The sequence below is a fragment of the Peromyscus maniculatus genome, chromosome 23 (assembly GCF_049852395.1).
Source record: "Peromyscus maniculatus bairdii isolate BWxNUB_F1_BW_parent chromosome 23, HU_Pman_BW_mat_3.1, whole genome shotgun sequence".
NCBI lineage: Eukaryota > Metazoa > Chordata > Mammalia > Rodentia > Cricetidae > Peromyscus > Peromyscus maniculatus.
Window position 1 is genome coordinate 26,523,228 of NC_134874.1, and position 141,471 is coordinate 26,664,698.

Genomic DNA, 141,471 nt, shown 5'->3' on the forward strand with positions numbered 1-141,471 from the left:
GTCTCCACTTCACTGCATTGGGGTCATCAGCAAATACCACCATATCCAACTTTTTTATGTGGGATCTGAGAATTAAACTCAGGTCCTCTAAGCTATACCCTCAACCCTGGATCTATGGAATTCTGAGTCCAGACCCAGTGAAATCACCTTAAAGCCTCAATCATGACCAAGAGTTTCCATCTAATATTGAGAAACCAGGAAAACCCCCTCAGGCCAAGGGAATGAACCTGAAGGTCCAGCACAGAGGTTCCCAGATAGGACAAGATTCTCCCTGTAGGGTTTTCTGTCCTTCTTAACTTTCCCTCACCTTTTAGAAAAGGGGTGTGAAATGCAACCTTGAACTCACAATCCTCCTGCCTCCACCTCCCCAGTGCTGGACACACAAGTGTATACCACCAGGCCCAGAACTTTCCCATTCTTTTTTTGCTTTGTTTTTTGAGACTGGGTTTCTCTGTGTAGCCCCGACCATTCTGGAACTCACTTTGTAGACCAGGCTGTCCTCGAACTCACAGAGATCCGCCTGCCTCTATCTCTTGAGTGCTAGGATCAAACATGTGCGCTACCACCGCCTGGCACTTTTCTCTTTTTTAACTGGAGAAGTGGTTCAACCATGATGAGTTGATCTTGAGGGCCGCAAGAACACATTATAGAGACTCAGCTGTGTATTAAAGCTGAACTTTGACCGGCCAAGGGTCTGTCAAATGGGAAGCCATCTTCCTGGAGTATCATGCATGAGATTTTTAGGGTCTGGTTCTGGTCAGCGTGTATTCCACTTTTACCCTCCCTCAAAGGCCCCCGTGGCATCACCCACATTAGGGGGTGCACAGAGACCCTGGCTCCATGCTCGGCTCTCTGTTCTCCTAATGGCTTCTCTACAACATGGGGGCCTTGAGCCTTTGGGTCCGTGCTGACAATCTGTGGCTTCTCCAGGACTCCAGGTCCTGCCCTTCCTGACCTACCCAGCATCACAGGCATCCTCACCTACATACTGAGTCCTCCTCGGCCTTTTCCATCCCTCACCACAGGCCACTGGCTCCTGACATCACGGACACAGTCCTGCTCCACTCCTCCATCTATCCCAGCCTGACCTCCTCCTGAGCTCATGACTCAGCCATGAGAGAGGCCTCTGGAGAGGGAGGCGATGGCACAGGGGAATGAAGGTTCAAATGCATCCCCAGAGATAACCAGTTCAAGACCAGCCTGAGCATATCATCCTGTCTTAAGAACTAAAACTAAGCGTGACAGGTGACACCAGTCATTACAGCCCCAGGATGGTCACACCTTCCAGGACAGCTCGGGATTCCATAGTGTGAAGAGAGAAAGAGAAAAAAAAAATGGCCGGGCGGCGGTGGTGGCGCATGCCTGTAATCCCAGCACTCGGGAGGCAGAGGCAGGTGGATCTTTGTGAGTTCAAGGCCAGCCTGGTCTATGGAGATAGTCCAGGGCAGGCTCCCAAGCTACAGAGAAACCCTGTCTCAAAATAAAAAAAATTAAAAAAAAAATGATAAAGGGAAGTTCCCCAACACCAGCCAAAGCTCCAGTGCTCCACATCGGGATGGCTCACTGTGGCTCACACGGAAAAGGCTCATGGGCGCCCTGGAAGGCTGGAATCCCCACTGAGAATTCTCCACCTTCTCCACCATTGTCGCCTGGGACCTCTGCGTGGGCCTAGAAACCCTTCCACATCCCTGGATACCCCAAGCCTGTCCTTCCCCAATTTCTCAAAAATCCACTCATCTGCACAACCCAGTGCTCATAAATTCCACACTCAGACTCCAGGATAGAGCCTGGCCCCGCACCCTCTGTTCCCTGGGATCAGGATTCTACCAATACAGCCTGACCCTCCCCACACACACTGAAAATCAAAGAAGACAAGCTGAGCCCCAGCATCCATCTCCCTCTGCCCCTGACTGCAGATGGAGTATGACAAGCCACCTCACACTCCTGTTCCCACGCTTTCTCTGTTGTATCCTCAATTGTGAGTCAAATGGACCCTTTCTTCCCTCCTGAAGTCACCTCTGGCAGACAAATTGTGCCATCAACGGGAAGAGAAACACAGACCCCCGAGTTCACAGGAGTCACTGAGCCAATGTGGAACACCCAGCCCTGCCTTTCCACACACAGCCATCCCCTGCTCCAGAACACACACAGGGGAGACCCTGAGGAAAGCCACAGCTGTGCTGGGCAGCCCTGACCACACCTGCGGCAGCACTTTGCAGAAAAGCATGATTTAGACAGAGGAAATATGAGGAGGAAGAGGGGCGAGACTGGGCCAAGCCTGTGGGGACAAGTGTAATTCCAGGTCAGTGTCCATCTGAGGGGACAAGTGTAATTCCAGGTCAGTGTCCATCTGAGGGGACAAGTGTAATTCCAGGTCAGTGTCCATCTGAGGGGACAAGTGTAATTCCAGGTCAGTGTCCATCTGAGGGGACAAGTGTAATTCCAGGTCCGTGTCCATCTCAGGGGACAAGTGTAACTCCAGGTCAGTGTCCATCTGAGGTGGGGGCAGATGGAGCAGTTGTCACATCATGAGGACCTGAGTTCAGATGCAGCACCCCTGTGAAACACTGTGTGGGGCACACACCTGTCATCCATGCTCTGGAGAGAAACACACAGCAGGAGCCTGCAGCTTGTTGGCCCACCAATCCGGCCTCACAGGTGGGTGCTAAGGAGAATGTTCTGAAAGGGCTCCCAGCAGCCTTGGCAGGTGTGAGCCAAGGTGTCCCTCTGTGGAAGAGAAAGAGACAGGCCATGCAGACACAGCAGGTGGCCGTCAAGGCAGGTAGGGGCAAGAAGCAATCAAGTGACAAGTTTTAGTATTAGAGGGGGAAGAGGGAGAAAAGGAAGGGAAGGGGATAGAGAATGGATGTGCATGCCTCATGGAGAGAGAGAGAGAGAGAGAGAGAGAGAGAGAGAGAGAGAGAGAGAGAGAGAGGAGTTTTCTCTTAAAGGGGACTTTACCTAAGATGACATCAGGCCGCTGGGCGGGTCCCCAAAGAGTAGGTCAGACGGCTTACAGAGACCCTATCTCAGAAAACAGTGGGAAAATTGGTCACACAGGGACACTGACATGTCCTTGCTCTCTATCTATCTCAAGCGGACACACACACACACACACACACACACACACACACACACACACACAATCTCAATGAACTCAGCCAGGCTGTACTTCTCCCTGGGCTGACTTACATGTTACCATAGCACCACAGTGACCTCCTGCTAGGGGAAGGTGGTTACCAGTACCCAGGCTTAAATTCTGCAACCAAGGGGCAGACGTGCCAGGGCCACAGACTATCAGTAAATTCAGAGGGGAGCTCTGTGACAAGAAGTCCTTAGGGGAGGTGTCAGAGGGGACCAAACTGGTGGCAGCCAGGGGCAGTCCCTGCTTGCCCATCCCCCAACAGCCAGCAGCTCTGGCACTAACACCCTAGTAATAACCTTCAGTCTGAATCTAGTCACCCCATGTACAGAAGGTCACTGAGACCCTGAAATGACTCCATCCCAGTCCAGCTTAGGGGAGCAGTGACTTTATTGGGGTCCCATGTTCCTGGAAGACTCATGACAGCTGCATCCAGGAGGTCCCCTGTGCCAGTTTGCAGCCAGGTAATAAAGATGATAAGGGGTGTTGGTTGCCATGCAGAAAGGTCACGAAGCATGAAGAGCCACGACAAAACCCAGTCTCAGAACTTTATTAGGAGGGGGGCGAGGGACAAAAGAACCAGGCCTGGGGAGAAGCCCATGCAGAGAGCAGAGAGAGAGACAGAAAGATAGTGGGGGGAAGAGAGAACAGAGAGGGGAGGAGGGGGGTTTGTGTCCGGCTTTTTAAGGAGCAGATGGGCTTACAGAGCTACGCCGTGCATGCTCAGATGGCGTGACCACACCACGCGCACGTAATCACCAGCGCACACTGATGACGTAAGGCACAAGACCCCTTGCTTAGCTCCTGAACTGCACATGTGTGGTCATGCAGCTGGAGTGGGGGCAGAATCCAAGTCCATGGAGGAGTTTCCTTTCCCCTTGTATCCCCAGCAGCAGTTCCCTGAGGCTGAGGAGGGCATTGGAGTCCGCAGCTTCCCGGTTCTCCTTCTTCCATCAGGCCAAAGGCGTTTCAGTCAGAGGGGTAACAGCTACAGAATAGTTCACAAGGTGGTCTGAGCTGTCTACAGATGAACAAATCCAAAACACAGAGACTGGGCCCCCTTATGCATTGTTGATGTCTGAGGAGTGTTGGGAGAATTCCCGCAGAGCTACACCTGGTTTAACTCCAGAGTGTTAACACCTAGCTTTAGCCGGGCGGTGGTGGCGCACGCCTTTAATCCCAGCACTCGGGAGGCAGAGCCAGGTGGATCTCTGTGAGTTCGAGGCCAGCCTGGGCTACCAAGTGAGTTCCAGGAAAGGCGCAAAGCTACACAAGAGAAACCCTGTCTCGAAAAACAAAAAACAAAAAACAAAAAACAAAAAACAAAAAACAAAAACAAAAAAAAAAAAAAAAAAAAAAAAAAAAAAAAAAAAAAACACCTAGCTTTAATCTGCCTTTTGTGGTTGCTACCTCCTGCCTCCTGGACCTTCTCTTTGAAGTCTCCTCTGAGAGTTTCTAGGGGATCAAAGCCTATGCACACTTGGTTTTAGAACAGCCCAGAACACTGTGGTATTCCTTTCCTGGGAATTTGCATTTGGCATTGTCCCTTGGAGGGGGGAACTTGAAGGGGGGATATAAGGTTTTGTTCTAGGGATTGACTTTCTACAGGTGTAAATCGTATAATAATGAAAGGGCCCTTTGCTAAGCTAAAGTGGACCAGTCCATAGAGACGGGTCCCCTCCTGCAACTGGGAAAGGCTAGACTCATCCTTGAGGTGCCTCTGTGTTTTGTTTCCACTGACCTGCTGCATGAGCACCACCGACTCGGGATACACAGCAGAGGAGGGCCTTTCCATGGAGCCCTCGAAAGCACTGGGCTGGTGGTTGTTAGTGGAGCCCTGGCACCACAGCAGGGCCCCTCCCAGCAGAAGCAGCTGGGGAGCTGAGCCAGCCCAGGTAGGGTGAGGCTCCCATCTCTGGTTTCCTTTGGGAGACCACTGGAGGGTTGGCCATGCCAAGTATGACATTGTATGTTACCCAGGTATAAGAAGCAGCAGACCAGCCCCCAGGAGCAACCCACTTGCCGCCATCTTGATCTTTACTCCATCATTTATATTTGACTCATAGGTGACTCGTTCCTCCCCGATCAAGTACAGCAGCAAACCCAGGAAGGTGATGATGATGCAGATGACCACTGGAACTCGAGAAACCTGCCGGCCTGTGGCAGGACCGGGCCTGAGCTGTATGACATGCATCTTGGGCCATGGAGTCCATCATTCTCACACAGGTTCCAAAGGCTCTCCCAAAGGACCAAGTGTTCAGACATTTTCTTCACACGCCACTTTGGCAGCCAAGTGCACACAATAGTGCCTATGCAGGCCAGAACAGCCAGAGAGAAGCTGGCTGCCTCCAGTTCCTGGGGAGCCGTGGCTCAGTCTCTGCTGGACACAGCACGCAGAAGACAGTGGAGATCTGTCTGTCAGCTGCAGGATTCAAGGGGCTGAGGATGGGTTTTCAACCTGTCAATAGCAAGCTGTCCTGAGAACCACAGCTCTGTGTAGTCAGACACACAGGCAGCAGGTGCAGACAGACACACAGGGAGCAGGTGCAGTCAGACACACAGGCAGCAGGTGCAGACAGACACACAGGCAGCAGGTGCAGACAGACACACAGCCAGCAGGTGGAATCAGACACACAGCCAGCAGGTGCAGACAGACACACAGGCAGCAGGTGCAGACAGACACACAGACAGCAGGTGCAGACAGACACACAGACAGCAGGTGCAGACAGACACACAGGCAGCAGGTGCAGACAGACACACAGACAGCAGGTGGAGTCAGACACACAGACAGCAGGTGGAGTCAGACACACAGCCAGCAGGTGCAGACAGACACACAGGCAGCAGGTGCAGACAGACACACAGACAGCAGGTAGAGTCAGACACACAGCCAGCAGGTGCAGACAGACACACAGACAGCAGGTGCAGACAGACACACAGGCAGCAGGTGCAGACAGACACACAGACAGCAGGTGGAGTCAGACACACAGCCAGCAGGTGCAGACAGACACACAGCCAGCAGGTGCAGACAGACACACAGGCAGCAGGTGCAGACAGACACACAGCCAGCATGTGAAGACAGACACACAGCCAGCATGTGAAGACAGACACACAGCCAGCAGGTGCAGACAGACATACAGACAGCAGGTGGAGACAGACACACAGACAGCAGGTGGAGACAGACACACAGACAGCAGATGGAGATAGACACACAGCCAGCAGGTGGAGATAGACACACAGACAGCAGGTGCAGACAGACACACAGGCAGCAGGTGCAGACAGACACACAGACAGCAGGTGCCACATGGCAGTGGACACAAAGCCCTGGGAATTGTAGGAATTTAGCAGAATTCTACTGTTTGGGGTAGAAATTAGAATGAACAGCCGTTTTTTAGAAATAGGTTGACCTTGAAGAATCCGTGCGGAAAACAGTGATAGTTTTGCTAAAGGGGTTTGCAGCCATCCCATGACTTTGGTCATAATACGCCTCAGGCAGATAGAACACGGCCTGAGCTGAGCTCAAGGATAAACAGAGACAACGTGCAAACAGAGACCCAACTTCAGCTCTCCTGTTGAATGGAGGAGGCCAGGGCTACTGTTGGGACTGAGCAATTCATTCTCAGCTGGGGCCTTCCACAGGGCAGAGCTCCTCCAAACATCAGCAGCATGGAGCTGGATCAGTCTGGGTGGAGCCAGACACCCTACTCTGCTTTCTGCATGGAGCCCAAGAGTGCATCTGAGCAGCCATAGATGAAGTTGTGTGTTCCACAGGACATGGGCACCATTGACTGCAGGTCAGCACCAGGATCAAGGCCCCCACCCTCCATACAATCATGACATCACCTCTGTCATTAGACAGCCATGATGACACTCATCCTCAAACATACACAGCAGCAAAACCATTTCATTATACAGATGACCATGAGGACCTGAGACGCCTGTGGCCCTGAGCTGATGTGACCCGGTAGCCATGGTCCTTAGACTGCATGCTGCAGAGTTTGTGAACCTGGCACATTTGCCATAGACCCCGCCTAACATAGGACTCTAGCCCTGTCTCACATTCAGGAGACACTGTCACCCTTCACATGGGTAGCACACAGCTCCAAAGGGCCACCGGCCTGCCCAGTCTAGCCACAGAGGTGCTGACCTCCTGCAGGACACTGAGAATCATGGCCCAGAGTCACTGCAGTTAGGAAAGGGAGACAGTGGAGATCTGGGCTGAGCTGCAGGATCCCAAGGACTGATGATGATGGACATAGCAAGTGTCCGTTCAGAGAAAGACTCACTCCACACCAACAAAAATTACCTCTGTAGAAGCAGATGTCCGCGGCAGCAGTGTGAGGACAGCAGTTGACAGAGGCATCTGGTGATAGAGATTGGGGGTGTCTGAGGCTATGACAGGGGGTGGGGCACAGGGTGGAGCTTCAGATCATTGGCCTCAGATGCAGCCTGTACTGCTTTATGTAACAATTGTATGTGCCTGTTTCTCTCTCTCTCTCTCTCTCTCTCTCTCTCTCTCTCTCTCTCTCTCTCTCTCTCTCTCTCTCTCCTCCCTCCCTCCCTCCCTCCCTCCCTCCCTCCCTCCCTCCCTCCCTCCCTCCCTCCCTCCCTCCCTCTCTCTCTCTCTCTCTCTCTCTCTCTCTCTCTCTCTCTCTCTCTCTCTATGCACATGCTTAGAATTTGTATGTGGAAACCCTAGGACTCCCTCTGGCATCATCCTCAGGATGCCATCTACATCCTTTAGGACAAGTTTCTCATTGGACAAGGACTTATCAACTGTGCAAGACCTCCTGGCCAGGAAGCGCTGTGGCTCCACCTGCTTTTTCCTCTTTGGCACTAGATTTACCATCACATGCTTGAATGTGCTGCATGTTTACCAGGGTTCTCAGATGGACCTCAGGTTCTCCAATATCAGCCCCCAGACCACAGTCTGTGTATTCTGAGTCCAGAAGAGTCCCCTGAAGGCCAGAATTTGGAGCAAAAATGTCCATATCATTAAAAGAAACTCCTTTCTTCCCTTTATATGGGTACTCACATACACACATTAGGACAACACAGTTTTATAACTATTTATAGTATAAAACAATATTTGAGTGAAATAGATCGTCCCTACTCCTTATTTTTTGTCTAAGTAGAGACAAGTTTGGAAAAACAGACCACTCTGTCCCCAGCTTCCCTGCTCTGTTCACGGCCAGCTCATGCCCACGCTGGACCAGTGACCATTCCCTGGCCAATGTGTTGCAGTAGAAGACTCTGCATGATGATTGACAGGTAGGACGAGATTCACATTGTCAAGGTCTCTGTCCTCCCTACTCCCTCCTTACATTTTCAATGGCACACTCCAGTGACGTAACACAGGTCAGCGTTGACCTTATTGTCTTTTCTCCGTGACCTCCACAATGATGATGCTCTGGTGTACTACACCAAGGCCCTGGATTGTCCCCTTTGTCCTCTAGAGAAGTGTCCAGCATGATAAGCTGACAGCCTTGGCACCAAGGCTTGGGAGCAGAGGTGACAGAGAAGAACAGTGACATGGCTGGGTCCCTGATGGCATCACTGACCCCCAGACCACATTGACCACTCTGTTTTCTACATTGGACCTGAGCATATCCTCTCCTGAGGGACCTGCCATGCAACATTCATTCATGTCCAGTGGGAGCTGATGGTGTCCCCACACACTCTCCTCAAACCCATTATCTAGGACAGATTCCAGAGTGGAGTGTGGATGCTCCCCTCAAAAATCAGGGTTTCCTGACAGCCTGCTGCACACTTCCCACACCAAATATGACCTGGGCACAGTAGTGTACAGTGTCAGGCAACACTGAGGTAAGGTGGGACACCCAGAGACAGACGAAGACAGTGTCTTAGAGTTTCTACTGCTGTGATAAATACCATGACCAAGAGCAGCCTGGGGGGAAAGGGTTTGTCAGGCTCATGAGTCCCTGGTCACAGTCCCTGAGGGAGGCCAGTGTTGTTGGTTCTTTCACTCTTTTTTGGGGGGACATCCAGCTCCCAAATAAATTACACATGGATACTTATCTCAATTATGAATGCCCGTCCTTAGCTCTGCTCAATCTCTTGCCAGCTTTCCTGATCTTACATTATCCCCTCTACCTTTTGCCTCTGGGCTTTTCCTTTTCTCTAACGTCTGTAAATCTTACTCTTTCTCCCTGGCTTGCTGTGTAGCTGGGAGGCTGGACCCTGGAGTCCTCCTCCTCCTCTGGCTGCTGGATCTTAGATCTCTCCTCACACTTTTCTTCTTCTATATATTCTCTCTGCCTGCCAGCCCCACCTCTCCTCTCTCCTGCCTCGCTATTGGCTGGTCAGTTCTTTATTAGACCATCAGGTGTTTCAGACAGGCACAGTAACACAGCTTCACAGAGTTAAACAAATGTAACATGAACAAAAGTAACACACCTTAAAATATCAACCACAGTCTTCCCTTTTTGTCTAATTAAATTAAGGGCTTAACTTTCACAGAGTATAACTACATACAACAAAAACAGTTATCAAGTAAGAATTAATTTACAATATTCTGTCCATTTGTAGTTAGCATATTCAAGGAAAATGATGCATTATCTATTCTGTCTTAGTGAATCCAAAGTTTTACACCTAACTTACTTTCTATCATAACTAAGGAAAACTGCAACTATAACTTTTTAGTCTTCAACTTCATTAAAGACCCAGAAGGATGTAATATTACCTAACAACAGAGACGTTTGGCTGCTGGACAGTCACCCAAAGTTCCTCTGCAATGTTGGGGCAGTCACCTTCAGCATACAAGCCTAGAGTATCTGGCAGACTTTTCTATGAAGCAGGAATTTTGGACTGTCCTGCCTTCTTTTGGCAAAGTTCAACAGTTCTGTTTCCTCTGTGTCCTGCATGTCCAGTCTGCACGGCATATTGTCAGTAGTCAGAGGCAAGAACAGTTTCTCTGCCCAGTGGCTACCCTTGCCATGACAAAAGCAAACTCCATAAGGAGTTTCTTCAGTGCCCATCATCTCTGAAGTAAATTGGGGCTGCCTGGTGCAGGTGCGTTACATCATCATGAAAAACTTTTAAGTTAACGAAACATTGAAAATGCCATACTCTGTGGGCCTTTAAAAGTTTGAAGACCATCTATCTATCTAAAATATATCTCTATATGACCTGAAAAGCATACATAACCTAGCTACAGTTTTGATGGTTATGAATGACTAACCACTAATCTATGTTCCTGGTTATCTTATATAATTTATAAAAACAGATTTCAAAAGCTAGAATTTTACCTTACATTTTAAAATAAACTGCATAGACAAAATACCTTAAACACAAGCAGAAACACATATATAACATATAGTAAAAAAAAAACAACCTTAACTTTGCATCACTATACAAAACAGTTTGGACAATGGTAGAAACATATATATGATGTAACTTTAAATTTGTATCAAGATTCTATGTTCCCATAAACTAGAACAAACATCCAAAACCCACCAAATAACCAACAGCCAACCACACCCCCCAATTCATGGGAATGTTGATGTAGTTTTCTCCATACTTCTTCCTGCTGTCTGTGGAGGAAGTATCTTTAGGGTCCCAGAGAGAAAATTTTGAGATAATGACTGAGTCCTGGGAAAACCAGCTTTAACCTTTGCTGATAGGTATCACCTGTCAAGTCTCAGGAGGTCTTGCCTGATGAAACCTGATCACTTTTTTTTTTTTTAAAGATTTATTTATTTATTATGTATACAGTGTTCTGTCTGCACACATCCCTGCAGGCCAGAAGAGGGCACCAGATCTCATTACAGATGGTTGTGAGCCACCATGTGGTTGCTGGGAATTGAACTCAAGACCTTTGGAAGAACAGTCAGTGCTCTTAACCTCTGAGCCATCTCTCCAGCCCGAAACCTGATCACTTTAACCCTGAAGGAATCCACAGTCTCTCATCCTCTGTGGGATCAAAACCCAAAGCATTTTTGATTTCCATTTGACAATTATATGTTTTGACTTCTTCTTTAAAATAATATCTAGATTGGTTCTTTTTAGCAGTCCAGTCCACAGTCCCATGTGTCCTAGCAGCTGTCTTTGGCTTCTCAACAGTCCAAACATTCAAAATCAGCACAAACAGGATCCAAACTACGGATTCCCCCTCTATGTAGAAGGGTTTTTATTCTTAGATTTTATTCTCTCTTTAAAGATTTCATTTCATGGGCTGGAGAGATGGCCCAGAGGTTAAGAGCACTGACTGTTCTTCCGGAGGTCCTGAGTTTGATTCCCAGCAACCACATGGTGGCTCCCAACCATCTGTAATGAGATCTGATGCCCTCTTCTGGCCCGCAAACATACATGCAGGCAGAACATTGTATGCATAATAAATAAATAAATCTTAAAAAAAAATAAAGATTTCATTTCATAAACTATTAGTTTCTTTTTCTATGACTGTACCCTTTTCTTTTCTTAACCCTACGCACACAGTTAAACACACTGTAACCTGCTTAGAGATTTTTCTTTTCAGATCTCTTTTACTGCGTATCTCTAGTCTTTTTTGACCATAGCAGCAAACCCTAGACTGGTTTGGCACACCTCCCAGCACCCTGTTCTTGACTGGATCTGCCCACTTCTCCAGATGTGAAAGCCAAGCAGAAACTCAAGGCCCTCAGAGGTTTGTCTGACCAGGAACTGCATTCAGCTTTCCTAGTTCTCCAGAATGCCAATGCTTGCATTGCACCAGGCATTATTCTTTAGTTTTTTGTTCCTTCTTAACTGTTCAAGAGCTCAGTAACCTGCAGAAATGGACCCGCCAAAACTCTTAAAGGAGCACACACTCCATCTCAATGAACTCAGCCAGGCTGTACTTCTCCATGGGCTGACTCACATGCTACCATAGCACCACAGTGACCTCCTGCCAGGGGAAGGTGGTTACCAGTACCCAGGCTTATCTCTGGCAAGCAAGAGGCAGACTTGCAAGGGCCACAGACTATCAGTAATTTCAGAGGGGAGCTCTGTGACAAGAAGCTCTTAGGAAGGGTGTCAGAGGGGGCCAGGCTGGCACCTGGCTGGCTCAAGCCTTACTTGCCCATCACCCAGCAGCCAGCAGCTCTGGCACTAACATCCTAGTGTTAACCTTCAGTCTGATTCCAGTCACCACAGATACAGATGCTCAATAAAGACCCTGAAATGACTCCATCCCAGTCCAGCTTAGGGGAGCAGTGACTTTATTGGGGTCCCATGTTCATGGGTGACTCATGACAGCTGCATCCAGGAGGTCCCCTGGGCCAGTTGCAGCCAGGTCCATGGAGGAGTTTTCTCTCCCCTTGTATCCCCAGGAGTAGTTAACTGAGGCTGAGGAGGGCACTGGAGGCTTGGAGCTTCCTGGTTCTCCTTCTTCCATCAGGCCAAAGGTGTTTCAGTCAGAGGGGTAACAGCTAGAGAATAATAAACAGTCACAAGGTGTTCTGAGCTGTCTACAGATGAACAAATCCATACACAGAGACTGGCCCACCATATGCATTGTTGATGTCTGAGGAGTGTTGGGAGAATTCCACAGAGCTACAGCCTGTGTGACCCCAGAGTGTTAGCACCTAGCTTAGATCTGTCCTTTGTGATTGCTACCTCCAGTCTCCTGGACCTTCTCTTTGAAGTCTTATCTGAGAGTTTCCTAGGGGTTCAAAGCCCATGAAAACTTAGATTAGGAACAGCCCAGAACACTGTGGTTGTTCTTTCTTGAGAATTTGCTTTTGGCATCATCCCTTTGGGGGGGGGCTTAGATAAAAGCTTTGGTGTAGGAATTGACATGATAAATGTGTGAATTGTATAATAATGAAAGGGCCCTCTGCTAAGCTAGAGTGGAGCAGCCCATAGAGACCAATTCCCCCTGCAGCTGGGAAAGGCTAGACTCATCCCTGAGGTGCTATTCTCTCTTCATTCCAGTGACTTGCTAATTGAAGCTCACTGATTCCAGATATAAAGCACAGAGGGCTCTTCACAGGAGACCTCAAGAGGAGTGGGCTGGTCAATCTTCCTTGGGCCCTCACAACACAGCAGGGCCCCTCCCAGGAGAACCCCTCCCAGCAGAAGTAGCAGGGAGCTGAGCCAGCCCAGGTAGAGTGAGGCTCCCATCTCTGGTTTCAATGGGAGAACCATCTGAGGGTTGGTGATGCCAAGGATGACATTGTTTGTTACCCATGACACAGACACCAGCAGCAGCAGACCAGCCCCCAGGAACAACCCACTTGCCACCATCTTGATCTTTTCATTATTCATATTTGACACACATATGATACGTTCATCCCCAATCATGTACAGCAGCAAACCCAGGCAGATGATGAAGATGCAGATGACCACCAGAACTCGAGACACCTTCAGGTCCTGTGGCACTACCAGGTGTGAACTGTACTGGATGCATTTCAGGCTCTTGAGTCCATTAATCTCACACAGGAGCCAAAGGCCCTCCCAAATGCTGGTCTCTTCAGAAAATCTCATCACATGCCACAAGGGCAGGCCACAGCTGATAATGGCCACTAGGCTGCCCAGCTTGATCAGAGAGAAGCTGGCTTCTTCCAGTACCCGGCGACCCATGGCTCATCCTCTGCTGGACACAGGACACAGGAGACAGAGGGGATCTGGCTCTCAGCTGCAGGGTTCATAGGGCTGAGGTTGGATTTTCACCATGTCCATAGTGAGCTGTCCTGAGAACCAGCAACAGAAATGAGGGTCACTATAGAGTCAGACTGGTCCCCAACAGGAGGGACCTCAGCAGTTGACACAGCGTCCTGGTGAAATAGGCTAAGCTGATATGGGATTTGGCAGAGGGTGGGGAGAGGGAGGAGTTTCAGGGCACAGGCCTCATGGGATCAGATCTCTGTACTCTTTTAATGTGTGTGTGCATGTTGATGTGTGTGAGTACATGTTTCTGTGTGTCTTCATGCACAAGAATGTGGACACAGAGGGCAACCTCTGTTGTCATCTTCAGGAACTCTATATACCACCTTTGAGATGAGGCTCCTCAATGGCCTTAAGTTCACCAATTAGGCTAGAATAGCTGGCCAGGGTCCTGGGTAGTCAGGTGACAACACTCCTAATTCCCTAAGCCATCCTAGGGTACTGAGTTCTGGGGATCTGAGGACACAATACAGAATAGGGACATTGGTCAGCTGCACACACAACAGAGACCTCCTGTGGTCCCCTGCACTGCTATATCTGATGTGAGGTTCCATCTTATCAACTTATCAGGATGTAGAATCCCCATGGATACAAACCTCTGGGAATATCTGAGAGGATGTCTAGACTGGGATACTGAGGTGAGAATCCTCACCCTGTGGGCATCACCGTTCTGTGGTTTGGGGCCCCAGCTGAATGGAAAGTAGAAAGTGACTGAGCCCCAGCATCACCTCCCTCTGCTTCCTGCCTGTGGATGTGATGTGACTGCCTGCCTCGTGCTCCTGCCCCAAGACATCCCTGCCATGATGGACTGTATTCTGGGAACCAAGTAAGCCCTTTCTTTGCCCAGGTTGTTTTGTGTCAGTGTTTTATGACAGCCAGAGAGGCAAACTTCTGGATGGTGTTGCAAACACCTTTGATCCCAGCACTTGGGAGGCAGAGGCTTTTCTATCTCTGTGAGATCCAGGCCAGCTTGTATACAGATTGAGTTATGTTTCAGCTAGGACAGAGTAACACTGTCAGAGAGGGTGAGGGAAGAAGGAGAGTGAGGGAGGTTGGGAAAGAGGAAGGAAGGGAGAGAAAAAAAGCACTCAGGCACACTAGAACATAGTCTGAGTTGATCTCAAGGATAAACAGGGCAACATGTAGACAGAGGCCCACCTTCTCTTCTCCTGGTGGGTGAAGGATCCAGGGCTGATCCTGGTACTGAGCAATTCATTCTCAGCTGGGGCCTTCCAGGACTGCAGACCTCCTCCAAGCATCAGCAGCATGGAGCTGGATCAGTCTGAGTGGAGCCAGACACCCTACTCTGCTTTCTGCATGGAGCCCAAGAGTGCATCTGAGCAGCCATAGATGAAGTTGTGTGTTCTCCAGGACATGGGCACCATTGACTACAGGCCAGCACCAGGATCATGGCACCCACCCTCCTCACAATCATGACATCACCTCTGTCATTAGGCAGCCATGATGACACTCAACCTCAAACATACACAGCAGCAAACCCATTTCATTAGACAATGACCATGAGGACCTGAGACACCTGTGGCCCTGAGCTGATGTGACCCAGTAGCCATGGTCCTTAGACTGCATGCTGCATTGTCTGTGAACCTGGTACATTTGCCATAGACCCCGCCTAACATAGGATTCCAGCCGTGTCTCACATTCAAGAGATACTGTCACCCTTCACATGGGTAGCACACAGCTCCAAAAGCCACAGGCCTGCCCAATCTGGCCACAGAGTGCTGACCTGCTGCAGGACACTGAGAATCATGGCCCAGAGTCACTGCAGTTAGGTAAGGGAGTTAGGGGGATCTGGGCTGAGCTGCGGGATCCCAAGGACTGATGATGGTCCTCAAAAGTGTTCAGAGAAAGCCTTTCCCTGGACACAGACAGACACAAAAGCAGACAGAGACTCAGTCCACACCAACAACAACTACCTCTGTAGAAGCAGATGTCCCCGGCAGCAGTGTGAGGACAGCAGTTGACAGAGGCATCTGGTGATAGAGACTGGGGGAGTCTGAGTCTATGACAGGGGGTGGGGCACAGGGTGGAGCTTCAGATCATTGACCTCACAACCAGCCTGTACTGCCTTATGTAAAAAGTGTGTGTGTGTGTGTGTGTGTGTGTGTGTCTGTGTCTGTGTCTGTGTGTTTGTGTCTGTGTCTGTGTCTGTGTCTGAGTTACCTACAGATGAACAAATCCAAAATACAGAAAAACTGGCCCACCTTATGCATTGTTTTTGTCTGTGGAGTGTAGGCAGAATTCCCACAGAAGTATAGAAGCCTCACAACCCCTTTCTTCCCAGGCTGCTCTTGGTCATGGTATTTGTCACAGCAGTAGAAACTCTGAGACACTCTGTCTTTGTCTGTCTCTGGGTGTCCCACCTTACCTCAGTGTTGCCTGGCACTGTACACTTTTGTCCCTGGGGCACATTTGGTATGGTCAGTGTGCAGCAGGTTGTCAGGAAAACCTGATTTTTGAGGGCAGCATGACCCCTCCACTCTGGAATCTGTCCTTGTTAATGGGTGTGAGGAGAGTGTGTGGGGACACCATCAGCTTCCACTGGACATGAATGAATGTTGCATGACAGGTCCCTCAAGAGAGGACATGCTCAGGTCCAATGTAGAAAACAGAGTGGTTAATGTGGTCTGGGGGTCAGTGATGCCATCAGGGACCCAGCCATGTCACTGTTCTTCTCTGTCACCTTCTGCTCCCAAGCCTTGGTGCCCAGTCTGTCAACTCATCATGCTGGACACTTCTCTAGAGGACAAAGGGAGAGCTCTGGGCTTGGTGGTGTACACCTGAGAATCATCATTGTGGAGGTTAAGGCAGAGGATCGCGAGTTCAAAGCTGACCTGTGCCATGTCACAAGAGTGTGCAATATACACAGAAGGTGGCAGTAGGGAGGCCAGAGAACATGGCAGTGTGAATCCAGTCCTACCTGCCAGTCACCTTCTACTGCAAGCCACTGGTCAGAGAAAGATGACTGGTCAGAGCTGGGCATATCATGGCCGAGAGCTAGCTAGGGAAGCTGGGGACCAAGCAGGTTTTATTGTCACCTTGCTGTGAATAGCGCTCTGTATAAATAAAACACTGATTGGCCAGTAGCCAGACAGGAAGTATAGGCGGGACTAACAGAGAGGAGAATTGAGGGAACAGGAAGGCAGAGGGGAGACTGCCTGCACCCACTGCCAGGACAAGAAAGATGTAAGGTACCAGTAAGCCATGAGCCACGTGGCAAAGTATAGATTAATAGAAATGGGCTAAATATAAGAGTAAGAGCTAGACTTTGATAGGCCTGAGCTAATGGCCAAGCAGTTTAAATAATATAAGCGTCTGTATGTTTATTTTATGAGTGGGATCCAGGACTGGCGGGGCTTGGCAGGAGCTAGAGAGAAATTCTCCAGCTACAAATGGTGCCCAATGGGTTGGCAAGAGTTTCCACCTAAAACCTGAGTAAAAAGATTCTAAAATGGAGCTAAAAACTGCTCCTAGTTGTCTCTTTCAAGTTAGACGAAGCCTGCGTGTTTGAGCTACTATCTACCTTGGCGGATTCCTGGCGTGTGCCCTTCACCTGCAGTATGGCTGCACATTTAAGCTGTGTGGTGGATTTAGCCTTTGCTAGTACAAAATAAAAAGAGGTTTCTGGGCTACATGCTGCTTTGATGGAAGCATAGACCCACTATTTCTGAGAGTTGATGGCTCCCAGAGCTGGCAGAAAACGTACCACCGCCATGTTGCCAAGCTGAAGTGGGCGGAGCCAGCAGCCACAGCACCGTTTCAGTCTTAGAATGGTGCAGTTTAAAGCAATAGGTTCACAATACGACTGATTCAGATGGAATAGATTACAATGTATGTAAAAATGTACGTAGGCTTGAAAGAGAGAGAAAAAGGAATATATACAGTTATATAAACAAATAGATAGTTTTTAAAAATAAAGTCTTTAAAACAACAGTACAGGTAATAAGCCACATAAAGATGGCTACCACACAGAGAATCTGGATTATGTTATCTTTGATATTCGTAACTGAAGAAAAACATTAGATTATAAAAGCTGTTGAGTTATGCCAAAATGTATACTTTAAAGGTACCTTGACTTCAAAATTTAGATATAAGGATATGTTGCTTTGGAAAGGAGGCTCTGCTTTTGTTTCCACAGAAAGCCAGAGGCTATGGATTTGTGCCAGATTAAGATACATCAGGTTTCACCAGCCAAGACCCCCTGAAAGGTCTCTGATGACACCATGGCCCAGATGATCCAACATCCAGAACCGTTTCAAGGCAACTGGCTCAGACGATACACCCTCACAGACTACTCCATAGTCCTATAATTTTCTTTGTGTCCCCATAAGATACAGCACCCGCCCCCCCCCAGCAGAAAGTAGTAAGAGAAGCTACGCCCAAATTCCCAAATATACCATGCTGGCTTTGGAGATGGAATTGGCTCATTCCTTCTCTAAACCCAAACATATTCCTAAAATAAAAGGTTAAAAGATATTTTTTTCCCATATCAGAAGAGCCCTCTGCTGTGGGACAGAGAAAAACCAATATTTTTATTTAAAACAAGTTGGTTATAAATGCAATATCTCTCTCTCTCTCTCTCTCTCTCTCTCTCTCTCTCTCTCTCTCTCTCTTTTGAGACAGGGTTTCTCTGTGTAGTTTTGCGCCTTTCCTGGAACTCACTTGGTAGACCAGGCTGGCCTTAAACTCACAGAGATCAGCCTGCTGCTGCCTCCTGAGTGCTGGGATTAAAGGCATGCGCCACCACCACCCAGCTGCAATCTCCTTCTAAAGAAGAAAAGGGGAGGGGCTGGAGAGATGGTTCAGTGGTTAAGAGCACTGGCTGATCTTCCTAAAGGTCCTGAATTCAATTTCCAGCAACCACATGGTGGCTCACAACCATCTATAATGAGATCTGGTGCCCTCTTCTGACCTGCAGGGACACATGTAGGCAGAACACTGTATACATAATAAATAAATAAATCTTTTAAAAAAAAACAAGAAAAGGGAATATGATATAGATATATAGGATATAGATATGATAGGATAAAAGGGTAGATTAATGAACCTACTATTAAAGAACAACTTGTTTAAAATGTTTTACATTTGGTGTAGATTTTAGTTTATGTTTAAAATGTTTTACATTGGTATAGATTTTAGTTTCTTGATACAAGTTTAAACAATTTTGTTATACTGTATATATATTTCTATTCTCATTTGAGGTATTATGTTTATGTAACTCATTTAGATTAGAATGGATAATTAAATAGATTAATAATTAGTCATATATGATAATCATACTTATAGCCATGTTAGTTAAGTCTTCCAAGTATACATAGATATATTTCAGATAGATAAGAAATCTTCAAATACTTCAAAGACCTACAGAATATGGTATTTAAAATATTTTTAAAAATTTAGACTTTCTGGACAGTGAGACATGTCTGCTCCTGGCAACAATGGATTTACTTCAGAGAGGAGGATGAACATCGAAGACACTCCATATGGAGTTTATCTTCACCTTGGCAAAAATAGGCATTTGGGCAAGAAACTTTTCTTGCCTGGACTGCTTGATCAACTGGACATACAGGACCCATAGAAAGATGACTACTGAACTTTGCTTGACAAAATGGTCCTTCAGGTTCCTACTTCTCAGAGAAAACTGCCAGACATTCTACAAAACACTGAGAAAAATGACCAAGAGACTCTAACTCTGTGGGCTGAAGACAGATGCCCCAACTTTACAAAGGAACATGAGGTGACTGTCCAGGCTGTCAGCTGTCTCTGTCTACCCTGCAAGACTCCCAAAAGTTGCTTACATCCTTCTCCCATTTCTCAGGTAATATTGTATCCTTCTGAGGTCTTTGATGTACTTGAAGATAGATAGTTACAATTTTCCTTAGTTATGATAAAAGATAAGTTAGATATGAAACCTTAGACGCACAAATATAAGATAGATAGGATATCTTCTTTAATATTGTAACTGTAATTCTTGCTTGATAATTGTTTTGTTATATGTAATTTTACTTTGTTAAAGTTAAAACCTTCCTTTTTGAAAAAGAAGAAAAGGGGAAGTGCTGTGGATATTGCTCTGTATAAATAAAACACTGATTGGCCAGTAGCCAGACAGGAAGTATAGGTGGGACTAACAGAGGAGAATTGAGGGAACAGGAAGGCAGAGGGGAGACTGCCTGCACCCACCACCGGGACAAGAAAGATGTAAGGTACCAGTAAGCCACAAGCCACGTGGCGAAGTATAGATTAATAGAAATGGGCTAAATATAAGAGTAAGAGCTAGACTTTGATAGGCCTGAGCTAATGGCCAAGCAGTTTAAATAATATAAGCGTCTGTATGTTTATTTTATGAGTGGGATCTGGGACTGGCGGGGCTTGGTGGGAACTGGAGAGAAATTCTCCAGCTACAGTCACCTCATCCCCACATGGACCAATCAGTTATGTGTGTGCTGTGGGATGGTTTTTCTGTATGCTGTGAGTATGTGGTGCTACTGTTGCTTAATAAAGAAGCTGTATTGGCAACACAGGGTAAGCGCCAGGTTGGAAATCCAAGCAAAGATGCAGGGAGCAGAATGGTGAAGTCAGGAGGAAGCAGAGCAATGCCGGGCGAAGGAAGATGTAATATAAAGGTAAAGCCACGAGACACGTGGTGATACATAGATTAATATCAATGGGTTAATTTAAGGTGATAGAGCTAGCTAGCAAGTAGCCTGACCCATAGACCAAACAGTTTGTAATTAATGTAAGCCTCGGTGTGTTTATTTGAGAATGGCTGTGGAACACAGAAAAACTTCTGGCTACAGTAGACATGCTCTTTTTTTCTATATTATCATTTTATATAATATCTAATTATATAAATGTCTTGAATTCAATGCATTTATATGTGTGCATTCATATACATGGGAAGAGGGAGATTCTTTCAATGGTATGGATGCTTTGGCTCTGATTCAAACCTTCAGGGGGACTATTCTGGGCTCAAAATACAGAGACCCAGCACTGAGATACAGCTTGGAGGTTCTGAGGTCCGTCTGAAAACCCTGGTAAACATGCAGCACATTCAAGCATGTGATGGTAAATCTAGTGCCAAAGAGGAAAAGACAGGTGGAGCCACAGGGCTTCCTGGCCAGGAGGTCTGCACAGTTGATGAGGCCTTGTCCATTGAGATACTTGTCTTTAAGGAGATAGATGGCATCCTAAGGATGATGCCAGAGGGAGTCCTAGCGTCTCCAAGAACACATTCCTTCTAAGCATGTGCCCACAGGTACACACACAAACACAGAAAGAAAAAGAGAGAGAGAGAGAGAGAGAGAGAGAGAGAGAGAGAGAGAGAGAGAGAGAGAGAGAGAAACACAGGCACATATACTTTTTACATAACGAAGTACAGGCTGGTTGTGAGGCCAATGATCTGAAGCTCCACCCTGTGCCCCACCCCCTGTCATAGACTCAGACTCCCCCAATCTCTATCACCAGATGCCTCTGTCAACTGCTGTCCTCACACTGCTGCCGGGGACATCTGCTTCTACAGAGGTAATTGTTGTTGGTGTGGACTGAGTCTCTGTCTGCTTTTGTGTCTGTCTGTGTCCAGGGAAAGGCTTTCTCTGAACGGACACTTGCTATGTCCATCATCAGTCCTTGGGATCCTGCAGCTCAGCCCAGATCTCCACTGTCTCCCTTTTCTAACTGCAGTGACTCTGGGCCATGGCTCTCAAGACCATGCAGCAGGTCAGCACCTCTGTGGCCAGACTGGGCAGGCTGGTGGCCCTTTGGAGCTGTGTGCTACCCATGTGAAGGGTGACAGTGTCTCCTGAATGTGAGACAGGGCTAGAGTCCTATGTTAGGCGGGGTCTATGACAAATGTACTAGGTTCACAGACAATGCAGCATGCAGTCTAAGGACCATGACTACTGGGTCACATCAGCTCAGGACCCACGGGTGTCTCAGGTCCTCATGGTCATCTGTATAATGGAATGGTTTTGCTGCTGTGTATGTTTGAGGTTGAGTGTCATCATGGCTGCCAAAGGACAGAGGTGATGTCATGATTGTGAGGAGGGTGGGTGTCTTGATCCTGGTGCTGGCCTGTAGCCAATGGTGCCCATGTCCTGGAGAACACACAACTTCATCTGTGGATGCTCCGGTGCACTCTTGGGCTCCAGGCAGAAAGCAGAGTAGGGTGTCTGGCTCCACCCAGGGGGGCCAACTCCATGCTGCTGATACTGGGAGGAGCCCTGCCCTTGTGGAAGGCCCCAGCTGAGAATAAGATGCTCAGTCCCAGCAACAGCCCTGGCTTCCTCCACCCAGCAGGAGAGCAGAAGGTAGGACTCTGTCTACATGTTGTTTCTGTTTGTCCCTGAACTCAGCTCAGACCCTGTTCTAGTGTGCCTGAGTGTTCTTTCCTTCTCTCTCCCTAACCCCCTCTCTCTTTCTCTCCCTCTCTCTCTTTCCCCCACACCCTCTCTGACAGTGTTACTCTGTCCTAGCTGAAACATAACTCAATCTGTATACAAGCTCACCTGAACCTCACAGAGATAGACTAACTCTGCCTCCCAAGTGCTGGGATTAAAGGAGTTTGCACCACCATCCAGACAGTTTGCCTCTCTGGCTGTCATAAAACACTAACACAGGGGCTGGAGAGATGGCTCAGAGGTTAAGAGCACCGACTGCTCTTCCAGAGGTTCTGAGTTCAATTCCCAGCAACCACATGGTGGCTCACAACAATCTGTAATGAGATCTGGCTCCCTCTTCTGTATACACAATAAATAAATAAATCTTAAAAAAAAAAAAAAAAAAAAAAAAAAAAAAAACCACTAACACAAAACAACCTGGGCAAAGAAAGGGATTACTTGGTTCCCAGGATACAGTCCATCATGGCAGGGATGTCTTGGGGCAGGAGCATGAGGCAAGCAGTCACATCACATCCACAGGCAGGAAGCAGAGGGAGGTGATGCTGGGACTCACAGTCACTTTCTACTTTCCATTCAGCTGGGGCCCCAAACCATAGAACGGTGCTGCCCACGGGGTGAGGATTCTCACCTCAGTATCCCAGTCTAGGAATTCTCTCAGATATTCCCAGAGGTTTGTTTCCATGGTGATTCTACATCCTGATAAGTTGATAAGATGGAACCTCACATCAGATATAGCAGTGCAGGGGACCACAGGAGGTCTCTGTTTGGTGTGCCGCTGACCAATGTGCCTCTTCTGTATTGTGTCCTCAGATCCCCAGACCTCAGTACCCTAGGATGGCTTAGGGAATTAGGAGGGTTGTCATCTGACTACCCAGGACCCTGGCCAGCTATCTTAGCCTAATTGATGAACTGAAGGCCATTGAGGGGCCTCATCTCAAAGGTGGTAGATAGAGTTCCTGAAGATGACAACAGAGGTTGTCCTCTGTGTCCACATTCTTGTGCCCACCTGTGCATGAAGACACACAGAAACATGTACCCACACACATCAACATGCACACACACATTAAAAGAGTACAGAGATCTGATCCCATGAGGCCTGTGCCCTGAAACTCCTCCCTCTCCCCACCCTCTGCCAAATCCCATATCAGCTTAGCCTATTTCACCAGGACGCTGTGTCAACTGCTGAGGTCCCTCCTGTTGGGGACAAGTCTGACTCTATAGTGACCCTCATTTCTGTTGCTGGTTCTCAGGACAGCTCACTATGGACTTGGTGAAAATCCATCCTCAGCCCTGTGAACCCTGCAGCTGAGAGCCAGGTCCCCTCTGTCTTTTTTTTTTTTTGGTTTTTTTTTTTTTTTTTTTTGGTTTTTTTTTTTTGAGACAGGGTTTCTCTGTGTAGCTTTGCGCCTTTCCTGGAACTCACTTGGTAGCCCAGGCTGGCCTCGAACTCACAGAGATCCGCCTGGCTCTGCCTCCCGAGTGCTGGGATTAAAGGCGTGCGCCACCACCGCCCGGCCCCCTCTGTCTTCTGTGTCCTGTGTCCAGCAGAGGATGAGCCATGGGTCGCCGGGTACTGGAAGAAGCCAGCTTCTCTCTGATCAAGTTGGGCAGCCTAGTAGCCATTATCAGCTGTGGCCTGCCCTTGTGGCATGTGATGAAATTTTCTGAAGAGACCAACCTTTGGGAGGGCCTTTGGCTCCTGTGTGAGATTAATGGACTCAAGAGCCTGAAATGCATCCAGTACAGTTCACACCTGGTAGTGCCACAGGACCTGAAGGTGTCTCGAGTTCTGGTGGTCATCTGCATCTTCATCATCTGCCTGGGTTTGCTGCTGTACATGATTGGGGGTGAACGTATCATATGTGTGTCAAATATGAATAATGAAAAGATCAAGATGGTGGCAAGTGGGTTGTTCCTGGGGGCTGGTCTGCTGCTGCTGGTGTCTGTGTCTTGGGTAACAAACAATGTCATCCTTGGCATCACCAACCCTCAGATGGTTCTCCCATTGAAACCAGAGATGGGAGCCTCACTCTACCTGGGCTGGCTCAGCTCCCTGCTACTTCTGCTGGGAGGGGTTCTCCTGGGAGGGGCCCTGCTGTGTTGTGAGGGCCCAAGGAAGATTGACCAGACCACTCCTCTTGAGGTCTCCTGTGAAGAGCCCTCTGTGCTTTATATCTGGAATCAGTGAGCTTCAATTAGCAAGTCACTGGAATGAAGAGAGAATAGCACCTCAAGGATGAGTCTAGCCTTTCCCAGCTGCAGGGGGGATTGGTCTCTATGGGCTGCTCCACTCTAGCTTAGCAGAGGGCCCTTTCATTATTATACGATTCACACATTTATCATGTCAATTCCTACACCAAAGCTTTTTATCTAAGCTCCCCAAAGGGATGATGCCAAAAGCAAATTCTCTGGAAAGAACAACCACAGTGTTCTGGGCTGTTCCTAATCTAAGTTTTCATGGGCTTTGAACCCCTAGGAAACTCTCAGATAAGACTTCAAAGAGAAGGTCCAGGAGACAGGAGGTAGCAATCACAAAGGACAGATCTAAGCTAGGTGCTAACACTCTGGGGTCACACAGGCTGTAGCTCTGTGGAATTCTCCCAACACTCCTCAGACATCAACAATGCATATGGTGGGCCAGTCTCTGTGTATGGATTTGTTCATCTGTAGACAGCTCAGAACACCTTGTGACTGTTTATTATTCTCTAGCTGTTACCCCTCTGACTGAAACACCTTTGGCCTGATGGAAGAAGGAGAACCGGGAAGCTCCAAGCCTCGAGTGCCCTCCTCAGCCTCAGGGAACTACTGCTGGGGATACAAGGGGAGAGAAAACTCCTCCATGGACCTGGCTGCAACTGGCCCAGGGGACCTCCTGGATGCAGCTGTCATGAGTCACCCATGAACATGGGACCCCAATAAAGTCACTGCTCCCCTAAGCTGGACTGGGATGGCGTCATTTCAGGGTCTTCATTGAGCATCTGTATCTGTAGTGACTGGAATCACACTGAAGGTTAACACTAGGATGTTAGTGCCAGAGCTGCTGGCTGCTGGGTGATGGGCAAGTAAGGCTTGAGCCAGCCAGGTGCCAGCCTGGCTCCCTCTGACACCCTTCCTAAGAGCTTCTTGTCACTGAGCTCCCCTCTGAAATTACTGATAATCTGTGGCCCTTGCAAGTCTGCCTCTTGCTTGCCGGAGATAAGCCTGGATATTGGTAACCACCTTCCCCTGGCAGGAGGTCACTGTGGTGCTATGGTAGCATGTGAGTCAGCCCATGGAGAAGTACAGCCTGGCTGAGTTCATTGAGATGGAGTGTGTGCTCCTTTAAGAGTTTTGGCGGGTCCATTGCTGCAGGTTACAGAGCCCTTGAACAGTTAAGAAGGAACAAAAAACTAAAGAATAATGCCTGGTGCAGTGCAAGCATTGGCATTCTGGAGAACTAGGAAAGCTGAATGCAGTTCCTGGTCAGACAAACCTCTGAGGGCCTTGAGTTTCTGCTTGGCTTCCACATCTGGAGAAGTGGGCGGATCCAGTCAAGAACAGGGTGCTGGGAGGTTCCAGGTGTACCAAACCAGTCTAGGGTTTGCTCCTATGGTCAAAAAAGACTAGAGATACGCAGTAAAAGAGATCTGAAAAGAAAAATCTCTAAGCAGGTTACAGTGTGTTTAACTGTGTGCGTAGGGTTAAGAAAAGAAAAGGGTACAGTCATAGAAAAAGAAACTAATAGTTTATGAAATGAAATCTTTATTTTTTTTTTTAAGATTTATTTATTTATTATGCATACAATGTTCTGCCTGCATGTATGTCTGCGGGCCAGAAGAGGGCATCAGATCTCATTACAGATGGTTGTGAGCCACCATGTGGTTGCTGGGAATCAAACTCAGGACCTCCAGAAGAGCAGTCAGTGCTCTTAACCTCTGGGCCATCTCTCCAGCCCATGAAATGAAATCTTTAAAGAGAGAATAAAATCTAAGAATAAAAACCCTTCTACATAGAGGGGGAATCCGTAGTTTGGATCCTGTTTGTGCTGATTTTAAATGTTTGGACTGTTGAGAAGCCAAAGACAGCTGCTAGGACACATGGGACTGTGGACTGGACTGCTAAAAAGAACCAATCTAGATATTATTTTAAAGAAGAAGTCAAAACATATAATTGTCAAATGGAAATCAAAAATGCTTTGGGTTTTGATCCCACAGAGGATGAGAGACTGTGGATTCCTTCAGGGTTAAAGTGATCAGGTTTCATCAGGCAAGACCTCCTGAGACTTGACAGGTGATACCTATCAGCAAAGGTTAAAGCTGGTTTTCCCAGGACTCAGTCATTATCTCAAAATTTTCTCTCTGGGACCCTAAAGATACTTCCTCCACAGACAGCAGGAAGAAGTATGGAGAAAACTACATCAACATTCCCATGAATTGGGGGCTGTGGTTGGCTGTTGGTTATTTGGTGGGTTTGGATGTTTGTTCTAGTTTATGGGAACATAGAATCTTGATACAAATTTAAAGTTACATCATATATATGTTTCTACCATTGTCCAAACTGTTTTGTATAGTGATGCAAAGTTAAGGTTGTTTTTTTTACTATATGTTATATATGTGTTTCTGCTTGTGTTTAAGGTATTTTGTCTATGCAGTTTATTTTAAAATGTAAGGTAAAATTCTAGCTTTTGAAATCTGTTTTTATAAATTATATAAGATAACCAGGAACATAGATTAGTGGTTAGTCATTTATAACCATCAAAACTGTAGCTAGGTTATGTATGCTTTTCAGGTCATATAGAGATATATTTTAGATAGATAGATGGTCTTCAAACTTTTAAAGGCCCACAGAGTATGGCATTTTCAATGTTTCGTTAACTTAAAAGTTTTTCATGATGATGTAACGCACTTGCACCAGGCAGCCCCAATTTACTTCAGAGATGATGGGCACTGAAGAAACTCCTTATGGAGTTTGCTTTTGTCGTGGCTAGGGTAGCCACTGGGCAGAGAAACTGTTCTTGCCTCTGACTGCTGACAATATGCCGTGCAGACTGGACATGCAGGACACAGAGGAAACAGAACTGTTGAACTTTGCCAAAACAAGGCAGGACAGTCCAAAATTCCTGCTTCATAGAAAAGTCTGCCAGATACTCTAGGCTTGTATGCTGAAGGTGACTGCCCCAACATTGCAGAGGAACTTTGGGTGACTGTCCAGCAGCCAAACGTCTCTGTTGTTAGGTAATATTACATCCTTCTGGGTCTTTCATGAAGTTGAAGACTAAAAAGTTATAGTTGCAGTTTTCCTTAGTTATGATAGAAAGTAAGTTAGGTGTAAAACATTGGATTCACTAAGACAGAATAGATAATGCATCATTTTCCTTGAATATGCTAACTACAAATGGACAGAATATTGTAAATTAATTCTTACTTGATAACTGTTTTTGTTGTATGTAGTTATACTATGTGAAAGTTAAGCCTTTAATTTAATTAGACAAAAAGGGAAGAATGTGGTTGATATTTTAAGGTGTGTTACTTTTGTTCATGTTGCATTTGTTTAACTCTGTGAAGCTGTGTTACTGTGCCTGTCTGAAACACCTGATGGTCTAATAAAGAACTGACCAGCCAATAGCGAGGCAGGAGAAAGGAGAGGCGGGGCTGGCAGGCAGAGAGAATAAATAGAAGGAGAAAACTGTGAGGAGAGTTCTAAGATCCAGCAGCCGGAGGAGGAGGAGGAGGACTCCAGGGTCCAGCCTCCCAGCTACACAGCCAGCCAGGGAGTAAGAGTAAGATTTACAGACGTTAGAGAAAAGGAAAAGCCCAGAGGCAAAAGGTAGAGGGGATAAAGTAAGATCAGGAAAGCTGGCAAGAGATTGAGCAGAGCTAAGGACGGGCATTCATAATTGAGATAAGCATCCATGTGTAATTTATTTGGGAGCTGGATGTCCCCCCAAAAAAGAGTGAAATAACCAACAACACTGGCCTCCCTCAGTGGACTGTGACCAGGGACTCATGAGCCTGACAAACCCTTTCCCCCCAGGCTGCTCTTGGTCATGGTATTTATCACAGCAGTAGAAACTCTAAGACACTGTCTTCGTCTGTCTCTGGGTGTCCCATATTACCTCAGTATTGCTGACACTGTACACTTCTGTGCCCAGGTCATATTTGGTGTGGGAAGTGTGCAGCAGGCTGTCAGGAAACCCTGATTTTTGAGGGGAGCATCCACACTCCACTCTGGAATCTGTCCTTGTTAATGGGTGTGAGGAGAGTGTGTGGGGACACCTTCAGCTCCCACTGCACATGAATGAATGTTGCATGGCAGGTCCCTCAGGAGAAGACATGCTCAGGTCCAATGTAGAAAACACAGTGGTCAATGTGGTCTGGGGCTCAGTGATGCCATCAGGGACCCAGCCATGTCACTGTTCTTCTCTGTCACCTCTGCTCCCAAGCATTGGTGCCCAGGCTATCGGCTCATCATGCTGGACACTTCTCTAGAGGACAAAGGGAACAATCCAGGGCCTTGGTGTAGTACACCAGAGCATTATCATTGTGGAGGTCACGGAGAAAAGAAAATAAGGTAAACACTGACCTGTGTTACGTCACTGGAGTGTGCCATTGAAAATGTAATGAGGGAGTAGGGAGGACAGAGACCTTGACAATGTGAATCTCGTCCTACCTGTCAATCATCATGCAGAGTCTTCTACTGCAACACATTGGCCAGGGAATGGTCACTGGTCCAGCGTGGACATGAGCTGGCTGTGAACAGAGCAGGGAAGCTGGGGACAGAGCAGTCTGTTTTTCCAAACTTGTCTCTGCTTAGGCCAAAAAATAATGAGTAGGGACGATCTATTTCACTCAAATATTGTTTTATACTATAAATAGTTATATAACTGTGTTGTACCTAATGTGTGTATGAGAGTACCCATATAAAGGGAAGAAAGGAGTTTCTTTTAATGATATGGACATTTTTGCTCCAAATTCCAGCCTTCAGGGGACTCTTCTGGACTCAGAATACACAAACTGGGGTCTGGGGCCTGAGATTGGAGAACCTGAGGTCCATCTGAGAACCCTGGTAAACATGCAGCACATTCAAGCATGTGGTGGTAAATCTAGTGCCAAAGAGGAAAAGGCAGGTGGAGCCACAGGGCTTCCTGGCCAGGAGGTCTGCACAGTTGATGAGCCTTGATCCAATGAGAAACTTTGTCTTAAAGGATGTAGATGGCATCCTAAGGATGATGCTAGAGGGAGTCCTAGGGATTCCACATACAAATTCTAAGCATGTGCAGAGAGAGAGAGAGAGAGAGAGAGAGAGAGAGAGAGAGAGAGAGAGAGAGAGAGAGAGAGAGAGAGAGAGAGAGATTGAGAGAGAGAGAGATTGAGAGAGAAAGAGAGATACACTTTTTACATAACGAAGTACAGGCTGGTTGTGAGGCCAATGATCTGAAGCTCCACCCTGTGCCCCACCCCCTGTCATAGACTCAGACTCCCCCAATCTCTATCACCAGATGCCTCTGTCAACTGCTGTCCTCACACTGCTGCCGCGGACATCTGCTTCTACAGAGGTAATTGTTGTTGGTGTGGACTGAGTCTCTGTCTGCTTTTGTGTCTGTCTGTGTCCAGGGAAAGGCTTTCTCTGAACGGACACTTGCTCTGTCCATCATCAGTCCTTGGGATCCTGCAGCTCAGCCCAGATCGCCACTGTCTCCGTTTCCTAACTGCAGTGACTCTGGGCCATGGCTCTCAAGGCACTGTAATGGGTCTGCATTTCTGTGTCCAAATTGAGCTGACTGGTGATCTTTTGGAGCTATGTGCTACCCATGTGAAGGGTGACAATATTTCATGAATGATAAGGCTAGAATCTAATGTTAGGTGGGGTCTATGGCAAATGTACCAGGTTCACAGGGCCCACAGGTGTCTCAGGTCCTCATGGTCCTCTGTATAATGGAATAGGTTTGCTGTTGTGTATGTTTGAGGTTGAGTGCTGTCATGGCTGCCTAATGACAGAGGTGATGTCATGATTGTGAGGAGGGTGGGTGCCTTGATCCTGGTGCTGGCCTCTAGCCAATGGTGTCCATGTCCTGGAGAACACACAACTTCATCTATGGATGCTCGAATGCAGTCTTGGGCTCCATGCAGAAAGCAAAGTAGGATGTTTTGCTCTACGCAGGCTGGGCCAGCTCCATCCTGCTGATGCTTGGAGGAGCCCTGCCCTTGTGGAAGGCCCCATCTGAGAATGAATTGTTCAGTCCCAGCAACAGCCCTGGCTTCCTCAACTAAGCAGGAGAGCAGGAAGTAGGCCTCTGTCTACAAGTTGTCTCTGTTTATCTTTGAACTCAGCTCAGACCATGTTCTAGTGTGACTGAGTGTTCTTTCTTTCTCTCTTCTTTCCTTTCGCTTTCCCTCTCTCCCTCTCTCTTCTTCTCCCCTACCCTCTCTGACAGTGTTACTCTGTCCTATCTGGTCCATAACTCATTTGTATCCAAGCTGGCCTGGACCTCACAGAGATAGACTCCCTCTGCCTCCCAAGTGCTGGGACTAAAGGTGTTTGCACCATCATGCCAGACAGTTTGCCTTCTCTGTCTGTCATAAAACACTGACACAAAACAACCTGGACAAAGAAAAACTTTATTTGCCTCCCAAGATGCAGTCTGTTGTCGCTGGGATGTCATGGGGCAGGAGCACGAGGCAGGCAGTCACATCACATCCACAGGCAGGAAGCAGAGGGAGGTGATGCCGGGGCTCACAGTCACTTTCTACTTTCCATTCAGTTGGGACCCCAAACCATAGAATGGTGCTGCCCACGGGGTGAGGATTCTCACCTCAGTATCCCAGTCTAGGAATTCTCTCAGATATTCCCAGAGGTTTGTTTCCATGGTGATTCTACATCCTGATAAGTTGACAAGATGGAACCTCACATCAGATATAGCAGTGCATGGGACCACAGGAGGTCTCTGGTGTGCAGCTGACCAATGTGCCTTTTTTGCATTGTGTCCTCAGATCCCCAGAACTCAGTACCCTAGGATGGCTTAGGGAATTAGGAGGGTTGTCACTTGACTTCATAGAACACTGGTCAGCTAATTGGTGAACTGGAGGCCATTTATGTACCTCATCTCAAAGGTGGTAGATAGAGTTCCTGAAGATGACAACATTGATTGTCCTCTGGTGTCTACATTCTTGTGCCCACCTGTGCATGAACACACAGAAACATGTACCCACACACACTGATATGCACACACACTTTAAAAAGAGTACAGAGATCTGATCCCATGAGGCCTGTACACAGAAACTCCTCGCTCTTTCCCACCCTTTTCCAAACCTCATGCAAGCTTAATCTCTTCCAAGGCCCCATGTTGGGGGCCAATGTCAGGGTGGACCATGTAGTTTGGGTAGGTTGAAGAAGGAAGACATTCCAAGATAGAATTTTAAGGCCTATGTGGCAGTAGAAATGTTCTGCCTCTTCTGATGGATTGAACCCTGAAAAGCCATATAAAGGCATATTTATTGAAAGTTGTATAAAGTATTGCCTCATACCAAGGCCCCTGTTCTGACTTAACATGTCTCACCTAAGGAGAGTGTCAGGGACAAGGACAGAATCTCTAGTTAGTGGAAAAATACAGACCCCCATAAGACAGGAAACTAGATCATCTTACAATCAGGTTGCCTAGCAACAGGACATTGAGTCAGAGCCCTTGACCCTTTCACCCTGTAAACATCCTTTACAAACATCCTGTTAGCTTGCCCCACCTTATGCAGATGACCACTTCTTGTTCCCCCCACACTGCAGGAACTATATAAACCCTCCTGGAGAAAAATAAAGTTGCACCTTGATCAGAATCTAGACTTGGTGTATTTCCTTGTATCTCCTGTCCCTACATTCCCTCATTAGGGTGGTCGAGAACCCGTTGTAGCCCTGCAGGCGGGGCAGGAGAGTATCACATGTCTCCACGACTCTAGTCCTGTATTATGTATTGTGTAAAATACCCAATAATACTAGAGCTTCAGGTGTGCCTGAGGCATCTTGTTTCCAAAGTCATGGGATGGCTGCAGAGCACCTTTAGCTAAACAATCACTGCTTTCCACAATGATTCTTCAAGGTCAAGTGCTTTTAAAAAATAGCTGTTTATTCTAATTTCTATCCCACACAGTGATTCTGCTAAGTTCCTACAACACCCAGGGCCCTGTGATAACTGCTGAAATCCTACCTGCTGCCTGTGTGTCTGACTGTGTAGAGACCTGGTCCTCAGGACAGCTTGCTATTGACATGTTGAAAATCCATCCTCAGCCCATTCAATCTTGCAGCTGAGAGTCAGATCTCCACTGTCTTCTGTGTGCTGTGTCCATCAGAGAGAGAATCATGGGTCGAAGAGATCTGAAAGCAGCCAGCTTCTCTCTGGTCTTCCTAGGCTGGCTAGTGGCCATTATCAGCTGTGGCTTGCCCTTGTGGCAAGTGACGAAAGTTTCTGAAGACACCAGCATTTGGGAGGGCCTGTGGTACCTCTGTGATGCAGAAGGATTCCAGAACGTGAGCTGCATGCCCTACAACTCACTTCTGGTCCTGCCAAAGGAGCTGCAGGCATCTCGTGTTCTAGTGGTAATCTGCATCATCATCATCTCAATGGGTTTGCTGCTGTACATGATCAGAGATAAGCTAATCACAGATGAGTCAAATATGAACAATGAAGGAAAGATCAAGATGGCGGCAAGTGGGTTGTTCGTGGGGGCTGGTCTGCTGCTGCTGGTGTCTGTGTCCTGGGTAACACACAATGTCATCCTTAGAATGAACAACTCTACAAATGTCCCCCAGTGGAAACCAGAGATGGGAGCCTCACTCTACCTGGGCTGGCTCAGCTCCCTGCTGCTTCTCCTGGGAGGGGCCCTACTGGGAGGGGCCCTGCTGTGGTGCCAGGCCCCACTAACCATGAGCAGCCTGTCCCAGTGAGGGATCTGACAATACCCAGCTCACTCTTTCCGAGTGCTCCCAGGAAGGGCCCTCTTCCGAGAACAACCACGTATCAGGTGGGCCAATCTGTGTTTTGGATTTCTCAATCTGTAGACAGCTCAGACCACCTTCTGACTGTTTATTATTCTCTAGCTGTTACCCCTCTGACTGAAACACCTTTGGCCTGATGGACGAAGGAGAACCAGGAAGTTCTAAGCCTCCAGTGCCCTCCTCAGCCTCAGGGAACTACTGCTGGGGATACAAGGGGAGAGAAAATTCCTCCATGGACCTGGCTGCAAACTGGCCCAGGGGACCTCCTGGATGCAGCTGTCATGAATCAGCACAATGTTGTGGTGCATTTCCTGTGGATGCAGCTGATGAGTCACCCATGAACATGGGACCCCAATAAAGTCACTGGTCCCCTGAACTGGACTGGGATGGAGTCATTTCAGGGTCTATAATGAGCATCTGTATCGGGGTGACTGGAATCAGACTGAAGGTTAACTCTGGGGTGTTAGTGCCAGAGCTGCTGGCTGTTGGGGGATGGGCCAGCAGGGACTGCGCCATCCTGCCACCAGCCTGGCCTTTCTGATACACTCCCTAAGGTCTTCTTGTCACAGAGCTCTTCTCTGAAATTACTGATAGTGTGTGGCCCTGGCACATCTGCCACCTGCTTGTAGAAGATAAGCCTGGGTACTGGTAACCACCTTCCCCTGGTGGGAGGTCACTGTGGTGCTATGGTAACATGTAAGTCAGTCAGCTCATGGAGAAGTATAGCCTGGCTGAGTTCATTGAGATTGTGTGTGTGTGTGTGTCTGTGTGTGTCTGTGTGTGTCTGTGTGTGTCTGTGTGTGTGTGTGTGTGTGTAGCAAGTTGAGACAGGGTCTCAATCTGGCCAAGGTTACTCGGGCCTTGTTGTGTAGACCAGACTATATTATCACTCCCAGATATCCACTTGCCTCTTCCTCCTGGATTTGTAGAATTCTGATCCCAAGGAAGGGTGGGGGTGAGGTCCAGGCCCTGGAATAGCGTCTGAGTGAGGGATTAGTGAGCACTGGGCTGTGCAGAGAAGTGGACTCTGAGAAGTTGGGGAGAGGTGGCCTTGGGGTCCTCCATGGATGTGGATTACCCTACTGTCTTTGCAGAAGTTTCCAGACCATGCAGTGAAAGAGTCCCAGCTTTGTCTCCTAGAGTCCTGAGGGATTGAGTGGACCAAACAGAAGCCACAACAGGCTGCTAAGGCTTCATTCAGAGATCAGGCCTCAATTTCAGTTTCCTGAGACTAAGCAAGCAGTTTCTGAGTGGGTGATGAACAAAAATCGGTGAATCACTGATGTCACTGTCAGCAGGGGCAGGGAGATAGGATGTACCAAGCCTGGGCCAATGATCAGGCCCCCACAGTGAGTATATGCTAGGCCTGTCAGCCTCAGCACCAGTTCAAGGACAAAGCCTGGGACTTCTCCAGGCCTGACCTAAAATGGATAACTATAACCCCCAGCTAACCCTAGCCAATTAAAGGTTATTAACATGGTTGCAACTCACATCAAGCAATCCAAATCTGCTCCTATGTCTTCTGTAGGCATCAAGCCCCCCCATTGCTTTAGCCTGTATAAAACTCTGCCCCACTGTTAGTCAGGGTCTCTCCTGTCTGCTGCTGTGTCAGATGGACAGAGAGGCCCGAGTTAAGTCCCAACAATAAAAAGACTCTTTGCTTTTGCATTGGTTTTCATCTCTTGATGGTCTTTGGGGGACTCTGGGTACAACAAGATGGGCCTGTTTAAAGGCAGTGTGAGCCATCCTGCTGCTGAGCAGGTGACAGTCCCAGTGTTGGGAGGAACTGGGCCTCTCCCTTTGTCCTCCTCCTCCTTCCTTGTCTTTGTTCCTGATGGGGACATCCTGTGTATCTCAGGCTGCCCTGGAAGGTGTGATCATCCTGTCTCAGACCTCTCTGTGCTGAGACAGAGAAAGACAGTTGCCAGCTGCCATCCTCACCCTGAGGGGTGTTAGCTTTTGTTTATTTGTTTGGTTTTCTTTAAAACAACTTTTTTTTTTTTTGAGACAGGTGTTCTGTGTGTATCCTTCATTGTCCTGGAATTAGTTTTGTAAACTAGGCTGGCCTGGAATCATAGATATCTGCCTTGAAGGTGAACCCAAATAGTGGGGGCTTCCTCTAGGACCATCGAATAGGCACAAACTCAAACACTCATTTTCACAGAGAATTCCTTTATTAAGCCAGTGGAGAAAAGTTACGGTGGCCGGAGGCAGAAAGCAGCACCAATGCCCTTGCAGGGGTGACTTTAGAGGAGAAGGGGAGGTCTGTGGTAGGATGGGCTAGGATGTGGTGGTGAAGAGATGGGGTATGAGGGAGAATGGTAAGGTGTAGCACCAGCTCTTATTGGTCTTAATAGTAAAAATCCGGGGTCAGATATCGGGGTAAATGGTGAAAGATCCCAGAGACAAAGGAGCAGCCACAGCCACCTCTCACCTCTCCAACTCCTCAGCCTGAAAGGGGGGCTGAGCCCCTGTCTCCTGCAGCCTTATAGTCCTCTCTCTGCCCAGCCTTATCACTTCCTGTCTCCACCTCCCTAGTGCTGGGATTAAAGGCCTGTGCCTCCACTGCCTGGCTGCCAGTGTCTAGTTCCACACGCTGATCTCCAGGTCTGAGCTTCATTTATTAGAGCACAACCAAAATATCACCCCAAAAGGGACATGGGAGAGGGGAGGGAGAGAAAAAGGTGAAGGATATTTGTCCCAGAGGGACAAAGGACTGCCTCTGTCATTGTGGAGGTTAAGACTAGGGGATCATGAGTTCAAAGCTGACCTGTGCCACGTCACAAGAGTGTGAAACATACACAGAAGGTGGGGGTAGGGAGGACAGAGAACATGGCAGTGTGAATCCAGTCCTACCTGCCAATCAGCTTCACCTTTAACCCACGGGCCAGAGAATGGTCACTGGTCTAGGTCTGGGCATTTGATGATTCCTAGATATGGTGTGTATGAGGAGACCAGAGGACTACCTCTGGCATCATCCTCTGGATGACATCTATCTCCTCTAAGACAAGGTTTCTCATTGGACCAGGGCATCATCAACTGTGCAGACCTCCTGGCCAGGAAGCCCTGTGGCTCCACCTGTCTCTTCCTCTTTGGCACTAGATTTACCATCACATGCTTGAATGTGCTGCATGTTTACCAGGGTTCTCAGACTGACCTCAGGTCATCCAGGCTCTACATCTAGCCATGTATCTCTTTATTCTGAGCCCAAACTAGTCCCCTGAAGGCCCAAATCCAGAGCAAAAGGGTCTATATCATTGAAAGAATCTCATTCCTTCCCTCTATATGGATATATATATTATAAATATATATTTATATATATATGTGTGTGTGTGTGTGTGTGTGAAAGACATTTATAAAACTAGAGATTATGAAGAATTATAATTTAGAGAGGAGTATGTCTACTCCTATAGCCAGAACTTTCTCTGTGTCCCATAGCCGTTCCCAAATAAACACACAGAGGCTTACATTAATTACAAATTGCTTGCGTTATGGCTCAGGCTACTTACTAGCTAGCTCTTTCATCTTAAATGAACCCATTTCTATTCATCTTTGTATCACCCTGTCTCCTGTCCTTACCTGTGCTCCATGACATCTTCCTCCATTCCCCCCCCCCCCCCCAGTTCTCAGCTGCTCCCTGATTCCACATTTCCTCTCCCTGTATCTTTGCTTGGATTTCCAACATGGCTCTTATCCTGTGTTGCCAAAACAGCTTCCTTATTGACCAGCAGTGGCACCACATCATTACAACATATATAGAGACCAGACCATCCCACAGCATATTACTAATTGATTATCCATGTGGGGACAAGGTGGCAATAACAACCTCCTTAATCCTCAGCTTTCCTTGATAGCTCTCGGCCATCAAATGCCCAGACCTAGACCAGTGACCATTCTCCGTCCAGTGGGTTAAAGGAGAAGGTGATTGGCAGGTAGGACTAGATTCACACTGCCATGTTCTCTGGCCTCCCTACCCCTACCTTCTGTGTATATTTCACACTCTTGTGACATGGCACAGGTCAGCTTTGAACTCATGATCCCCCAGCCTTAACCTCCACAATGACAGAGGCAGTCCTTTGTACCTCTGGGACAAATATCCTTCACCCTTCACCAGGTCAGTGTCCATCTGAGGGGACACTTGTAATTCCAGGTCAGTGTCCATCTGAGGAGACAAGTGTAATTCCAGGTCATGTCCATCTGAAGGGACAAGTGTAATTCCAGGTCATGTCCATCTGAGGGGACACGTGTAATTCCAGGTGAGTGTCCATCTGAGGGGACAAGTGAAATTCCAGGTCAGTGTCCATCTGAGGTGACAAGTGTAACTCCAGGTCAGTGTCCATCTGAGGTGGGGGCAGATGGAACAGTTGTCACATCATGAGGACCTGAGTTCAGACGCAGCACCCCTGTGAAACACTGTGTGGGGCACACACCTGTCACCCATGCTCTGGAGAGAAACACACAGCAGGAGCCTGCAGCTTGTTGGCCCACCAACCCGGTCTCACAGGTGGGTGCTAAAGAGACCCTGTCTCAGGAAACAGGTGGAAATCTGATTGACAGGGACAAATAACACGGTCTTTGGTCACACACACACACACACACACACACACACACACACACACACTCCATCTCAATGAACTCAGCCAGGCTGTACTTCTCCCTGGGCTGACTGACTTACATGTTACCATAGCACCACAGTGACCCCCTGCCGGGGGAAGGTGGTTACCAGTACCCAGGCTTAAATTCTGCAAGCAGGTGGCAGATGTGCCAGGGCCACAGACTATCAGTAATTTCAGAGGGGAGCTCTGGGACAAGAAGACCTTAGGGAGTGTATCAGAAAGGCCAGGCTGGTGGCAGGATGGGGCAGTCCCTGCTTGCCCATCCCCCAACAGCCAGCAGCTCTGGCACTAACACCCCAGAGTTAACCTTCAGTCTGATTCCAGTCACCCCGATACAGATGCTCAATAAAGACCCTGAAATGATGCCATCCCAGTCCAGCTTAGAGGACCAGTGACTTTATTGGGGTCCCATGTTTATGGGTGACTCATCAGCTGCATTCACAGGAAAGGCACCACAACATTGTGCTGATTCATGACAGCTGCATCCAGGAGGTCCCCTGGGCCAGTTTGCAGCCAGGTCCATGGAGGAGTTTTCTCTTCCCTTGTATCCCCAGCAGCAGTTCCCTGAGGCTGAGGAGGGCACTGGAGGCTTTGAGCTTCCTAGTTCTCCTTCTTCCATCAGGCCAGAGGTATTTCAGTCAGAAGGAAACATCTACAGAATAATAAACAGTCACAAGGTGGTCTGAGCTGTCTACAGATTGAGAAATCCAAAACACAGATTGGGCCAACTGATACATGGTTGTTCTCAGAAGAGGGCCCTTCCTGGGAGCACTCGGAAAGAGTGAGCTGGGTATTGTCAGGTCCCTCACTGGGACAGGCTGCTCATGGTTAGTGGGGCCTGGCACCACAGCAGGGCCCCTCCCAGTAGGGCCCCTCCCAGCAGAAGCAGCAGGGAGCTGAGCCAGCCCAGGTAGAGTGAGGCTCCCATCTTTGGTTTCCACTGGGGGTCATATGTAGAGTTGTTCATGTCAATGATGACATTGTGTGTTACCCAGGACACAGACACCAGCAGCAGCAGACCAGCCCCCACGAACAATCCACTTGCCGCCATCTTGATCTTGCCTTCATTGTTCATATTTGACTCATCTTTGATGAGCTTATTTCTGATCATGTACAGCAGCAAACCCATTGAGATGATGATGATGCAGATGACCACTAGAACGCGAGACCCCTGCAGCTCCTGTGACATGACCAGGTTTGAGTTGTAGGGCATGCAGATCACGTTCTGGTGTATTTCCGCATCACAGATGTTCCACAGGCCCTCCCAAATGCTGTTCTCTTCAGAAACTTTCGTCACAATCCACAAGGGCAGGCCACAGCTGATAATGGCCACTAGCCAGCCTAGCAAGACCAGAGAGAAGCTGGCTGCTTCCAGAACTCTTCGACCCATGATTCTCTCTCCGATGGACACAGCACACAGAAGACAGTGGAGATCTGACTCTCAGCTGCAAGATTCAATGGGCTGAGGATGGATTTTCAACGTGTCAATAGCAAGCTGTCCTGAGAATCAGGTCTCTACACAGTCAGACACACAGGCAGCAGGTAGGATTTCAGCAGTTATCACAGGGCCCTGGGTGTTGTAGGAACTTAGCAGAATCACTGTGTGGGATAGAAATTAGAATAAACAGCTATTTTTTAAAAGCACTTGACCTTGAAGAATCATTGTGGAAAGCAGTGATTGTTTAGTTAAAGGTGCTTTGCAGCCATCCCATGACTTTGGAAACAAGATGCCTCAGGCACACCTGAGGCTCTTGTTTTATTGGGTATTGTACACAATACATAATACAAGACTAGAGTCATGGAGACATGGGATACTCTCCTGCCCCGCCTGCAGGGCTACAACTGGTGCTCGACCACCCTAATGAGGGAATGTAGGGACAGGAGATACAAGGAAATACACCAAGTCTAGATTCTGATCAAGGTGCAACTTTATTTTTCTCCAGGAGGGTTTATATAGTTCCTGCAGGGTGGGGGGAACAAGAAGCGGTCATCTGCATAAGGTGGGGCAAGCTAACAGGATGTTTGTATAGGATGTTTACAGGGTGAGAGGGTCAAGGGCTCTGACTCAATGTCCTGTTGCTAGGCAACCTGATTGTAAGATGATCTAGTTTCCTGTCTTATGGGGGTCTGTATTTTTCCACTAACTAGAGATTCTGTCCTTGTCCCTGACAGTCTCCTTAGGTAAGACATGTTAAGTCAGAACAGGGGCCTTGGTATGAGGTAATACTTTATACAACTTTCAATAAATATGCCTTTATATGGCTGTTCAGGGTTCAATCCATCAGAAGAGGCAGAACCTTTCTACTGCCACATAGGCCTTAAAATTCTATCTTGGAATGTCTTCCTTCTTCCACCTACCCAAACTACATGGTACACCCTGACATTGGCCCCCAACATGGGGCCTTGGAAGAGATTAAGCTTGTATGAGGTTTGGTAAAGGGTGGGAAAGAGCGAGAGGTTTCTGTGCACAGGCCTCATGGGATCAGATCTCTGTACTCTTTTTAATGTGTGTGTGCATATCAGTGTGTGTGGGTACATGTTTCTGTGTGTGTTCATGCACAGGTGGGCACAAGAATGTAGACACCAGAGGACAATCAATGTTGTCATCTTCAGGAACTCTGTCTACCACCTTTGAGATGAGGTACATAAATGGCCTCCAGTTCACCAATTAGCTGACCAGTGTTCTATGAAGTCAGGTGACAACCCTCCTAATTCCCTAAGCCATCCTAGGGTACTGAGTTCTGGGGATCTGAGGACACAATGCAAAAAAGGCACATTGGTCAGCTGCACACCAAACAGGGACCTCCTGTGGTCCCATGCACTGCTATATCTGATGTGAGGTTCCATCTTGTCAACTTATCAGGATGTAGAATCCCCATGGATACAAACCTCTGGGAATATCTGAGAGAATTCCTAGACTGGGATACTGTGGTGAGAATCCTCACCCCGTGGGCAGCACCGTTCTATGGTTTGGGGTCCCAACTGAATGGAAAGTAGAAAGTGACTGTGAGCCCCGGCATCACCTCCCTCTGCTTCCTGCCTGTGGATGTGATGTGACTGCCTGCCTCGTGCTCCTGCCCCATGACATCCCAGCGACAACAGACTGCATCTTGGGAGGCAAATAAAGTTTTTCTTTGTCCAGGTTGTTTTGTGTCAGTGTTTTATGACAGACAGAGAAGGCAAACTGTCTGGCATGATGGTGCAAACACCTTTAGTTCCAGCACTTGGGAGGCAGAGGGAGTCTATCTCTGTGAGGTCCAGGCCAGCTTGGATACAATTGAGTTATGGACCAGATAGGACAGAGTAACACTGTCAGAGAGGGTAGGGGAGAAGAAGAGAGAGGGAGAGAGGGAAAGAGAAAGGAAAGAAGAGAGAAAGAAAGAACACTCAGTCACACTAGAACATGGTCTGAGCTGAGTTCAAAGATAAACAGAGACAACTTGTAGACAGAGGCCTACTTCCTGATCTCCTGCTTAGTGGAGGAAGCCAGGGCTGTTGCTGGGACTGAACAATTCATTCTCAGATGGGGCCTTCCACAAGGGCAGGGCTCCTCCAAGCATCAGCAGCATAGAGCTGCCCAGCCTGGGTAGAGCAAAACATCCTACTTTGCTTTCTGCATGGAGCCCAAGAGTGCATTGGAGCATCCATAGACGAAGTTGTGTGTTCTCAAGCACATGGACTCCATTGGCTACAGGCCAGCACCAGGATCAAAGCACCCACCCTCCTCACAATCATGACATCACCTCTGTCCTTTGGCAGCCATGATGGCACTCAACCTCAAACATACACAACAGCAAACCTATTCCATTATACAGAGGACCATGAGGACCTGAGACACCTGTGGGCCCTGTGAACCTGGTACATTTGCCATAGACCCCACCTAACATTAGATTCTAGCCCTATCATTCATGAAATATTGTCACCCTCACATGGGTAGCACATAGCTCCAAAAGGTCACCAGTCAGTTCAATTTGGTCACAGAAATGCAGACCCATTACAGTGCCTTGAGAGCCATGGCCCAGAGTCTCTGCAGTTAGGAAAGGGAGACAGTGGAGATCTGGGCTGAGCTGCAGGATCCCAAGGACTGATGATGGACAGAGCAAGTGTCCGTTCAGAGAAAGCCTTTCCCTGGACACAGACAGACACAAAAGCAGACAGAGACTCAGTCCACACCAACAACAACTACCTTTGTAGAAGCAGATGTCCCCAGCAGCAGTGTGAGGACAGCAGTTGACAGAGGCATCTGGTGATAGAGACTGGGGGAGTCTGAGTCTATGACAGGGGGTGGGGCACAGGGTGGAGCTTCAGATCATGTGGCCTCACAACCAGCCTGTACTCCGTTATGTAAAAAGTTTATATATCTGTGTGTGTGTGTGTCTCTATGTGTGTGTATCTGTGTCTGTGTGCTGTCCTGTGTGTGCATGCCTAGATGTGGTGTACATGTGGAGACCCTAGGACTCCTCCCTGTGGCATCATCCTTAGGATGCCATCTACATCCTTTAAGACAAGGTTTCTCAAATGACCAGGGCTCATCAACTGTGCAGACCTCCTGGCCAGGAAGCCCTGTGGCTCCATCTGTCTCTTCCTCTTTGGCACTAGATTTACCATCACATGCTTGAATGTGCTGCATGTTTACCAGGGTTCTCAGATGGACCTCAGGTCTACCAAGCTACACCCCCAACCAAGAGTCTCTGTATTCTGAGCCCAGGACAGCAGAGTCCTCTGAAGGCCCCAATCCAGAGCAAAAGAGTCCTTATCATAGAAAGTATCTCCTTTCTTCCCTCCATATGGGTGCCCATTAGCACATCCACATTGAATAGTACACATTTATACAATTATATAGTATATAGAATGATAATTTAGAAAGAAAGTGCATGTCTACTCCTAATTGATTGGTCCACCTGGGGACAAGGTGGCAATAACAACCTGCTTGGTCCCCAGCTTCCCTTGATAGCTCTCGGCCATCAAATGCCCAGACCTAGACCAGTGACCATTCTCCGTCCAGTGGGTTAAAGGAGAAGGTGATTGGCAGGTAGGACTAGATTCACACTGCCATGTTCTCTGTCCTCCCTACTGCCACCTTCTGTGTATATTGCACACTCTTGTGACATGGCACAGGTCAGCTTTGAACTCGCGATCCTCTGCCTTAACCTCCACAATGATGATTCTCAGGCGTACACCACCAAGCCCAGAGCTCTCTCTTTGTCCTCTAGAGAAGTGTCCCAACATGATGAGTCAACGGACTAGGCACCAAGACTTGGGAGCAGAAGGTGACAGAGAGGAACAGTGACGTGGCTGGGTCCCTGATGGCATCACTGACCCCCAGACCACAATGAATGGTCTGGATTTTCCCCCATTGGACCTGAACATTTTCCCTCCTTGAAGCCGACCATACACCATTCTTTCATTTACAGTGGAAGCCGACGGTGTTCCCCACATACTCACCTCATACCCATTACGTAGAATAGATTCCTGTATGGAGTGTGGACGCTGCTCTCTAAAATCTGGTTTCCTCACAGCCAGCAACACTTTCCACACCAAATGTGATCTGGGGGGGAAAAAAAGACTATGCAAGGCAGGTCTATTCAGCACCCAATCCTCTTTCAGAACCTCCTAAAACCTCGGTCTCTATCACCAGATCCGAATGTCAACTGCTGTGGCTCAAACATCTTGACTGTGCAGAGAGAGCTGGCAGCAGGGACATCTTTCACTCTGAGCCACTGAGCCTCTCAGGAAATGGCTCTCTCTGGACCCATTGAAAGTCCATCTTGGCCAGGCGGTGCTGGTGGGAGCATTTCATCCCAGCACTCGGGAGGCAGAGGCAGGCGGATCTCTGTGAGTTTGAGGTCAGCCTGGTCTACAGAGCGAGATCCAGGACAAGAAGGAGAAAAAAAAAAGCGAGAGAGGTTTTGTCATTGGAACGCTGCCACTCCAGGGCCAAATCCCCACTGTCTCGTCCGTCCTGCCACCAGCTGGCTCTGAGCCATGGTTCTCAGGGAACAAGAGGACATCAGTTTCTCCATGGCAGGTCTGATAGTGGCCTTATGCTAGGTAGCACAATGTCTTCCTCCAGTTCTCCAACCCACGGCTATGTTCCATGCAGATGGGCAGCTCTCCCTGCTTGGCCTGGGCCAGCTCATCGCTGTCGCTTTGTGGTTTCAACCTCCCATCAACCAGTGACCTCCTTTGTTCCTCTGTGGACTCTGCTGTCATTCCTGCCCCCATCTGAATGATTTCACTGATACCAGTGAAGTCAGGGTTCAGTTCATTTGGGGCTTCAGAGACCCTCATCAAGGGCCCCTTCTACTTTAGGTAAAGCAAGTGGAAAAGTGGTTGGGGAAGGCACATAGACATCTGGCCTCCATTCGTGTGTGTGTGTGTGTGTGTGTGTGTGTGTGTGTGTGTGTACACACCAACACACACACATACACACACCAACACACACACACACACACACACCAAAACACACACACACACACACACACACACACACACACACACACCAACACACACAACCACATATACAAATATTACAACTGCATGAACTAGCCAGGCTAGAATCTCCCATGTGTTGACCCACGTGGTACCCCAGGGACTACCAACCCCGAGTGGGTGGTTATCAAGACCCAGGCTTATCTTCTGCTTGCTAGGTGCCAGAGCAGCAGGACACCAGCAGCTCCAGAACTGAGCCTGGTGCCAAGAAATACGCCTGAGAAGAAGTCAGGCTGGGCCCAGCTGGCACTGGCTGGCTCAGTCCCTCTTTGCCCATCCCCCAACAGCCTTCGGCCCTGGTGCTAGCATCCTGAGGTCTGCTGTGTTCCTGTAACACCAAATAGAGAGAGCAACTCTAGACCAAAAAAGGGATTCTATCCACACCCAAGTCATTTACTAGAGTATGGGTAATTTTGGTGACTCCACCACCCAAAACCAACGCCAGCATGGGTATGGGTAGCATTCACAAAGGACACATCCCTGGGGTCCCCTGCCCAGCTTACAGATACTCCACCAAAGAATCTTCTTTCCTGTAGGCCAGCAACAGTTCAGTGTTCGCATGACCTCCACAGCAGCCTCTTGAGTCCTGAAAGCTGACGGAGCCTGCAAGGGGTAATGTTTCAGTCCAAAGGGCACAGCTGCAGAGTAATCACAAGTCAGCCTGGGCCCAATCCAGGGATAAACAAACCGGGAAGGCAGAGAGTGGCTTCACTGTGATTGCCTGGGGCAGGTCTCAGCAGAGTCCTGACCTAGTATGAAGTTCCTGAGGTCCTCACAGTGGATCCTGAGCCCCTCCTGGTCCCTCTCCCCGTCTTGGTGCAGACTCTCATTGGCAGCTACCTTCAAGGCTACAGTTCTGCTCAGACCGCTCCACCTGGTCAGCCTGCTCTCTCCAGTGACCTTAGACAGCATGGCGCCAAAAAAAAGAGCACTTGGCGTCTAAGCATAGGAACCCAAGTTCAATTCACAGAAATCCAGTAAATAAATAAATAAATACATACATACATACATACATAAGTAAATAAATAAATAAATAAATAAATAAGACAGGTAGGTATGGCTGTGCATGCTTGTAATCCCAGCACTGGGGAGGCAGAGACCGGAGGATCCCAGACAGCCTACCTAGATTGGTGTGTTCCAAGTCAGGGAGAACATTCATATCAAAAAACCATGTGGCTGGGTGGTGGTAGTGCACGCCTTTAATCCCAGCACTCCGGAGGCAGAGCCAGGCAGATCTCTGTGAGTTCGAGGCCAGCCTGGTGTACAAAGCAATTTCCAGAATAAGCTCCAAAGCTACACAGAGAAACCCAGCAAAAAAAATAAATAAATAAAGACCATGTGGGTGGTGCCTGAGGACAAACGTTCTTGGTTGACCTCTACCCTCTACACTGATATGTACAGACATACACCCTACACACACATACATGAACATGCACACACATACACACAAGAAAACTCAGCCATCAAAGGGACCCCTGGAACAGAGGACGGTGACTGACAGCTGCCCAGCATCTTGAAGAGTCTGCAACAGGAAGAGCTTGAGTTCCAGGCCAGTCTGAGGTTATACAGTATGTCCTCATTTCAGAGAAGCCGGGGGGGGGGGGGGGGGGGGCAAAAAGAAATAAAAAGCGTTAAAGTTCAGCTCCCCAAAATACTAACCACATTTTCATGCGGTCACAGGCACTCAGTCTCCTGTCTCAGGATGGAGGACAGAACACCTCAGTGGGGTTCATTAGTTGCCCAGATGTGCTGAAGTGCATGGCCTGGGTGACTACCACTACCTCAGCCTGAGCCAAGAGCTCCTTCTCCATTCAGGACACCCCAAGGTCATGCTCACCACCTTCCCAAGAGGAAAGAGCTCTCCTGGGCCAAGCTGATGACTCTTTAACTGGTCTTAACTCTGCCCAGCCTGGAAGACCCCTCCCTTCCCACATGACAGATACTGTAAGACCAGCACTGATCCTTCTTCCTTCTGCGGCTTCCCTCTGAGAAAGCCCCCTCCCCTTCCCTACCCAATATTCATCTCCATGCTGAATACTTTTTGATGGCTCTCACTGGGTCAGGGTTTGATGAAGACAGAACACACCCCATTGTGTCTGTGTGTTGCCGCACGCGTGTGTGGGTTCACGTGGATCCATGGAAAGAAGACTCAGAGGCATCTTAAGAATGAATCTGGCCTTTCTCGCCTGCAGGGGGATCCAACCTCAAAGGACTGAAGCCCCTTCCCTTCCCCCGGGGCATTTTTATTTATTCTCTATTACAGTTTAGCCAGTTACTTTTCAGACCTTCAAAGCAACCTAAAAGGAGCTCCCAGAGACCAAATGCCAAGTGCGAATTACTTGATTTATCAGGTACCACGGTCTTGTCTTCCCGGTTTCCTGAAACAAGTTTTACATAGGCCTTTTTTACAAAGGCCTTTGAACCTCGACTCTCAGACAAGATTCACACAGGGCGATAAGAGAAACAAAAGGTAAGAGAAACAAAAGGTGTGGTTAAACAAAGGAAGGATTAGGGGTAGGTGCTGCTCTCTGGAACCAGGCCAGGAGCTCAGCAGGAATGCACTGCAACCCATCTCCTCCGTGGGATCAGCATCCTGCAGAGCCAAATAGCATGGCATCCTTCATCCCAACCAGGTCCATCACCAGGTACTGGTTTCAAGGAGGATCTGAGGCCATGGCATAGGAAAGGACTATCTTCCCTCTCCACCCCCACACAGGGACTGATGGTGGGTATCCTCAGGAAGAGCCAGGTTACCTACAGTGCTACACAGAGGTGATGGGTAATCTTGTCAACTTGATAGAATTTGGAACCACTATGGGAACAAACCTCTGGACACGTCTGTGAGGGAGTTTCTATATTAACTGAGGTGGGAAGACCCACCCTGAGGGTGCTTGGGCGGGGGTTCCAGACTCAATAAAAAGGAGAAAGTGAGCTGAGCACCAGCATGCATCTCTCTCTGCCTCCCTCCTGAGGATGCCATGCGACCCGCCGCCTGGCCCTCCTGCCAACATGCCTTCCCCGCCACGATGGACTGTGCCCTGCAAGTATGAGCCAGAATAATCCCTTCCTTCCTCAAATTGCTTTGTCGAGTAGCCTGCCACAGCAGAGAGAAAAGTAACAGAGACACCTGTAACCAGGAGAACTTGGGGAAATGCTTTCCCTTTACTGACAGACAAAACCCGTGCACAATAATTACAGGTCAGAAAGAAGAGTCCGGCTGCGCGGCCGCTATCTCGCTGTTCCCAGGGGCACAGCAATCCGCTACTCCCGCTGCTAGTTCCTGATGGGCGGTGGGGAAGGTCACCAAGCCGCACTTTCTCCGTGGCTTCGGCAAGCCCCTCCACAGTCCAAGAGAGGGCGCATCTGCGCCTCGGCTCCATATCCGGGTCTTCTCTAATGAAGACTCCGCCCATTTGGCCAAGCGGCCCTTTGCAGCGTTCCCCCAACACACTTGCGTCGCTGGGATTCACCCAGCCACACGGGAACAGGCCGCCCATCCTGCCCTTCCACGGGCATCTCTCCCCTCTCCATACCACACTCACAGCTCACAACTTCCCTGCACAAGGACTGGTGGAACTTCCCAGCCGAGCATAGCAGTCCGCGAGCAATTTTGTGAGACATGTATTTATTTCGAGGGGAGCCTGATGGGAAGAAGAGCCACGGACTGCAGCTCGTCAAGACTTACACGTTCCCAGGGTAGTCGAGCATCCAAACCACACTTCACCCTTGGGGATTGAGCTTCCTGGTCCCACAGTGATCAATAACAGGATGGTTTTCTGGGACAGCCACTCTCTAGGACAGCAACAGCAGAAAGCCTTAGGAAGGTGTCAAAATGAGTCAGAAAATGCCCCAGGGCTGCCAGCCGCCAGCCAAGCTCAGTCCTTGCTTGTCCAATCTCCCAATTGTCGGTGACCCTGGCAGGACTTTCCTGAGGGCCACAGGATGTGCTGAGGTCAGTCCAAGAACAAACAGACCCCAAAAAGACAGATGGTACCTCACTTACATAGTGGTATATAGATCAGTGGTTTTCAATCTTTGGATCACGACCCCTTTGCCAAACCTCTGTCTCCAAAAAAATTTACGTTACCATTTATAACAGTAGCAAAATGACAGTTATGAAATTAATTTTATGGTTGAGGGTCATCGCACCATGAGGCATCGTATTAAAGGGTCGCGGTGTCAGGGAGGTTGAGAACCACTGTTACAGACGATGCTGGAGCTGGTGGCGTAGTGCCCGGGCTGAGTGGTGATTGTCAGTGAGGAAAAGTGGGCAGTTGCAGAAGAGCAGGGGTCCTCCTAGGGGCAGCAATCCAGAGCTGGCCCAGCCAATGGAGAGCGAGGTACCCGTCTCTCCCTTCTTCGAGGAAGGTATCAGCTCTTCGGAGAATTCTTGCATGATGTCGTTCGTGGGTTACCCAGGAAACACACACCCATCATTAACAGGCCAACCAGCATGTGCAATGCCCTACCCCATTCTGATCTTGACTTGATGCTCTCCTTCACCACACACTTCAAGCACTTGCTCCCAACCATGCGCAGATGCAAAGCCGGCCCAGCTGTGATGATACACATGACCGTGAGGACCGGAGGCATCTGCCAGGACTCAGGAGGACCCAGCAGGGAGTCATACGCCTTACACTGAATCTAATGACTATCTTGTGCCACAGAGGACTTTCACGGGCCCTTCCAGATGGTTGATGCTCTGATATCATGGCTGGAAATGTCTATCACCTGCCTGTTGGACAGAACACAGCTCACTAAGGCACGTAGCCAGCCTTTCATAACCAGAAAGATGCCCACCACCATCAACCACTGAGAAGCCATGGCACAGCTGTTGCCGAGCAACACAAAGCCAGTCTGAGCTGATGCTGCCACCAGGGAGGGTCTCCAGACAGCGAAATGCGCAAGCCAACAAATGTGCCCACAGACCTCCCTTCCTGACAGGCAGGTGGGTCTCTGTGAGTTCGAGGCCAGCCTGGTCTGCAGGAAATAAATAAAGCCAAAAATGAAATTAATGAAACCCAAAACAAACAGTGGTATTGAATAGGAAAAAAGGTTCAATAATATTAAAGTGGGAGAGCAAGTTCCTTGCTTCTGCAGAGCAAGTTCCAGAACAGCCAGGGCTACACAGAGAAACCCTGTCTTCCTTCCTGCCAGGGCCGTCGGCAGGCAGACTGGGTGTCTAACTCAGGTAGGGGACAGGACAGGGGCAGGAGTTTCATTTCTCTTGCTGGCCACCACCATCCCAACTGTCCTCTGTATTTCTGAGTCCAAGCCAACAAAGACATTCTAAGGTCCTTGGACAAGAGTCAGCATCCGGTATCAAGAGACCGTTCTTGGGCCTGGGGATATGGTTCAGTCCGTAGAGCACTTCCCTAGCGTGGACCTAAAGCTCTGACCTTATCTCCGACACTGCAGAGGTAGCTGTGGCGGCTCAACCCTGTAGTGCCAGCATTCAGGAGGTGAAGCCAGGGGATCCAGAATTTAAAGTCATCCTCAGATACATAGCGTAAGGCCACCCTGGGCTGAGTAAGACACTGTCTCAAGAAGGGGGGGGGGGTGCTGTGGGAGAGGAAAGCAGGAAGGCAAGTAGGTAGACCTCTTTCTCACAGTGAACTCAGACCAGGAATGACCAGTAAGGAATGCTCCAGAGGTCTCCAGATGCTCACACATGGGATGAAAAGTTGGAGTTGGAACATCCCAGCCAGGTTCAGGACTTCAGACAAGGGTTAACACACCCTCATTCCCCACCATTGTGGGCTTCAATAGAAAGAAAACATGGAGCACCTCGGAGGAGAATCTGAGGATGAAGTCCTGGGCATCACAGCATCACAGCGAATTTCCTTTGTGACCTTGCTCTCCATGCGACTACGGATTCCCTCATCGGTGTTATCTGTGTGGCTGTTCTCTCTCTCTCTCTCTCTCTCTCTCTCTCTCTCTCTCCCTCCCTCCCTCCCTCCGTCCCTCCCTCCCTTTCTCCCTCTTCCTCCCTCTTCTTCTTCCTTTCCTCCTCCTCCTCTTGTTCTTCTAAACCTTTAAGGGCTGGAGAGATGCTCAGTGGCTAAGAGCACACACTGCTCTTGCAGAGGACCAGCCACCCACTTCAGGTGACTCCAGCTCCAGGACACACCAGTCTCCCTCTTCTGGCCTGTGAGGGTACTGCATGCACATGTACATTTCAGCACACATGCACGCATGCGCGTACACACTTAAAAATAAAGTGAGTCTTAATTAATTAATTTGTTTGTTTGTTTGTTTATTATTTGGGTTACGTGTAGGGGTCAGGGGACAACTTCAGGAAGTGGATCTCCCTTTCCATGATGTGAGTCCCAAGAATTGAACTCAAGTTCAGCAGGCTTGGCAGATAGCACATTTACCTATTAAGCCATCTCCCTGGAATTATTTTTTTTTTAATTTTTCTTTCTTTTAAGATTTTATTTATTTATTATGTATAGTGTTCTGCCTGCATGTACAACGGCCGGCCAGAAGAGAGCACCAGATCTCATTCCAGATGGTTGTGAGTCACCACGTGGTTGCTGGGAATTGAACTCAGGACCTCTGGAAGAGCAGACTGCGCCCTTAACCTCTGAACCATCTCTCCAGCCCCCTTCTTTCTTTTTCTAGTGCCCTTTTGTTTTCTTTTTGAGACATAGTCTTATATAGCCCAGGCTGGTCCCAGACACAACTCTGTAGCTGAGGATAACCTTGAACTGATCCTCCTGCTTCCACTTCAGGTCCTGGGATTCCAGGCAAGCATTGCCACACTAGTTGACACAATGCTAGGGGTGGAAATGGGGCTTCATGCATGCTAGGCAAGCATTCTACAGACTGACCCCCCTTGCCAGTCCTCGGTTGGGGTTTGATCATCACCAGATTACCCTGGGATGCCTTCACATGCCATCTGTCTCGCTGGCCCTGTAACTATCTTTGCACCACGTTCTCCTTAGTCATGAAAAGATATCAGCATCCCACGCTATGGAAGATGCTGACGAAGATTCGGACATCAGCATCCCACGCTGTAGAATCGGGTGTGCTGAGCCAGGTGGTGGTGGCGCATGCCTTTAATCCCAGCACTTGGGAGGCAGAGGCAGGTGGATCTCTGTGTGTTCCAGGCCAGCCTGATCTACAGAGCAAGTTCCAGGACAGTCAAGGCTACACAGAGAAACCCTGTCTCAAGAAAAAAAAAAAGCAAAAAAAAAGCAAAAAAAAAAAAAAAGCAAACAAATATGCACTACCACATTAAGCTCAGATTCTTTTTTTTTTTTTTTTTTTTTCCAGTGTTTTTAACTGGGAGCTGGAGAGATGGCTCAGCAGTTAAGAGCACTGACTGCCCTTCCAGAGGACCTGGGTTCAATTCCCAGCAGATGGCATTTCAAAACTGTCTGTAACTCTAGTTCCAGAAGATCCAACACACTCACATAGAAATGAATGCAGAGAAAATACCAATGCACATTAAATTAACTTAGTTTTAACCTAAAAAACAGACCACCTTAAATGGGATCAAGATACCTTTTTTTTTTTTTTTCTGGAGCCAAAAATGGGGGAGCATGTTCCAGGAACACAGATTGTTATGAAGCTTTTGTCATAACAAAACAAAGGAAGCCATAAGTCAAAACACCTTCCAAATACGTTGGCTCGAGCTATTTCAGCAGGCTCAGCAGGTAAGGGTTCTTCCTGCCACACTGACAACCTGACTTCAATCCCTGCGACACACATGATGGAGAGAGACCTGATTCCTCCGCTGTCCACACACACGCATGGCATCTGCACGCACACGCGCGCACACACACACACACACACACACACACACACACACACAGTAAATGCATAAATGAAGAGATAATGTATTTTTTTTTTCCAAAACAGAGTTTCTCTGTGTAGCCCTGGCTGTCCTAGAACTCACTCTGTAGACCAGACTGGCCTGGAAATCTGCTTCCCGAGTGCTAGGATTAAAGGCATGTGCCACCATAGTCTGGCTCTGTAGTTTGATTTTTTTTTTTTTTAAATACATTTGTGGGCACACCAGGTAGTTAACTTGAAGCAAAACAAGGAGATCTCCGAGGCAGGCCTCTCGGGACATTCTTGCTTTGGGTTGGTAGAAGGTAGGGGTCCGTTTACACGTTCCTAGCGGCTTCATGTGAGAGTCACAAGGATGCTAGGTCGCACACAGAGGTAGACAATAAATGGCTATTTAAGACTCTGGACCTGCAGCATTCCAACTCACCTAAAACATTGACTTTCTAACCTGTCAATCAACCTTGTAGAGGATTCAGTGTGGGTGTGGCTTGTTTCTGGGAAGTTCCAAGAAAACATTGAAATCTGGGGTTTCCCATTGTAGTGTCACGTCCGTTACCAAAAGCACGGGAAATATCCTGTGTAGGACTAGGATGTCTCTCAGAGAAGAGTACTTGCCTAGCATGGATGAACCTACAGGTTCCATCGCCAACACTACCAAAAGATAAGAACGACAATCCTAGCTTCGGTGTGTGGTGCATGTGACCATTCTCATTAGACCCGTCCCAGGATCTCAGTAGCATCCCACAATGTCAGTCTGTGTCTTATTCTAGAAAATTGCAGGTGGGTGTAAGGGCCCTGCCTCACACACACATTTGGGAATCCAAGCCCCTTCATCCAGTGACCACACTATCTTGGGAGTTTTGGCGGCCTCTCCAAGAAAGGTCATGCAGATGTTCATGGTCCAGATCTGCTCAGTGGACATCCGATTTCTGTTCACATGGCCTCATTTACATGAAGGGAGTCATCCAAAACTCCAAATCCTTGCTCAGGTCTTAATTCCCACTTTTGCAGCATTATTTTTTGTTATGTTTATTATGGGGGGGCAGGGTGTATGCCATAGAGCACATGTGTAAGGCCGAGGAAAACCAGCAGGAACCAGTTCTCTCCTTTCCCCCCAGGATGCCAGGGATGAGGTGAGGTGAGGCTTGGCAGCAAGCGTCTTTATCCGCTGAGCCATCTCCGCGGCCCTCAATAGTTCTCATTCTGTTCCCTCTTTGGCAACGTAAGACCAGGCTTGCCTCTGGACTTCTCTAAGACTCTGTGTGTGTGTGTGTGTGTGTGTGTGTGTGTGTGTGTGTGTGTGTGTGTGTGTGTGTGTCCATCCTCCCTGGCTTTGTTTTCTACCTCACCCCAGTTTCCCCTGCCTCTTTATTTTCCAGACATAGCCTCAGGTAGCAGAGGCTATCCTCAAACTTGTTGTGTAGCTCAGGATAACATGGGACTTCTGATCCTTCTGCCTCTGCCTCCGGAGTGCTGGGATTTGAGGTGTGTGATACCATCACCTGGCTACTGTAGAACTCCTGATCCTTCTGCCTCTGCCTCCTGAGTGCCGGGGTCACAGGTGTGCACTGGCACATTTGGTTGATGCTGTGCTGGGGATAGAACCCAGGCTTTCACGGGTGCTAGGCAAGCACTTTACCAACTGAGCGACATCCAAAACTCACACAGCCCCCTTTTCTAATGTCCCATGAAGTGCTGGAGGTCCTCACCGGGGTCCTGACTCACTCCCTCTTCCTTCTCAGCACAGCCAGCGGCCACCTCGTCGTACACTCTGGACCCTCAATGTGTCCCCAGCTTGGCTTCCCTTCTGAGCTCAGCTCTGGGTTGGTATCTGACACCAGCAATCCCAGCACTCGGGTGGTTGAGGCAGGAGGATTTGGAGACCCGGGCCAGCCTGGACCACAGAGTAAGACCTTGTCTCAAAAACAGAACAAAACAAAATGACCTCCTCACCACATTGGACTCTTTGATGCAAATATCACAGAAACCTCAAATTTAACATTCTAGAATTATCCACATCCTCTTCCAACCACACCTGCCTCACTCCTTGGTTTCCTGCTTAGAATGGCCTCGCCTGAAGCAACCTGAGTTTGAGCAGAAATTCATGGACAGGGAATGACCTTGAATTTCTGATTCCTCTGCCCCCACCTCTCAAGTGCATCACCACACCCAGATTTTTTGTTTTGGTTTGCTTTGGTTTTGGTTTTGTGTTTTTGTTTTTTTTTCCCCAAGACAGGGTTTCTCTGTGTAGCTTTGGTGCCTGTCCTGGATCTCACTTTGTAGCCCAGGCTGGCCTCAAACTCTCAGAGACCCACCTGCCTTTGCCTCCCAAGTGCAGGGATTAAAGGCGTGCGTCACCACTGCCCGGCTTCACTACACCCAGTTTTATGTGTTGCTGGGGGGATTGAACCCAGAGCTGTGTGCCTGTGGAACTAATACCACCTAAGCTACAGGCCTAGGTTCCTGGTTAAAACTGTTCTGTCCAGTAAGATAGCCAGTACCAAGACAGATATTTAAATTATAAATACTGCTGGCCATGGTGGTGTTCACCTTTAATCCCAGCACTTGGAAGGCAGAGGCAGATGGATCTCTGTGAGTTTAAGGCCAGCCTGGTCTATATAGAGAGTTCCAAGACAGCCAGAGCTGTTACACAGAGAAACCCCGTCTCAAAAAAAACAAAAAAAAAAACAAAAAAACACCAAAAAATTTTTAAGTTAAAATTCTGTTTTTCCCATGTGCTAAACAATTTGTCATTCTCAACACCCGTGCGTGGCTACGTCACCTCTGATGAACAGTGAAATACTTCCTAAAAAAATAAAAATAATTTAAGTTAATTAATTGAAATAAAATACTTTCAAAGACTGGGGCTACAGCTCAGTTGAAAACGTGCTTGTGTAGCATACACTAAGCCCCGAGTTCATTGCCCAAAACTACATAAATCAGGCACCTGTCATCTCAGCCTTTGGAAGGTAGGGGGCAGGAGGATGTGAGGTTCAGGGCCATCCTCGGCTACATAGAAAGTTTAAAACCAACTTGAGCTGCATGAAACCATTAAAAAAAAAAAAAAATTAAAAACTGGGCCCGGTGAGATGACTCAGCAGGTAAAGGCACCCAAGCCTGACAATCCCATCCCCGGAACCTACGCGGTGGAAGGAGAGATGAGACCCGCCACGCACAATCCCCAAATAAATAAATACTTTATTTTTTAAAAAACACTGTATCCGGGAGCGGCGGCCCGGGTACTCCCAGTGCCTGGGAGGAAGATGCAGGAGGTTCTCTGTGAGTTCCAAGTCAGCCTCGTCTACAGAAGGAATTCCAAGTCATCCAGGGATACCTTGCGAGACTTTGTCTCTAAAAAGGTTATTTATTTGTGGAAAAACCAAACAACCAAACCAAAACAAACCACCAGACCGGACCGGATCGGAGCAGACCAGACCCGAAACAACTCTGCCTGGGAGAGTTTGAGAACTTCCCAAGCAAGGAGGACTAGAGCCTTACGCTCATTGGCTCATAGTAGGGGGCGGCTGTCATCCTTTTCCTTTGATTGGCTGTTTTCTCCCACGGAAACCCAATCGTCGGATGCTGGAGGCGGGGCCAGACTCTCCGCCCCGCCCCTCGTCCAGTTCCACCGCCCGTCTGCCCCGGAAAGGGAGAATCCGCGCGGTGAGTTCTGAGCTTTCAGCTCCTTGGAGACCCCTGCGGTGAGCAAGACCCCACATACACACACAGACCAATCCAGCCCGGGGGTGACAGGCTGAGGTGCAGTCCTCATTCCCTGCGCGGGAGCACCCCATCTATCAACCCTCCCACTGCAAACAGTCCCGTGGTGTGCAAGTGCGCTCCCGCCGTGTCCCGCTCAGGGTCCTGTATGTGACGTGGGAAGGCGTTGGAGCTCTGCTAACATCCTCCTCCGCCGGGTGAGGGAGGACGGGAGACTGTGGTGGACCTCATCACGGGGTGGGTCTTGTCCCCACAGGAGGATGAGTCGGGAGGAGACTGAGAAGCTACCCCAAGTACTGGCCCGGATCGGGGCCTCCCACGGTATCACCGACCTAGCCTGCAAGCTCCGCGTCTATGACGACTGGGCTCCGGAGTACGACCAGGTGAAAACACGGAGGGTTCTTGATTTTTGTGGCCCAGATTGTGTTTTTTATGTGCAAAGCGAGAATAGTACCCGTGCATCCCGGGGAAGCTGGGAACTGAAAAGAGACCTGGGAAAGAACCTTCTAGACGTGCTCCTTAGCGACCTGCTCTACTACAGGCCCCTAAGGAACCCCCTCTGACTCTGGATTGGACGTCCCACATTTGAGCCAAGAATGACCCATCTTAATACTACAACCCAGACTGCCTGCAGGAGGCGCTATTGAGACATCACTCAATATAGACAGATAAGCTAAGAACTGCCATAGCCGGTAGCCAGTTTCTAGCAGCTTGAATCCCACTGATATGGGATTCCTTGACAGTAAAAGACACTTCAAGCCGGGGTCTTCTGTTACTGGGGTCCCAGAAGGACCCAAAGTCCAACACACATCGGCTCAAACCGGCAGGGAGGCACGTAGGCACCCGACAAAGCGAGTCCTCCGACCACGAGGGTGTTAGACTAAGTGCTCTGCCCCTAGGACGTGGCTGCTTTGAAGTACCGAGCCCCTGGCCTTGCTGTGGATTGTCTCAGTCGAGCCTTTCGCGGCCCACCCCATGGTGCCTTGATCCTGGATGTGGCCTGCGGCACTGGCCTGGTGGGTGTGGAGGTAAGACCTTCTGATATGATGATGTCCTCCTGCCTTCTCTTCAGCACCCAGGGCCTCCAACATGCTACTGCTGAATCAACCTTCAGCCCCTGGCTAGTGAACTGTAGGCAGGTGATCTACCACACATACCCCCAGCCCCTCACTGAGAGATTCTAAGCATGTACTCTATCACTAAACCATGCCCCAGCCCCTCACTGGGGGATTCTAGGCAGGTGCTCTACCACTGAGCCACACCCCAGCCCCTCACTGGGGGATTCTAGGCAGGTGCTCTATCCCTGAGCCATACCCCAGCCCCTCACTGGGTGGTTGTTGATGAGCCCTCTACCAATGAGCCACACCCGGGCCCTTTAGTTTGCTTTTTATTTTGAGAGAGGGTCTCACTAAGTTGCCCAGGCTGGCCTTGAACTCAGGATTCTTTGGCCTCAGCCTCCAGAAGAGCTGGGATGGCAAGCCTGAGCCACCACACCTAGCTCCCTCCTGCTCACATCTCCTGCCACTCCTTGACCAAGAACCCATCCTCTGTCTCTGGCTCGTTGGTCACAACGTACAAGGACCCAGCTGAGCAGTGGCAGGCGATGAGCCATGACTGATGCCAGCCTCTCTCCCAGCTGCAGGCTCGGGGCTTCCTCCAGGTGCAGGGGGTGGATGGAAGCCCAGAAATGCTGAAGCAGGCCCAGGCACGTGGCCTGTACCACCGCCTCAGCCTCTGCACCCTGGGCCAGGAGCCGCTGCCCAACCCTGAAGGTACTTCCTGCTCCGATCCACTGTCACCCACAAAACCAAGATTATCCCCTCTGTCCGGCCTCCATCTTCACCTGCAGTCCCATGGGATCCCTCCCCTCCAATCCAGAGTCTAACGTCACCCCATCTCACATACAAGGCCAGATCCTACAGGTGCCTGAGGTCCTCCTATACCCAGTGCATACATGACATCGTCTATTAGTTACTTTTCTTCTTGCTGGGACAAAAATACCAGACAGAAGCAATTGAATCATAAGGTCCCACCCATCCCTAGGAGCTACAGGCAGTTGCTGGGGGTGAGACAGTCATTTTTTTCAGTGGTGTAGCCACTGGTAAAGTTGCCCATGCTCCAGTTACACCCACCACACACACACACACACACACACACACACACACACACACACACACACCAAGCTCATGCAGGCCACCCCCAGTTAAACTCAGTGGGTCACAAGCAAAACAAGACATGAAAGTAGCAGGAGTGGCGGGCTGCGGTGGCACACGCCTTTAATCCCAGAACTCGAGAGGCAGAGGCAGGCGGATCTCTGTGAGTTCGAGGCCAGCCTGGTCTCCAGAGCGAGTTCCAGGGCAGGCTCCAAAGCTACACGGAGAAACAAAACAGAACAACAAAAAGACATGAAATTTTTGAGAGAAGAGATGGTTCCGTGGTGAAAATCACCCTCTGCTCTTGCAGAGAACCTGAGTTTGGATCCCAGCACCCATACCAGATGATTTACAGTTTCCTATAACTCCAACCCCAGGGAGATACGCAGCCTCTGGTCTCTGTGAGCACCTGCACTGGTGTGCATATACCCACACAGAGACACGCATGCATACACATAATTTAAAATAATAAAAATTGGGCTGGAGAGATGAGTCAGCCGCTGTTAAAGCCTAGGCTCACAACCAAAAAAAAAATAATTGAAAAAAATCTTTAAAAAAAAAAAAAAAAGGTAACTGGGCTGGGGAGATGGCTCAGCAGTTAAAATCTCATACTGCTCTTGTGGAGAACCCAGGTTCTGTTCCCAGCACCCACCCCACGTCAAGCGAATTCACAATGGTCCAATTCCAACTCCAAGGGATCCAGTGCCCTCTTCTGGATTCAAAGGGCATTACAGGCATACATATTAAAAAATAAAAACAAAGTGAGCTGGAGACAGCGCAACAATTAAGAACACTTGATGATTTTGCAGAGGACCTGGGTTCGATTCCCATCACCCACACAGCGGCTCACAACTGTCTGTAACTTCAGTTCTAGGGGACATGTCTGATACCCTCTTCTGACCTCTGTGGGTGCTACATGCAGGCAAGGCACAAACATACATTCAGGCAAAACATCCATACACGTAAGATTAAATTTAAATTGATTCAAAATAAAGTGATTTTATTTTAAAGCAAATTAAGGGAAGAAGGGTTTCATTTTGGTTCCCCACATCCTGGTGTGGAAGTCACATGAGGCCGCTGAAGTCAGGAAGCAGAGAGGTGAACACTGGTGCTCAGCTAGAGTACTCCGTGTTCTTCTGTCCAAGACCCCAGCCATGGGATGGCGCCGTTCACCCTTAGGGCAGGTCTAACCTCCTGAATTGGCTGTATCTAGAAACTCCCTCACAGACAAGCCCGGAGATTTGTCTCCCAGATCCCGTTAAGTTGACGATCAATAGTAATCACCACGCCTCTCCACCCCGCTCCCCACGCAGGGACCTTTGACGCTGTGATCATGGTGGGGGCCCTCAGTGAGGGACAGGTGCCCTGCAGTGCCATTCCTGAGCTCCTAAGAGTCACCAAGCCAGGTGAGTCACACCCCAGACAACCCCTCCCCTGAGGCGCAGACCCCAGACCCTGGACTCACTCAGGCTGAGGAAGGGTAGGACAGTGCATAGGGGTACCCACCCCCACACAGCTTCCCAGTTCACCACCTGCCAGTCTGTGCTCCACCCTGGCTGCCACCAACAGAGGCAGGCACAGGATAAGGGCAGACAGGTAACCACCAGCTCACCTGCTATCCACTGGGCAGCTAGACAGAGCGCCACCCTTCTGGCCTTTGTTTCCTTTCTGAACCAAATGGTGTGGTCCCTGGGATCCCTTCCCCATCTGACAATGACAGTTGGGTACCCACCTGTCCCCTCGGCCTTTGCTTCAGCCCTGGTCTACAGTAGAAATCAGTTCAGCTCCCTCTGCCAGTGCCCTTTACTGATTTGGGGGATTGCCCTTGCTCCATAGTCTTCCTTTCCTGGCACAGGTCCAGGTCTACTCATGCGACATGACAATGGTACAGCTTAGACCAGTTCACACACTGAGGGGTGGAGTATGCTGGGCCTTTCTTATGGTGCAAGAGAGGGAATTTAGGGCTTCCAGTGGGCTTCATGCCCCATAATCCGTCACTAGGCCATTCTAGGAAGAAACTCTATGGCCAAACCATGCTCCTAGCCCCCCTGAGGGATTCTTTCTACACAGGTGCTCTCCCACTGAGCCACACCCCAGCCCCTCACTGGGGGATTCTAGGCAGGTGCTCTACCACTGAGCCACACCCCAGCCCCTCACTGGGGGATTCTAGGCAGGTGCTCTACCACTGAGCCACACCCCAGCCCCTCACTGGGGGATTCTAGGCAGGTGCTCTACCACTGAGCCACACCCCAGCCCCTCACTGGGGGATTCTAGGCAGGGGCTCTACCACTGAGCCACACCCCAGCCCCTCACTGGGGGATTCTAGGCAGGGGCTCTCCCACTGAGCCACACTCCAGCCCCTCACTGGGGAATTCTAGGCAGGTGCTCTACCACTGAGCCACACACACCCCAGCCCTCACTGGGGGATCCCAGAGAAGGCAGAGAGGGCTTAGCACTCTCAGAACGAAGTTGCATTTTCAAGGGTTGGGGCAGGACATTCGGAGAAGGTGGGGTAAGGAGTTGCCTGGAAGAAGTCACAAGGGAAGAGATTAGAAAGATCCAGAAGAGAGGGTCTACCTGGCCTGACCTGAGGTCAGAATGAGGAAGCTGTGAGATAATCATACTTCCTCTCCCAAGCCCCACTCCTGGAGCTAAACCTAGGCATGTCTAGGCAGGTGTTTCAGAGAGGCCAAGAAAAGCCAGGACATCTGCAGGGTCATTCGTGGTGGCATGGGTTGGGCTGGGAAGCACCGGAAATGCCTGTTGCATGAACCTAACCAAAACAGGCTCTCCTGCTCCAGCCTGAGCCCCCCACCCCCACCCCCAGCAGCGCCCCAGCCTTCCTCAACCCATCCGCCAGAAACCAGCCATACTGGACACACTGCAGCTGCTCGGACGAAGTCCCTCGTCCCTCCAGCCAGGGCTTTTTTTTTTTTTTTTTTTTTTTTTCAGACAAGGTCTCACTATGTAGCCCTGGTTGGTCTCCACCCCATAGAGATTTACCTACCTCTCTCTGCCTCCTGAATGCTGGAATTAAAGTTCTGTGTTGGAGCTGGGTGGTGGTGGCACACACCTTTAATCCCAGCACTCGGGAGGCAGAGGCAGGTGGATCTCTGTGAGCTGGAGGCCAGCCTGGTCTACAGAGCGAGATCCAGGAAAGGCATAAAGCTACGCAGAGAAACCCTGTCTCAAGAAGAAAAAAAAAAAGTTCTGTGTTGGGATGGAGAGATGGCTCAGGGTTACAATCACTGGCTGCTCTTGCAGAGGACCCAGGTTCTATTCCCAGCACCCTCATGACAGCTTACAACTGTGTATAATAGTTCTAGGGAATCCAATAACCTATCTGGTTGCCCACTACACCAGACATGCATATGGTCCACATACATACATACATGTAGGCAAACACTCATGCACATAAAATAAAAATAACAAAGTTTTTGGGTCATCACACCAAGAAAGTGAGGTTCTGAAAGCCTGGATCCCAACAGCCCCAACAAATTGAGCCCAGCCACCCATCTCCATCAGACCAATTAAAACCGAAGGGAGGGCACAAGCTTCTCTTCAGCACCCCTCCAGTCCTCCCAGGGTGATTACAAGGTCATGCTAGAGCCCAGGCCAGCCCAGAAATCACTGTGTAGCCCAGATTCAAATTCCAAGCTTTCTTGGGACTAGAGAGATGGCTCAGTGTTTAAGAGGCCCCGGGTTTGATTCCCAGCGCCCACACGGTGGCTCACAACCTTCTGTAGCTCCAGTTCCAGGAGACCCAATGCCATTTTCTGGCCTCTATGGGCACTATACACATGTGGCACATAGACATATATGTAGGCAAAACACCCATAAACATAAAAAAAATTAAATAAGCCCTCTAATTTTTTTTTATTTTGTTTTGTTCTTCCTGCCTGAGGCTGCTAAATGCTGGAATGATAGACCTGAGTCGCCATGTGCATGCACACACATGTACTCTGTCCCATGAAACAAAATTATCATACCCCCCCCCAATGCCTGCAAAATACTTAGATACAAAGAAATGAAGGGTCTTGCCCAAGGACCGGAGCTCATGTGTCTTCCTGCTGTCCCCTTAGACCCAAGCTTGTCTTTAATGGAGCTGGGTTAGCAGCCAGCATGGAACTCCCTGACCCTACCAAGGACAGGACACTTGGGCATTAGGGGCTTGCATAGGAACCTGACCCAGTACCGGTCATCTCAACGACTAAGGATACTGAGGCAGCAGAATCTCAAAGTCCAGGCCTGCCGGTGCTACACAGTTCCTAAGACAGCCTGGGCAACGTAGCAAGATCCTGTCTCAACAGCAAACATTAAAGAACTAGAGCTGGGCAGAGGGGGCGCACACCTTTAGTCCCAGCACTCGGGAGGCAGAGGCAGGGGGAATCTCAGAGTTTGATGCCAGCCTGGTCTATGGAGCAAGTTCAAGGACAGAGCCAGGGCTACACAGAGAAACCTTGTCTTGAAAAACGAATAAGTAGATAGATAGATAGATAGATAGATAGATAGATAGATAGATAGATAGATAGATAGATAGAACAGTTAGGGGACTTTGTTCAATGGACGAGCACAGTGGTAGAGCCCCTGCCTAGAATCCCCCAGTGAGGGGCTGGGGTGTGGCTCAGTGGTAGAGCTGGTGCCTAGAATCCCCCGGTGAGGGGCTGAAGGCGTGGTTCAGCTGTAATATCTTTTTGAGCATGTTTGAGGCCCATGATTTCATCTGCAGCGCCTGGGGGGGGGATTTTTTTTTTTTAAATGAGGGCCATGGGAAACCATCAGGTGACAAAACTGAAGGGGATTGCAGGGAGAATCAACTTTAAGTCCCAAACCCTGGAGGTGGGAAGCTGGCCTGGAACTGAAGTCTTGAGCAGAGACTCCCTTATATTCATCCAGCTCCCCCACCCCTCCCCAGGTGGACTTGTATGTCTAACTACCAGGAGCAACCCATCCAACCTTCCCTACAAGAAGGCGCTGGAAGCAACCTTGGACTCCCTGGAGCAGGCTGGAGAGTGGGAACGTCTGGTGGCCCAGCCTGTGGAGCGCTGGGAACTGGCGACCTCAGAACAGGAGACAGGGCTGGGTGCCAGCGACGGCTTCATCTCTGGCATCATCTACCTTTACCGAAAGCAGGAGAGAGCCCAGGGGGAGGGAGGGAGGCCCAGCGTCCAGGCCCCAGTTGACCACTGATCCCTATGTGTGGTCCTAGCCGGGCCCGTCTTCTTGGCCTTCTCTGCTCTGCCCCGTAAAAATGGGTCCATCTGCCCGGCTGTGGTGGCTCATGCCTTTAATCTCAGCACTCGGGAGGGAGAGCCAGGAGGATCTCTTCGAGTTCGAGGCCAGCCTCGGCTACAGAGTGAGTTCCAGGACAGGCTCCAAAGCTACACAGAGAAACCCTGTCTTGAAAAAAAAAAAAAAGGGTCCATCTTGTTGGGAGGTCCTGCTGGTTGGAGGTTGCATTCTGCCAATGAATGGCCTGGCAGCTTTCTCCAAGCTTGGCAAAATGAAGGACCCACCCCCACCAGCAGGGGCTTCCTGCTCCCTACCTAACCTTATCTGGAGGATATCTCTAGGCCCGGATGCCTGATTTATCTCAAGGATGACCCTTGACATAGGTCCCCGCAAACACTGTTTCCCGGAATCCCACATGATAATGAGGTTAATGCCGTTTTGATAGGGCCCTGTTTCCACTAATTCAGCTATATGACAGGAGCATGCCACTTAACCCATTCCCATTTATTTCCTGTACCCTGGATTAAAGTTGAGTTATTTCACTGAAGTCATATCCCAGAGGGCTAGCTCTGATGTATCCGCAACTGTCCGAACCCTGTTACCCCCTCTTCTGCTCCCTCCACCCTCATGGACTGGCGGCCAACGATCCCTTAGGAGGAAGGAGAGCCACACCTCTTCCCAAACCTGCCCCTTGGGAATGCTTTGCTAGGTAAATCCCAGAGGACTGAAGAGACCCCTCTAGTTTCTTTGGACCCAGAATTCAGGGACACGGGGCTGGAGCAAGCCCCGTGGGTGAGAGTGTTTGCTCTGCAAAGCATGAGAAACTGAACCGACATCCTCAGCATCCACATAAAGAGCATGAGTTACGCTGGGTGGTGGTGGTGGCGGCGGCGGCGGCGGCGGCGGCGGCGGCGGCGCACGCCTTTAATCCCAGTACTCTCGAGGCAGAGCCAGGCAGATCTCTGTGAGTTCAAGGCCAGCCTGGTCTACAGAGCGAGATCCAGGACAGGCACCAAAAACTACACAGAGAAATCCTGTCTTGGGGGGCGGGGGGGATCATGAGTTATGGGCTACCTGCATGTATCACCACCCCTGGGGTAAGAAAATGAGTGGACCCAAAACGGTCAACTTTCACCTCATTGAGGGGTCCTGCCTCAAAGTAATAAGGCTGACAACAGAGACTGAGAGAGAGGAAGACACCTAACACCTTGCTTCTAGCCTCCACGGGCCTGCGCATGTGCGGGCGCACCCCCACACTCGGGTGTAAGAGCTGTCTATGCACGTACCAGATACAGAAAAGGAACGGAGACCACTGTCTACTGTCACACAAGCCAGTTCCCTTCCATCCCCAGCAGTGTGGCAGGCCTTGAAGCAATGAGTTTGCAAAAGCTACTGAATTAGGACCAGCAAGGTGGCTCAGTGGGTAAAGCCACACTTGCCACCAAGCCTGATGGCCTGAGCTGGATCCCCAGGACCTACGTGACGAATGAAGAGAAATGACCCCTACAAGTTGTCCTCTGCCCTCTACATATTTACTGTAGCACTCACACAGGTACTCAAGCTTTACACACACACACACACACACACACACACACACACACTCACATGCATGCACAAATTAAGAAATAGGTAAATATCAAGGTGTTGGTTTAACCAGACATCACCTGTGTGTTTGCAGCTCTTGGGTAGCAGGTGTAAGAGGATCACGAGTTAAAGGCCAACCGGGCTATAGAGTATTGATGTAACCAACTGTCTTATTAAATAAGAAACACAGAAACAATGTAAAAGAGAAAGCCGAGAGGTCAGAGCTCAGAGCTAAAATCTCACCCTTCTGCCTGCGGTGTCCCAGCTTCCCGAAAGAGACCTATTTCCTGTCTGTTCGTCTATTTATAGTATTTTGTTCTGCCTTCTCATTGGTTGTAAACCCAAACACGTGACTGCCTCGTCACTGTCTGAATGTACAGCCCCCTAGGTCTTAAAGGTATATGTCTCCAATGCTGGCTATATCCCTGAACACACAGAGATCTATGGGATTAAAGGCGTGTGCCACCACCGCCACACTCTGTCTATGGCTCTAATAGCTCTGACCCCCGGACAACTTTATTTATTAACATACAATCAAAATCACATTTCAGTACAATTAGATTACCACCACATTTCCCCTTTTCTATTTTAATAAAAAGGAAAAAAGCAAAAGGTTATAACTAACAAAAGAAAAACTATATACAAAAGTACAATAACTATATACAATATATACAAGTAATAAATACCTAAACAGGTATTTGACAAATCAGAGAAAATAATTCCATTATCTATCCTATTTTGGTAATTCCAAGATGTATCTAATGTACTTTCTATCCTAATTAATTTTCAACTATAACTAACTAATCTTCAACCATAACTAACTAATCTTCAACTCCCTCAGAGACCCAAGAAGGGAATAATATTAGCTAACAAAAATAAAAACAGGAAGTGCATGTAAGCAACTTCCAAAAAATTTGTGAGTTGACAGAAACAGCCAGCTGCCTGGGCAGTCACCTGAGGTTTCTCCGCAGTGTTGGGGCATCATCTTCAGCCTATAGGCTTAGTGTATCTGACAGACTCATTTGTGATGTAGGATGTACACAAGGTCAACAGTTCAACCTCACATTGGGTGAGAGCAGTCCCCGTACCAGAAACACCTGAATTCCACTCGTGTCCTGTCATGATTCAGGATTTTAAATTCTGGAAATTGTTGACAGTTTTTGAATTCAGCTGTCCATTCTTCTTGGCTGTGTATATATGGCTTCATCTCAGCATCCCCTTCTTCTCCACATCCCTCTATTAAATGCCAGTCTACTATCGAGAGGTGTGAGCTTTCAGCTGCTGCTCCATTGTACAACAGAATCCATCGGCCCTCTGCCTATTAAGCTGCCTTCGAAGAAAAGGGCACCGTACCTTTTCCGGATGCGAAGGCCACGGAGCTAAAAACAGCTTCCTAATTGTCTCTCTCAAATGAGCAGCAGCTGCTGGTTTGAGTTCCTGGCGGGTTCCTGGCATGTGCACTCGATCTGCAGTATGGCAGGAATGAGGCCTCTGCAAGTGGCACATTAAGCTGCATGGTGGATTTAGCCTTTGCTAATACAAAAAAAAAAAAAAAAAGAGGTTTCTGGGCTACATGCTGCTTTGATAAGAAGCATAGACCCACTATTTCTGAGAGTTGATGGCTCCCAAAGCTGGCGGAAAACGTACCACCGCCATGTTGGGAAGCTGAAGTGGGCGGAGCCAGCAGCCACAGTGCTAAGAAGGCTGCAGTTTAAAGCAATAGGCTCAAGGTAATATAAAAAATAAGCCATGTAAAAATGGCTACCACACAGAGAATCTGGATTATGTTCTCTTTGATATTCGTAACTGAAGAAAAACATTTGATTGCAAAAGCTGTTCAGTTATGCCAAAATGTATATTTTAAAGGTACCTTGACTTCAAAATTTGGCTATAAGGATATCTTGCTTTGGAAAGGAGGCTCTGCTTTTGTTTCTACAGAAAGCCAGAGGCTATGGATTTGTTCCAGATTAAGATACATCAGGTTTGACCAGCCAAGACCACCTGAAAGGTCTCCGATGACACCATGGCCCAGATGATCCAACATCCAGAATCGTTTCAAGGCAACTGGCTCAGACGATACAGTCTCACGGACTACTCCATGATCCTAAAATTTTCTTTGTGTCCCCATAAGATACAGCTCCCCCTCCAGCAGGAAGTAGTAAGAGAAGCTACGCCCAAATTCCCAAATATACCAAGCTGGTTTTGGAGATGTGTAAAAGTTAAAACCTTCCTTTTAAAAAAAAAGAAAAAGGGAAGTGCTGTGGGATGGTCTATATGTCAAATTGCTCTGATTGGTCAATAAATAAAACACTGGCCGGGCGGTGGTGGCGCACACCTTTAATCCCAGCACTCGGGAGGCAGAGCCAGGCGGATCTCCGTGAGTTCGAGGCCAGCCTGGGCTACCAAGTGAGCTCCAGGAAAGGCGCAAAGCTACGCAGAGAAACCCTGTCTCGAAAAACCAAAAAAAAAAAAAAAAAAAAAAAAAAAAAAAACACTGATTGGCCAGTGGCCAGGCAGGAAGTAGGTGGGACAAGGAGAGAGGAGAATGCTGGGAAGCGGAAGGCTGAGGCACAGAGACACTGCCAGACGCCGCCATGACCAGCAGCATGTGAAGACGCCGGTAAGCCACCAGCCACGTGGCAGGTATAGATTTATGGAAATGGATTAATTTAAGCTATAAGAACAGTTAGTAAGAAGCCTGCCACGGCCATACAGTTTGTAAGCAATATAAGTCTCTGTGTTTACTTGGTTGGGTCTGAGTGACTGTGGGACTGGTGGGTGACAGAGATTTGTCCTGACTGTGGGCAAGGCAGGAAAACTCTAGCTACAATAGAGAGAGAAGACTTTGTCTCAAATACATAAAATAAAGGGGCCAGAGAATTTGCCCAGCAGTTAAGATCACAGGTGTGGTAGCACACGCCTTTAATCCCAGCACTTGGGGAGGCAGAGGCAGGCGGATCACTGTGAGTTCGAGGCCAGCCCGGGCTATAGAGTGAATTACAGGAAAGTTGCAAAGCTACACAGAGAAACCCTGTCTCAAAAAACCAAAAACAAACAAATAAGAACAACAACAAAAAAGCACTTCTTGCTCTTGCAGGGGACCCGGTTCTGTTCCCAGCACCCACATTGCAGCTCACAACTGTAACTCCAGTCCCAGGGGCTCTAATGGCTTCTTCCTGCCCTTGACAGGCACCAGGCACACACACACATGATGCACAGACATACATGCAGGCAAGACACTTATACACATAAAATGTTTTTGAAAATGAAAACAGAACAATAAAGTTTTAAAGGAATAAACATTACAGAATATTTGTGTAAAATGTGGAGCTGTGTCTTTGCCAAGGCACCTTCTGATTGGTTGAATAAAGAGCAGAACGGCCAATAACTAGGCAGGAAGAGGTCAGGTGGGACTTCCAGAGGTAGAGAGGACTCTGGGAAGAAAAAAGGTGAAGTCACCAGCCAGACACAGAAGAAGCGGGATGGGCAGGATGGAGACGCCAGGGAGGCACTGAAGAGGTCGGACACACAATACAGAGTAGAGGTAACTGAGCTATGTGGAAGAATGTGAACTAATAAAAGCAGGTCAATAAGTTATAAGAGCTAGTGAGACAAGCCTAAACCAATGTCCAAGCTTTCATAATTAATAATAAGCCTCCGTGTCGTTATTTGTGAGCTGGCGGCCCAAATAAAAGTCCGACTAGAAACAAACGCAATGAATTTTAAGAGATGTTATTTTAAAAGCTCAACTCAAGTTAGATATGGTAGTGCATATCTGTAATCCAGCACTCAAAAGTAGAAACAGGAGGATCAGGAGTTCAAGGCCAGTCTCGACTACATAGGGAGTTCAAAACCAGCCTAGGCTTCATGAGATCCTATCTCAAAGGAACAAAACAGAGTGGACAAACTGGCTCAGAAGGTACAAGCACTTACTTGGAAGCTTCAAAACCTGAGTTCAATCCACAGGACCCACACTCTAAGAGAGAAACCAATGCCACAAGTTTGACCTCTGACCTCCATGCATGTGTTATGGAGAACATATACTCCCATATGCACACACACAATAAGTAAATAAATGGAATTAACATTTTTTTAAAAATAAATGGCAGGGCTGGTGAGAAGCATCAGTAGGTAAAGGCCCTCGCTCAGCAAGGCTGGTGACTTTGATTCCCCAGGACCCACATAAAGCCCGCAAGAGAGAACTGATCCCACAATGTCGTCCTGTGACCTCCACACACATGCTGTTGGACTGGCACCCACATACACATGTACACACAAGAATTACAATAATAATTTCAGGGACTGGAGAAATGGCTCCGTGATTAAGAGTGTCTCCTGATCTCCCAGAGGACCAGAGTTCCCAGCACCCACAGGTGGTGGCTCACAACTGCCTGTAACTCCAGCCCCAGGGATCTGACACCTCTGGCCTCCTAGCCAGAGGTGTGCACACACACGTGTGTGCGCACACACACACACACACACACACAAACACACACACACATACAGAGACATAATTAAAAAATAATAAAACAACTGTGGGCAGTGGTGGTGCACCGCTTTGATCCCAGCCCTCAGGAGGCGGAGGCAGGTGGATCTCTGTTGAATTTGAGGCCAGCCTGGTCTACAGAGTAAAAAATAAATAAATAATGCAAAAAAAAAAAAATTGAAAAACCAGGCTGGGAAGATGGTGGAGCCTGTAAGGTACTTGCTACGCAGGTGTGAAGAGTTCAGGTCCCCGGCATTCAGGTTTTTGAGGTAGTCATGGTGGCACGTATTTGTGTAACCCCAGAGCCAGGGTTGCAGAGACAGGAGAATTCCTGAAGCTCACTAGTCAGCCAGTGTAGCCAATCAGTGAGCTCCAGCGTCAGTAAGAGACCCTGTCTCAAATAAATAAATAAATAAATAAATAAATAAATAAATAAATAAATAAATAAATAAGGTGGAGCGTAAGCAAGGAAACATGATATGTTCATACCTACGTATACACACACACACACACACACACACACACACACACACACAGACTGTCTCAAACGTGCCTCCATAAAAGGAATTTCAAGGTATTTATGAGACAGAAACAGGCTCAGAGGGTAACTTGAGTTCAGTCTCCAGGACTCACATGACAGGAGAGAACCAGTTCCAGCAAGTTGTCCTCTGACCTCCACAACACACACACACACACACACACACACACACACACACACACACACACAGCAACAATAGAAAATAAATAAATGTTTAAAAAAAAATTAAAGACAAAGAAATGGAGTAGTGATATGATTTATGGGAGAAGGATGACCAGAGAAGCCTTGTCAGAAAATTGTGGTTTAGCCTGATCTGAGATTGTAGTCTGGGGCCCCAGGATGTCAAAATAACTTTCATTGGACGCTTGTTCGGCCCCCAAGCAAAGAACGTGGTGGTTTCAACCAGTTTGAGCTGGGCAAGGCTGTATCCAAACCCGGACAGAATAGAGCAAAGTAAACAATTGTCATGCCCCCCTCGCCCCGAGATGTTATCTCTGGTTAAGCTGGCAGGGGGCGGACTTGGCTTCCCGGAGTCACATGAGAGGCTAGTGCAGGAAAATAAGTATTTTCAGCCTGCCTGGAACAAAGAGCTATGCCTAGGTTCTCCTGGTTGTACAGACCCTAGACACGTGAGAAGCTGAAGCAGAGGGATACAAAGTTCAAGTCTTGCCTGGGCTAATTGTGAAATCTAAGCCAACCTGGACCATTAGGTGACACTCTATTTCAAAAAGTAAAAAAGGTAGAGAGGGGCTGGAGGAACGACTTTGTGCTTAAGAACACTGCCAGTCCTTGCAGAGGATGCTCTTCTAGAGGACCTGGGTTCAATTCTCAGCACCCACATGGCAGCTCACAACTGTCTATAAGTCCATGTCCAGGGTACCCGACAAAACACCAATGCATAGCTGGGCGGTGGTGGCACAAGCATTTAATCCCAGCACTCAGGAAGCAAAGGCAGGCAAATCTCTGAGTTCAAGGCCAGCCTGATCTACAGAGTGAGTTCAAGGACAGCCAGGGCTACACAGAGAAACCCTGTCTCAAAAAACCCAAAAAGAAAAAAGAAAGGGGGGGGAGACACCAATGTATATAAAATAAAAATAAATAAACTTTTAAAAAGGTGTAGAGATGTAGAGCACTTGCTAGAATCCCCCAATGAGGGGCCAATGGTATGTTTCAGCAGTGGTACAATTGCCTAGAAACCCTGGAGTCTATCTCCAGCACAGGGTGGGGGAATTAGACAAGAGGAAAAAAGCTTAATTTTTTTCATTTTTTATATTTATATTAACATTTATATATTTCTTCACGATATATGTGTGTATGAATGTGTGCATGTGCCACGCTATACATGCTTAACGGAGGGCAGAGGACAACTTGCAGAACCATATGGGCTCTGGAATTGAGGTCATCTGACTTGGCAGCAAGCACATGACCTGTGGCGCCATCTCACAGGCCCAAGAAAGGAGAGGATGTAAGAGCTCTCTTGTTATAAGCTGCAGGCCTGGTGGGCCTTTAACCTGCTGAGGCCTAGCAGGACCCCAAAGCCCTGATTCTCCAGCTGTCGCTGATGGAACATCTGGGATTACTTTCCAGGCCCGTGTGCCTGCACCCCTTCATTATGGGAAGTGCTGGTTCTGAACCCAGAACCTCTGATATGCTAGGCTCACCCTCTACCCAGGAAGTTACATCTCTGCACCTTGCGGGAGAGTTGTCCTTTGTTTTGTTTTGCTGGTTGCGTTTTTTGTTGTTGTTGGTGGTGGTGGTGGTCGTTTATTTTTTTTGTTTTGTTTTGTTTTGTTTTGTTTTTTAAGATTTATTTATTTATTATGTATACAGGAGAGGGGGCCAGCTCTCATTACAGATGGTTGTGAGCTACCATGTGGTTGCTGAGAATTGAACTCAGGACCTCTGGAAGAGCAGTCGGTGCTCTTAACCTCTGAGCCATCTCTCCAGCCCCCGGTGGTGGTTTGTTTTTTAACAGAGTCTCACTATGTAGCCTTAGCAGGGCCCAGAGCTCTCTATACAGACCCAGGTTGGCTTCAAATTCACAGAGATCTGCCTGCCTCTGCCTTTGAGTGCTGGGAATGGTGTTCAACACCACACTTGGCCACCTAATTTTTAAATGTTTAACCAGGAGGAGGGTTACGTGGTTAGAGCCCTTGCCTAACATGGGGGGCCCTGGATTTGATCCCAAGTACTACAGAGGGGGTAAAAATTAACTATGGAAGGGAAATGGAACAGCTATAGTCTGTTACAGAGTCTCAGGTAGCCCAGGCTGGCTTCAGACTGGCTATGTAATGAAGGATGGTCTTGAACTCGTGACCCTCCCACCTCTACCTCCTGAGTGCTACCACAAGCCACCACACCTGACTTTAAAACACTTTGAGGCTGGGCGGTGGCGGCCCACGCCTTTAATCCCAGCACTCGGGAGGCGGAGGCAGGCGGATCTCTGTGAGTTCGAGGCCAGCCTGGGCCACCAAGTGAGCTCCAGGAAAGGCGCAAAGCTACACAGAGAAACCCTGTCTCGAAAAAACCAAAAAAAAAAAAAAAAAAAAAAAAAAACACTTTGATAATTTCATTATGAGAACTTGGTTATACCCACGGGGTCAAGAGGTGACAGGTGGACCAGTGAGGTGGCTCAGCCAGTAAAAGCACCTGCTGTGCAAGCCTGGTGACATGGATTCCGCCCCAAACACAAGTCAACATGGAAGGAGAGAGCCGCCGACTCCACAAAGTTGTCCTCTGACCTCAGATGGGGCTCCGAGCCACACTTTCATGTGAGCAGGGATTTCGTTTCTCTTCCACAAAGGAACTGTGTGGGCTGGGACTCACAACTAGAAGCTAGCAAGCTTTCAGGTGTAAGAGGAAGCCCCCCCATTCCATCCCAGCGCTGAATAAACCCAGCACCGGAGAAGTGGAGGTGGGAGGCAGGATGAGGAATTCAAAACCAGCCTTGGCCAGGGAACAATTTGAGATCAGCCGAGGATACATGAGACCCTGTCTCAAAAATCAAAGCAGGGAGCCGGGCGGTGGTGGCGCACGCCTTTAATCCCAGCACTCGGGAGGCAGAGGCAGGCGGATCTTTGTGAGCTCGAGGCCAGCCTGGGCTACCAAGTGAGTTCCAGGAAAGGCGCAAAAGCTACACAGAGAAACCCTGTCTCGAAAAACCAAAAAAAAAAAAAAAAAAAAAAAAAAAAAAAAAAAATCAAAGCAGGGATCCAGGCCTGATAGGAAGGGCCCTCAAACAAGTCTTTCCTCCTCAGCACCTCAGAAAACAGGCACGGTGGTGCATGTTTCTAATCCCAGCACTCGGGAAGGGAAGGCAGGAAGATCAGGAGTTGAAGGTCATCCTCAGCTACATAGCTCGGAGGCCAGCCTGGGCTACATTAAGACCTTGTCTCAAAACAATAAAAACCCAAAGGGACTGGAATGGGAAAGTCCAGGTGTGGCCCAGGATGCCCTGCGGCTATACAGGTGTGGGTTTATGGGCATTCAGGACCTTAGACATTCCAGGGCTGTGGGAGGACTGTCTAGGGAGGAGGCTGCAGACCGGACCTGCAAGACCTGCAGGACTTCAGGAGTGGGGGAAAGGACATTCCAAGCCCAGGGAAGGGACAACAAAGGCAGAATGGTGGCACCAGCAACCTGTGAAAGATAAGCAGACCAGCCTGGCTGCTCAGAGAAAGGGAAAACAAAATGGAAGAGGTCGGTGACTTGGCCTCAGACCTAGTTGCTTCCATCCGATGTCCCTGCTGGTATCCCCAGCTCTTTCTCCCAACAGTCCTGGACATACACTGGGCCCTAGACACAGGGTTTCCCCTCTAACAAAAGAAGGGCTTGCCATCATGGTAGTGTACAAGAGACTGAGGCAGGGGAACTGCCTTGAGCTTGATAAGCCTGTCTCACGAAAGGCTCAGACATGGTGATCCCCCATTTTAGAGCTAGTTCTGGTTTTTACAAATTTTCTGAAATCACTCTTGGAGACAGAGTCTCCAGTTGACCAGGCTAGCCTTGAACCTACTATGTAGTGGGGGGATGACCTTCAGGTTCTGATCCTCTTGCTTCCGCACTTGGTTTATTTGGGGCTGAGTATGGAAGCCGGGGTGTCTGCCATGCCAGGCACACTCTCTGTCAGCCCTTGAAATCACTTCAGCTTCTTACAATATCAAGGTCCCCACTCCCCCTCCCACAACCCCCCCTTCCCCCCCCCCCATCCCTCCAGCCCTGTCCCATCCACAAACACAGAGAAGAGCCCAGACCTTTCCTGTACATAGGTGCCATTTATTGTAGAAAACAATAATAATTACAGCTGTGAATAGACCTTAAATTACAAAACAAGAAACCACAGAGAAGGCAGGGGCGTCCTGGGCGACTCCCTGTTGCAACGCCATTGCCCCCATTGCCCCCATGCCTTCGGCAGACTGGCCAGCATCCTTGAAATGGACAAGGGTAGGGAACTGAGAGGGGCCGGCTCAGGATGCCCAGGGTATTTCTGAGCAGGGCATTTAGCAAGATAGTACTAGAAAGGGGTGGGGACAGCCTGGGCTGCTTCTAGGTCCCCAGCACCAGCACTGCCCAAACCAGTTTAATCCACCTCCACCCTTCCCTCAAACCCGTCCATCCACTCCACAGAACTCCATTACGCGGGTGGGTGGGTGGGTGGGTAAGGCCCCAATCATTGTCAATCACTGGCGTTCCTCGGCAGAACCCATCGGGTTCCCAATGCCCCCCCCTCAGTCACAGTCATCCAGTCACACCAAGGCTCCAGGCAGGACCAGGTATGCTGAGAAACACGGAGCATAATGGCAAGAGTAGCGCTGGAGTAACAGATGTGGGGCAGAGAGCGTGAGGAGGATAGAAAAGGGCCAGTGGAGGTGCTAACAGGAGCAGGACACCCACTGGAGAGCCCAAAGTCACAGCGGAGCTAGCCTGGCCAGCAGGACCCAGCTCCCGCCTCCACTGCGGTACCCAGCAGCTCCTGCCTTTAGCCCTGTATCCATGAGCAATTTGGATGTAAGCAGCAAGGAAACATTTTTACGTCCATCCTTGCCGGAGTAAGGAGCCTTGAGATGTGTCCAACCAAGGGCTACATTAGCCAGTAACTTAGCACAATCCGGGCTTGCTGTCCCCCCAGCCGTTAGTGGCCCATAGCAGGGCAGGTCCCGAGAGAAGTCAAGGGGATCCCAGGCTGTTGTGAACTCAATCCAAGAAAAGTAACAAAGGCAATGGGGTCCTAGCAGAGCGGCCCACCTTACACATAGTTGCTGGCGGGGACAGAGCGGGCGGCGGAGTACTTGGCGGAGTACGGCTTCTCGTTGCTGCGAGGTGGGCAGTTGCAGCAGAGAAGGCCTCCTCCCAGAAGCAGCAGCCCAGAAGCCGCCCAGCCGATGTAAAGCGCGGCCCCCATCTCTCTTTTCTGCCCGGCAACGACCAGGGGATTGTAGAAGTCGCGGATGACGTTGTGTGCGGTCCAGGAGATGGGCACCATAGCCAGCAAGGCTGCGATGATGAACACGACGCCGGCCCCGATCATGGTCTTGGCCTTGACGGTCTCGTCTTCCATGCAGTTGGTACATTTGCCCCCTACCACCGAGAGGAGCATCCCCAGCGCGGCCACGATGATGCAGACGACGATGAGGGCTCGGGCGGCCTGCAGGTCCTGCGGCAGGGCCAGCAGCGAGTCGTACACCTTGCACTGCATCTGCCCGGTGCTCTGCACCACGCAGTTCATCCACAGGCCCTCCCAGCTGGTCTGCGCCGTGACGATGTTGCTGCCGATGAAGGCCGTCACCCGCCACATGGGGAGCGCGCAGCTCAGGATCGCGCCCAGCCAGCCCAGGACCGCCAAGGCGATGCCCAGCACCTGGAGTCCCATGGACGCCATTGCTCAGCCTCTGCAGGGGTCAAGGTTGGAGACCACGGAAAAAATAGTATCTCTCTGGAAGTTACAGAAGTCCGAGGGCTGAAAGTTTTTTTTCTAGTGAGGATCGGGGACCCACGAAGCCAATCGGAGCTGCTGAGTGAGGTACACCAGCTACCAAGCGCCAAAACTGCAGCGCCTTCCTGCCCCACACCTGCAACCAGGACCAGAGGCGCACAGGTGCAGCAGTTAAAGCATCTCGGAGGAGGGGCGGAGGCAGAGGGAGGGGTTTCAGTCCCCGAGGCCTCCCCCACGACCAGTTTCTCTGGATTCCTGAACCTGGGCCAACAAAGGCGTTCGGAGGCCCCAGTCCTGGGCCCCTGAGTCACCTGCTGGTATCACAGGAAACTATCATCTCCCCCCAGCCCCCAGTCTCATGCTGAGGTCAGTCGAGAGACAGACATTGAGTCACCAGCCCAAAGCACCTGACCGCTCACCGGGCGGGGACACTGGGAGAAACGAGCAGCCAAGCTTAGCTAGGGTTCAGAGCCGAAGGCGAGGGTCCCCAGGACTCATCTGGGGCTCCAGTGAGACAAGAAAGTGGAGCCCCTTCACATGGGACTCCGAGGCTAATGCCTGGGAATGTCCAGGAGAAACTCTGTCTCAACAAGTGTTGTTTTTTTCCCCTCTCAATTTTATCACCGCTATCATGGCTATTATTGTCATTAATACGCCAGCATCTGTACTTTGCCTCAACAGCAACTTTCCTACCATTAGCCAGAGGAAGTTGGTGTCCGGAAATGAGGGCCTGCGGGGGTGAGGGCTGAGGAGTGGGAGTCAGATCACGTGCTGTTCTCAAGTCCCGCTCATGTGATTTCCCCACCCAGCCACAGTGCCTCGGGGGGTTTAGAGGTGAGGCACTTTGGGCCGGGACAAGAGACAAAGAAAGCCTGATGAGATGGCTCAGTGGGTAAAGATGCTTGCTGCCAAGCCCCGAGGTCCTGGGTTTGATCCCTGGGACTGCACGATTGAAGACACCCAAATGCAATGGATAAATAATAGTAATTTAAAATTGGGGGTGGTGGTGGGAGTGACTGAGCCTGCTTGGCCAGAACTGGGTAAAGAAGAATTAAAAACCCAACCAGGCTACAGAAACACGATTTACCCTGCAAATGGATGTTTACTCTTCCAAGACGCAGGAGCCATTTCCGTAAAAGCCAACCTGGGCACGAAGTCCCTGGAGACTTCAAAGAGGAGGGGGGGCCTCCACCAGGGGTGCAGACGGGGAGCTCAATGGGGAAGGTGTGCTTGCTAGCACAAATCTAGGGGGCTTTACATTGAGAAACCCACACCCTCTCCGGGGGATTGTGCAAGGCAGCGGGGACTGGGTCAGAGAGTGTCTCTGGGAGGGGACAGCAAGGAGGTGAGGGTCAGATCGGTGTTTTGCAAGACAAGGAATCTAGTTTGACCAGAGACTGGCCTTGGAGGGGTGCAGAGGGGAAAGGTAGTCTCAAACGCTCCCTCACCACCCCACCCCACTGTCTGGTACAAAGGACAGAGATGAACAAGTCTTTCTGAGGACAGGCTGAGAAGGGACCACGTGTATCCCAAAGGCGTCTGGGAAGTGCAGGAAAGGAGAAAGATGGATTTGTAGTATGGGCAGTGGGGACCTGTAGGGGGTCATTAATGTAGTTCCTTCTAATCATAGCCAGATCTGGACTCCTTCTATCTGTCCTGGCCTTGTGTGCATGCCTTGAGCGTGTGTGTGTGTGTGTGTGTGTGTGTGTGTGTGTGTGTGTGTGTGTGTGTGTGTGTGTTTAAGAGATGGTCTCTGCTGGGTGGTGGTAGCACACACCTTTAATCCCAGCACTTGGGAGGCAGCAGCAGGTGGATCTCAGTGAGATCGAGGCCAGCCTGGTCTACAGAGTGAGTTCCAGGACAGTGAGGAATGTCACACAGAGGAACCCTGTCTCAGAGAGAGAGAGAGAGAGTCTCTGTTGTGTCCATGTCACCAGACCACCACAGAGCCAATATCCGATGCAAGCACACGGGTTTATTAATAACAAAGCAAGCCCGGGCTTGGCTTGGTCCATTCCAAACACAGCGGGTGGAGAACAGCCCCAGCAGCCCCTTTAAGGGGTTTATATAGGAAAGGTTTATGTGCAGATGATTACATATCTCGGGACTGGACGAGGGGGCTAGGAGTGAGGCAGTTCTTTGAAGTTCCAGGCTGAACTATAAGCATGAGGTTCCTGATGGCTAACAGGATTCAGGGTATCTACAGAGACATAATTTTTTTTTTACTCCCTATGTTCTGTTTTTGCTGAACCCAGGATAAATACATTCAGATTCATTGTTCCAGTCCTATTTTTACAGAGTTCAATTTCTGGTCAGTTGAGTCCATTACTCTCCATATCCTGTTTTACCAAGTCCAGGATATATAGATTTATTGTTCCAGCCTTATCTTCCTATGAGTTCAACTTCTGGTCAGTTCTAAAACTGCTGGTCAGCAAATACCTTTAGAGGAGGGGAGGGGAAGGGGCTACTGATTTTTCCCTTTTGGTCTCCCTTAGTTCAGACTGACCGGAACTCCCTATGTAGCTAAGGATGACTTTGAACATCTGATCCTCCTGCCTCCACTTCCTAAGCGCTGGGATTACAAGCCATGACCTGCTTTATACGGTGTTAGGAATGGAACCCAGGGCTTTGTGCATGCTAGACAAGCATATTCTACCAACCAAGTCACGTCTCCAACTCCGACCTTAAGCTTCTGTTCCACCTGCCTTCACAAGTGCTGGTATTCCAGGGGAGGACCACCACCAAGTCTGGTTTATCTCTGTTTATGTTCTTGTCTTCTAAGAAAGCTTCTTGGTATATCCAAGCTAGCCTGGAACTCTACGTAACACAAACTGGCCTCGGACTCATGGTGATGTTCCTGCCTCGGTCTCCAGTCTGCTAGGGTTACCGGTGTGCAACACCACACCCCACTCATCGCAAAGACCATAGCTCCCTCCCTGACCACTATCCTGACTGCTCCCCTGGGCTCCCTGTGAGTCCAATTCTGACCCAAACAGACACAGAGTCTTTTAAAATATTACCTTTCAGTCCCTGTATTTGAGACTGAAGTCTCAGGACTGTCCCCAAAGCTGTCCCCAAATTCTTCATGCTTCTTCCTCATTCTCGTGGTGCTGGGATTACAGGTGCACACTGCTGTGTACAACTGATGCCTAACCCTTGAGTTTAAAGAGGGCAAGCTTCCATCCTTTACCTCGCCATGTGGTCCCTGAGTGCTCGGTACTTGGAGTTCCTCCGAGACTGACTCTGGGCCACCTAATGAACCCCAGGGTTAGAAGAACCAATGCAGCAGGGATCTCCTCCAGGCTACAAGGGGGAGGCTAAGGCCTTGGAGATGCATTTCCATGGCCCTTTCTGACCTGGGGGCTCATGGAGCCTACAGCAATGTCTTATTCAAATTAAGTGCTCAAGCAAGGTGTGGCAACAACTGCCTCTGATCTCCGCATTTGAGAGCAGGAGGGAGAAGGACTATTAGAAGTTCAAGGCCAGTCTGAGCTACCTGGCTAAACTCTGTTCAAAAAAAATAAATTTATCTGGGCATGAGGGTAAGCCCAGCACTAAGTAGGTAAGGGCAATATGAGACCAACTGCTGGGCATAATGGCATCACCCACGGCCAATGCAACACATTTGCACTATCACTGTATTTTCCCTAGGCGCATGCTCCATATACCTTATAAAGTCCACCATCCACCAGGCGGAGGTGGGCTCGCCTTTAATCCCAGCACTCTGGAGCAGAGCCAGGCAGATCTGTGAGTTCGAGGCCAGCCTGGTCTACAGATCGAGATCCAGGACAGGCACCAAAACTACATAGAAAAACCCTGTCTTAAAAAAAAAAAAAAAAAAAAAAAAAAAAGCCCACCATCACGGGTTGGCCTCTGATTGCTGACATACTCTTTTGCTACAAAGCCCTTTCACTGGCTACTGATCTGAGACCTTCCTGGTTCATAGCATGACTCTGTATCAAAAACAAAAACAAAAAAAACACAGGCTGGGACACGCCTCAGTTGGTACCATCCATACGTAGCATGCATGCGCCCCGAGGGTTCCATCCATGGCACCACACAGACTAGACACGGTGGTGCACACCTGTAATCCCAGACCTCGGAAAGTGGAAGCAAGAGAAACAGACGTTCAAGTCTGGGGGCACCTGAGACGGGGTTCAAAAGAAAAAAGGCTGGGCATGGTGGTACGTGCCTTTAACCCTAGCACTCGGGAAGCTGAGGCAGAAGCAAGAAAAAGACGGGAGCGGAAGGGAAGGGAGGCAGGGAGAGAGAGAGAAGAAAAGGAGCCACAGATGGGCGGTGGCGGTGCACACCTGCAATCCCAGCACTCAGGAGGCAGAGGCCGGAGAATTGCCGGAGGCTGAGAGCAGGTAGGTCGGTCTCCTTTAGGGAGTCCTGTACAAGCCAGAGGCAAGACCCTGTCTCAAAAACAAGCCTACGGAAGCAAGTTCAGAACTCAGCACAGGGCGGGGGGAGGGGGGGTTGGCTCGCACATAGTAGGTGTGTGGAGGATGCGTGGATTCGGGATGCACGAAGGCATCTCCAGTTTTTTAGGAGACGCTTTCGTGCACCTCCCCCGGGTGGAACACCCCAGCAAACACAAACAGGGACAGTTTCTGCCTGGACCACGCCTCCCCTGGACTTTCCATACAAGGTTCTGAAGAATCTCGGAAGGCTGCGGGCTAAATCGTAATAGAGATAAGCACCAGTCCTAACCAGAAGTGCTTTCCTGCCCGTGAATGACCTCATGCCTGGCTCCCAGTCACTGAGCAAGACTCCGGGGACACTGGCACTAATGAGTAAATCAAGGCCGGGAGAGAAGCAGGTCTTGCCTTGTACAGGTAGCCTTAGCCAGGTTTTCCTTCCATTTTCCCTGCCCACGTTGCCTGATAGGAAGCAGATGGCCAGCCGGCCAGACCCCCGCCCCTGACCCCTACCATCCTGCCCTCCCTACTTCCGGCTCTCACCAAATGGCACTGGGAGAAGCCGGGGTGGGGGAGGGGAAGCATGCAAGCCCTAAAACTTTCCACCTGTGTCCTAAGTGACTAAGAAGTTCAGCCAACCACACAGGAACAGGAAGTAGGAAGGTCTGGAGCAGGTGGGGGGAGAACAGGTATTCACGGCTCCCAGAGGCAGAGGTGGTCAGCCGGGGAAGGGGAGGTTAATGAAGTCAGCTGGGCAAGACAAATTAAAGCGGTGTCCCGGGAGACCATCCGCATCGCGACAGGGGGTGGGTGGAGGAGACTGGAGGACATTGGATGGCTCCAGCCTGGCTCTCTGTCCCACACACCCCACCTGCCTTAAAGCAAAACACCCACAGGCCCAGGGAAGCTCTCTGGCTCCCTGAGCAGTGAGGTGGGGAAGATGAGGAAATTCACCTCTAGCCTGGTGCCTGCCCCGGTTCCGATTGTAGACAAACTCTTGCCTCAAGCCCATGACGTGTATCTGCAATTTGTTTGTGGGCCATGGGATACAGACTGGTGTGTGTGTGTGTGTTATGGTGTGTGGGTATGTGTTATAGGGTGTAGGGGGTATGGTGTGTGTGGGGGTGTGATCCCAGTGTGACTCTCTCACTGATCCCAGAGCTCACCAGTTGGCCAGCCTGGCTGACCAGCAAGCCTAGGACCCTCCTGTCTCCACCCTCCCAGTGCTGGAATTGCAGGTACCCCAAACTCAGCTTCTCTTGTCTGTGTAGCCAACACTTTACCCTCTGAGCCGTCTGCTCAGCCCACCAGCCTGGGTAACAGCAACCCTAACTGGCTAGGCACAGGCTCAAAACACCAAGGAGAGGGTTGACACTGAATAGCCGAGAAAGGAGATGTAGGTGATGTAGGCACACTGTGAAGAGGAACAAAGAGGTCCTGTGACCCCCCCACACACAGCCCCCCCATACACACACACAGCCTCCCCCTCAAAACAGACCCCCCACACACACAGCCCCCCCATACACACACACAGCCTCCCCCTCAAAACAGACCCCCCACACACAGCCCCCCCCATACACACACACAGCCTCCCCCTCAAAACAGTCCCACACATACACTCACAGCCCCCCACACACACACTCATGGCTCCCCCTTACAGCCTCCCCCCAAAAACAGACCCCACACACACACACCTAAACGTCCACCCTTGGGGTCCAGACAAGAGGTTTAGTGTTGACTACAGGGCAAGAGGTAGGCAGAGCCTCCCTAGTCAAGGCACGGTCCCACCCATTCTGACCCCCATTGTCTCAACTCCAAGTCTCTCCTACAAAGCTGTCCCAACTGTGTGAAGTCCCTTCCCAGGGAAGAAAACTTCCCCTCTGGCTGGCACCAGCCTTCAGTCTTTTTCTTCTGCCAATGTCATGGGGAATTCCAGTTCCTTGGGAGCCATTATCTCAGAATGACAGCCAAAGGGTGGGACATGAGCATCTCTTTAGAACGCCCTCATTCCTGCCCACGCTTACTGTCTTTTTCACAGCAGAAACTGTAATGTCTGTGCTGGTGGACACACATCATCCAAGCGGGTCTTTATCAGGGGCAGCACCCTCCTCCAACCCAGCCCCCACCCCAGTTACCCCAGAGCACACTGTAAACCATCCGCTACCTCACCAGCCCTATTACACCATCAGACCCTACGGAAACAGATGGTACTGATATACTACAAGGGAGCCTGGAAAACTTAAAACCAAGAGAAGGACGGAGGGAGAGAGTGTTCGAGTCATTCCAGGCGAATCTCAGCCACAAATCCTGATGTGCCACGTAACCAGGTGGGGAAGGGTGAAAAGCAGAGAGAAGAGATTGAATCCCTGTCAAGTTCATCTTCAAGGCACTGACCTGAGCTTTGAATTCAGATAGTGGGAGAATGGGGGGGCTAGTGGTGAGGGCTTTGTGTAATTAAACAGTCCAGGCCAAAGTGGGGTCTGGTTGCTCTACAAGACAGTCCCAAGAAGCCCTTCTTGACTGAGGGGACAAGATGCTTCTAACTTCTGTTGTATTGAGTGTGTGTGTGTGTGTGTGTGTGTGTGTGTGTGTGTGTGTGTGTGTAGGTCACACACAACTTGACGGATCCCAGGGATTGAACTCAAGTTCTCAGGCTTGGCAGCAAGCACCTTTCCCCACGGAGCCATCTTGCCAGCCCCACAAAGCTGATTGCTCTGCCCCAGGATACAATCTGGACAGAGTGTCAATCACCTTCATTAGGGGGGTGGGTCTGTCTGGAAAGGCTCTGTTGTTCCTGGAATCCAAGGTGACTGCAGGTTTGGGACCATGACTGGACACCTCCAGGTGCTTCGGGGGCACCTGGGTCAGAATATTGTAAAAGCCAACAGCGGGATGCCTTTTAGTCTTATCTCGGGGTCTTCTACCCTGGAAGGTTGATAAGATAGTTTAGGTATCATTTGACTCTAGAACATTCCTTGAATGATTGACATGCCTACAAGCAGAGGCAGCGGCTGACCCCACAGTCAAAAGGAGACGGAACCAAAATGAAGGTGGAGACGCCAAGTTTTTTTCCGCTTTAGTCACCTTGTGGCCCTCGTGAAGAGTCAGTGTTTGGGGACAAATAAAAGATTTTTCTTCTTTCCCTTTGTTTTTGCTTGAGATGGAGCCCCATGTAGCTCAGGTTAGATTCAAATTTTACCATAGAGCAGAGAGTGAGCTCCTCCTGCCTCTATCTCCCAAGTACTGGAATTACAGGTGTGTGCGACCAAGACTGGCTCCAGCTACATAGAAACAGAGGTAGATACACATGCATACATACGTGTGGCATATGTGTTTATATAAATTTGTGTACGTGTACATGCATTGCACACGTGTGCATACATGGAGAAGCCAGGGGTTGATGTCAGGTGTCCTCAATCACTTCTGCCTCATTTTAGTTACATTATTGGGGAGGGGGAGCTGGTGCACACATGTCACATGGTACATGTGGTACCATGGTACAGAGGACAACTTGCAGTTCTCTCCTTCCACCACGTGGAGCTCAGGAATTGAACCCGGGTTGTCAGGGTTGGCAGCAAGCTCTCTTACCCCTTACCCATCTGCCCAGCCCTTCTCTACTGTTTTGTTTTGTTTTTTAACCAGGAGCTGACCGATTTATTTAGGCTAGCTTTTTACATGAGTGCTGGTTAAGAATCAAAGTTAGAGGTGGTGGCACACGCCTTTAATCCCGGCACTCGGGAGGCAAAGCCAGGCGGATCGCTGTGAGTTCGAGGCCAGCCTGGGCTACCAAGTGGGCTCCAGGAAAGGCGCAAAACTACGCAGAGAAACCCTGTCTCGAAACAAACCAAAAAAAAAAAAAAAAAAAGGATCAAACTTAGAGCCGGGCGGCAGTGACACTCGCCTTTAATCCCAGCACTCGGGAGGCAGAGGCAGGCGGATCTCTGTGAGTTCAAGGCCAGCCTGGGCTACAGAGTGAGATCCAGGATAGGCTCCAAAGCTACAGAGAGACCCTGTCTCGAGGGGGAAAAAAGATGTATGTGTATGAGTGTTTTGTCTACATGTAGGTATCTGCACATACATGCTTGGTGCCCATGGAGACCAGAAGGTATCAGGTATCCTGGAACTGGAGTCACAAATGGTTGTGGGTGCTGGGATCCCATTCTCTGCAAGAGCTGCAAGTGCTCTTAACCACTGAGCCATCTCTCCAGCCCCCAGTTACTTTTTCTTTCTTTTTTTAAGTAACTAATCCATTAAAGGTTTTGCAAAAGCTAAAATGTACTTCCTCTGGGAGTGTAAACCTTGCAGCTCACTCAAGTCATTTGCCTGGAATGATCTTGAAGGAGCGTCATGTGGTCGGTTATGGGAAATAGGCCACTCCTTCTGAGACACAGGCCCTTGTAGTCTGACCACGTTCTACACAGCAGCCCTGGACTGGGGACTTCCAGAATCTGTGGGAGAGCATGAAATCTTCCTAGTAAACTGTCCCAACTGTCCCTGAGTGGGGTCCAAACTCGCAACTACCAGGAAAGGATGTTGGGCAACAGGCAAAAAAACCTCTCAACCAATTTCCTCATCTGGAAATAGACAATTCTCTCTGTCTCTATGAGCCAAAGCCTCGGGAACCAGACCTAGACAAACCTTTAAATCAATGGTTCTCAACCTGTGGGTCATAAACCCTGGGGTTCAAATGACCCTTTTCATAGGAGTTGCATAACAGATATCCTGCATATCAAATATTATTACATCATGATTCATAACAGTAGCAAAATGACAGTTATGAAGTAGCAATGAAAATAATTTTATGGTTGGGGGTCCCCACAACATGAGGAACAACTGTATTAAAGGGGTGCAGCATCCTTCTGACTGATGTACTGTGTTGTTTTCGGGGTGCCAAGCCTCTAGAAAGCCACAGTCCTGAATCTCAGAAGTCGGAAGCTGAGGGAGGAAGACCTGGAGTTCCAGGCCACCTAGGGATACAGGGTGAAGTCAAAGGCAGCCCGTGAAACCGTGTCTCTGAATAAGAAGGATTACTGAACTTGTCATAGCCAGGTTGTGCCCCAAGCCAGGTTCAGCCACTGGTCTTCAATTAGACAATTCAAAGAGTCAAATTAACTATGGGAAGTAGAAAGGGGAAGCTTACTCAATGTGACTCCATTGGGAAGAGGGATAGATAGATTCAAACCTGTTCTTAGGGTCCTAAATGAAATTAACATTGAGAAGATGGCTAAGGATATGCACTTCTAAGCAGTCTTGGTCAAGGTTTAGTCCCGCCCACAGCAGCCCATCTTTGTCTAGTCCCGCCCACAGCAGCCCATCTTTGTCTAGTCCCGCCCACAGCAGCCCATCTTTGTCTAGTCCCGCCCACAGCAGCCCATCTTTGTCTAGCCCCACCCACAGCAGCCCATCTGTGTCAGGGCTCCATTCTCATCCTGTAAGGTTGTGGGATAAGCTGTTAGAGCGGTGTGAAATTTCTTTTAGGGAGGCAACTTCCTCCTCTGTCTGGGACCTCTTCTTTCTCCCTGCATGGGATTCCCATTTCTTTGGGATCCGCCTTCAATTAGTCTGATGATCAGATTGAGAGGCACCGGTGTCTCTTTAGAACGTCTTCATTTCTGAGGAACCTGTTACAGAGGTGAAGGGTGGATTGAGAATAAAGTAGGAAGAGTTCAAATCCCAGAATCCACATAAAAAGTCAGGCACAGTCTAATCCCAGAGCTGGGGAGGTAGAGACAGGCAGATCCCTGGAGGTCACTGTAAACCCCAAATCCCAGTTAAGAAACCCTGTCTTGAAAAACAAGTCGTGGATAAAGTGGGGTGGTGATGGCACTTTAATCCCATCACTTGGAAGGTAGAGGCAGGCGGATCTCTGTGAGTTCGAGGCCAGGCTAATATATGGAGTGAGTTCCAGAACAGCCAGGGATAAAAAGCAAGTCCTGGGATGGAGAGATGACTTAGCACTTAAGAGCACAGACTGCCCTTCCAGAGGAGCCAGGTTGGATTCCCAGCACCCCCATGGCAGCCAACTACTATCTCTAGCTCCAGTTCTAAGGGGATCCTCTGGCTTCCATGGGCACTGCATGCACATGGTACACATACATACATGCAGATAAAACAAGCATATACAGCTTGGGGGAGGGGGTTGGCTCATGCCTTTGATACCAGCACTTGGGAGGCAGAAGCAGGCCGATCTCTGTGAGTTCAAGGCCAGCCTGGTCTACAAAGTGAGTTCAAGGACAGCCGGGTCTGTTACACAGAGAAACCCTGCCACGAAAAACTGAAAAACTAAAAAACAAAACAAACAAATAAAAAAACTGCATATACAAAAAATAAAAATAGATGTAAAAATACTAAAAAAAAAAAAAAAAGTGGGGGGCACGTCACTAGCTCCTGATGAATGAATGAATGATACCAGATCAACCTCTGGCCTCTCCACATGTGTGCACACACACTTACATGAGCATACACACGAACACACACACAAGAAAAGTAGAACAAAGGCTGGGAGGTAGCTAATGACAGAGTACTTACCTAGCATGGGGATCCCCAGCCCTCGATTGTCCCAGCAGCCTGCATGGGTGGGCCGTCCACCCACTGAGGCCTGAGGCCAGGTAATGACGGGCCTGGCTGCCCAGCCTGGCTAGACTAGCCAGGCAAGTGCTGGGGTGGAGGTGGTCATGTTTCCAAGGAATAAAAAAGGACACTTGGCCGCCTCCTGGCTGGAGTCCCAGGGCCAGGGCCCAAGCAGGACGGCACGTGGAAGCGGGGGAGGGGCAGGTTCCGATCGAGGGAAGCAGAACTGGAATGTAGTGGACACAGTGACTCAGAAAGGACAGCTGTTAACTTGCTTCCCCTCCAGTTAGGGTATGACTTTAGTTTCCAGGCAGCTCACTGCTGTAATTTGTTTTTGCTCTTTTGGGGGCCCGCCACCCAGCTCCCAAATAAATCACACATGGAGGCTTATTCTTAATTATAAATGCCCGGCCTTAGCTTGGCTTAGTTTCTAGCCAGCTTTCCTTAACTTAACCTGTCTATCTTTTGCCTCTGGGCTTTTCCTGTTCTCTAACTTCTGTAAATCTTACTCTTACTCTGAGACTTGCAATGGAGCTGGGTGACTGGCCCCTGGAGTCCTCCTTCTCTGACTCACGGATCTTAGATCTCCCCTCCCAGTTTTCTCCGTGTGTGTGTGTGTGTGTGTGTGTGTGTGTGTGTGTGTGTGTGTGTGTATTCTCAGCCTGCCAGCCCTGCCTATCTCTCTCTCCTGCCTTGCTATTGGCCATTCAGTTCTTTATTAGACCGTCAGGTGTTTTACACAGGCACAGTATCACAGCCTCACAGAGTTAAACACATGAAATATAAACAAAAGTAACACATTTAAAATATTATTATTATTAAAATAATATTCCACTATAGCAGCTGGTTTTTCAAACCTCCCTATTAGATGCTGAGGGGTCTGACTCAGTGGTAGAGCACCAGTCCAGAATCCCTCTGCGAGGGGGCTAGGGCATGGTTAAGCAGTTGCAAGACCCTTGGCTCCTTCGCGAACATTGCACCAGCCTATCTGGCTCTCAGACCACTTCCTCAGAGCACACAGAGGCCCATCAGGCCTTGTAGTAAGACCACCCCCTCTCACCCACCTCTCCCCTCCTCCAAGGACTTCATTTCAGGGGACCTGGTCTTTGATGGCTTCCGTCTGTTTCAGCTTTGAGAGACAACCACTCAGCCCCACACAGCCACGGAACCCAAGAAGCCCCTCTAATCTGGTGGAGTAAGCTCTTTTTACCTAACCCTGCAGACTCTCCAAGTAATGAAATCTCAGTGTCAACAAACCTTTCTAAGAACCTGTGGGAACAGGCTGGGTGCTGGACTAGCAGCCTTCCTAAAACAGGAAGTGGCCTTATCTCCCTACTCAGCCACCAGATCAGAATGAAAAAAACCTAGGCTGCTGGGTGGTGGTGGCAGCAGCAGTGGCTCCTGTGCACACATTTAATCCCAGCACTGGGGAGGCAGAGCCAGGCGGATCTCTGTGAGTTCGAGGCCAGCCTGGTCTACAGAGTGAGTTCCAGGACAGCCAGGGCTACACAGAGAAGCCCTGTCTCAAAAAAACAAAATTATGATGTATGAAAAAGCCAAGGTTCTGAGGTTCTGGGAGCTGACATGCCATCCCAGGCTGCTCCAATAAGGACCAGACCAAGTTGCGCGCTCAGTGAGCTGCAGGATGCTCTAGGCTTTCTGTTCCCATTTATCTCCCACTTGCTAAAGGCTTCTAGGAAGCTGTACCTCTGAGTACAGCCCCAACCCTTCCTTCCTTCCTTCCTTCCTTCCTTCCTTCCTTCCTTCCTTCCTTCCTTCCTTCCTTCCTTCCTTCCTTCCTTCTTTTCTTTCCTTCTTTCTTTTATTCTTTATTATTATTATTAATATGTATATTTTTTTTTCGAGACAGGGTCTCTCTGTGTAGCCCTAGCTGTCCTGGAACTCACTCTGTAGACCAGGCTAGCCTCAAACTCAAAGATCTTTTTTTCGGGGGGGGGGGGGGGGACTGGAAAGATGGCTCAGTGGTTAAGAGTACGTACTGCTCTTGTAGTTACCAACATTGTGACAGACAGCTCACAGCTACCTCTAACTCCAGTTCCAAGCAATCCAATGTTCTTTCTGGACTTCATGGGCATTGTGTGTGAACACAGCCCATACAGGAACACAGACACATAATTAAAAATGATAAAACTCGGGTCCTCTCAAAGAGAAGTACATTCTCTTAACCACTGAGCCATCTTCCAGCCCCATTTATGTTTTGAGACAGAGTTCCACTAAATTACCCAGGCTAGCCTTAAACTCCTCACCCTCTGCCCTGGATAGCCTTGGAACTTTCAATTCTCCTGCCTCTGCTCCCCAGCAGCTGGCTTGACAGGCCTCTATTAGCAGACTGGGACCATCTGTGATTGGTATGAGTAACTGGGACAGGCGTTGGGCTAATTGAAGAGCTGTGGGTAGGTAATAGGGCATCAGAACAAAGGGAGACAGCGCTTCCCTGGTGGATGGAGAGAGAGTGTCCAAGCCAGGACCAGCCCTGACCGACGGACCTCCTGAATCAGCAGCTCCCTGGCCCTGAATCAAAGCAGGCCTGTCTCCAGTGGGCTGAGCAGGGGCACATTTGGGATCCTCCACAGGGCTTCCTCGGGAGCATGAGAGAATGACAGGACCAGCGCCCTGCACAGGCCACACACCCCATGACGTGAGTTTGCAGAGAGAGAAGCTCTCGCCTCTGTGACACACCGAGGGGCTGAGAGAAACTAGCCAGGCTGACCACGAGACTCCCTGGGAGACAGCCAGTGAGTCAGCTGTGAGGAGAGCAAAACTCACGGGAGCCCGGGGATCCCAACTCTACATGGGCCCCAGCCCTGAGTGACTCAGAGGTCACGTGACCCCTCCCTGCCTACAGCGCAGGGGCCTCCCTCCTGCTCCATCCGTCCACTCCTGGCATCGCCCTGGCCCAGCACGGATAATACCCTCTCTTGCCACCCATGGATTCTTCGTTGGCCCAGGAAGTCCAGCTGCCGGCTTTGGGCTTTTCAGCTTTGTGTGTGTTTATATGGGCATATGTGTTTGTATGTGTCTGCGTGTGTGTCTGTGTATGCGTCAGGGCACATGTATGAATGTACGTGTGTGTGTGTGTGTGTGTGTGTGTGTGTGTGTGTGTGTGTGTGTGTGTGATGTCAACATCAACTGTCTTCCTCAATTGGCCTCAGAGACCAAACTCAGAGCTTCTTTACCTGCTGAGACATCTTGTTTGTTTTCACATGGGTGCCGGGTCCAAATGCGGGTCCTCACGCTTGAGAAGGAAGCCTTCCTACCCAAAGAGCCAATTGACCAGCCTGCCTTGGTTTTTGAGACAGGGTCTCTCCCTTTGACCGGGGACTCCCTCATTCAGCTAAGGTGGCTGCTTAGGGGAGCCCCACGGATCTGCCTGTCCTGCCTCCCCGGCACAGGATTATAAACAGGCGCCACCAAGTCCAGCATTTACATGGGTTCTGGGGATCCCAACTCGGGGCCTCACATCTGTGACAAAAGTCCTCGTCAGCGAGCCATCTCCCCAGCCCCTCTTGGTCCTTTATGCCACACGCACCTCACCCTGTCCAGCCTAGAAGCCAGCTGCTCTGGTTTCCTGCAGGCTCTTAACCCTGAATCAACCCAGGGCGGAGAAAGGGCGCAACCCAACCTCATCCCCTGGGGACAGGAGGCGGGGCAGAGCCCAGAGCAGCCAAGCCTGTGGTTGGTTTTGAACTCTTTAATTAGTCAATGCTCTTTTTATACCAGGGCTTAATCAACAGGGTTGGGATGTTTGAAGGCTTCCTAAATGCTCCCCACAGAGCTCGGATCCACCTCCCTGCCCTTCCCCTCACCCTCCTTCTGTTCGTACACTCGCCGGCTTCTTTCTGCCTGAAGAAGTGTACTGAGAACAGTAGCAGCCATGGGGGTGTCTCTGCCCACAGTAGCTCTGCCTTTCTGGATCCCACCCTACCATATTCCACACACCTAGGTGTACAACACACAGCCCTTGTTTGTGTCTTTCTGTCTGACTTTTCCCCTCTTTCCCTTCTGGCCTGTCTGCCTTCCTTTCTGCAGTACCTAGACCCAGAGCTTTCTACGTGCTAGGCAGGGGCTCTACCACTGAGCCACACTCCAGCCCCTCACTGGGGGATTCTAGACAGGTGCTCTACCACTGAGCCACACCCCAGCCCCTCCCTCACTGGGGGATTCTAGGCAGGGGCTCTACCACTGAGCCACACCCCAGCCCCTCACTGGGGGATTCTAGGCAGGTGCTCTACCACTGAGCCACACCCCAGCCCCTCACTGGGGGATTCTAGGCAGGGGCTCTACCACTGACCACACCCCAGCCCCTCACTGGGGGATTCTAGGCAGGGGCTCTACCACTGAGCCACACTCCAGCCCCTCACTAGGGGATTCTAGGCAGGGGCTCTACCACTGAGCCACGCCCCCTACTCCTCATTGTTCCTTTTTTTGTTGTTGTTACTGGGGTTCGGGCTTTTGTTGTTGTTGAAACAGGGTTTCACTATGCAGCTCTGGCTGGCCTTAAATTCACGGAGATCTACCTGCGTCCACTTCCCCGTTGCTGGGATCGAAGGCGTGTGCCACCATACCTGGCACTGGGTTTTTGTTTGGTATGAGTCGAGCTCTCACACTAGCCTAGCCTGGCCCGGCAGCTCAGTGGTTGGTTCTCCTGCCTCTAACTCCTTCCTGTTGCTCTCTGATAGGGTCACTCCAGGCCTCGGGACATCAGGAAGCCCTTCCCTAATCCCATCAGCTATTGACAAGTCCTGCTTGCCACAGAAATCTCCAGAGTGGTCCATTCGTGGTCTATTTGTGGTCCATGTGGCTTCTTCAGGTCCCCAGGCTCAGTGGCTTTGCTGTCACAAAAAAAGAAATCTTGAAGGACTGCAGAGATGGAACGACAGTTAAGAGCACTTGTTGATCTTCCAGAGAGGACCCTTATTCAGTTCCCAGCTCCCACAGGGCAGCTCATAACCACCTGAAACTGCAGCTCTAGAGGATCTAATGCCCTCTTCTGGTCTCCAAGGGCACTTGCACTTATATGACACACACACACAGACACACATAAATAAGAGAAAGCCTAGCAGGATTTGGTGGTGGACATCTTAACCACAGAATTTGAGAGGCAAAGGCAAGCACATCTCTGTGAGTTCAAGGCCAGCCTGGTCTACAAAGCAAGCAAGTTCCAGGACAGCCAAGGCTGTTACACAGAGAAACCCCTGTCTCAAGAAACCACACACACACACACACACACACACACACACACACACACACACAAAGAAAAAAGAAAGAAAGAAAAAAAGAAAAGGGAAAAAACAAAATAAAACAAAAGGACTCATAAGCATGGCCCTGGATGGGAACCACAGGCCATCAATGAAAATGAAAACATGTCATCAATTCCAAGTCACTTCCTCATTCACTTATTAGTCAGCTGCTTACTTACGTCTGTCTTCCCCTGCCAGCAGGTAAGTTCCAGGAGGGCAGAGGCCTGGTGTTTAGAGCCTGTAAATAGTGCTTCACTACTGGATCTGATATTGCACACACGAAACCCAACCTGCTCAATAGACTGAGGCACAAGGATCAGGAAATCTAGGCTGCCTGGGATGACACCATGCTTTCAATGTCAGCCCGGGCAACTTAGACCTGACTCAAAATGTAATGCTGGACAAGGAATGTGGCTCAGGGGTAGATTGCTTGCCTAGAATCACCAAAGAAGGGTTTGGGAATGTGAGTCAGATGTAGAGCACCTGCCTAGAATCCCCCAGTGAGGGGCTGGGGTGTGGCTCAGTGGTAGAGCTCCTGCCTAGAATCCCCCAGTGAGGGACTGGGGTGTGGCTCAGTGGTAGAGCCCCTGCCTAGAATCCCCCAGTGAGGGACTGGGGTGTGGCTTAGTGGTAGAGCCCCTGCCTAGAATCCCCCAGTGAGGGGCTGGGGTGTGGCTCAGTGGTAGAGCCCCTGCCTAGAATCCCCCAGTGAGGGGCTGGGGTGTGGCTCAGTGGTAGAGCCCCTGCCTAGAATCCCCCAGTGAGGGGCTGGGGTGTGGCTCAGTGGTAGAGCCCCTGCCTAGAATCCCCCAGTGAGGGGCTGGGGTGCAGCTGCTTCTTTCTTACAAGACCCTGGTTCTCTCCACCACATTGAAAAGGGGAGGGGGGCCAGGTGGTGGTGGTGGTGGTGGTGCACACCTTTAATCCCAGCACTCTAGAGGCAGAGGCAGACAGATCTCCCTGAGTTCAAGGCCAGCCTGGGCTACAGAGGGAGATCCAGGACAGCCACCAACTCTACACAGAGAAACCCTGTCTCGAACAAAACAAAACAAACAACAACAGCAACAAGCAAGCAAGCAAGCAAGAAAGAAAGAAAGAAAGGAAGGAAGGAAGGAAGAACGAAATAAAGGAAGAAAGAAAGAAAGAAAGAAAGAAAGGAAGGAAGGAAGGAAGGAAGGAAGAGAGAGAGAGAGAGAGAGAGAGAGAAAGAAAGAAAGAAAGAAAGAAAGAAAGAAAGAAAGAAAGAAAGAAAGAAAGAAAGAAAGAAAGAAAGAAAGAAAGAAAGAAAGAGGGGGAGGAAGGCACCTGACATAGCAGGGGTGCATATGGAAGCTTTTTTTTGATGCCCTACATTCTCAGTCAACCATAGCTTCCTCCGGCTTGTTCCCTCCATAGTAGAAAAATCTCCCCCTTATCTTTCCTGCCGCCTCTACCTCCCAAATGCTGGGACTGTCAGCCTGGCCACCACACCCTCCTCATTTGGGTTCTTTCATTTGTTTGTTTTGTGATACTAGAGATTAAACTCAGGACATTTAGTACAGGAGGGAAATGTTCTACCATTGGACTATACCCCAGTATTATACGTCCATTATACTGGAAAGCGGTCATGTGCAATTTGAGCTCAATTAGAAGCTGGCGCACGCCTTCAATCCCAGCACTCTGGAGACAGAGGCAAGTGAATCTCTACGAGTTCAAGACTTGCCTGGTCTACACAGCAAGTTCCAGGCCAGCCAGGGAGACAGTGAGACCTTGTCTCAATGACAACAAATCGAAGCTGGCTCCAAAAGCAGGTCAGCCTCTCGCTTTAGACTCAAACCTATTTGTGTCAAGAGCCTTCCAAGAATCCCGTCTGTGGATGGCCCTGCCGGGAAAATCAGCCCCAAAGTAAAAACACTGTATCTTTAACATCAGTTAAAAAGTAAGCAACAATGTTACTCGCACTTATTCCACGATATAAACGCCGCTGCAGTGGGAGAGAGAAACTGGAAGATAAGCCAGAGAAACCGGAAGGTGAGCCTTGAAAAGGAAACTCAGCCTTGGGTGAACTCTAGCTGACCGCCTCAGCTTCCCCCATCAGTTTCTGCCGGATGTTGTCAGCTCCTGGTTTGATGACATCACCTCTATAGGCTGCCAATTTTTTTTTTTTTTAACCTGGAAGCCAGGGCCTCTATCATATCAGGAACTCCAGTTGGCTGCCTCAAAGTGACTTCCCTGACGGATTTCTGCTGGATGTTTATAAGCCTCAGATTCGATTTTGTTTTGTTTTGTTTTTTTCCAAGACAAGATTTCTCTGTGTAATAGTCCTGGCTGTCCTGGAACTCACTTTGTAGCCCAGGCTGGCCTCGAACTCACAGAGATCCACCTGGCTGTGCCTCCCGAGTGCTGGGATCAAAGGCGTGCGCCACCACCGCCTGGCTTGATTTTGTTTTGTTATCACACATCCTGTTAAGGTGCTCAATTCCAGTGCTTAGAGCATTCTTTTTTTTAAATATTTATTTCTTATTTTATGTGTCTTGCCTGCATGCATGTTTGTGCACCAAGTACACATGCAATGCCTACAGAGCCCAGAAGACAGTGTCAGATCCCCTGAAACTGGAGTTACAGAAGAAGGTGAGCCAACAAGCAGGAGGCTTGGAATCAAACCCAGGTCTTCCACAAGAGCAGCCAGTGCTCTTAACCACTTGGCCGCTTCTCCAGCCCCAAAGCTTAGAATATTAAAGTGATTTAGTCAGGGTTAGAATCCAGGGACATCAGGAATCCCTTCCCTAGTCCCATCAGCTATTGACAAGCCCTGCTTGCCACAGAAATCTCCAGAGTGGTCCATTCGTGGTCTATTTGTGGTCCATGTGGCTTCTTCAGGTCCCCAGGCTCAGTGGCTTTGCTGTCACAAAAAAGAAATCTTGAGGGACTGCAGAGATGGATCGACAGTTAAGAGCACTTGTTGATCTTCCAGAGAGGACCCTTATTCAGTTCCCAGCTCCCACAGGGCAGCTCCCAACCACCTGAAAGTGCAGCTCCAAGGGATCCAATGCCCTCTTCTGGTCTCCAAGGGCACTTGCACTTATATTGCACACACACACAAACACACATAAATAAAAGAAAACCTAGCAGGATTTGGTGGTGGACACCTTAACCACAGAATTTGAGAGGTAGAGGCAAGCACACCTCTGTAAGTTCAAGGCCAGCCTGGTCTACAAAGCAAGCAAGTTCCAGGACAGCCAAGGCTGTTACATAGAGAAACCCCTGTCTCAAGAAACCACACACACACACACACACACACACACACACACACACACACACACAAAGAAAAAAGAAAGAAAGAAAAGAAGGAAGGAAGAGTCAGTTCCCATCGAGTTTATGCCCAAGCTGACCCCAGCAGAATCCATACACACAAGTAACATTATATGGACTCAACGGTTATATTAGGAACATATATGCATATACAAATATTTTTATATATCCCCAGCAATCGGTGGCGGGAGGCCATGAACTTGAAGGAAAGCAGAGAGAGTGATATGAAAGGGTTTGGAGGGAAGAAAAGGAGGGGAGAAATGTAATTAAAATACAATCTCAAGGGATCGGAGAGACGGCTCAGTGGGTAAGAACACTGGCTGCTCTTGCACAGGACCCAGGTTCAGTCCCACAGCCCTCACGGTCATTTGCCATCAACCCTCATTTCAATTCCAGTGGACTGATGCCCTCTTCTGGACCCATGAGTACCAGGCATGCCTGTAGTGTGCATCCATCCATCCATTCTTCCATCCATCCATCCATCCATCCATCCATCCATCCATCCATCCATCCATCCATCCATTCATCCATCCGTACGAACATACATACAGGCAAAACACTAATACACATAAAATAAAACAAAAAAAAGTCTTTAAAAAGAAAAAAAACTAAAATCTCAAGAATAAACAAAAAAGAAACTCAGAAGCCTACAAACTGAGTCTACTGAAGCACAGGGTGGAAATCCTGATATCCCCAGGAACCAGAGTATGTAACCTTTAATAAAGTGTAAGCCCCAAAGAAAGACGTCAGGGGAATGAAGACGTGGCTCTTGCACAGAACCTGAGTCTGTTCCCAGTTCTTAGTTTGTGCTCTAGGGAATCTAGCGCCCTCATCTGGTCTCTGAAGGCACTGTACTCACATGTACGAACCCACACTCAAGACACAAAAATATACACACAAATTAAAAAATAAAGGCTAAGCTGGACAGTGGTGGTGCATGCCTTTAATTCCAGCACTTGGGAAGCAGAGGCAGGTGGATCTTTGTGAGTTTGAGGCCAGCCTGGTCTACAAAGCGAGTTCCAGGAGAGCCAGGACTGACACAAAGAAACCCTGTCTCGAAAAACCAAAAATATAGATAGATAGATAGATAGATAGATAGATAGATAGATAGATAGATAGATAGATAGATAGATAGATAGATAGATAAATGAATGCCTGGTGTAGTGGCACACACCTCTAATCCCAGCACTCAGGAGATCTCTGTAAATTTGAGACTGATCTGGTCTATGGAATGAGTTCCAGGACAGTCAGAGCTATATAGTAAGACCCTGTCAAATAAAAAAGGGGCTGGAGAGATGACTTAGTGGTTAAGAGCACTGACTGCTCTTCCAGAAATCCTAGGTTCAAGTGCCAGCACCCACACAGAGCCTTACAATTGTCTGTAACTCCAGTTTCAGGGGATCTGACACCCTCTTCTGTCCTCCAGGCCCCAGGCCCCCCACCCACCCACCCATCACCTGATGTAAGACATAAATGTGGGCAAAACATCCATACTCATAAAACTGAAAATACAATAAAATTAAATTTAAGTTATATCTTTTTAAAAAATAGGGATGGGGCTATGCCTCAGTGGTAGAATGCCTACCCAGCATTCATGAGGCCCTAGCTTTAATCCCCTGTATCACCAAAAGTAAATTCTTTTTTTTTTTTTTTTTTTTTTTTTGGTATTTTGAGACAGGGTTTCTCTGTGTAGTCCTGGCTGTCCTGGAACTCGCTCTGTAGACCAGGCTGGCCTCAAACTCACAGAGATCCACCTGCCTCTGCCTCCTGAGTGCTGGGATTAAAGGTGTGTGCCACCATCACCCTGCTACAAATAAAAATTTTTGAGACAGAGTCTCACTATGTAGCCCTGGCTGACCGGAACTCACTATATAAACCAAACTGGACTCAAACTCAGAAAGACCCACCTGCTTCTGCCTCTGGAGTGCTGGGGTTGAAGGTGTGCACCACGAAGCCAGGCAAAACTAAAATCTTAAAACAAAAACAAACTTCAGAGGGAGAGAGAATGGTGTCCTAGGGGACACTGTTCACCAACCTCAACTTCCTGACCCACATGCTTCTTTCCTCACCAGGGCCAGAGATTAGCCCTGGAGAGCCATAGCTCTTGCTAGAGTCGCCCTCTCCTGTTTGTTAATGGGAACTGCAGCTTCCAAAATGTCCCAAAAAGTTTGATTGAACTTTCGAAAATCTCATACAAGACTGGAGGATGGAGAGGTACGGCCGTTGGAACAGGATGCTAAGGCACCTCCAAACTGGCTGCCCACGTGGAGGACCAGAGGTGGGATTCTTTTTACGTTTACAAAAGGTAACAACAGTTGTGAAGTGCTGGAGATCTGAGTCTGTTCTCTCCAGGGTCCACGCTACCTGGCAGGATGTTTAGTCTGGGTCCGGTGCGCCTAAGGTGTCTGCGGAGGGAATAGCAAGTGTGATCGAGGCTGTGACATAGTCTGAAAAGGCCACCCTAAGACAGGAATATGAGATCCCTGGAGACTGAATGGGAAGAGGGGCCCGTCCATCCCTGGTGGGGAGCTGTGGCCCCGGGCACAAGAGCATCCCTAGTGGAGGTGAACTTCCCTGCAGCTTGGTCAGCTTGCTTATTTAAAAAGTGTGGTGTGTGTGTGTGTGTGTGTGTGTGTGTGTGTGTGTGTGTGTGTGTGTGTGTTTGGTGTGTGCATGCCATGGCATGCATGTAGAGGTCAGAAAACAACCCACTGAAGTTTTCTTCTCCCACCTCGTGATTTCTGGGAACCTAACTCAGCCAGCCTCAGTGGCAAGCGGCTTCACCTCACTGCCCCACCCCACCCCTGCCCCCAACTCCCTGCACACAACCACCCAACCTCTGCTTGGTCTGGCGGGATACTGACACCCTGAGGACCCAGCTGGGAAAGAGTCCTTTCAGGCTAGTCCTGATGTAGCACGTCGGAAGAGGAGCGTGTGCCTGGGTGAAAAAGAAGAAAGAGCGAGGAGCTGTTCGAGCCACTTTGCATCTTTTCCCAGCAGCCTCCACCCCATCAAAGGCAGAGACCCTTCCCATGCGCTCAGGATGGGTGGAGAGCCCCACCTATAGATTCGCTACGGGACCTGAAGCTCCGCGCACACGCTCACCTATCACTCATCTAGTCACTAGATGGCCCTGTCCACATCCTGCAGATGGATTTGATGGGCCGCCTACAATAAGGTCAGAAGCCCCGCCCACATGGTTTACTGATAGACTGGGAAACTCCGCCCACAGGGATACTTTGGAAGGGATGGCGCCGCCTACAGGCTCACCCAGAGAAGAGCCGCTGAGTTTAAACGTCGCCAGCTAACCGTCCCAAAATCCGGGAGAGATGGCCAGCACCTACAGGGTGGCTCACAACCATCTGTGACTCCAGTTCTAGGGAATCCGACGCCCTCTTCTGACCTCCGCCAGCACCAGGCACCCACGTGGTGAACATATACACATACGAAACATAAATACAGGCAAAACACTCACATTAAACTAAATAATTCTAATTTTTTTAAAAGGAAAGAACGCCCTGGCCCTCTCCTAGGCCCATTCATCAAGTTCCTGCTTCTTCATCCCCTGTCGCCGCCCTTCCTTAACTCCCCAGGGAGAACGAAAGCTCCGGCCGCAGGAGGAGACTCAGGTTTCAGTAGGGCCACAGGGAAGGGAGCTAGAGTGGGCCAAGGGATTCAGGGATCTAGTCTGAAACCAGGAAGAGCCCTTGGCCAGGCTCCCTGGCACCTCCCAGGCTGGGTTCCGTTGGATCTGGAAAAAAAAAAAAAAAAAAAAAAAACGGAAGAAAGTGATCTTGGGCAGGGCCTGTTTATGGCTTGGTGAAACCTAGCCCTGGGGAGAGAGAAGTTTCTCCCGAGGGGGAGGGGTAGGCAGGTGTGACTCACCCCTTCTTCACCTACTTAGTGACACCTAAGAGCCTGGGAATTACCCCCAGAGCAGCCAACCAGGTCAGACTGCGAGAAAACAGTTCCACCTTGGCCTGGCCACTCTCACTTCACACCTTCCTAATGTCCCCCACAGAAGGGAAAAGGTTGAACCCAGAACTATGGACTTTCTGGGTGAGAATGCAACACACTGTCACGCCAGGCAGCAACAAACCAAAACCCATCTATCCTTAGACTCGGTATGTAGTAAGGGCTCGAAGGAGGCAGGCAGGAGGCAGGAGGCAGGCAGGCTGCAGGTCTAGGCCCTCGTGACCCTGCTGCAGAAGACAGACACCAGGAAACCTACAAAGACCGGCTCCCACACAAGGCCCACCCACACTTATCTGCCCCAACCAGTTTTGCTTCTCAGATGGCCCTTAGGGGGCCGGAAGTTGGAATGAGACGCCAGAGAGCCCTGGGGCTGCCGAGACCAGAAGGAAATATATAAACCTCCTTTTCCCTGATCCGGAGCCAAGCAAACTTTCGCCGAAAACCCCAAGAGGGAAGCTAAGAGTGCACACATCTCTGTGACATCCTGATAACCCAGAGGGTGGACTGTCACGTGGTGCCCATGAATATGCCCCTTTGGCTTTTTAGTTTGGTTGCGGTTTGCGTTGTTTTTGGTTTTTTTTGAGTCAGGGTTTCTCTGTGTAGTCCTGGCTATCCTGGAACTCACTCTGTAGACCAGGCTGGCCTCAAACTCACAGAGATCCACTTGCCTCTGCTCCCAAATGCAGTTGTGTGCCACCACTAAAATGAATGACGCTGGTGACCAGTGGAAAGGTCACCAGCCATGGCCATGACTACCCAGTTACGGAGAGCTTTATTAGGAGGAAGAGGGGGGTGGGGTACAAGAGAACCAGGCCTGGGAAGGAGCACAAGCAAAGAGCAGAGAGCCAAGGGAAAGATGATGGGATGGGGGGAGAGGGAGCAGAGCAAGAGAGGGGAGGGTACGTCCGGCTTTTTTTTAAGGCGCAGATTGTGTGACCACGCTGGGCGCACGTAGCTGCCAGCGCACACTGATGATGTAAAGTGCAAGACCCCGACCAGCGCATGTGTAATTGGAGTAAGGGCAGAATTTTACCAACCACTGCCTGGCTGTTTTTGTTATTTAAAGCTGGTGATCGAATCCTGGCTGTGCATCTGCTAGGCAAGAGCTCTACCTCTGAACTGCATCCCAGCACTGTGCCCAACTTTTTTTTTTTTTTATGTCAAATTAAACAATAATAATAAGCCAAGCATGATGGTGTACACCTTTGATCCCAGCACTCAGGCAGATCTGAGTCCAAGGCCAGTGTGTTCTACAGAGTGTTCTAGGCCAGTTAGGGCTTCATAGAGAGACCTTGTTTCAAACAAACAAACAAAATAAAAAACCAAAAGTAACAGTAATGATAAAGGAGGTGAAGGATGTGAGCTTGCCAGCATGCGCGAAGCCCCATTGGTTTTGATTCCCAACACTGCAGAAACTGACTGTAGTTGCACTCACCTATCCTAGCACATGGGAGCTAGAAGGGTCTCAGTGTTGCCCAGGCTGGCCTCAAACTCACTATGTACCAGAGGATGACCTTGAGATTCTGCTATCTGAGTCCACCTCCGGAGTGCAGGCATTACAAGCTTGCTTCAGGCTACCACAGGTCGTTTTCTCTGAGTGTCTGGTCAGCCAGCTGTAAACTAAGGCTCTCTCTGTCCTCTCCTTGTGGTTCATTCGTTTCTCCAGGCTCTTCCTAGTTCCCAAGACAATAGCTTAATGTTTACTGGTTTTTGCTAAAGGCTATGACAGGGCCAGGTGTGATGGCTCATGCCTGTAATCACCAGCTACTAGAGAAGTAGAGGCAGGGAGATTAACAACTCAAGGCCAAACCAGGTACAGTGGTGCAAGCCTTTAATCCCAGCACTGGGGAGGCAGAGGCAGTGATCTCTGTGAGTTCGAGACCAACCTGTTCTACAGAGCCAGTTCCAGGACAAACAATGCTACATAGAAATCCTGTCTCAAAACAAAACAAAACAAAAACAAACAAACAAAAAGTTAAGCCTATCGGAGATATTTTGTCAGGTCCTATCTTCAAATTAAAAACAAAATCTGACGGGCTAGGGGTCTAGACTCAGTTTTCAGTATGCCAAGAAGCAAATAAACAAACAAGAAAGCGCTGGTGGGATAAAGCCTGGGTGTGTGAGTCCAGGCCCCAGGATACAAGTGCAGAGGATGAAAACTGATCATCCTATCCCAAACCCTATCCTCTGGCCTCCACAAGTATGCTGTGGCTTGTGCATACACCCATACATACACAGTAGATAAATTAAAATGCAATGGAAATTTAAACTCCAAATAAAATAAAAAGAATAAAAGAATGCATGCCTTACCTTAGTTAGGGTTTTTATTGCTGTGATGAAATACTATGACCAAAAAGCAAGTTTGGAAGGAAAGGGTTTATTTGGCTTACACTTCCATCCCTTAAGGAAGTCAGGACAGGAACTCAAACAGGACAGGGACCTGGAGGCAGGAGCTGATGCAGAGGCCATGGAGAGGTGCTACTCACTGGATTGCTTCCCATGGCTTGCTCAGCCTGCTTTATACAGAACCCAGGACCACCAGCCCAGAGATGGCACCATCCACAATAGGCTGGGCACTCCCCCATTAATCATTGAATGAGAAATGATCTTACAGCTGGATCTCATCGAAGCATTTCCTCAACTGAGGCTCCTTCCTCTCTGATGACTCTAGCTTGTGTCAAGTTGACACACAAAACCAGTCAATACAATACAGACAATGAGATGGATGGAAAGAAGGTCAGAGAAGAGATTTTGTGGCTCCCAACACCAACAGCCACCATACAGAAAACTCCTAGTGTTGGAAAAATAGATACACTCTGAACCTAGTTTTTTGGTTTTGTGGTTTGTTGTTGGGTTTTTTGTTTATTTGTTTGTGTTTATGGGGCTTTTTTTTTTTTTTAAGACAGGGTCTCACAGAGCCCAGACTGACCTTAAACCCATTACATAACCCTGAACTTCATTTAGACTTTTTCTTTTTGCTTTTTGAAACAGAGTTTCTCTGTGTAGCCCTGGCTATCCTGGAACTAGCTCTGTAGACCAAGGTGGCCTCGAACTCAAGAGATCTGCTTGCTTCTGCCGCCCAAGTGCTGGATCAAAGGCATACGCCACCAAGCTGATCTTCATTTAGTTTTTTTATTTTACTTTATATGTATGAATGTTTTTTATCTGCAAGCATATTATTTGCATCAAATGCGTGCCTGTAAGGGGTTATGGATGGTTATGACCCATGATATATGTGCTGGGAATCGAACCTGGGTCCTCTGCAAGAGTAACAAATACTCTTTTTAACCCCTGAGCCATCTCTCCAGTTCTTTTTTTTTTTTTTTTTTTTTTTTTTTAAAGATTTATTTATTTATTATGTATACAGTATGTACGCCTGCAGGCCAGAAGAGGGCCCCAGATCTCATTACAGATGGTTGTGAGCCACCATGTGGTTGCTGGGAATTGAACTCAGGACCTCTGGAAGAGCAGTCAGTGCTCTTAACCTCTGAGCCATCTCTATCTCTCCAGTTCTAACCTTGAACTTTTCTCCCTGCTTCCATGAGCTCTATGGTGTTGGAATTATTTGTATATATCGCCCAGCGCCGTTTAATGTTGTGCTGAAAATCAAACCCAGGGCCTCACACATGCCGGGCGAGCACCCCACCTTCGAAGCCACATTCTCAGGCCCGCCTTTGGGGCTCTCTGGAGGCATCATTGCAGAGGTGAGATTGAACTGCGCAAGGTCATGTCTAGACAAAGAGTACATTCTAAGGCTGATGGATGGAACAGGAGGCAGCCAGCAGGGCCCGTCTGTTCACATTCCTCTTGGTCTCTAAACATTCCTTCCCCCGTGTGATGAAGGGCACAGTGGCCTGAAATGGGGGGCTTATGGTGTATTCCCAGACACCGTAGATAAGAGAACCGCTTTTGCTTTTCAGTATTTTTGGTGTTTGCTTTTGAGACAGGTTCTCTGGGAGCCCAGCCTGTCATTAGACTCCATATATGACCCAATCTAGCCTTGAACTCATAGCAATCCCCCTGCCTCATCTTCCCTAGTGTGAGGATTAAGGAGTACATCACCACATATGGCTTACATTAAAAAATTTTTTTTTCCCAAGAAAAGATCTTTCTGTGGAGCCCAGGCTGGCTTCAAGCTCCTGATCCCCCTGCCTCAACCTCCACATTGTTGAGATTATACATATAAGTAACTGAGCCTGGCTGTTTGTCTGTCTGTCTGTCTTGGTTTTCATTCATGTATCTTATCCAATAACTCCCTCCCCAAGGCAGCCCATAGAAATCAGAACTTTAGTTCTCCAGGGCAGGGCAGACATCCATCTGCCCTCGATTTTCAGTACAGAAGCCCAAAACAAAATTCTCTGGCAGCAGTCAGGGCGCTGAGGCAGGGGGATCCTGAGTGTGAGACCAGCTTGTGTCACACAGTGAGAACTTACCTAAAATACATAAATAAATAAAATTTAGGGGCTGGAGAGGTGGCTCAACAGTTAAGAGCACTGGCTGCTCTTCCAGAGGACCTGGATTAGGTTCCCTGCATCCACATGGCAGACTTATAACCTTTTGTAACTCCAGTTCCAGGAAATCTAATACCCTCTTCTGGCCTCCATAGCACCAGGCCGAAAGTGGTACACACACATAAACACAGGAAAAACACCCATCCACATAAAATAATAGAAACATAAACTTAAAAATTTCTAAGTTAAAAAAAAAAACTAATTACAAAATAAATTAAAATTAAAAATTTAAATTCAGTGTTATAGACCACTTGCTAAAAAAGGAAGTTAAATGCTCTAAATGGTTCCATACCTTCTGAATGGATATAACTAAGGAAAAAAAATATGCATATACATATACATGTATGTACACATGGGACTGGGCACAGAGGCACACATGTACAACTCCTCAGTCTAGGGAGACTGAGGCAGAAAGATAAAAAATCTGAGACAAATTTGGGCTGCACAGTGAGATCTTGTCTCAAAATAAGTAAGTAAATAAATAAACAAATAAACAGCCAGACTCAGGGGATAAAGACACTTAGCACTAAACCTGGGTTCACAAATGTCATCTCTGTGATTCACATAGTGCAAGGAAAGAATGGACTCCTGCAAGTTGTCTTCCGACCTCTGACCTCTGACCTACACACACACACACACACACACACACACACACACACACACGATGGTATACACATGTACATGTGCATGCACACATACTCTCACACACAAATGAATAAATAAATGTAATGAAATTAACAAAAACACACCCTGATATGCTGGCTCACACCTACAACCTCAGTACTTAGGAATGTAGGAAGCTGAGGGAGGAAGGTGGCTTTGGGTTCGAGGCCAGCCTGAATGAAGTGAGATCTTTTTTTTTTTTTTTTTTTTTTTTTTTTTTTCGGGCTTTTCGAGACAAGGTTTCTCTGTGTAGCTTTGGAGCCTGTCCTGGAACTCACTCTGTAGATCAGGCTGGTCTCGAACTCACAGAAATCCACCTGGGTCTGCCTCCTGAGTGTTGGGACTAAAGGTGTGCACCACCAACCCCCGGCATTGAAGTGAGATCTTTAAAATGAAAAAACAAGCTGGGCGGTGGTGGTGGCAGGCACCTTTTTTGGGGAGGGTGGGTTTCGAAACAGGCTTTCTCTGTGTAGTTTTGGTGCCTGTCACAGAGATCCGCCTGCCTCTGCCTTCTGAGTGTTGGGATTAAAAGGCAGAGGCAGAGGCAGGTGGATCTCTATGAGTTCGAGGCCAGCCTGGTCTCCAGAGTAAATTCCAGAACAGCCAGGGCTACACTGAGAAACCCTGCCTTGAAAATCTCCTCCCCCAAAAAAAATCAAAAATAAAAAAATAAACTAGCCTGGGCAAGGTGGCACAAGCCTTTAGTTCTAGCATTCAGGAGGCAGAGGCAGGCCGATCTCTGAGTTCCAGGCCAGTCGGGACTACAGAGTGTCTCAGAACAACCACAACAAAACTACACTAAAAAGATTGTTTAAAATAATAATAAAATCAGATTAAAAAAGGAGCTGGGGATGCAGTCAAACCTGCCTGGAATCCCCCAGTGAGGTGCTGAACAAAACAAAATATATACTCTGTGTGTGTGTGTGTGTGTGTGTGTGTGTGTGTGTGTGTGTGTGTGTGTGTGTGTCTATCTGTCTGTCTGTCTGCACATGTGCCACATAAGGCAGACCAAAGGACAACTTGCAGGACTAGCTTCTCTGTGTCAGCTGTGTGAGTTCGGGGAGTCAAACTTATGTAATCAGGCTTAGCTTCAATCACCTTTGCCCAATGAACCCTCTTGTTGGCCCACCCAACCCACTTTGGCTACAGGAGACCTGGTCCAGCAGTAGCAAGATTGCCAAATGTGTCCCAGCGGCCAGTGAGGCTTGGGTGGATTTGTGAATGGCAGCAGGGACTGAGGAGGTAGACAAGAAATGAAACTCCGCTACAGACAAGCCATCGTCCACAGGGGTCTCGGCCCGCTGGCTGGCCCCCAAGCAAGTGGGATGGCATATTTCATTTGGTTTGGTTGCGGATTAGTTAGTTGGATCCTGACTGGGGATTCCAGGATTCATGTGTGTTTGTTTTTCTTTTCTTTCCCCTCATTATGTAGCTGAGAACTCACCATGTAGACCAGGTTGGCTTTGAACTCACAGAGAGATCCACCTCACTCTGCTTTCCAAGTGCCACCAAGGCCAGCTTTTTCTTTTCTTTTTAAACTATGTATGCCTGTGTGCCTGCATAGGTTTATACACACCATTTGTGGGCAAGTGCCCTTGGAGGTCAGAAAGTGATCCCCCGGAACTGAAGTTACAAGCAGTGTGAACCGTCTAATGTAAGTGCTGGGAATTGAATCTCAGTTATCGGAAAGTAAGTACCTAACCATTGAGCCATCTTGCCAGTCCTGTTTTTGTTCTCTTGAAGGAGTCTCTCCCTGCCTAGCCCAGGCTGGTCTTGAACTCCTGATCCCGTCCTCTGGCTTCTTTCTCCTGAGTGCTGAGATGGCAGGTATGTCCCACCTCACCTAGCTTGTGTTTAAGCTGAATCCAATCTCTTTCCCACTCCAAGACACCATCACCATGGGCTGTTCCCAACTCAGATGGCAGTGAATGGACACTACCTTACTGTGCTCTCAAAAGTGTCACTGAGTCACTGAGAGTGGGACCAGGGACTCCTGCATGCCAGGCAAATTCTGTAGCAGTGAACCACACCCTCAACTCCTCACCAAGGGATGGATTCTAAGCAAACGCTCTACCATTGTTGAGTCACAGATTAGTCCCTCAATAGGGGATTCTAGGCCGGTGTTCTACCACTGAGCCACACCCCAGCCCCTCACTGGGGGATTCTAGGCAGGGGCTCTACCACTGAGCCACACCCCAGCCCCTCACTGGGGGATTCTAGGCAGGTGTTCTACCACTGAGCCACACCCCAGCCCCTCACTGGGGGTTCTAGGCAGGTGCTCTACCACTGAGCCACACCCCAGCCCCTCACTGGGGGAGTCTAGGCAGGGGCTCTACCACTGAACGACACCCCAACCCCTCACTGGGGGATTCTAAGCAGGTGTTCTACTCCTGGGCTACAGCCCAGGCCTGAATAATTTGTCTGTAATGATTTTTCTCCTTGTCACCATGGCGACTGTGGCCCCAGTCCCCTAGATCAAGTGAGTCGGGACAGAAGAGATTCCTTGACACCCTGAGAGCCGCCTGTGAGACTCCAAGAGCCTGATCCCCTTCAACAGCAAGACTTCCTCCCTTCAGCCCTTAGCTCAAAGGCAGCCAGTGGAGCCGAGCGGCTGGCCTGGCAAGGAGCGTGCCTCAGCCGGTGGTGATAACGTGGGACCTCACCTAAGGTTGAGTAACCACAGATAGAGCCCTATCTTAAATCAACTCCTCACTGCAGGCCTTGAAACCAACCGGCTTTGTTTAACTTCATGCTCTTTGGATGGAAATACCGATAAGGGCTCCTGGGTTTAAATAAACTTGGAAATCAACGGGGTGTATGGCTCGCCACTCTGTCGGGAACGAGGCTGGGAGCTCAGCGGGCCTGCACAGGTCGGGGGCGGGGCCTCGCGAGACCCTCCCCGCTGCTCTCTCCTCCCTCCCGCCCACTCGCCCACCCCAGCCTCCACCCAAACATCCAAACGGTTTCCTTCCCTCCTCCTGATCCTTTTACACTACTTTTTGTCTTCTGCCTCCTCTTCCTCCTCCTCCCCCCACTTTTCCTCCCTCCCCTAGTTCCCCCTCCTTCTTCTCCCCTCCCCCTCTTCCTCTTCTTCCTCTTCTACCTTCTCTTTCTCCTCTTTTATTTTTGGCTCCTCTCTCTCCGTTGTATTTGAGAAAAGGTCTCATATATGCCATGTTGGTCTCAGACTCACTACGGAGCCAAGGAAAACCTAAAACTCCTGATCCTCCTGCCTCTACCTCCAGGAATGTTGGGATTACAGGTGTGCACCACCGTCCCCAGTTTGCATGGTCCTGGAGATGAAACCCAGGGCTTCCGGCACACGAGGCGAGCCCTCTACCAACGGAGCTACACTCCAAGCCCCCTTTTACACTTGGCTTCCTTTGGACACTAGCTACCATAGCCCAGGCTGGCCTCCAGACCTTCCTGTGTGACCCTCCAGAGGGCTGGGATTCCAGGAATTCATTTTTCCTTTTCCTTAGGATATCCCTCATGTAGAGTTGAAGAAGCAGACAGTTGGGGATGGGGGGAGATTAAAGCCCCAAGCAGAACTTGTTTTTAGTCAAGGAACTGGAAAAGGAAGCATAACCCAGACAAGAACTGATTCTAACCATAATAGTGAATCTTCATCGTCAAAGTGACTGACTTTCCAGTGGACTGGGAAATGATCCTGTGGATGTGTCTACAAGGACATTTCCAGGAGTTTGGGCTGAGGGAAAGCCTATCCTGGATGTGGGCAGCACCATCCCACCAGCTAGGACCTCAGACGGAACACAAAGTTAAAAGAAGGAGGAGGAGGAGAAAGAGGAGGAGGAGGAGAAGGAGAAGGAGAAGGAGAAGGAGAAGGAGAAGGAGAAGGAGAAGGAGAAGGAGAAGGAGAAGGAGAAGGAGAAGGAGAAGGAGAAGGAGAAGGAGAAGGAGAAGGAGAAGGAGAAGGAGAAGGAGAAGAAGAAGAAGAAGAAGAAGAAGAAGAAGAAGAAGAAGAAGAAGAAGAAGAAGAAGAAGAAGAAAAGAAAGGAAATGAGCAGTACCAGCATTTTTACTTTATCTCTCTCTGCTTCCTGGCTGTGGCCCCTGTGTGACCAGCATCTCCAGCCCCTACCGCCATGCCTTCCCCTTCCCCTCCTTGATGGACTGTCTGCCCTTGAACTGTGAGCTTTTTTTTTTTTTTGGTTTTTCGAAACAGGGTTTCTTTGTGCCTTTCCTAGAACTCACTCTGTAGACCAGGCTGGCCTTGAACTCACAGAGATCCACCTGCCTCTGCCTCCCAAGTGCTGGGATTAAAGGCGTGTGCCACCACTGCCCAAAGATTTATTTATTTATTATGTATACAGCATATATGGCTGCAGGCCAGAAGAGGGCATCAGATCTCATTACAGATGGTTGTGAGCCACCATGTGGTTGCTGGGAATTGAACTCAGAACCTCTGGAAGAGCAACCAATGCTCTTAACCTCTGAGCCATCTCTCCAGCCCGTCAGCTTGCCTTTATCAAGTATGTTGTGACAGCATTCAGAAAGAAAACTTGGGAAAGTCATGTGCAAACCCACACCAGCTCCAGCGAAGGACAGGCAGGGTTGCAGATTCAATTTCCACACTCACAAGACTGGAACGCAGCATCCCAACACCTCCAACAGGATGATGTTCTGAACTCTGCCCTCCTACAACCCCATCTAAGGACAGTGAGTCTCCTCTACTCCGGAGGTACTGAGAAAACACCCCCGGCTCCTGCCAACCACAGGGTTGACATCCAGGAGGTCACCTTTACCCAACCATCAACAGAAACCTCCCAAGGGAGTTGGCAGGCCCACCCCTACCCATCAGTCAGAAGTCACCTTCTTCCCCTGCCCCAGACATCACTAAAAGAAAATCGATAGAACCGGACTTCTGCATCTGCCCGTCAGTGATAAGGGAACACCCTGCCCTTCTCCCGCCAGCATGATGTCCAGAGTTCCAGGTCATAAAATGAGAAAAAAAAAATCGGGATTCAGTTGAAAATCACTCCTTGAAGGAAGGCTGGGGGGTTACATCTCCCTAGAATCCTTTGGTGAGGGGTCAAGGTGTGGCTCAGTGGTAGAGCACCTGCCTAGAATCCCCCAGTGGGGGGCTGGGGTGTGGCTCAGTGGTAGAGCACCTGCCTAGAATCCCCCAGTGAGGGGCTGGGGTGTGGCTCAGTGGTAGAGCACCTGTCTAGAATCCCCAGTGAGGGGCTGGGGTGTGGTTCAGCGGTAGAGCCCCTGCCTAGAATCCCCCAGTGAGGGCTGGGGTGTGGCTCAGTGGTAGAGCTCCTGCCTAGAATCCCCCAGTGAGGAGCTGGGGTGTGACTCAGTGGTACAGCACCTGCCTAGAGTCACCCGGTGAGGGGCTGGGGTGTGGCTCAGTGGTAGAGCACCTGCCTAGAGTCCCCCAGTGAGGGGCTGGGGTGTGACTCAGTGGTACAGCACCTGCCTAGAATCCCCCAGTGAGGGGCTGGGGTGTGGCTCAGTGGTAGAGCACCTGCCTAGAATCCCCCAGTGAGGGGCTGGGAGCCTGGTTCTGTAGTAGAGCCCAAGTTTCAGAGCACCTTTGGCTATAGAATGAAATCCTGACTCATAAGACCGAATCAACCTTGGAGGTGTAGGTAAGTTGGGAGTGTTGGCCTAGTGTGCACAAGACCTCGGCTGGGTTCAGTTCCCAGAACTGCACAAAACTGGGTGTGATGATGTACACCTATAATCCCAGAACTCTGGAGGAGGAGAATGAGAAGTTAAAAATCATCCTTGGCTATTTAAGTAGCTGAGGAGTAGAGGTCAGGCACAGTTACATGAGACCCTATCTTTTTGAAATGTATACTCCAGAAGGGAGGCGGGACAAATTATCACCTTGTCAACACCCGTTATTGTCAATGTTTAAGTTTTAATCCTTCTTGAGTGTATAGTGGTACCGCTTTATGGTTTGTCTGTGCCTTTCTCTAATGATTAATGATAATAAGTATCTTTTCATGTGCTTAACTTATTGTTCTATTCTGAATGGCTGTTCATATCACAAAGAAGAGGTATATATCTAAACCCCCATCCAAGCCTAGAGACGCCACAGTGTGTCCAGCTTATAATTCCATCCGAGGCATCCCATCTGTCCATTCCATCTACATCTCATTTACCAAAAATAAAAAGGGGAGTTCTTCGAAATCTTTTGAGAGCCATGAAAATTGTATATATAAAGACTGGAGAGATGGCTCAGCAGTTAAGAGCACATACACTCTTCCAGAGGATGCAAGTTCGGTTCCCAGCACCCACAAACAGGCAACTCACAGCCTCCTATAACCCCAGCTCCAGGGGATCTAACATCCTCTTCTGGCTTCCATGGGTCTGTACACATGTGGCATACAGTCACACACACACACACACACACACACACACACACACACACACACACACACCCATAAATAAAAGTACATCTTTAAAAAATAGTATGCATGTCCAATGCTTTGCTGGAGAAGCTCATACTCACAGCTGGGTATGTCTTTCTTTCTGAGGGCCTCTTTTTCTCCTAACCCTTATGGGTAAAGCCTGTATTAAAATATCTTGTTTATTTATTTATTTATTTGAGACAGAGTCCCTCTGTCAATTTTTTTTTTTTTTATTTGGTTGGTTGGTTGGTTTGTTTTTGGTTTTTCGAGACAGGGTTTCTCTGTGTAGCTTTGTGCCTTTCCTGGATCTCACTCTGTAGACCAGGCTGGCCTCGAACTCACAGAGATCTGCCTGCCTCTGCCTCCCAAGTGCTGGGGTTAAAGGTGTGTGCCACCACCACCCGGCCTGTCAATGGTTTTATTTGTTGGTTGCTTGGTTTGGTTTGGTCTTTTGAGACAGTCTCACTCTGTAGGCCAGGCTGGCCTTAAACTCTAAACAATTCTCTTGCCTTTGTTTCTCTTTTTGTTTGTTTGTTTTTGAGACAGGGTTTCTCTGTGTAGCCCTGACTGTCCTGGAACTCACTCTGTAGACCAGGCTGGCCTTGAACTCACAGAGCTCTGCCTACTTCTGCCTTCCAGTGCTGGGATTAATGGCGCCACTACAGCTACCCAGCTATATTAAAATATCTTTTATTTATTTGTATTTCACATGCATTGTTGTTTTGCCTGCATGTATGTCTGTGTGAGGGCATCAGATCCCCTAGAACTGGAGTTACAGACAGTTGTGAGCTGCCATGTGGGTGCTGGGACTTGAACCCAGGTCCTCTGGAAGAACAGCCAGTGCTCTTAACCTCTGAGCCATCACTTCAGCCCCTTAAAATATCTTTAATAAAATCTTCAACTCTGGGGCCAGGTATGGTGGTGAATACCTTCAATCCTAGCACTCTGGAGGCACAGGCAGGGGCATCTCTGTGGTTCAAGGCCAGCTTGGTCTACATAGCAAGTTCCAGCCTAACCAGGACTACCACGTGGTGAGATCCTGGTTGTGTTGGTTTGCATCTCTGTGTTTCCTGCTGGCTCGTCCTGAAATTCTTTTCTGCACCAAAACTACAGATCCCTGTTTAGCCTGAGTTGAGGTCCATAAAGGATTAAGGGAGTTAATGCTTAGGCTGTGGAGGGTGACAGTGTGTTACCGAGTCAGTCCCCTCACCGATGGCACACCCAGTAGGAGAATAGTTAAAACCCTTGATAATTATCTTTTAAACTTTTTCTTTACATTTATTTATTCACTCATTTTTTTTGTGTGGAAGCAGTGTGTGTGTGTGTGTGTGTGTGTGTGTGTGTGTGTGTGTGTGTGTGTGCTGTAGTGGTGTGTTGTATGTGCGCCACACACTTGTGCTTGCCATGGGGCACATATAAAGATCAGAGGACAACTCTTGGGAGTCGGTTCTCTCCTTCCACTGTGTGGGTCCTCAGGTGGTCAGGCTCGGAGACAAGTCCCTTAAACTACTAAACCATCTTGCCAGCTCCTCTTTTGAATAATTTGAGAAGCTTCCAGACTGTTTTCCATAACAGCTATAATAACACACATTGCCACCAACAACATGCTCTTCCCTCTTCTCCACTTCCTCCCAACATCCATCATCTTTTTGATAACAGTCATTCTACCTGGAGTGAGGCCATAAATAGCTCATGGTTTTGATTTCCTTCACCTATTTTTCAATTGGGCCATCTGTGTTTCGATTACTGAGTTATAAGACCCATGATAGATACTGAGCTCAGGGCTGATTGGAGGTGTTTACTCGGAGCCAAAGTCTTATTTGTGGAGGCCCTGAAGTTTGGCCCCTGGGCACGAAAACTACCCTGCTTGCCTCTGATCAGCCCTGCCCAGCAGGTCCGCCTCAAAACAAGCCAGTGCTTCCTGCCCATCCCCCAACCCTGTCCAGTCACAGAGCAATCCCTTCTCCGGGATGAGGAAACCGCACCAAGGCGGACACAGAACCTCCTCAAGGTCTCCAGGATCAGCTATCACGGATCTGAGTACACATCATCTCTCTGTGTGATTCCGTGCCCTGCCCTGGTTGTTTCTATTTTTACGGGACAGATACGTGGCTGCCCATCTCGCCGCAGTCCTAAAACATGAGTCACGGGAACATAGTTTTCCCCACTTTACAAGGGTAGAAACTGAGTTTGGAAAAGTCATCGACATTTTCCTCAGCAGCCTCGAAGACAAGCAGGAGTCTAAGAACATGGTGTCAGACCACAGTACAACCACCCTGCCTCAACATTCACGTGACCTCAGCACACTGTTCGATGGACATGTTTCTCTTCCTTCCTTCCTTCCTTCCTTCCTTCCTTCCTTCCTTCCTTCCTTCCTTCCTTCCTTCCTTCCTTCCTTCCTTCCTTCCTCCCTCTCTCCCTCCCTCCCTCCCTCCCTCCCTCCTCCTTTCTTTCTTTTCTTTTTTTTTGGGGGGGCGCTGCATTTCGAGATAGGGTTTCTCTGTGTTGTACCTGTCCCGGGTCTTGCTCTGTAGACAAGGCTGGCCTCGAACTCACAGAGATCGGAGATCTGCCTGGCTCTGCCTCCTGAGTGCTGGGATTAAAGGCATGCACCACCACCACCTGGCTCTTCCTTCCTTCCTTTCTTCCTCCCTTCCTTCTTTTCTTTCTTTCTTTCCTTTTCTTTTTCTTCTCCTCCTCCTACTTCTTATTTGTTTGTTTGTTTTTTGAGTCAGGGTTTCTCTCTGTAACAGCCCTGACTATCCTGGAACTTGCTCTGTAGACCAGACTGTCCTCAAATTCCGATATCCACCTGCCTCTACCACCCAAGTGCTGGGATTCAAGTCGTGAACCTCCACTGCCCGGCAGCTTATTTATTTGTTTGCTGATTTATTCATTTATAAACTAATTAATAAATTTATTTACTAATTTATTTATCATTCTAGAGGGAGAGAGTCCACAATGGCAGAGGCAGTATGGCAACAGGCTGGGATAGTGACAGGAAGCAGGGACAGGAAACACAGAGTTCACATCTTGAAGGTTTATGTGTTTGATTTGGTTTGGCTTGTTTAAGAAAGGGTATCACTATGTAGCTCTGGCCGGACTGGAGCTTTCTTAGATCGGGCTGGCCTTGAACTCACAGAGATCTCTTGCTTCTACCACTCAATTACTGGTTCACCCACCCCTCCCCCTTTTTCTTTGGAGTATGTGCGTGCGTGCCTGTGTGAGCAAGTGTGTGAAAACATGTGTTTCAAATATGTGGAAGCCAGAGACGCTCCGGGTATCTTCCTCAATCATGTCTCCATCTTGTTTTTTGAGGCAGGATCTCTCACTCGATCTGAACTCATCTCTTGGCCTGGCCAGTCAGCCCCTCGGATCCTCCTGCCTCTGCCTCCTGGGGGTTACAGTTGCAGGTGGAACCACTGCACCTGGTTTTATTTGATTTGGTTTGGTTTGGTTTTTCGACCCAGGGTTTCTCTGTGTAGTCCCTGCTGTCCTGAAACTGTTTTATAGACCAGGCTGTCCTCAAATTCAGAGATCGACCTGCCTTTGCCTCCCCAGTGCTGGGATTAAAGGCATGCACCACCACTGCCGGGTTTTGTTTTGTTTTGTTTATTGTTTTTTAATGTGAGTTTCAGGGGATATAACCCAGGTCCTCATTATTATGTGGCAAGTACTTTATAGACAGAGCCGTATCCTCATTCCCCTGAGTCAATGTGTCAGTCACCATACCAACACTCCATTAAAGAGGACCCAGGCTTACACTCCTTCCAGAACAGCCCTGACCCTGCACCAGCTGGGCCTTCTGGCCTGGCACTCCCAGCCCTGCCCATCAGGACCAGCCCAGGACCTTTGCACTTGGAAGAAACAGAGCCCTGGTTTCCATGTGCCTCTGGGATTGTTTATTTGAATCTTCTAACACCCCAGGGTTTGGATTCTTAGGGAAGAGGATGAAGTCTGAGTGTTTGTAATTTGAGAGGTAGGGGCTCCCCAGAAAAAAAAATACCCTAAACCCAACTCAATGAAGCTTGCCCCTTTATTTTGTTACTCAGTGTGCTATTCAGTATTATTTGTTCTTTTGTTATTCAGTGTGTGTGTGTGTGTGTGTGTGTGTGTGTGTGTGTGCGCGCGCGCACACACAGGTGTACAAGCATGTGGAGGTCAGAGAACAACTTTGGGAAACGGGCTTTTCCCCACTTTGGGGTAACAGGGCTCAAATTCAGGTTGTCAAGCTTGGTGAGGAGGACGGACCTTTATCCTCTGGACCATCTGCCTCCCCCAAGCTTTTCATCTAGCTGGATGGGTCTCAGGTTCCAACCGAGCTAATTGTGCGGCCCCCGGGGCCCTCACAGCACAACAACATCCTCGGTCCAAGAGCCTGGGCAGGGCAGCTTTGGGAAACAAGAAAAAGTGCGAAGTCATTTACCTCTGTGAGGACCCAGCCCTGTTCTAGGTGGTGGGAGTGCCATATAATAAAACAGGCAAAAAATGCCTGTCAGTCTTGGAGCATTCTCAAGGTCCTGGCGGTGGCAACCGAGCGGAGCAGAGACAAAGAACCAGAAATCAATGAGAAGCCAAGCGTGGCCTCTCTCACACAGAATCTCACCACTCATGCAGGGGAGGCAAAACCATCTTGAGTTTAAGGCCACCCTAGGCTACATAATGCAGTCCTTTGTGGGGGGGAGGCGGAGAAAAGAAGGGGGGAAGGGGGAAGAAAAGGGAAGGCGGGGAGGGGAGAAGGAGGAGGAAGAGAGGAAGAAAAGAGAGTACACTTCAGATGGTGTCAAATAGGAAAAGGCCTGGGCATTGTGGGTAAGAAGCTGGCATGGTTCTGTTGCCATCATTTGTTTTTTGTTTGGGGACAGGGTCCCAAGCCACCCACACTGAACTCCAGTTCACTGAGTAGCTGGGGAGGAGGATCTTGAACTTCTGATGTACCTTAGGGTGGTGATTGTCAACCTACCATCTCGCAGGGTTTATTCAGTGCCCAGGACAGACCACGGACTTCTAGCATGCTGGTTAAGCCCTCTACCCAGTGAGTTACATCCCCTGCTCCTAAAATGACAAAAGACTTGGGTGGGGGGGTGTCAATAAGCCTCGTGGGCAGCTGTTGGAGCGCCCCGTGAAGAAGGACCCCAAGTACAGGTCCTTGGAGTGTCTAGGAACAAAACCCGAAGAGCCAGACCCTAGAGAAGGAAGGAATCTGGGCATGGGCCACCCCAAGGCCAACTCTTAAGAGCCGTGAGTCAGGGGAGACAGTGCTCAGAGGCAATAGGGATTGGTGTTCCGGGCTTTTGTTTTGTTTTGATGTTTGTTTGTTTGTTTGTTTGTTTGAGCCAGGGTCTCCTGTGGCCCATTTGGCCTTGAATTCTTTCCCTAGCCAAGACGATCTGGAACTCCTGCCTCCCTCCTCGTCCCCAAGGGCTGAGATGACAGGCATGATACACTGTACAGGGCTTTTCGAATGTGTGCTGTGTCTTATTCTGAGACACACTCTAGAGTCCACCCTGGCTTTGAACTCAAAGCCATCTTCTTGCCTCAGCCTCGGGCATGAGCCAACACACCTGGCTTGACTTTTTCCTTTCTGTTCTCGCCCTGTATCCAATCTCTTTCCCACCTCACCCTGGCACTCACTCTGCCCCCTGAGGAGAGAAAACAAGACCCTCCCCCCGTGAAGAGAACCTCAGTGAGGAAAAGCAGCTCTGGGTGGGACAGTAATCCAGCTAAGGCTGCTACCGTCCCATGAGAAGGAGCTGGACAAGAATTTGAACTCAGCACTTGGGTGGGTGGGGGGGAGCTCTTCAGGTGGGCGGCCCCGGCTTCAGAGTCCAGTGTATTCAAATACAGACCTTACTACCTGCCTGCGTCAAGCTGGAGGGACCCAGGGCAGGTACTGCAATTCCGTCCTCTGACAACCACAAACGGCCGCAGCCACGCCCCCACTGGGTCCTCCCAGTCCCCGCTGTCCAAAGGAGTTGGCCTCGCCCCCATCCTACGCCTCTCGCGCTGGAAAGGCTGGAGGTGGGGGCAACAGAGCCAAGCAGTTTACTATTGGTGATTTGCGCTTCAAAAAAAAAAAAAAAAAAAATCACTGAAGAGCCCCTCCCCCCTCTATGTCCCAAGAAAATTTGTTGAGGATGAGGAGCTAGGAGAGGTTTGGAAAGGAGGGAGCACACAGGGCCCGGCCCTCCCTCGACATCATCCCCCACCCCATTGCATTCGGTTTCTGGTTAAGTCCTTCCTCCCTTGGTGAAGGGGAGGGGGAGGACGGACGGGACTGGACGGGGACGGGGCACACGTCACTGTCCCCAGGAGAGCGAGCCCCACCTTCCTCCTCTGGGCACCAGCTAAGTCCAACCCACCCCATCCCAGAGCCAACCCAGTCTCAGGAGCCAGTCTCCAAAGCCACAGGCAGGTGCAGAGGCAGCCTCCGTGAAAGCCCCGGGAGAGGAGCCGTTAGCGCGTCCTTTGCCATCCACCCGTCGGCCCCCGGCGACAGTCGTCCGTCAATCTTCGCACGGCAGTTGGTTCTGAAGTCCAGGGGTCGCGATCCCTCGTCTTCCAGCCCCCGGAGCTGCCCGGCAGAGCCGGTTCAAGTCCAGCAGCCATGTCCATGGGCCTGGAGATCACCGGCACGTCGCTGGCCGTGCTGGGCTGGCTGTGCACCATCGTGTGCTGCGCTCTTCCTACGTGGCGCGTTTCGGCTTTCATCGGTAACACCATCGTCACGGTGCAGATCATCTGGGAGGGCCTGTGGATGGACTGCGTGGTGCAGAGCACCGGGCAGATGCAGTGCAAGATGTACGACTCGCTGCTGGCCCTGCCGCAGGACCTGCAGGCCGCCCGAGCCCTCCTGGTGGTGTCCATCCTGCTGGCCGCCTTCGGGCTCCTCGTGGCGCTCGTGGGCGCCCAGTGCACCAACTGCATCCAAGACGAGACGGCCAAGGCCAAGGTCACCATCGGGGCGGGAGTGGTTTTCCTGTTGTGCGCTCTGCTCACCTTAATACCCGTGTCCTGGTCGGCCAACACCATCATCAGGGATTTCTATAACCCGCTGGTGCCCGAGTCTCAGAAGCGGGAGATAGGATCCGGGTTGTACGTGGGCTGGGCTGCCGCCGCAATGCAGCTGCTAGGGGGCGCCTTGCTTTGCTGCTCCTGCCCACCGCGCGAGAAGTACGCGCCCACCAAGATCCTCTATTCTGCGCCGCGATCCACCGGGCCTGGCACGGCTACCGGCACCGCCTATGACCGCAAGGACTATGTCTGAGGGGCCGGGTGCGCGCAGACCGTACCATCACCACTATCAGCAGCCGAGGTACCCCACCAGTCCAGCGTGCAGCCTTGCTTCGGAGACCACCCCACTTTCCAGATGGTTACAGATGCCACGCCTTCTGCTTGCTAGACTGGAAGAGGACAGACAGCCTGGCGACCCCCTCTTCCCCGGCTGCCACCTGACTGCCGGGCCTAGGAACCGTCCAACCCGTCTGGACAAAGAAACTTCACCCTTCCAAGTACAGGACTGGGGTGGCCACAGCAGCTACTTGCCAGCCCCGTCCTTCCGCAGCCGGAAGGCTCACAGTGGGCAGAGACAGGCAACCGTAAAACGGGCCGTTTCGTATTTTTCAATAAAAACCTTTCGTTTTTGCAGTCGTTGGAGCCTCCTTATCCTGAACGTCCCCACAGGCCACCACCTCCTCCACCGGGCACCTGCTGGGGAGTGTCCCTGGGATAGCCCTCACCATGGGCAGCGAGCTTAAAACAGCATATAGATCCAGTAAGGAGAAAGTGGGGTTATACAGTGAGCTCAGTGCTCACATGGTGGGTCACTTGGGAGGAATTCCGGGACTGAACTCAACAGAGTCTATAGCAAGCCTTATCTAGCGATCCAGCTAGGGGGCTTCTGAGGAACCTGGCTGGAGGAGGCAAGGGGCACTTCTCCCGGATGTCCCAGTTGATTTGAGTTTGGAGCTTGGATCCACAGTCCTGCTCTGGGCGTTTGAGGTGGCTCACGTGCCGGTTAAAGAAGTACATTCTATACTGTGATTTCATATTTGGAGACGTCAAACAAAAAGACCTATTGTTTGGCTCAAATGCCCCACCAGAAGGACATCTAAGTGATGGGGGGTGTGGCTCAGTGGTAGAGTACTTGTGTAGCACACACTGGACTTGGGTTCCGTTCCCAGCAATAGGGGGGAAAAAAACTGAAAGGAACATTTGACGAACTCTTCTGACCTGGAGGTGGAGAGATGAGGAAAAAGGCCACCTCACCTTCTTCCCAGTGCCTTCAAGGGAGGGTGGGACCTGGCTTTAAACAATATTGAGAAGTAAGGCACTTGCTCTTGGAACAAGGTAAAGGGAACTGTGGAAGGGCTCTTGAAGGGAAAACAGGTCTTGGGAATATTTGGAAGGTGCAGGCAGAAACATCAGGAATTCAAGGTTATATTCTCCACCACATATCAATTTCCTTTCTCCTTCCTTCCTTTCGTTCATTCATTTGTACGTTCATTTTTTTTTTTTTTTTTTGAGGTAGAAACTCTTTACATAGTCCCGGTTGTCCCGGAACTCATGTAGACCACGCTGACCACCACACCTGGTTCACATATCAGTTTCGAAGCCAGCCTGGGCTACATGAGTTGCCTCAAAAAAACCAAAATGGGAGTGTTGGAGCATGTCTTTTTTTTTTTTTTTTCTTTTTTGATTTTTCGAGACAGTGTTTCTCTGTGTAGCTTTGCGCCTTTCCTGGGACTCACTCTGTAGACCAGGCTGGCCTCGAACTCACAGAGATCCGCCTGGCTCTGCCTCCCAAGTGCTGGGATTAAAGGCGTGCGCCACCAACTCCCGGCTGGAGCATGTCTTTAATCTCAGCCCTCTGGAGGCAGGAGGATTTCTGTGAGTTCTAGACCAGCCTGGGCTTCATAAGGAGACTTTGTCTCAAACAAACCAACAAAAAACAGCAACAAAAGGAGAGAAAAACTGAGGAAGACACTCAAAGATGATAATTGGACCCCATCTAGGGTGAGATAGTGGTCAGGGGCAGAACTGAGAGAGTTTAAGGAAGTGAGATTCTCAGGACACCAGAACCATTAGGTGTCAGAGTGAGGGGGAGAGGAGACGCTAAGCCGGGCGGTGGTGGCCTTTAATCCCAGCACTCGGGAGGCAGAGGCAGGCGGATCTCTGTGAGTTCGAGGCCAGCCTGGGCTACCAAGTGAGTCCCAGGAGAGGCGCAAAGCTACACAGAGAAACCCTGTCTCGAAAAAAAAAAAAAAGGAGACTCTAAAATAGCCTCAATTTGAGCCAGGCAGTGGTAGCGCACACCTTTAACCCCAGGACTCAGTAGGCAGAGGCAGGCTGATCTCTGAGTTAGAGGCCATCCTGGTCTACAGAGTGAGTTCCAGGGCTACACAGAGAAACCATGTACTGAAAAACCACACTAAGATAAAATAATATAGCCTCGGCTTTCAGCCTTAGGTCACGGATGATGGAACAACTCCCAGAAGAGCAGCTCAGGTTCCTGGGGGGAAGCCGAGAAGGTCCGCTTTGAGTGTAAGAGTAGATCAGACAAGGAACATTCAGGTAAAACGATCCAGGAAACAGGAAGGGGAATGAACGCCCAGAGACCTTGTAAACCCAGGAGTCATTAACATACAGCAGAAACCAGAGGAACCGTGAGCTGGGTCTAGAAACCGAAAGAAGAAAAGAGGTTCACGGAAGTGGGGGTGGACAACAGGGTTTGAACATGGAAAGGACCGGGGAGATGAGAGCTGGGGAAGAGATTTGGTTCTAAACAGCAAGGTGGCAGCTGTGAGTGGTGCTGGGCTAGGAGTGGAGGGAAAAGTGAGTGGGAGGCAAGACGTCGGACCTGGGCAGCGAGCGCAAGTGACATGCCTGGAAGAGGACTCATCAGGGAGACTGGAGCTGGAGGATACTGAGCTATCCTGCCATCCTGGTTATTCAGGAGGGCAAGAGGCTCGTCCGCATATTCGATCACATAAACTTGATATTGGGTTTGGGTTTGAGACTAGGTCTCAATCTGTAGCCCGGGGCTAGCCTCACATTCATGTTCATCTTACTTAAGCATCCTAAGTAGCTGGTATTAGAGGCAGGTTCCGATGTGCCCAGTGCCAAAAGGTTGCTTAGGAGAGTCACTCCAGAAAGTCCCTCCCCTTCCCTGAGGAATGCCAGTGTGCTGGCATCAGGATGACCTAAGGAAGAGGAAATGCGTTGCTATTAATAATAATTAATGCATTCCTGATAAGATCCTAGGAGAGCAGTGAGTATGTAGATGACTATCCCCAGCAGCTTCCTCTAGGAAACCACTCTTCCATCCAGGAGAGGAGAGGCACAGGAAAGAGCAAGTGGCTGATGAGAAGAGGTTTGGGGCCAAGTGTGCACCACGGCTGTAATCTCAGCTCATGGGAGGTTGGGGATTATGAGTTCAAAGCCAGCCTGGACTCCACAGTGAGTTTGAGGGCATCCTCTCCAACAAAAGAACAAACAGATGTTGGCTCAGTGAAGGGGAGGCGCTCTAAGGAGGGCATTCCATTTTTTTTTATTATTATTTAATTTTATTTTTATTGTGTGTGGGTGCGAGCATGTGCCAAGGTGTACAGGGGTGGTCAGAAGCCAGTTAGGTTAGTGGAGTCAGGTCTGTCCTGTCTTTACAAGGCTTTCAGGTTGAATTCAGGTAGTCAAGCTTACTTGGCATGCACTTAACCACTGAGCCATCACGCTGGCCCAGGAAAGGCTTAGGCATGGCAGAGGCTGCATGAAATGAAAGGGCCCTTAAATAATGAGAGCACATAGGTGGAGGACAGGACGTATTCACACACACACACCCCATGACAGGAAATATATATAAATATATATATATTTATATCAATGAGACAAATCCTTAATAAGAGAAGTGGAAGTATACAGTTCTTTCAACTTTAAAAAAAAAAAAAAAAAAAAAAAGGTAAAAAGAAAAGCCAGGCAATGGTGGCATCTGCTTTTAACCCCAGCACTCCAGAGGCAGAGGCAGAGGCAGAGGCAGGCAGATCTCGGTGAGTTTGAGGCCAGCCTGGTCTACAAAGCCAGATTCAGGACAACCAGGTCTGTGACACAGAGGCACACTGTCTTGAAAAGCCAAAATAAAATAAAATAAAATAAAATAAAAGGTGGTTGGGCGTGGAGTTCAGTGTTAGAGGGATTGGGTGTGGTTTAGCAGGAGAGCAATTGCCTGGCACGAATGAGGCCTTAGGTTCCATTCCTAACACCAGGAGAGGGGGGTGGGGGAGCAGGGCCCTAGCAACACACATCTGTAATCCCCTTTAATTAATCCCAGCACTCCAGAGGTGAGTTCAAGAAAAGCCTACATCAGTGTAAGTGAGTTCCAGGCCTGCCTAAGCTACTTAGTGAGACCCTGTCTCAAAACAAACAAAGAAAAAACAATAACAAAAGACTACCCAGGCACCATGCTGGGCGTACAGGGGATTCATTAATGTGCATTTTGATCATAAACCTTGTAGTACATCCAGCCACGCGGGAGCTTAGAGATACAAGGAAGGTGGTTGCTTGGGGAGAAAAATCTGCAGATTTCTTAAGAATGCACAGTTTGGCGGGCGGCGGTGGCAGTGTTGGCGCACGCCTTTAATCCCAGCACTCAGGAGGCAGAGCCAGGCAGATCTCTGTGAGTTCGAGGCCAGCCTGGTCTACAGAGCGAGATCCAGGACAGGCACCAAAACTACACAGAGAAACCCTGTCTTGAAAAACAAAACAAAACAAAAAAAGCAAAAACAAACAAACAAACAAAAAACCACGCACCATTTCAGAGCTTCTTACCAGGCCCTGCAGCCCAACCGTTGCCACGGGCCATCCCGGTCCTTGCCACACCAGTTTGAGCATTTCCTGCTGGGCAAGCGCCTCGTCAAACAATCGCAGTGTTTATTGTGGCTTTCTGAGGTCTTCGGCAGGCTCCAGACAGTAACCTTTCTTTCTCTGTGCCCTGTCAGGCATCCAGGAAAGGTCACCCAAGCCAAGATGCCAAGGTGTTTGCCAAGCCGGTGAAGAAGCAAACCAGGGAGGGGGCTCCTGATGCCTGCTGAGGGGCCTTCTGCAGGACCTGTGTATGCACCTGCTGCTCAGATCTGTAAGGCAGGCGATATTGTCCCGGTTGTAGGTCTGTCTCTCTCTCTCTCTCTCTCTCTCTCTCTCTCTCTCTCTCTCTCTCTCTCTCTCTCTTTCTTTCTCTCGTCATTTCTTTCCCATTAAAAAAAAAAAAAAATGCCCGACAGTGGTCCCAAATGCCAGACAGTGGTCCTAGCACTCCAGAGCCGGATCTCTCTGAGTTTTCCAGGCCAGCCTGGTCTACAGAGTGAGTTCCAGGACAGCCAGAGCTATATAGCAAGACCCTATCTGGAAACAAAACAAAAATCAACAACAAAAAAGCTCACGGCTCTGTGCACAGCCTATCCTTACATAGTTTGAGACAGGCATTCTCACTGAACCTGGAGCGCTCCATTTCGGCCTGAGCCCCTGGAATTGCCTGTCTCCGTATGCCCTCCTATCTAAAGCTGAGATTATTGGGTGTGCACCACCATGGGTGCTAGGAATCTGAACTCACTCTTTCTTTTCTTTTTTTTTTTCCCCTTTGGTTTTTTGAGACAGGATTTCTCTGTGTAGTTTTGCGTCTTTCCTGGAACTCGCTTTGGAGACCAGGCTGGCCTCGAACTCACAGAGATCTGCCTGGCTCTGCCTCCCGAGTGCTGGGATTAAAGGCGTGTGCCGCCGCCGCCGCCGCCGCCGCCGCCGCCGCCGCCGCCGCCGCCGCCGCCGCCGCCGCCGCTGCCACCACCACCCGGCCTGAACTCATTCTGTCATAGCAATCATTTTACCCAGTGAACCATCTCCCCAATCCCAAGTTTGGTCATGCGCTTGCCGCCTGCCTAGCTCTGAAAGTCATACATGCACCTGTGTGCTGGTCAGGTAGCTCAGTGGTAGAGCATTTATTTGCCTTGCCATGTGTGAGCCCCCTATAGCCATTCCCAGGACTGCTAAAAAGTAAAATAGAGACTAGTACTAGTGGCATAAAATGTAATCCCAAGTACTCGCAAGACAGAGGCAGGAGGATTCAAAGTTTAAGGACTGCCTGGCCCACAGAATGAGTTCTGTGCCACAGCCAGTCTGCAGGAATTTGTGACATCCTGTCTCAAAATAAAAAGTTAAAAAAAGCCGGGCGTTGGTGGCGCACGCCTTTAATCCCAGCACTCGGGAGGCAGAGCCAGGCGGATCTCTGTGAGTTCGAGGCCAGCCTGGGCTACCAAGTGAGCTCCAGGAAAGGCGCAAAGCTACACAGAGAAACCCTGTCTCGAAAAACCAAAAAAAAAAAAAAAAAAAAAAAAAAAAAGTTAAAAAAAAAAAGCCGTGGTGGTGCACACCTTTAATTTCAGCACTCGGGAGGCAGAGGCAGGAGGATCTCTGTGAGTTCGAGGCCAGCCTGGTCTACAGAGCAAAATGTAGGACAGGTTCCAAAGCTACACAGAGAAACCCTGTCTCAAAAAAAAAAAAAAAAAAAAAGTTGAAAACAAAGACCTGGGGGTGGGGGGTTTGGTCACATTTCAACGATATAGCAAGCTGGTTTACAATCCTCCCAGTGACGGGCCAGGACTGGAGTTCAGAAGTGTTTGCCTGGCATGCTTGAGCCCCAGGTTCAAAAGCCCGTCCTGCAAAATAAATAAATGGATAGATAGATAATAGATAAATAAATGAAATGAAAACAAAGGTCATCCTCGTCCTTAGCACGCTCTAAGAAAGCATTTTTAAAATGAATGAGTGGTGGCCTGTTGGTTTAAGAGAAGTCAGTGAGTGGAACCCTACATGCTTAAGGGATTGCAGCACTACAGATGGCGGGCCACAGACTTAGATGTGTAATGACCTTTGATAGAATTCTGTGTCAGACGGCTGTCTTAGTTAGGGTTCCTGTTGCTGTGAACAGACACCATGACCGGGACAACTCTTATAAAGGAAAACTTTCTCTTTCCTTTTTTTTTCTTCTTTTTTTTTTTTTTTTTTTGTTTGTTTGTTTGTTTGTTTTTGGAGACAGGGTTTCTCCGTATAGTTTTGGTGCCTTTCCTGAATCTCGCTCTGTAGCCCAGGCTGGCCTCGAACTCACAGAGATCCCCCTGGCTCTGTCTCCTCGAGTGATGGGATTAAAGGCGTGCGCCACCACCGCCGCCCGGCAAAGGAAAACATTTAATTGGGACTTGCTTACAATTGAGAGGTCTAGTCCATTATCGTCAGGGCGGGAAATGTGGCGGCATGGAGGCAGACATGGTGCTGGAGAGGTAGCTGAGAGTTCTACATCTGGATCTGCAGACAGAAAAAAAGAGAGAGAGAGACACTGGGCCTGGCTTGAGCATCTGAGACCTCAGAGCCCATCCCCAGAGGGACACTTCCTCAAGTAAAGTCACACCCACTCCAACAAGGCCACACCCACCCCAACAAGGCCACACCTCCTAAGGGTGCCACCCCCTGTGGACCTTTGGGGCCGTTTCCATCCAAACCACCGCAGTGACCCTAGATGCTTCATTCTCCAGAGATAGTGACAGACAATGTAGCTTCAGTCCTTCTAAGTTTGGACCTCAAATCCAACAAAGTCAAGAGGACTCAGCGGTTATGGGGGTTTATGCCTACCCTCCCAGCACATGGGACGCTGAGGCAGGAGGATCCCTGCAAGTACAAGGCTAGCCTGATACATATATAGTAATTTCCAGGCTAGCAACAACAACGGTTTGGGGGATTTAGCTCAGTGGTAGAGCGCTTGCCTAGCAAGTGCAAGGCCCTGGGTTCGGTCCTCAGCTCCAGGAAAAAAAACAACAACCAAGAGCTAGGCGTAGTATCTCAAGCCATAACCTTAGCACTTAGGAGGCAGAGCAAAAGCATTAGGTGTTTAAGGTCATCCTTGGCTACATAGTAAGTTCGAGGACAACCGAGGCTATATGAAATCCCATCTCAAAAAAAAACAAAAAAAAACAAACCAGCAGGGGGCTGGTGAGACACTTCAGTGGGTAAGGGCACCTGCTGTGTGAGCCCGATGACCTGAGTCCAATCCCCAGAACCTACATAAACATGCCAGAAGAGAGTCCATTCCACAGCTTTCCTCTACATGGCGTAAGTAACCCCCTCTCACATACACATAACACACACACACACAGACTGATTAAAAACTTAAAAAACAGCATCAAAAAGGAGAAGAGAGGGAAGGGGAGGGGAGGAGAGGGAAGTAGAGGAGACTGCTTTGGGAATGACTAAGAGTTGGGAGAGTTTAACAAATCTCAGAGGTTCCTGGAGTCCTGTCTGTCTGTCCTTCCCCAAAGGGCTTCAGCTTTGGAAACTGTAGGGGAAAAGGGCCAGCTAAAGAAACACACCCTGACCCTGAAACCAGAGTCAAGGAAACACATTCTGCCCCTGACCAACTGGGCATAAATCCAACCAATCCCTGAGCATGAAATCCAGCCAATCTCTGAGCTTGTGCAAGCTCCGGGATTGAAATTGACCAATCCCACCCTGAAACTCTTCACCCTGGAAAAATTCTGCCTCTAAGAAGCCCCATGTAAGCCCTGTTCCTGTTTGGTGGGAGCGGCCTTTTTCCACCCTGGTGGAGGCAGCCACTCTCCTGGATTCCTCCCTCCCAAATAAATCTCTCTTTTTCTTTCTTTCTTTCTTTCTTTCTTTCTTTCTTTCTTTCTTTCTTTCTTTCTTTCTTTCTTTCTTTCTTTCTTTCTTTCTCTTTCTTTTTCTTTTTTTCTTTTGGTTTTTTGAGACAAGATTTCTCTGTGTAGCTTTTGGAACCTGTTCTGGATCTCACTTTTTGAGGCTGGCCTCGAACTCACAGAGATTCACCTGCCTCTGCCTCCTGAGTACTGGGATTAAAGGCAAACACCGACTCTGCCGCCGCCCGACCCCAAATAAATCTCTTGAATGAGGTTTGAGTGAAGACTTTCTTTTGTGGGAGAGGAGCGGAGAAGCGATGGACATCTCTGCTGGGAAACTCTCTTAGGGGAGTGGACCAGAGCTCTCTCTCTTGGAGAGGAGCAGAATTGCCACATCCTGTGGGGAGATCATCCCCCGCCGGAACACAGCTGTAGGTATAGCCTGACTTCCGACAGTCAGGACACCTTTCCCTCCAGAGCTGTAGTTAACACTTGCAAATACAAAGCCACCTTTTCTGCTCCTCTAGCAGCCACATGTGCCCATTCCCCTCCCCCTCCCTGTCCCCCCAAGTCATGAGCATGAGCCCAGAGCTGGGAAAATACAGTTGAACGTGGGAAGGAATAAAACAGATCAACAGAGAACAGATGGTGCTGATACCTGCGGAGAAATGACTCCAGGCTAGTGGGGGGTGGGGTGGGGGTGTGTGACAATGGCAATCAGGGAAATAAAAATCAACAGAGCTCGGAGGGAGTGGGTTAGAGAAAGAGACACAAGGAAGAAGGAAGTAGCTATGATGCTGTGTGTGTCGGTGTGTCCGTGTGTCTGTGAATGTGGATATGTATATTCCGCATGTGGAGGCCAGAAGTCAATGTCGGACGTCTTCCTCGATTGCTACCACCTTATTTTATTTTTAGTTTTTAATCTGTGTGTATTTGTGTGTCCAAGGAGTCCAGGGAACATCAGATACCCCGGAGTTGGAGTTACAGGCCATTGTGAGCCACTTGCCGTGGGTGCTAGGAGACAAACTGAGGTCCCCTGGAAAAGCAACAAGAGCCCTTGACTGCTTTTCTTCTTTCTCTTAACCTCTTAGTCACCTTATTTTTTGAGGGAAAATTTCTCAATAAGCCTGGAGCTCATCAGTTTCTGTTAGGCCAGCTGGCTGGCCAATGGGATCCCGGGATCTGCCTGTCTCTGGCTTCCCAGGACTAGATTTAGAGAGACACACCACAGTACCCCACCTTTATGTGGGTGATGGAGAGCTGAACTCAGGTCCTCACACTTTCAATACAAACACTTTACCCAATGAATCAATTCCTAGCCCCTCTAGAATAAGTTTAAAAGCTGGACAGGGCCTGCACACTTGTAATCCCAGAACTCAGAACACTCAGGAGGATTGAGGGCTGGAGGCAGCTCAGTGGTTAGGAGCACCTGATACTCTTTCAGAGGATCTGAGTTCAGATCCCAGCACCCACATATTACATATGCAGACATGTAAGCAAAACACTCATACACATAAAGATAAAAATAAAATAAATACATCAAAGGAAAAAAAAAAAAAAAAGACTTCCAGACCACATGCCTGTAATCCCATGGAGGAGGTTAAGGGCCGTCCTTGGATACATATCAAGTTCAAAGTTGACTTTAGCTACTTGAGAATCTGTCTTGAACAAGGAAGGGTTTAAGGTCGGTCTGAGGGGACCATTGGAGATGAGCTAAATTTGGTTTGCATTAGGAGGTGGGCACAAACTTTTAAGGACCTGGGGGTGGAATGTTACAGAGTAACAGGATGACTTGGGGGTGTCAAGGAGACCAAGGATGGATTGGTGGGGAATCTGCATTGTCGCCTTGCCTGGGGTTAGAATCGCCTTGGAGACACACCTCTAGACTTGTCCTTGAAGGTATTTTCAACCAGGTTTAACCCAGCTGGACACCCCCTCCCAGAATGTGGGCAGCGCCATCAGCGGGGCTGGGGTCCTGAACTGAATGAAACTGACAAGTGGAGCTGAGCACCAGGGATTCTCTCTTTGCTACTTGATGGTGCCTGCAATGTGCCCAGCTCCTGCGGCCATGCCTTCCCGTCAGGAGAGACCTTATGCCCTCAAACCTCGAGTCAAAAGAAGCGGTTTCTGCCTGTTCTTTTCTTCATCTTCTTTTTTTTTCTTTTCTTTTTTTTTTTTTTTTGAGAGTTTAAGTCACCCTAAGGTACATACCGAAACCCTGTCTCAAAAATAAATAAATAGCCGAGCGGTGGTGGCGCACGCCTTTAATCCCAGCACTCGGGAGGCAGAGCCAGGCGGATCTCTGTGAGTTTGAGGCCAGCCTGGGCTACCAAGTTAGCTCCAGGAAAGGAGCAAAGCTACGCAGAGAAACCCTGTCTCGAAAAACCTAAATAAATAAATAAATAAATAGGGCCGGGCGGTGGTGGCGCACGCCTTTAATCCCAGCACTCGGGAGGCAAAGGCAGGCGGATCTCTGTGAGTTCGAGGCCAGCCTGGGCTACCAAGTGAGTTCCAGGAAAGGCACAAAGCTACACAGAGAAACCCTGTCTCAAAAAACCAAAATAAATAAATAAATAAGAAAGAGTTGGATGTTCTGCTTGAGAGAGACGGGTGACTTCACCACTGCACATGGTGTGCTGGCTTCTAGAACATTCTCTTCCATTGTAACCCCACTCACCTAGTCAACACCCCCTCAGCCTCCGGGTCTTTCACTCAACCGTCTCTTCCCATCTGCTGTCTTGGGCGCTCCAGGGTCAAGTCAGCTTCCAGGCTTTTGAAGGTTTTTGGTTTATTTTATTTTATTTTTTGCAGATGTATTAGTATCTGTTCCACCTAGATCTGGGGTCTTCCTTGCATCTGTAGATAGTAGGTCCTCAATAAACAAAAGCTCAGGCTGTTAAGAAGCAAAAACAAAACAAAGACTCGGGTGTGCAGGGAAGACAGGATTATAACCTTCAGGCTGCCATTTCTCAAGGGGAGTAGGTTGCTAGGTTTGAGCAAACATAGACTCAGGGTGTGCCTGCTGTGTGGGGTACGCCTGTGATTCCTCACTTGGAAGGGTGAGGAGGGAAGGCTGTGAGCCTGATGGCGGAAATGAATTTTCAACTTGACAGGATCTAGCATTACCTAGGAAACAAACCTCTGGTCTCTGAGGAAGTTTCTAGATTGGGTTGACTGAGTTGAGGGGACCCACACTTAATGGGGACAGCACCATCCCCTGAACCGGGATCCTGGTACCAGCTTTGGCCTCTCGTTGCTTCCTGGCTATGGATGTCACGTGACCAGCTCCTCACGCTCCAGGTGCTATGACTTCCCCATGATGACCAACTGTATATTAGAACTGTAAACAGCAATAAACCCTGCCTTCCTTAAATTGCTTTTGTTAGTCATTTGGTCACAGAAACAATAAAAGTAACTAATACACCTGGGTAACATAGTGACATGCCGCTTAAAAAAAAAAAAGTCCAGTTCAAGTAGAGTACTTGTCTTTTCAAAGCCTGGGCTTCATTCCCAGAATCACAAAATAAATAAGGGGCTTGGAGGTGCGGTGGGGCGTGGGGAGGGGAGGTGGGGGGAGGGAGGGGAAACGTCAGTCTGGATGTAAAATAAATGAAAAATTTAATTAACAAAAATATATATATAAAGGGCCGGGCAGTGGTGGCACACGTCTTTAATCCCAGCACTCGGGAGGCAGAGGCAGGAGGATCTCTGTGAGTTCGAGGCCAGCCTGGTCTACAGAGTGAGTTCCAGGAAAGACGCAAAGCTGCACAGAGAAACCCTGTCTTGAAAAACCAATACATACATACATACATACATACATACATACATACATACATACATGTGTGTGTGTGTGTGTGTGTGTGTGTGTGTGTGTGTGACTGGAGAGATGATGGCCCAGTGCTGACTGCCCTTCCATAGGACCTGAGTTCTATTCCCAATGCCCAAGTCAGGGGGGGCACACACCTCCTGTAACTCCTGCTCCAGAGGATCCAGTGCACTTTGCTAGCCTCCAAGGACACTTGTACACTATGACACACGCTCCTACATGCACATATACTTCACTAAAAATAAACCTTTAAAAGTAACTAAATAGGGCTGGAGAGATGGCTCAGAGGGTGAGAGCACTGGCTGCTGTCCCGTACCTCCTGGGTTCAATTCCCAGCAATCTGAACGACACGAGAAGACTCTGTCTCTGCATAAATAAATACTCAATTTGGTTATAACTGCGTTCAGGGGCTGAAGAGATGGCTCAGCGGTTAAGGGCGTTTGTTGCTCTTGCAGAGGACCCTGCCTGGTTCGGTACCCAACACCTACATGGCGCCTCACAACCAGCCACAACTCCTCTGGAATTAGGCATGCTTATGGTGCACAGGCAAAAAAAAACAAAAACAAAAACAAAAAAACAAAAAACAAACAAACAAAAAAAGCCACACACACCTAGAATAAAATAAGCAAAAAAGTTGTGGTTCATTGGGGCCAGGGAAGTTTTCTGTCATGCAGTTAGTGTGTTATTGTGGGAAAAATAATGTTTTCAGAGTACTGACTCCGGGACGGGGGAGGATATCGGATAAGTGACCCAGGGGGATTACCATCCCACTGCGCCAACAGCCACGCGGATTAAACCAGAGAATGTATATATGGAAAGCAACAACAAATTAATCAACCTAGATTCAAAATCAGGGGAGACGCCAGGCTGAGAGAGAAACGACCTCAGGTGGCCAGGTAGGAAGTCACAGCGGGGTGGGGGTGCTCTAAGAGGACGAGCCCCACCGGGAACCTCCAGGGCCCCCTAGGGGACCCCTAAACAAGCTACAATCCAGCTGACACCCTTGCCACACCCGGGCCAGCAGGCAGGAATTTGCCCCGGTGACCTCCCCAGGCACACTCCTATCACCATGGCGACCGGCTTTAGGGAACAAGCGGCCCGATTGTCCCTGCCCAGCAGGGCAGGTGAAACCCTGATCACGTGACCGATACTGAGCCAGGTGCGGTTAAGAGGACACTCGCCGTCTTCCAGCTTTAACCCGTTCAACGCCCGCCCGCCCGCCGCCAGGGTGCAGGGTCTCTGCCTCCCGCCAGCCGTACACACCTCTCTGGTCCTGGGTCTCTATAGCCAGAAGGGAGGGCAGTGATGAAATTCTGAGGGCCCTAGACTAGGTAGAAGATGGAATCTGGGAAGGACTCCGGCCTGAGCCACACCAGTGACTCGAGCTGGGTACCTTCGCTTCCGTTTCTTTCTTCCCTTCGGGGTAAAATAATGACGGACCGGAGCAAGGTGGCTCAGCGGTAATGACTTGAGTTCGAATCTTGGGACATACGTGGAAGGAGAGAACTGTTCACCACCTCTTGCCCTCTGACTCCGCACATAGATACACAATAATGAATAAATGATGACAGATAGATAGATAGATAGATAGATAGATAGATACATAGATAGATGATAGATAGATAGATAGATAGACAGACAGACAGACAGACAGATAGATAGATAGATAGATAGATAGATAGATAGATAGAAAGAGAAAGAAAGAAAGAAAGAAAGAAAGAAAGAAAGAAAGAAAGAAAGAAAGAAAGAAAGGAAGAAAGAAAGAAAGAAAGAGAAAGGAAGAAAGAAAGAAAGAAAGAAAGAAAGAAAGCAAGAAAGAAAGAAAGAAAGAAAGAAAGAAAAAGAAAATAAGGATGAGGCCCTCCTCAAGTGTATTATCGGGGGGCTAGGAGCTATGGCTCAGTTCTACAAGGGAGAATGGACTCTGAACATGTCTGAGTTGCTGGAAGCCAACCAATTTAAACTCTCTGACTTAGCCACCAAGCTGGGAAAGGGTGGGCAGCTCTGAAATGACCCTTCCCCAACAGGCCACCCTCAGAGTCTTGCCTGCCCAGGGAGCTTTACACCTCTTCTCTGCCCCCGCCCACTACTTTCTCTGGAATGTTCACTTGGGACCTTCAAACCAACTGGTTTTTCTGCTTGCCAGGCTCGGCCTTGAGCGAGCCATGTGACCACAAGGTTTAGAGCCCAGGACTCTGCATGTCCTCAAAGCCACTCACTCCACAGTAGAACTAGGCTATTTGGCTCTTGGGCATGTATGTGGTCAAAGGTTGTGTGCCAGGCTGGGGTGAGCTGGCTAGACAGAAGGTTGACTATCACACTGTTTAACAACAGTACCCTTTCCCAACAGAACTATGAACCCTTTGACTCTGGGGGCTGGTGACATGGCTAGGTGGATAAAGGCACTTGCTGCCAAGGCTAATGACGTGAGTTCGATCCCTGGAATCCATGTGGAGGAAGAGAACAGAGACTCCTTCATGGAGTCTTCTGACCTCCACAGGTATGCTTTGAGACCTGTGTATCCACACATACACAGAGAGAGACATGCACACACAGACACACAGAAAGAGACACAGACACACAGACACACACACACACACACACACACACACAAATACATACATGTAAAAAAAAGTTTTAAAACTACATCTAGGCTGGAGAGATGGCTCAATAGTTAAGAGCACTTAATACTCTTCCAGAGGTCCTGAGTTCAATTCCCAGTAACCACATGGTGGCTCACAACCATCCTCCTGATGTGTATGAAGACAGAGCACTCATATACGTGAATAAATAAATCTTTAAAAAAAAAAAAAAAACTACATCTAAGGGGCGAGGTCATGGTGGCCCATAACTTTAATCCCAGCATTTAGGAGGCAGAGGCAGGCAAATCTCTGTTAGTTGGAGGCCAGCCTGGTCTAAATTCCGGGTCAGCCAGGGCTACACAAAGAAATCTTGTCTCTAAAAACAAAACGAAACAACAACAACCACAACAAAAAAAAACCCCACCAGCCAACTAACCAATCAAACAAACAAACAAAAAACCACAAAAGATGGAAAAAGGGAGCTGGAGAGATGGTTCAGTCGTTAAGAGCACTTGTAGCTCTTTCAGAGGACCCGGGTTCAATGCCCAGCACCCCACAAGGGAGCTCACAACCATCTGGGAATCCAACAGTGTCTTCTGGCCTCTCTGGGCACCACACATGCACATGGTACACAGACATATATGCAGGCAAAATACCCATACGCATCAAATAAAAATAGATAAATCTGGGTTGGGTATTTTGCTCAGTGGTAGACTGCTTGCCTCTGGGTTCAGTCCTCAGCTGGGGGGGGGGGGAGGAGATAAATTTAAAAGCAAATTCAAGAAAAGGAAAGATCCCAGCACTCAGGAGGCGAGGCAGAGGCAGGTGGATCTCTGTGAATTCGAGGCCAGCCTGGTCTACAGAGTGAGTTCCTGGATAGCCAGTGCTACACAGAGAAACCCTGTCTTAAAAAAGAAAGAAAGAGGGTAGGGGAGTCTTTCCTAGTCGTTGAATCATACAGGGCTCAGGTGTCCTGTCAAACCCTAATAAGTCTGCAGACAACAAAGAGTTCACACTCAGCCTGGTAAGGGTCCCCTGTGAGTTCAGCATAGAGCAAAACAGCTGCTGAGTCCCCTTCCACAGTGGGATGAAGTCCGGGGGTTGATGTAGTACAGACTGTTTCAGCCCTGCCCTGAAGGGCAGAAGAGGCGCCAATATATCTCTGGTTAGTCTTAGTATGTCCTGTTAGTGGGCACTTGACCAGACCCCCCCAGAAAAATTTGCCTAGGTATTTCTCCAGTGCTCTTACATACTCTGTGTGTGTGTGTGCGTGCGTGCGTGCGTGCGTGCGTGCGTGCGTGTGTGTGTGTGTGTGTGTGTGTGTGTCTGTGTCTGTGTGTGTGTGTGTGTGTGTGTGTGTGTGTGTGTGTGTTTTGGGGGTTGGGGGACTGGGTCTAGAATTTGAACCCAGGGAGTCATGAATTCTAGGCAAACACTCTCCCACTTTTTGCCTTTTGGGTTTTTTTTTGTTTGTTTGTTTGTTTGTTTTGTGAGACAGTGTCTCTATGTAGCCCTGGCTGTCCTGGAACTCACCATGTAGACAAGGCTGTGCATCGAATGCATGTAGTGCCCAGAAGAGGGCATCAGATCCCTTGGAACTGGAGTTACAGACAGTTGTGAGCTGCTGTGTGGATGCTTGGAAATGAACCCAGTTCCGCTGGAAGAACAGACAGAGCTCTTAACTGCTGGGCCATCTCCCCAGCCCCTTGGGGATCCTTCAGTAAAATCATATTTTTGTGCCAGATGAACAAAATATACTTGGGTCCTCAGGGAACCCCCAGGCCAGGATTGGACATAGGGAAGTTATTGTTCTAGAACTGCACCTAGCAAATACTTGGCGAACACAGGTTAGAAATGATGAGTGTCTGGGATGGTTGGAGATAGAGACGTCAGTTAACCTTGGGCCCTAAAAGATGTATAAGACAGGGAGTAGGTTTGGTGGCACAGGTCTATAATCCCAGTTATTGAAGGGGCTGGGTGAGAGGACCACATGTTCAAGGCCAGTATGGACTGCTGAATAAGAAAGAACCTGTCTCAGCAGGGTGGTGGTGATGCAGGCCTTTAATCCCAGCACTCAGGAGACAGAGGCAGATGAATCTCTGTGAGTTTGAGGCCAGCCTGGTCTACAGAGTGAGTTCCTGGACAGCTAGGGCTACACAAAGAACCTTCCACTCACACACACACACACATACACACACACAAAAAAAAAAGAAAGAAAGAAAGAAAGAAAGAAAGAAAGAAAGAAAGAAAGAAAGAAAAGAAAAAAGACTCTGTCTCACAATAAAAAGTAAAAAGAGAACTATGAGGCCCTAAGTCCAATCCCCAGCACCATTCAAAATAAAAAGATGGGCCAAAGTGATGGTTCAGTGGTTAAGAGCAGAGGACCCAGATTTGATTCCTAGAACCCATATGGTGGCTCTCAATGGTAATTCCAGTCCCAGAGGATCTGATGTCCTGTTTTGCTACATTCAGGCACCAGACATGCAGATACACACGCAGGTAAAATGTCTATACACAAAACATAAAGTAAAAAATAAATAAATAAAAGGTCATACAATCTCAGAAGGAAAAAAGCCACATTGTCTCTGTCATATTTGGAATCTAGTCAATAATATATGTGTTTGTGCAGACACACTGTGGGAATTGCATAACACAAAGGGAAGAAAAAGGCTAAGCCTAAGGGTGTGAGGAAGGACTGAATGCAGGGAAAAGACCAGGGTTATGAAGAGGATATAAAGATAATTGTTTCTCTAGGTTTTTTTGTTTTGTTTTGTTTTTTTGACACAGGGTTTCTCCTCTGTAGCTTGAAGCCTGTCCTGGATCACCAGGCTGGCCTCGAACTCACAGAGATCCGCCTGAGTACTGAGATTTAAAGGCATGTGCCACCACTGCCCGGTTGTTTCTCTAGTTCGATGTCTGTCATGGATTTTTGTTTGTTTGTTTGTTTGTCTTGGTGATGAATAAGTGCATAAAGTATATCTGATACTGAAAATATAAAATATAAAATTTAATGTGACACTCCACAGCTTCTGTTTCAAATGCCTATTGTAACTATATAGAAGTTCATCGAGTTGTGTAGACTTGGGGTCTTGCTAATTTTGGTATGTGATGTTTTTATTTATTTGCAAGATTTTTTTATAATAAAGTTAATAAGCAATTTAAACATTGGGGCTACAGAGATGGCTCAGTGAATGTTCTTCCAAAAGACTCAGGTTCAATTCCCAGCAACCACATGGTGACTCACAACCATCTACAATGAGATCTGGTGCCCTCTTCTGGCCTGCAGGCATACATGCAGACATAATACATAATATATAAATATACATAATAAATAAATAAATCTAAAACCAAACACAAACAAAAAACAGTTGTCAGGTATAGTGACACACATCTTTAATCTCGGCACTGAGGAGACAGAGGCAGGTGACTCTCTGTGAGTTTGAAGCCAGCCGGTCTACATAGCAAGTTCCAGAGAGACCTTGTCTCAAAAATAAAAAGGGCTGGAGAGATGGCTCAGTGGTTAAGAGCACCCACTGCTCTTGCAATACCCACATGGTGACTCACAATCATCTGTAACTCCAGCTCCTGGGGAGCCTATTCCTCTTCTGAACTCTCTGAAAACACAAGGTACAAACGCGGTACACATAACATAAAGGCAAGCAAAACACTCATACACACAAAGTGAATCAATGTGTGTGTGTGTGTGTGTGTGTGTGTGTGTGTGTGTGTGTGTGTGCACGACTAGGCAACTAGCAGGGCAAAAGGGGATCCAACCGCTTGGTGTCTAGCTGGGGACTCTGGGAAGGACCCGAGCAGCGGGCTTGAAGCGCTATGAGAAATTTAACTTGTAAAAACGACTTCCCCAAGGGGCGGTGGTGGCGCACACCTTTAATCCCAGCACTCAGGAGGCAGAGCCAGGTGGATCTCTGTGAGTTCGAGGCCAGCCTGGGCTACAGAGTGAGTCCCAGGAAAGGCGCAAAACTACAGAGAAACCCTGTCTCAAAAAACCTAAATAAATAAATAAATAAATAAATAAATAAATAAATAAAAACAAAAACAAAAAAACAAAAACGACTTCCCCTAGCCTAAGAGGGGCAGAAGGCAGGGTCCCTGTTGGAAGTGATTTCAGTGCGGAATGGGGTGCGTTCTGTGGGTGAGAGGATTGCTACTCTCTGCTGGTAAATGGCAAGTTGCTAGTCCGGGCCCTTTCTTCATTTCTTTTTTCTTTTCTTTTAGTTAGAGTTTCTCTATGTAGTTCTGGTTGGCCTTGAACTTACAGAGAACCGCTTGCCCAAATGCTGGGTGGGATTAAAAGCTTGAGCCGCCTCGCCCAGCCCAGAGCCACTTCTATTCAGTGCAATAACTACACTATAAATCCCTGGCCAAGGGTTTGATCCTGGTCTTCCAAATTGATCTGCATCAGAAACGGAAGACTGGACCAAGACTCTGGTTCTGGCTGTTGGACCAATCTTTTGCCCTTTCTGCACTTAAATTTACCCATTTAAGTAAGGACGTTCGAAGTGACCTCGAGAGCCTCTGCTAGCTTTTTCTTGAGGGTACTTGGGGAAACAAAGCATTCATAGTCTGCGGAGCCTGGCAGGACCCCTAGCTGTGGCGCACGGCGCCACCAAGCTGGCGGGAGCTGGAACAAGAGCCACTCCTGGCGCCTCCTGCGCTGGCCGGAGGCTCAGAGAGCATGGCATCCACCCGGGGCGGTGCCTGAGGCCCGAGGAGCCCGCCAAGTGGGGTCTGCTCCAGAGCCGAGAAAGGACACACCTTGCCAGGGACACGCCCACGCTTGTTCCTTGACCCTCTGGTCAAAGTAGGGGAACTCTAGAATAGACTACTGGCCACTTAAAAGCTGGGGAGTGGTCTACGACGTAGCCAAGGAGCTCGGGAGGAGGCGCACAGACCAGCCAGGATTACGTAATGGTTGCAAGAGGTGGGGCCAGAATCTTGGGTGGCCCCGCCCAGAGCGTGGCCAAGGAGACAGGTTCTGGGCGCTGCAGCATCTGAAGGGTTTGCGAAATCAAGCAAGGGGCGGCCCAGGTTCTCTTGTGGCTCCGCCCATAGTAGGGCATGACTAATGGCAGCAGAGCTCGCAAAGGCACAGAAGGTGGGAATTACGTATGGATGCAAGGGGTGGTCCCAGAGTCTCCCGTGGCTCCGCCCAAGATGTGGCCGAGGAGCTCCGCTCCAGATGCCCGATAGCGGCTGCCACGATTGGAGTGATGGTACAAAGAACAGGCCAATGGGGTGGGCCCTCCCAGGGCGTGGCAGGGGCTCACAGGTCTGAAGGGTATTGTGTAATGCCCAAGAGGCGGGGCCAACCCCATGTGACACCGCCCTGGTCCTGGCAAGGATCTGGTCTCTAGGCGGCGCGTAGTGTGTGCAGGAATTGAGTTATTGTGCAAGTGGGGCAGGGCTATTGTTGGATGGCTACGCCCATCGCGTAATCAAGGCAGTTAGTCCCCCAGACCAGGTTCCGAGTGGCTTCAAGAATTGCGTAATACGCAAGGGCCGGCTCTTCTGGAGGCTCCGCCCAGGGCGTGACCAAGAAGCTCCTGCATTGGGTAATGGTGCAAGGAGGGGGCTGAACTGTGCTGCGGGATTACGTTAGGCCACGTGACCTAGAGTGACGCCTCGACGGGGGGCAGGAAGATAGGCGGAGCCCTAGTTGGAAACGAGCAGGGCTCTGGGAGGCGGAGCGTGCGCGGGACATCCCTTGGAAGCACCTTCTATAGGCCGCAGGTGACGGCATGCTCCACTGGGCGCGAGCGTGGAGGGTCCCCCGTGGGAAGCTTGGTGCCTCCTCTCCCAGATGCTCGGCGGTGCCCGTTGCCTTCAGTAGCAGCCACAGTAGTGGCCAAGGAAACGCCGATCCGAGGTCAGTCAAGGACACCGGGAAGGTGGTACTCCTCTGGTCCCCTTCGCACGTGCCCCGGCTGGCCCCGCCCCTCCCTTGGCCCCGCCCCTTCTCTCCTTCACCCTCCCCCCCTTTCTCCACGGTGGCCCCCACTTTCCAGGCCGCTGCCGCTGTCCTATAACCTTCTAGATGGAGAGACGACACTCCCAGCCATCGTCTTTTTGCATGGACTCTTCGGCAGCAAAACGAACTTCAACTCCATAGCCAAGGCGATGGTCCAGAGGACCGGCAGGAGGGTGAGCTTCCGGGTGGGGCGGGGCAGGGGTGGGCGGGGGCTAAGGGGGAAGTCTGAGGGTAGAGTGGACCTGGCTTCAACCTCTCAGGTCTGGACTCAGGCTGATAAGTGGGAAAATTTCAGTGCACTGTAACCCGGAAAACATCTTCGAAGAGGCCAGGTTCTGCAGGGTGCCTTCTAGTTCGTCCATTTAGGTTGCAGATCTCCACCCGTCCCTCTGTCAGGTCCCAAAGAAACTCAGGACAAATGGCTAGTTGTGGTGCCTGTTTTAGCATACCAGAGTGCACACTGGCTGCCAAGCTCACTCAGTACCAGTGGCTCCCCTGCCCATGTACCACCCCTACCATAAACTTGTCCAGCCCAGGGGCTTCCCTTCCCTCCCCTTCCCTTCCCCCAGCTTCTCTTTCCTATATAATCCAGCCATTTCGGCCATGCGCTCTCTTGGTTCTCTTAGTCTGAGGCTCCTCTCTTGGTCCTCTCGCCTCCACACCTCAAGTTGTCGTTTGCACCGCCACATGCACACCATGGCATGTGCGTGTACACACGCTTGCGCACACATATATTCATACATATATATGTATATAATAAAAATCAAGGAATACATTGGATAGCAACTAGGGAAGATATTTAAGATGACCTCTGGCTTCTACGCGCACATGACAATGCACACACACACTACACACACGTACACACAAACAAACACAATTATGTCCCCAGACTCATCTCCCTGGCTGCTTCAGAGTCTCTACCAGGCTTTTCATTGTCTACAATCAGAGTAACACCATGCCTCCCATTTCACCCCGCACCCCAGGTGTTGACAGTGGATGCTCGGAACCATGGCGACAGCCCCCACAGTCCAGATGCAAGCTACGAGGCCATGAGTCAGGACCTTCAGGGCCTCCTGCCACAGCTGGGCCTGGTACCCTGCGTCGTCGTTGGCCACAGCATGGGAGGAAAGACAGCCATGCTTCTGGCCCTGCAGAGGGTGAGCTGCATCTATCTGGGTCTTCCTCATCCTGCACTGCCAACCTTACGCGCCCTGCTGATAATGTGGGACACATCCGCGCCTTGGATGGCCAGGCTTCAGCAGCTGTGCCGGAGGCCAAGTGAGTGTGTCCGGAACCTTTTCTTGTCTGATTCTGTCTTCTAGCCAGATGTGGTGGAGCGATTGGTCGCTGTGGACATAAGCCCAGTAGGCACCACACCTGGATCATACCTCGGAAGCTACATAGCAGCCATGAAAGCTGTTGATATCCCGGAGAAGGTGCGGCCCTCCGAGGCCCGGAAGCTGGTGGATGAACAACTAAGCTCCACCGTCAAGGTGCTACATGCTACCCCCTCTCCTCCACCCCCATGGGGTAGACTAAGACACACGTCAGAGGGAAAGGTGGTGGGTGGGCCTCAAAGAGGGTCCCTCACAACTGCCTGACCCACCCAACACAGGACCCAACCATTCGGCAGTTCCTGCTCAGTAACCTGGTGGAGGTAGACGGGCGATTCTCCTGGAGAGTGAACTTGGAAACTTTAGCTCAGTACTTGGACAAGATTTTGACCTTCCCACAGCAACTTGAATCCTACTCGGGGCCCACTCTCTTTCTGCGTGGTGGGAATTCTAGATACATACAGTAAGTCAGTGTGGGGGTGCGTGAAGGGGTATGCCTTATCCACCCCCAGCTGTGGGGGTCTGTTTGGGTCGGGGTAGGGCTTGGGTGTGCGCATGGGGTATCTGGGAGCCTGGCAACACCACTGGGCGTGTAGACTCATGCAACTCTTGTTCTCTCCCATTTTCTCTCTCTCTCCACATTGTCTTCTTTAACCCCATCTTGCTTGGCTTCACTACGGTGGCCAGACCCAGCCACCACGCAGAGATCAGGCGTCTCTTTCCTCAAGCCCAGATTCAGACCGTGCCTAATGCTGGCCACTGGGTCCACAGTGACAAACCCCAGGACTTCATGGATGCTGTCAGCAGCTTCTTGGCCTAAGAAGTGGCTCCTTGGGAGAGCAGACAGGGAACTCTGGGCTTGGCATCCTTGTGACCTGTCCCTGGCTTCTGCGCAGAGAAACTCAGGTGGGCACGGAAGGGCTCAGGGGTCCAGAGGTGGCCCAACACTTTAATGAATAAAGTCGGTTCTCTCGTTAACGTTCTGGGATCCGATTTCACCACCATCGTCCCCACTGACTCCGGGAGAGGATCCGGGAGCTCCCGCCGGCACTGCTGGTCCCTTGTGTGCCCAGAGCGCCCCTGGACTCTCCCCGCAGTTGACTCTGCACCCGCTCTCGAACCAGGAGCTGCATGTCTTCCTGGGGACGGGAGAGAGAGAGAGAGAGCAGGTTCAAGGCCGCCCCCGGGCACGGAGGCGTGTCCTCTGAGCCTCCCGCGTCGGAGGCCCCACCCTACCTACCTCCCAGGCCTCCACTTCCTG

At 49.3% G+C, this 141,471-nt stretch overlaps 5 protein-coding genes and 5 long non-coding RNA genes across 18 annotated transcripts in view; 5 read left to right on the plus strand and 5 right to left on the minus strand.

Annotated features, from left to right (window-relative positions):
- Positions 1-12,319: 12,319 nt before the first annotated feature.
- LOC102925429 (uncharacterized) lies at positions 12,320-15,861 on the minus strand. The gene is made up of 2 exons (XR_006067548.2): positions 15,718-15,861; positions 12,320-12,546 (listed from the first exon to the last, which is right to left on the minus strand). It is a non-coding gene; the product is annotated as an uncharacterized LOC102925429 (long non-coding RNA).
- A 5,301-nt stretch (positions 15,862-21,162) lies between these two features.
- LOC143270380 (uncharacterized) lies at positions 21,163-25,133 on the plus strand. Its single transcript, XR_013047552.1, has 2 exons — positions 21,163-21,322; positions 24,907-25,133. It is a non-coding gene; the product is annotated as an uncharacterized LOC143270380 (long non-coding RNA).
- A 4,438-nt stretch (positions 25,134-29,571) lies between these two features.
- Positions 29,572-33,535, plus strand: LOC121826532 (uncharacterized). The gene is made up of 2 exons (XR_013047553.1): positions 29,572-29,731; positions 33,262-33,535. It is a non-coding gene; the product is annotated as an uncharacterized LOC121826532 (long non-coding RNA).
- A 4,620-nt stretch (positions 33,536-38,155) lies between these two features.
- Positions 38,156-65,020, minus strand: LOC102924901 (claudin-13-like). Of its 8 annotated transcripts, none has more exons than XR_013047804.1 (4): positions 44,956-45,224; positions 44,771-44,870; positions 43,221-43,323; positions 38,156-39,374 (listed from the first exon to the last, which is right to left on the minus strand). XR_013047804.1 is itself a non-coding variant. In XM_076561068.1 (4 exons), the coding sequence occupies exon 4, from the start codon at positions 39,163-39,165 to the stop codon at positions 38,581-38,583; it is 585 nt and encodes a 194-aa protein (XP_076417183.1). In that variant the 5' UTR covers positions 39,166-39,374; positions 43,221-43,323; positions 44,771-44,870; positions 64,997-65,015; the 3' UTR covers positions 38,156-38,580. The 8 variants fall into 8 exon arrangements, 7 of the variants coding, with proteins under 7 accessions (XP_076417183.1, XP_076417185.1, XP_076417184.1 ...); XM_076561068.1 differs by lacking the exon at positions 44,956-45,224 and adding an exon at positions 64,997-65,015; XM_076561070.1 differs by lacking the exon at positions 44,956-45,224 and adding an exon at positions 44,379-44,595 and having other exon boundaries at positions 44,771-44,866.
- Mettl27 (methyltransferase like 27) lies at positions 55,625-63,716 on the plus strand. The gene is made up of 6 exons (XM_076561066.1): positions 55,625-55,765; positions 56,041-56,167; positions 56,684-56,812; positions 57,421-57,556; positions 59,251-59,343; positions 62,853-63,716. Exons 1-6 carry the CDS (start codon positions 55,644-55,646, stop codon positions 63,125-63,127), a joined length of 882 nt encoding a protein of 293 aa, XP_076417181.1. The 5' UTR covers positions 55,625-55,643; the 3' UTR covers positions 63,128-63,716.
- A 9,011-nt stretch (positions 65,021-74,031) lies between the features above and the next one.
- Positions 74,032-76,277, minus strand: LOC102924272 (claudin-4). The gene has a single exon (XM_016002220.3). It carries the CDS (start codon positions 75,653-75,655, stop codon positions 75,023-75,025), a length of 633 nt encoding a protein of 210 aa, XP_015857706.1. The 5' UTR covers positions 75,656-76,277; the 3' UTR covers positions 74,032-75,022.
- Positions 76,278-84,915: 8,638 nt separating this feature from the next.
- On the minus strand, positions 84,916-87,267 carry LOC143270383 (uncharacterized). Its single transcript, XR_013047555.1, has 2 exons — positions 86,662-87,267; positions 84,916-85,754 (listed from the first exon to the last, which is right to left on the minus strand). It is a non-coding gene; the product is annotated as an uncharacterized LOC143270383 (long non-coding RNA).
- A 29,869-nt stretch (positions 87,268-117,136) lies between these two features.
- Positions 117,137-118,437, plus strand: LOC102923967 (claudin-3). Its single transcript, XM_006971311.3, has one exon. It carries the CDS (start codon positions 117,398-117,400, stop codon positions 118,055-118,057), a length of 660 nt encoding a protein of 219 aa, XP_006971373.1. The 5' UTR covers positions 117,137-117,397; the 3' UTR covers positions 118,058-118,437.
- A 20,095-nt stretch (positions 118,438-138,532) lies between these two features.
- The window catches only part of Abhd11 (abhydrolase domain containing 11), a 5,888-nt gene continuing 2,949 nt past the window's right edge, over positions 138,533-141,471 (plus strand). The window contains exons 1-6 of one of the 2 annotated variants that reach the window (XR_442593.4): positions 138,533-138,774; positions 138,914-139,049; positions 139,860-140,033; positions 140,199-140,369; positions 140,492-140,673; positions 140,898-141,116. Coding sequence is in view for 1 of the 2 variants with exons in the window: in XM_006971310.4 (XP_006971372.1) it covers positions 138,647-138,774; positions 138,914-139,049; positions 139,860-140,033; positions 140,199-140,369; positions 140,492-140,673; positions 140,898-141,030 (924 nt within the window). In the remaining variant the exon portion in view is untranslated. Of the gene's footprint in view, positions 138,775-138,913; positions 139,050-139,859; positions 140,034-140,198; positions 140,370-140,491; positions 140,674-140,897; positions 141,189-141,471 lie in introns of those variants that run through there. The other variant, XM_006971310.4, reaches the window with a different exon arrangement.
- LOC143270640 (uncharacterized) overlaps positions 141,210-141,471 on the minus strand; it is a 1,098-nt gene continuing 836 nt past the window's right edge. The window contains exons 3-4 of the long non-coding RNA XR_013047875.1: positions 141,451-141,471; positions 141,210-141,349 (exon numbers count right to left, since the gene is read on the minus strand). The exon at positions 141,451-141,471 is cut by the window's right edge and continues 100 nt beyond it. This is a non-coding gene — a long non-coding RNA (uncharacterized LOC143270640). The remainder of the gene's footprint in view (positions 141,350-141,450) is intronic.

Coding starts and splice junctions, on each gene's coding strand:
- LOC102924901 (XM_076561072.1), bottom strand. CDS start 39,165: ATGGGTCGAAGAGTTCTGGAAGCAGCCAGCTTCTCTCTGGTCTTGCTA.
- Mettl27 (XM_076561066.1), top strand. CDS start 55,644: ATGCTGGAGGCGGGGCCAGACTCTCCGCCCCGCCCCTCGTCCAGTTCC. Junction 56,813..57,420: donor CTGGCCTGGTGGGTGTGGAG/GTAAGACCTTCT, acceptor CCTCTCTCCCAG/CTGCAGGCTCGGGGCTTCCT. Junction 57,557..59,250: donor GCCGCTGCCCAACCCTGAAG/GTACTTCCTGCT, acceptor CTCCCCACGCAG/GGACCTTTGACGCTGTGATC.
- LOC102924272 (XM_016002220.3), bottom strand. CDS start 75,655: ATGGCGTCCATGGGACTCCAGGTGCTGGGCATCGCCTTGGCGGTCCTG.
- LOC102923967 (XM_006971311.3), top strand. CDS start 117,398: ATGTCCATGGGCCTGGAGATCACCGGCACGTCGCTGGCCGTGCTGGGC.